Raw genomic sequence first — 144,179 nt, 5'->3', positions numbered from 1 at the left:
AAAAAACAAAAGAGCCGGGGGTTTAAATCTTTAACCATAATAGTCAGGGATACAATGTGACACTGTATGCTTTTTACATTTTTTTAAGACAGTTTGTTTAGCTGTTGTTAACCAAAAACATTTGAATCAATGGAAATGAACAAGGTAGATTCACTCAAATACATTGAATCTGAAATGTGTGTTGGTCCTTTACAACATTTATCTAAAAACTATAGCAACTGGTTAACATAAAAAGTTTTTACTGTAACAAATTTAACAAATAATTGTGTATAGGTTGTTAAAAGTTGCTCTGCATTAAAGTACTGCTTACTCATTAATGGGTTAATCATTTACAGTAACACTTTGAAAGGTCTCATTTGGCATAATTATTATTCTTAGCCTCAACACTGCAATTATATTTTAGTGCTGATGATTTATCTACCTTAAATGTAAAGATTATTTAAACGACATTCAGAGCATTATTACAGCAGTAAACTATGTAACAATATTGAGGAAAAAAATGTCCACCTGAGCAGATTATCTCCCTCTATGTGTGTTGTAATCCAATCTTTTCTGTGCTTTGTTGACATAGCTGGACCAGCCTTCCGCGCCTTTTAGTGCGAGCGATCGTGCCGCACTGGTCAGCTAACACGGCTGTTACAATGTCGTCGTTGAAGCGTCATAGAGAAAGCGTTGCGACCACCTACCGATCCCCCCTCAGATAAACAACAGATCTAACTGACTCTTCCATCTCTAAGCGTTTGTCCAGTTGGTCTATTTTCATATTGACATTGGTGAAAAAAAACATCAGAATCCAGAAATGTAAACCTGTGTTTAATCTGTCAAATAATTTCCATTTTGGATAATAGATGGAACCCTGTTTGGTTCATGTGTTCTTCAGCACATAATGCTTGACAGAGAGCTTCTTGCAGATGACCTCCCAACACTTTCTCCAGGTTAATGCTTTCAGCAGGGCTACTACTGGAACTCTGCCGTAATCTCTCCCTGCCGTCCTCACAGCCGATGATACTGGGCCAAAAACGAGATGCTGGAACAGCAGCATGTTTCTAAAAGCTCCCTGGAGGACTCTGAGTGTGTGCTCTATTGCTTTAAAAACATTTCATTGTTTCATCCTTCCCCTGCCTTACTTGGCTGTGATTTGTGGAAAGTAACATCTCCACGGGCAATAAGCTCTAGTATGTACAGTTGAATGTTTAAAGAACGACTTCCAAAAAAGAGAGCTGACAGTATATGGGACTATGGGCATGTTGATCTCCCAGTGTCAGTAGATGATGGAGGCTTCACACCCATTTCTGAGATTCTGAATCCGTCATCCCAGTTGGTTTATCTTTTTAAATCAAAGGGTGAACACTCCCTTGCATTGTTTTGGTGCTTTAGATCCCATTTACTTTTGGGGAAGTCCATCCTCAGAGACAGATCTGAGAGCATAGCAGTAAAGAGAGATTCATGGTTTTCTCAGTTCAAAACAGAACTGAAAAGCCTTTGTGTATGCTTGGCTTTGAAATCAATGGTTTACTGTATAGCATTGTTTATGAGCAGGTTAAGGGTCAGGGTACTGCCTTTAGCTCATCACTATTTGTATTTTTGTCTGTTCAGAGAAAGAAAAAAAACGTTATTCATATTCTATGTATAAAACTGGAGGTGTTTTCCTGTTTTGTTGTACAATGTTGTTACACTTGTGTTGTTGGAATTGTTGACATATTTTTTTCAGACCCAAGTCCCCCCTTACCGACAGTGAGCTAAATATCTGCAAAACAATTTTAGTTAGCAGTAAAGCATTGGATAGAATTGTTTATTTGTTCTTTCTGCCCTCCAGTGGCCACAAATCAATTAATGCATCTTTAAAAAAAAAAAACAGAGAAAAAATATAAAGAGCTTCTGTTTCAGTGAAGAATTTTTAGTCCTGACAAAATGCAGAGTCATGAATACAATTGCAGAAACACTGGATCAAAGTGGAAAAAGTTTATGGAAAAAAAGATTTAAATATAGCTTTTAAAATTGACTTGATTTATACAATCGGCATGGCCATCCAAAAGCCTGCATCAGCCATCTTGGCAGTTGAACTAATGCTTAAGTAATGTTGCCTCAGAAAGAAGCAATGCAGAAGCCGTTGAATAAAAGCCCCAGAGACCAGGCTTGGAGGTCTCAAACGTGACAACATTATGACTGGTGAAAGGGTCTCAACATGACTCCTGAACTCAGATGAGGGTAGGCCATTTGCTTCTTTACGTCTAATCCCAGAGGACTTGTCATGTGTCTGGCTAAAGCTCCCGGCCTTGCCTGCGGAGACAGTCCATACCTCGCACACAAACAGATAATCCTCGGGTGATTGAGGTAATTGCTTGCAGTTGTGGAATGGTGTTGGAGAGGGCCCTGAAAGGTGAGGTAAGTGCAGCTCCTGTTCAGTATTGATTTCATGCTGCACTTCACAGTGTACGGCTTCTATGAGCTGGAGAAGGGAAAAATAATAGGATTTCAAAACCCGATTTTTCACACTTCTAAATATCTACATGGCAATTTAGGTTAGTGGCAAAGCATTGGGGAGAATTGCCCCCTTCAAATGCTGAAACACTGACAAATAGAGCCCAACCCCTTAAGTGCACTGGCACACTGTCTCCATTCAGAGCGCCAGATCTTAATTGTAGGTTCCTCTCCGATATACCATTTGTCTTACAAGCTGACAGTGGGGGGATTCTTGAGCTATGACTTTGTACCCACATTACTGGAAGAGGCAATCCTTGTTATGAGACGTTTCATGTTTATGGTGAAGTTTATAATGACTTCCAAACCCCTGTAACTTCTTAATTTACCCTCAAATCTGGGAATGTTTCATTCCAATATGATGGACAGGAATGCTGCCTTTTTAAAAAATGTTTTTGTTGCATTGTCTTGTTAGTCTGCCTGAAGAAAATCACTGTATGTGTGTTATGTTTTAAAACCTACTGACTTGCTTTTACTTTGAAACAATATAATGCCAGCAGGAAGCCTAAGTGTCATTTTGATGCTTTTATAGTTTAAGACAGAGGGAAAGCCATAACTTGTGATGTTTTCAACCATGGAGAATCACTTACTTTCACATACTGAAAGCAGTTACTCATTTCAAGAACCCTGCCCTGTGATATTTACATCCCAAGTGCTATGTGGACATTTCAGGCACCAGCAGTAGCAAAAGGCTTCATTTCCTGACTTGAAAGTGAAAGGGGGTCAGCAGTCTACTCAGTAGAAGCGCTGAAGGAGGGGAAAAAATACCCAATGAGCTTTTAAGCATCCTTAATGAAAGCAAGTCTTGATTATTTTTATGTTTCTGAAGGCTTGGTTATCTAAAGTCGTGTAAGCACAAACACTGGCTTGATTTGTGTGAACTGTGGTCGCTCTGTGTTTAAAAAAAAAAAAGAGGGCTGTCATGCAAACCAAGAGGAAGTGTCTGTTTGAGCCAAAGATGTATATTTAACAGTTTGGAAAGATTTCCAGATGGACAGCTACTCACAGGTTCGATATCAGATCTGGACGTGTGATATGGATTTATCTCCATGATGAGTTTCACAGGCTCTTCACGGTCTCACATGGGGAGTTTGACGGTTTGTTTGCTCATGATACTGTATGTGTGGTACTTGTGGAAAGATGCATAGTTCAGCTATTTCTGAAAGCTAAAGTGATTATTTCTACTCCCTAAACTCTTCATTCAGCCCTCCCTGAAAGCCTCACCTCTTGGCTCCTTCAGTATGTTATCACATCAACGTGTAGTATTGCGATGTTCCTACATGTTTAAAGGCCCAACTTTAAAGCAGAAATACACATCTTTACAGCCTGGTACAAATAACAGTTTTGGTCTCTATAGATAATTTTCCTTTTCATGACAACTTTATGGGGATTTTAATTTTTATATAACTCCCCATTTCAATTTTATATAGGTCTAAATTTAGTGTGCCCGCTTTGAGTTACAGGTGGGTGCCCTACCAGGTAGCTAGTTTTGAGCTTCACAACGGCTCTTCAGAAACCTATGGGTGATCTTACGGAGGCTACGTCCATGTATTTCTATGGTTAAAATATAACCAATTTCATACAAACACCGCATTTTCCATATTTTCTACATAAAATTGTGCCACCAAACAAAAATATTTTTTTGTTGTATTTTATTCATGTAGCACTTTAAACCTAAATTATTGATTTTAGCCTCTTGGTGGTAACAGAACAAGCTGTGAACACAACATTTAAAATATAATCGTTTTCCAACTTGATATGACAGAAAAACGCTAGCAAACAGTTGCTTATTTCCACATCCAGCAGTTCCAGAGAAACATTAGTGTTCATTTGGAATCAAATGTATGTCCACGAGAAGAATTTAAGCACAACTTCCCTCTCCTTTTAGCTCTGTTATGGTCTCCACCTTCCTTTGAGGGACATATTGGACTCTTTAGCTGCTAATTGCTCCACTATATTCACCAGTTAATCGCTTATTTTGTCTGCCATTGAATAAAGTAGGTTTTGAAAGGTTTTCTGTTGAGAACACAGGCTGTCTGCAGCTGACAATGAGGCTAACGGGGGAGGTGTAAGTTAATATCATTAAAGTTGTGTGCTAGGAAAAGAACGCAATGCTATAGACAATATGACCAATAGAAGTAATAAACGCACTATTCTTGTAGTATTCATATTAATACAATACAAGCACAATGATTTCATGAGTTAAATTAGTATAACGATTAATTGCTTTGTACAATTCAAACATTTTGTGCATGGCTGTATAGGTGGTATATTATGCAGGTGTTAATGTATTTCTTTAAAACAAAGTCTTAGTCATTGCCAATGAAAAAGTAATTTTCCTAACCAAATTGAAAGTGAGGCCAGGGTAAGTAGTGAATTGGAGATCTACCAGATGACCACAAATTGATTTCAGGGGAGCTAATGTACACAAACTATGTCTTTTTACATAAGTGGGGTCATTATACATTTTGTACTTAGGACTGGATGGTTCAGCTGCAAGCGTATGAGGTAACATACAAACCCCACAATGTGTTCCACTGTTGGTACACTGGTTAGTTTGTGGTCGTTCCATGATGATCGCATGTCTGCTGCATAGCTGGAGTCTGACAGTTTTTTTTGCCCATTGTTTAAATTAATTTTCTATGAAGAGAATCACTGCTGTCTTCCAAGCTGTAAAAATAAAAAAATATCAGAAGATTTGTATAAGATTTATTCCCCATGTACAACATGTGTTTTAAGAATATGTGAGTGTAAAAACTGGTACTTCTCATTCATTTTTAACACCCAAACAGCTGGAACACCATTCCTTCAACATAACTGTCATCATAAGTATCCAGTAGAGCTAGATGTTTTACTAAAGTTAAAGTAGAAATAGCATGGTTTTATCATATATTCCTGAATTCAAATTGCGACATAAGTAAAAGAACAGAAGGAGCAAAATGTACTTAAGTGTTAAAAGTGCTTATCATGCTAAATGGTTATATTATTATATTTATTATAGAATAACATATAATTCTGTTTTTATCATTAATGAATATATATGTAAGAGCATTTTAGTTGTGTATTTTTTCAATGAAGAGCTAATTTTAGATACTCTGTGTACTGGGTAGATTAATAATATGGCCCCATTTCATATAGCAGCATTATATATGTTCTTTAATGTAAAAGGTAACTACATCTAAGTATCAGATCAATCTTGTGGAGTATATTTCCCTTTGAAATGTAGTGGAGTTGAAGTAGAAAGTACAATGAAATGGATATACTCAAGTGAAGTACAAGTAGGTTTAAATTGTAGCACATTACTTGAATACGTGTATGTAGTTATACTCCACAACATAAGATTCCACCACAAAAAAACCTTTGGCTAAAATGAGCCATTTGAGAGTATTGACCCAGTCAAACTGAGTTGAATGAGTGTGTGAGAGACTCGGTACTCATGCCTGCAGTGTCACAGTGGACCTCCTTCTTCTTCTTCTTCTCCTTCTACAGTCCCCTCCTACTTCCCCCAGATATAGGCAGCGCTTTAACTTGACTCAGAGTCAATCACAGTGGGATCTTTAACTGTGCCCGCCACAGGGTCTCTTTGCCTCGGCCCACCACATACACACTCACAGCAATCATCACTCACACACACACACACACACATACACACACACACACAAACACTCATGCACACATGCACTCTTGCACCGGCAAACATATGGAGTACTACTGCTTCCTCCTGCTCTGGATCTGCAGCCAGAATATAGGTGAGTGAAGTCTGTTTATGTCTGCTTATGTGTGTGTGTGTGTGTGTGTGTGTGTGTGTGTGTGTGTGTGTGTGTGTGTGTGTGTGTGTGTGTGTGTGTGTGTGTGTGTGTGTGTGTGTGTGCACTGAATGCATCCCTACATGCTTGTGTTGTGCTGGTGTTTGAATCAGACCTTCTGTCTCTCTACATGCAGCTTTGCAGTATAATAATGGCACTCTAATTGTTAGTTATACTTTGATCCGTTCCAACAGCAACTGGAAACTTTGAGCATGAAGGTTTTTTTATGTGCACATATATTCTGCACTTGAAGTGTCCAATAATATCAGAATATCTTCAGTGAATGAATGGCTGCCTGTGGGAGTGACATCATAACCTGACATCTTGACCCAGTGTCATGTTAAGAGACAGGAAGGGCAGAGCTCAGTGGCTTTACTGAGTTGATGCTATCTTTTCACAGTCAAGTTTCCAGCAGCTGAAGAGTTGTTGGTGCTCAGCCAGAACTTTGGTCAATCACCAGTGAAATCACTATACCAGTTAAATGACATCATCCTGTCGATTCGTCAAGAACAGAAAACACTCGTCGCTGTGGAAGTCAGTTACAAACAAGTTATTTTGTCATATCATTTTACAAGAATTGTTGTACTTTAAAATTAAATTAGTTTAATTGCAAAATAATACCTTACATTTTAACATAAGTGTTGCTTTATGTTAGCCCTAGCAACTGTATAAGGTTATTATGTAAGGTCTGTGTGTAGTTCTGGAGTTCATCTGATCTCTAGTGTCCAAAAACTGTAAATGCAGCTTTAACTTCCATTAAATCAAGTAATATTAAGGTAAGTAAAACCTAGTTGACACTAAGGCAGATTCATGCTATGGTATCAGTTAACTCAGTGGTGGAACAGAGTTAAGCACGCTTATACAGCCTCCTAAACTTTATTTGGGACGTGACCATTGTATAATTGCTACCATGTAATTTGATGTTTACCTGTGAAGAAAATAACTGGTTCTTCAGTAATAGCAAATTTGTTATGATTATTCCAGTAACTGATTAGCATCGTAATGTTAAGTGCACTCTTCACCTTCTACATCAATATGGAACTCTTCACGCCAGCTTGATGATCCCTGATGGAGTGGCCACAGTGGACGTCCATTAAATCGAGGAAATTCTAAGTTTACATAAGAAATAAACTTGAGTTGACATATCCTGCGGGAATAGTGCTTGAGAGGAGATGTTTCCCCAAAACTCTGGTGAATGTATGCAAGAAAGACAATGTCCAATTTAAGTCAAATAGTTGTTTCCTGAGGCAAATGCCACCCAATGTTTAGATGTGTCGTCGATATGAGATGGCCCTACTCAAAGTTATCTGGATGGGATTGATGCAAAAGTCCCAGGATTCTACAAACAGCAGACAAAAATGCAGCCTCCGTCTTATGTGTCTGCCAAAACATCTCCCACCACAGCCAGCATCAAGTATTTCTCCACAGACTCCAGCTACATGGTCAGTTGTCTCTGAGGCACTGAGGCATCAGTCCAGAACTTGTTTCCAGCGAATTCCAAAATCAAACCAAATATTTACAAAAGACATATCCTCTCCTCCACTTCTTAGTTGTTTGTTATTTTCCAAATGTCTTTATAGAAGATTAATTCATATTTTTCTTCTCAAATAAATTCCTGTCTTGTAGACCTCAGCATTAACCCCAGGATGATGCAGCCTAACAGACAAGGAGTGAATAATGCTGCATTGTTGTGAAAGCTGTACAGCCACTGTGACAACATGCACAGCACTCGATAGAAACTTTGGCCAACACACAGTGTGTTTAAACGATGTGGTTGCAGTCCACAGTATGTCGAGCTCAAAACTTAACCATATGGAGTTCTCTCCTGTAGCGCCGCATCAGATGCTTATGGTTTTACTGTGCATTAATGGGTGCAGTCGGTTTGATTAGCTTTAGAAAATACTTTTGGTGCCTTTTATTCGCTCTCTGTCTTTCTCCTACTTTCCTCCTGTCTAGATGTGTTTCTGTCCTTTCCAAGACTGTTACAAATCACCATTGGAAAATAACATTAGTTTTAAGTTGTTGCAATGTTACGGTGAAGGATTGGTTTGGATTAGCAATATAAACAACTCGGTTAGGGTTAAGGAAAGATCACGATTTGGGTTCAAATAAGTGCTTGATTAAGGTTCCGTGAAACCAAAGTTGACTGTCATTAGGATACAGGAAGTGAACAGCGATCTCTAGTGTTAGTGTCCAAAGTTTTGTTGACACCTCCAACCACCTTGACCTCTTCCTTATGCACCTTTGTGGCTTAATAATAATGTCAACCACCCTTCTCCTTTGCTATTCACTGACATGACTAATAATTTCTGCTGTCTCTAAAGAAAACTGTTTTCCTGCTGCTAAAAATGTGGTTCATGGCATGGTTCATGGTGGGACTGAACAACATTGTAAATTTGCATAAAACAAAACCGCTGGTTTAAACACCTCATAAGTTATTGGAGTTTGATCAATTTTGATTGGTTTCTTTGACGGCCTTCACATTACAAATTGATTTATATAAAAGAAAATCTTGATTAGGGTGTTAAACCCTTGACTCAAGCTTTGTGTTAAATGTCCCGCATGATTTTAATAGACACATTTAGTTTAAAACGTCCACATTCCATTGCCTTTTTATAAAACCAATTAAATGTTATTAACTTATTTACAAGAACTTGTTTTTATTGAAAAACCCTCCTGGGACATCCAGCAATCGCAGGTATTTACTGTTCCTCTGCCAACATATTTGGCAGGAGGTTGTGTTTCACACATCTCTGTTGTTTTCTTTGTAAGATATGTTGATTGATTACAACTGGTCCAAGTTTATATATATAGTTTGGTCAGGGATTCCTTCATGCTTTCATGCTGTGTCGATATGCCTTTTGGATCTTTCATCGTCAAGATCCTATTTTCAGAAGTTAGCCCCGTCTGTTGGCATCTCCTGAAAATACATATGTCAGTAGCATATATGGCCCTTGGATATTCAGATATCAAGGGATCAGTTCGTATTAAAATGTCTCATCAAAATGAAAAACAAAAATGGTTGAATTACTGTCATATGTGCTCATTAATCAGTAGTAGTAGTAGTTTTACATCATTTAAAGGCTGATGAAGTGTTAGTGTTGCAGTTAGTTAATGTTACACTTGCCAAAAGCAATTACTGCACTACTTCTGAGTAATTCCTCATCATGTCATTTCTGTAACAACAAACTTACCGCTTACTAATTCACGTGTCTTGACAGTGTCATGTTGTTGTGTGTGGCAGCTGATGGTGCACGTCTTATTTTGCGCTGCAATAGAGACTTGGTTTGAATTCCCAAAGGGCTTGTTGTTGGCTAAGCGGGTCAACAGCTTCTTAATCAAGTGCCGAGTTGGCTGCTGTGTACTGGGAACATCTGGTTTTATACCCCGTGCCTCCAAGGGTATTTACGTTGGCGTTGGGTGAATGTGATATGAGATGCCAAAATCTTTGAAAGTGTGTTGTCAAGTGTGAAGTATCTTTCCAGAGAAAACCATTGTAATGGAAACCCAGCATGGATCAATGGAAAAAAAACAGTACACTGTTTCTTTTGAGTTGGATTTTATGTTGAGTTCTCATATTTGTGGAAAGTCAAATGCAGTCGTAATGCAGTTATTATACACATCTACAGGATGTTTATTTATAAATCCTAAACCATATTACACTGTGTAAATTCATAAAAGAACTGCATCATGCGTGTCTGATATGAGGATGCTTCCAAGCCAACCGGCCCGGCTGCTGTATGTCAGTTGGTCTGTGGTGGAGCTCCTGCAGCTTGGTGTTGGGCCAAAAGCAGCAGCGGACTATTGTGGGTCGCACAGGCAGCTTGAGGTTTGTTTATCTGGGCCTGTAGACACGAAACCCAGCAAGACCCTGACCCTGTGTTAGAAGCTGCTGATATAACTGGGAATATTAAATTGCTCCACCACATTAGTAGCTTGAGATGGAAAGCGGATCACCTCCGTTCTCATGCTTTCACCCGACACTTTCCGATAGCGTTCACTCATTTCTTGGTCAGACTTCAGTCTTTCTGGGATTTAATCTCGTGACATTTATTTAAAAGGCTTAGTATTCATCCGAGCATTAAATCTGCTACCAGAACTGTTAACGTTCATGTCCTCCAGTTGAACAACGATGGAGAGACTTAAAAATGGTGCAGCCCACTTCCTGTCATCTGTAAAATGTATTTTTTCTGCACCACAAGAGTAACCTACTGATTTTCATTTATTTTCATGCACCTGTCTGTTCCAAACAATCTAATTCCAGTCACCCCTTTTATGTTTCAAGATAAACAGAAACTTCAGGAGGATGTTTGGGGGTGGGATCAAACACCAGCTGAACATGTGAGCCATTCATACAACAGGAAATGAGCGATGTGGAGAATGTGTCAATATTTACATGAGCAGTCTGCATGGCAGCGATGGCCATTTATTTCAATGGAGGTTTTCATGAAACAGAACAAATGGTCTATGGTTGTGCCAATCAAGGTGTGATAAACTCCTGGTCCCTTGAGAAATGAATGACTCATTCACTGGTTTTGACACAGATACTTACTGAAGAACTGTGGGAGTAGATATTTGGTTTGATATTTATTAAGACAACCTAAATATGCTCCAAAATATTCAGTATCTCAGGAATGCAGACAACTTCACATTTCTGTTGGAGGAATACAGCTGCTCAATAGGTAACCTCTCCTTTGCTTTTCAAAGTGCAAACAATGCTCACCCAAACAAATATATGCTGTGTAACAAACAAAACGTTGTAGCTGAACCGATTTTCTGCAATAATGTATTTTAGAACTTAGACACTTTTAATCCCAATTAAAAGTAGTGTCATGTTTGTAACATAGATATTTTGATTGGAGCTATTTTGATTCCATTTGACCTACTGATGAAAGAAACTTTAAAGATTTAACCCCTATTCTAATGTCATAATTCAATTCCCCAGTGCTTACCAAATATATTGAAGAGTCCTTTCGCCCTGGATAGTGTCAAATTGGATTTCTTATTTGGTAACAACTGTCTTTTAGCTGGGGGTGGAGCATCAGAGGCTTGATTCTTAAGTGTAGGTGAGGCTCACCTTAATTTCATGATGCTATTATAGTGAAAATGATTCCACAGTTCATTCAGAAAATCTGTTAGATAACAACCAAAACCATTGGTAGTTACCAGCCACGACGCTGGTATTGTTTGAGACTGTATGTGAGTCTTCATGCCAACATGTCATCCTGGAGACCCTCAACTGTAGATGGAACTACCACTGAGGCGGTTTTGAGTACTTTGCAAGGTGTTCATTTTTCTGTCGACAGATGTTGCCACCATGATAGCGACACAACCTTCCAAGATGCAGTCATAAACCTTAACGGGTGTTTGGTTGAGACCAAAATGAAGGCAGAGATTGAAGACTGGTGTGGTCCGAGAAAGTACGTCCGTAAATAGGCGGATAGGAGGTGTGGAAGGGGCCAATTGTCTTCTATTATCAATTCTAAATATGTATTAAGACAGAACATAAAGTGACATTTAGAGGTGGCACAATTTCTTATTACTTTAATGTAAAAGATGTGATCAGACGCAAATTCACCTTGGCATCTGACACTGATGAAGTATACTGGCAGCTTAAGGGACCCCTAAAGCCCCTAAAGCTAAATCTTACTTGGTGTTGTACGTTGCCAAACCACAAATGGCTACATGACAAGCTCTTGTATTTGACACGGTTCCAAACCAACACATTGAGACTGAGTTGACAATCAACTAATAAAAAACACACAAATTCATCTATCAACTTGTTGGTCTATTGGTAAGGTTTGTCTCCATCCAGCTAACAGTTCAAACTCTGATAGTTATTGTTTTTCATGGATAGCCAAGAAAAGCAAAAAGCTGTAGTTTTCCTAATGGCAGACTGGTACACATTGTCACGTCTGGGGAGTTTTTGGGACACACAGTCCTTGACACCGACTACTGGGTAACATGGGTTTCTCAATTTATCTTGGCAATGAAGATGAGTATCACTGGGATACAAGTGAAAACAGATGGTCGTCTCACAATTAATGGGCTATTGGATAACATGGCAACAATCTTTAAAAGTAAACAAATTAAGAGACTCAAACAGTTTTCTCTGCATAGCAGTGAGTAATGGCATGATTATTTTATTCATATATATTTTATGTAATATTCTATCTTGCACGATCACATACTTGTGGCTCATTAGGTGTGTAGAGTCAGCTTACAAACTCATAAAATAATCATAAAGTTTTTCACTTTTAACTGACATCATTACAAGAGAACCCAGGTACAACTGTCTTGAATTTGACCTCAGCTGTCCTCTGTTGAGGGTTAATTTGAAGTTTACATGCTTTCCAACTTTGTTGAGCATTCCTTCACCTCGTTGTTTACACTTTACAGTTTCCTCATGCAGGGGGAAGAAAAGGGCTCACTTAACTTGACGTGACCCCAGAGCCTCCCAGATGGGGAGTGAACTGAGAGTGGGGATGTTTAGCGTGAGGGCGAGGGATTGAATGAAGCCTCCTCTTGTGTGGACAAGAGCCACAGAGATGTAAGAAGTGGGGGAGTTTGTGGTGGTTTAGAGAAGAAGCTTTTGTGCTTTTCAGCTCAGCTGTTTTACTTAAACTTTATTTTTAAGCAATCATCTTCAACTCCTACAAAACAAACCTGTGTCTCATTAAGAATCAAGTCTGCTTAACTTTCCATCCTACTTTCCTGCTTTGGCTCTGAAATGTAATAGTTCTTAATCTAACTTGATATATTTTGGGATTCGGAGTATCACTAATATCTAGTGTAAAGGTTAAATGATCCTTGGCCACACAGTAGCTGAAACATCAATGGAGCATCACTGATCAACACACACACTCCCGAGGAGTCTGGCAACTGGTGAGACAGAGATCAACAGGAGATTAAGTAGAAGACAGATGAACGGAGAGAGATGGATTGAGAGGAAGTCAGAGTGGTAGACGATTACGTTTTTTCCCCTTCTCCTCCGCCAAAAGGAAAATCTCATCACCTCCAAGTCCTCACACGGACTCCTCCGCTTTTGATGGAAATTTAAAAAGCCAAATAATGCCATCAGAATTAATGGGCCATAACGGGTAACTTTGTGACATGCAAAATCTGGAAAAAGAAATACCTTCTGCGATTTAAGTGAAAGCAGACTGTTCACTGCTCTTTTCTACCACCTAGTAAGCTGTCAAAAGATGTGACAGAAACTTAAGTACTCAATTGTGAAAACGGATTCGCTTTGATGAGGTCCAGCAGCAGCTTTAACTTTAACTTTTTACCCTCTTAGTACATGTCAGGTTACACTTCTATTAACTGCTTGCTGAGCTTCCTTACCAATCTTATTATTTCCCCTGTTGTTACAGTGAATAAAGACCTATCAAGCTTAACAGGAACAGTGTTGTTCCTTAATTTCATTGTCTCTCTCTCAATTTTCTAGTGATGTGGTGGTTCATTTTTATACTGTGATCCGTAGACTTAAGCTTTTATCTTTATCTTTTTAATCTGTTTTTGCTTCTGAAGCAGTTTGACATCCTGATATATCCTTCAAACACATATTCTAGACCTATACCTTTTGTCAGATTCCTTTCTGAAATCACCTTTTCGTTTTTCCCAAAAATGTGATAATATTTATTCAGTGAGTGCAGTTAGTGACAGTGTGATGGTGTAGAAGTGGTGGGCGGGGCTTAGCAAAGGGTCCATTGCAATTTCAAGATATTAGGTACTGATATGGTGCAGGTTTTGTTGTAATTTCTTTAAAGGCCTTGTCAGCTCCCTCACCTCTGAAATGTAAATCACAGATTTAACATCTGTCTTGCAACAACTGGCCTACGTTATATGTCAGAGTGGAGCCTGTCAAAAAGTTATTTTGGCAGGAGAACCTTGGTCATGTAGCTGGTCACTATGATACTACACTACTTAACCAAAAGCCCTCTGAGTCTCCAGATGTCTGACGGAAGAATGTCAAATGTGACAGACAGCTCAGCTGCTCTGCAACACGTATTAGATAAATATTTGTTTTATTTATAAAGGAAGTCTGTGTTTAGACTGGGACAGGGGGACAAACAGACACGAGGTAGAGTAGGTATTCATTTAATGATGAGTTAGGAAGAACTTGCAGCTGTTTGTTTCCAGATGTTGAGGTCTAATCAGTGTTAATGTAAATATTTATTTCAGTACAAACATCCATGAAGCTGTTGAGATACTACCACGAGGCACTGAAAACTAGATGTTCTGTATAGATTATACCAATGCTATAGAAATAGGTAATGTCCCGTCATTAATGCCATCTCCTCATGAAAATTGTCTTTTTCTTTTTCAAGGCCTCCATGACTGCTTCAATATCGACACAAAGAACCCGAGGATCATCAAAGGCCCTAAACAAGCCCAGTTTGGATACACTGTTCAGCAACACGTGGCTGCAGGAGGAGAAAAATGGTAAGAGGCCGATATGATTCATACACTTCTGCAATGCAAACTATTAAACCTGGTTAATGTTTTTGAAGCTGTAAAGAATGGGCAATTTGACAAAAGTTGTGTTCTTTAAATCAAATAATGTCAGCAAATGGACAGTTTCTGTATTGACATTATTATGTATTCTGACACCAAAGTGATCACTTAAATTACAGTTTCAAACTGTCAATCATCTTTTATTACATACATTTTTATTATTATAATGCATATTATTAGCTTCTATAAAACAGCCAGAATGTATTTGTTTGTGATATATGGCTATGATTAAGAGATCAAGTACATTATGATTGTAAAACACAAAAGACAAGCCGTTAGTGCTAACAGACTGTCTGACTTGGCAGTGACACATTTTTCCCCAGAAAGATAGTGATCTACTGTTCCCCTACTGTGGTGTGTGCAAAGTTTCCTCCCATTAATTTGTACTTGCAAAACAAACTGTAGTTCTGAGCTGGATACCTCTCATTCATCATGTTACCTCATAGCCAAAACCGACTCCTGATGCACACTATTATTAGGCCAACTGGCTCCGTGTGGTGGCCAAAATTAGTCCCTGGCTTTCCCATAATCTCTAGTAGCAAAGTGCTAGTAACATGCCAAATTCCAGCTGTGCTTCTGTGTTAGTGTGTATAAATCATTAGTTTTGTTTGTATATACATTTGTATATGTCTGTTTTTTTCTATCTGACTTTATTAGCTTCCAGACTGCCTTTCCCAGAAAAATTATAGTGTTGGTTGTTTGTTTAAATGGTTAAAACAACCTTTTGTTTACAACTTCCGGACAAGTAAATAATGAGTCATTCCTAAGTAGTTTCATTAGTTAGGGTGGATGCTTAGGTGTACAAGGCATGTGATAACGACGATGGTTTGCATCTTGTCTTCTTCCAACAATCAACCTTGTTTTAACCATGAAAGTAAAATTAAAAATAACCAGAAGTTTCCCTAACCCCCTAGCACAGTCTCAGTTACAACAGTATCAGCTAGAAAAAGCACTACATGACTGCATAAAGTGAACTAGGTAGTAGTTCATTCATTCACTTGAATAGGAACGACGTGGGAGAGATGGCTCTAGAGCAAATAAACACAGGGCTGTTTGGCAAAAAAGTCAAACATTGCTCAACTTTCGCAGCAATGCCATGTAGATTTATTTGAAAAAAAAGACTTGCAATGGCCAATTAAAGACACACAAACTAACTTGCTGGTACATTGTAAAGTGAATGTGTTATAATTATTTACGGACCGTATGAAACATAAAATGATTGCTGCCATGCTAACTTTCCAGAGCACTAAAATCCTTTGTCAGGAAACTGAAGTGCATTGTTTTGGCATCAGAATCATAGTCACAATTATGGATCTGGACTCAAACTGGACTTTTTGGATCATATTTACATTGTCTTACAACTACCTTTTTTAATATTTACCTTCAAACGAACATCAACTTGATGCAAACTCTACTGAGTAAACTGTGTGTCCAGCTAGTGGTTATCAACGATCTAATGGGAAACTGTGAACCTTAACCATAAGGGTGAGAGAAAACACGTTGTAAAAGCGTTGTAATCTAGTTATTGTTACAACAACATTGTGGTAGAACTTTGGCTACAGTTTATCTGTCATGGTTTATCTCAAAGAACAGCTCAATGTTATAATTCTAATCTGTACACTAACAACTGCTCTACTAACACAATGGGACCAGTGTACAGCATACACAGTAAACACCATACTGGGTTTACTGTCCCGTGCTGATCGCTTTAGATGGCGTTTTATCCATCACCCTTGTGTGTGTGTGTGTGTGTGTGTGTGTGTGTGTGTGTGTGTGTGTGTGTGTGTGTGTGTGTGTGTGTGTGTGTGTGTGTGTGTGTGTGTGTGTGTGTGTGTAAGAAAGAAAGAGAGTATTGTATTCATATAAAGAAGCCCCAAATTATTGCACTTGGCAATGAAATCACTATATTCTACTGCTTTATCTAATGTCTGTTAATAACATCCAAGTAAAAAATAGTTAAAGCTGATTGAGAGCAATCCAATTTTTAGTAAGTTGGGCCATTTAAGACAGTTAAGGGGTTAAGATTTAATTGCAGGTGTGTTTTTACATCTCACTTCCCAGAGCTTGTGGTTTTTCCGAAAATCCAGTTTGTAATAATGCAAATGAAATGGCTGATTCAGCTTTTTACCTCAATGAGTGATAGATAGTCACTTAGTAGACAACTATTTAAATGAAAAAAACTTTAAGATTATTACTCGTATCGCATTCATACTTCATGGCAAGTATGTCTGGTGTCTTTTTAAGTGTCAACAAATCTTGTGAAAAGACCAAAAAAAACAATGAATTGATCCTACTACGGATGTCCTTTTAGACATCCTGATGTGGCTTATTATTTTGTATTGAGCCAAAAGACTCCATGAAATATCCAATAAACAATAAAAAATTCATCATTCCGTCTCACTGTTTCACTGGGTGACATGTCCCTTCATTGTAATGAACATGGGCACTGAGTTGATCCAAGAAACACCGTCCTGCTTCTATAAATACTAACTAACACACCAAATATTTTTATATATATTAACCTACAGCTAAAATAGTCCCTAACAAATGCATAATTTACTCGTGATTGAGTAATTTCTCACAAACTACAGAGCCTTTAAAAAAGCGTATAATCATATCCTGTTTTAAAAAATGTTCATCTTCAGTAGGAACCACACACATAGTTGGTTCTGGTCTTTTCATTCTATGTGCAATGATATAAATGCTGAATAGCACTAGCCTTATTCTTTTAGGTCCAGGTGAGTGTCTCCAAACCTTTCCGTTCTCAGTGTTCAGGCAAAGACAGTCACAAACTTGGAGAGTGAAGTGACAAACTATCAGGAGCTGCCAGCTCACAGATGTCAAAGTCTTCCTTTGCACATGTCAATGACCGAGTGGATTACACCGTTAAATCTGAGTTCTTTACCATTCGGAGCAACCGTGAGAGCCAACCATGACTACCAGAACTAAGAAAGGTCTGATGAGGCTGATGTGTGTGGAATAAAGGTCACCAGGGACACTGCTTGAACTGAGGTAAATGTCTGAGAACGAGCAGAGAACACTTGCAGTGGAAGAATAGTGCAGACCAGACTGTGAAAACAGTGTCTAGCCAAAAGGAGCTACAGGGATTGGGGGTTTTGGCTTCTTTATGAAATGCTCATACATCTGGTATGAAAGTATCTTTATTCATGAGCAATAATGTGGTGGAAAGTCTTCTAATTAATGCAAGAAAAGAAAACATTTTGGTAAATGTCTCTTATTTTTATATAAAAATGTTTTAAAGAGTTGTCATGGCTATTTATTATACCGGCAATTGAACCTACTGTGACCCAACTTTTAAATTACTTTCCTTTCTCTCCGTCATACAACGTGCTCATCCAGCAGAGTTTAGTTTCAAAAATATTGTTTAGTCGGTGCAGCAGTGTGCGTAGGTGTGTGTATATGTGAACACACAGCTGCATGCACAAACTCAAGCTGTCAGGGTATTTGTGTTTGTGTCTGTGGGAGTGAGTGTGCGATGCATAGTCTGACAGTGCTCAGCTGGACTCAGGAATGTTGCAGGATCTGACAGAGATGTGAAAACACTGTGCTATTGAGTGTTAAAAGGATCATTAAAAGGATTAAGAAATAGTGTTGTCTTAATTTGTTTCATCGACATCCACACATCTAAACCAAAGATGCTGCTGAAGATAGTTTTATATACTGTATCACTAGTGGGAAGTTGCCCAAATGATGATAGCATCCACTCTTTATCAGACAGTTGTAGATGAAGTATTCAGATGAACATAAAAATGCTCTATCACATTGAAGTACTGCTTTCAAAGGGTACATAAGTACATGTACATCAGCAATAGTATAGTATAGTATTCGTTTTGCAGAATGCCTTTGTTACGGTGAGTGTTATAAATTATATATTTGTACATTCGGATCTTACTTTTCATTGCTTTATATACTGTTTGTTAGATTTAATTATACTGCATGTTTATACTTAATTCATATATTTGTAAATCATATTTTCAATTCACTCTAAAATGAATTAGAAGTATAAAAGGATTATACAATGGCAATACTCAGACTTTTGCTTGAATACAGTACTTTTATTCAGTTGTTCTCCATCACTGGTTCCAGATCAGCGTCATGCCGCTGCTGTGATGACTTTGGCTCCACATGTCACCCATTTTCATGTGTGTCAACTAAGAGGTTCGAGAGGGATTTGTGTTTGTTTTCCCCAAGATGAATGTGTGGATGAGTCAATGATCTACGCTGATTATGACACAATCTTCTGTTTTTGATTTCAAGCAATAAAAATAGTTATTTGAAGTGCCAGACAGCAGCTCTTTGGTGGAACATGTGCTTAACAAGTGTCAGAACTTCAGGGGGTTTTCCTGCTCATTGTCTGGTTTTGTGTGTCCTGATCTTTGTAGTCACTGTATTTACGACTTCACACTTAGATAAGTCAATTCGGAAAATGTTTTTGAGTGATACACTTATAAGGAATTGGAATGGACAGTCTACACTATCCATGGACATTCATTACTTTCCCCTCAAGTAGTTTCACCTCAGCTGAGCTTTCGAGAGAATTTAAATTGTTGCAATCACGGATGTTGCCTGTGAGCATCTGTGCTAGACTGCAGCGCTGTCAACTTTTCCAGTCTGATTTCTGAAAACCCTCAGTTCTGTGTTTGGATAGGGACAGGATCACAGCTGGAGGGTGACTGTTAAAAAAAAAAGCTTTTTTAAGATCCAAACCTGAAGTAAGAGAGGAATCCAGATAATTTAAAAGGCTTTATCTGAGGACCTAATTAATGAAGTACTGTTTGTTAATTCCAGTGTTCTTTGAATCATTATTTAAAAGAGATTCTGTGTTTCAGAGATACAAAATAACTATGTGTAGAAGAAAACAATTTTTCCACTTATCCAAGCATGTGGTGTTTAAGTGAGCAGGGAAAAAATGACTATTTTCACAATATTTGTCTTCAGATACATCGAGACTTTGCGACATCTTTGTCAGGTCTGTTGACAGTTTCTGTCCATGAGTGCTCATAGAGCTACCAAGTTGATCAAAGGTCAAAATGTCAAGAATGTGTCTTTTCCTCATGTGTCTACTGAGCATTATGGGTCTCTAAACACTCTGCCAGAGCGGACACTCCTTTGGGGAGCTGAGAAGAGGCCACTTCACCTCCAATTGGCGAAAAGCTTGGGTGTTTAAACCTGATGGGGCACACAAACCTGCATTCTTTCTTCATACACCACAGAAGCCTCCCCCTTTCTATTCCCCACTGTTTATTTTTCTACAGTTGTAGCAGGTCTCATCATTGGAGACCTGACCTTTACTCTTTAGCTCAGTTACCAGTCGCACACCACAAAGAACAACAGGGAGTCTGTGAAATCTTTCAGCTCTGGCCTTAAATAGTGTTCCTTTTATTTAGCTTGTTTGTAAAGCTGCAAAGAAAAGTGTCTTTACACCTCCTGAGCTCGGTAGGAAAATAGAATTCAATCTATTGATTTTAAGTTTAGACAAAAAACTCATCATCGTCATGTCATTGTAAAGCCCACGTTGGACGATAGATACCTATCACATTGAATATAGTGAAAATAGGACTCTACTCTTTGAGGTTGAATCAGGCACAACAATTATTTGAGCTAAATGATCAAAATGACAAAGACTTTAAGCAGATAATGTTTACCACATTCACTGTCTTAGCTAAGCGTGTTAGCATGCAAACATTGGCTAATTAGCATTAAACACAGGTTATATATGAGCTTAATGGGAATGTCATTAGTTTTGCAGGTATTTAGTCAATAACTAAAGTATTGGACAAATATAAATTGTTGCGTCAATTAAAGTTAAGCAATCATCAAGGTTTTAACAGTTCATCCTGAGGGGAAACATGATTGTCAAAAAGTGTGGCAATCCATGTAGATGTTGAGATATATGTTTTTGAGCATTTATAGCCTTTATTATGGGCAGAAGAGATAATCTTCTCTGAATCTCTAAGATGCATGGGCATCCTGGAGATGTTGAGTTTACTGGATAAGATTTTGAGATATTTAATTCTTGAAGAAAGTGATGGACTGACTGACCAACATTAGCTGGTAGCGTGGCTTAAAATACATCTCACAATGAGACATAGATTACTCATTGTTTGAGCTGAGAAACACCAACATGCTTTGTGGGACTAAAGCAACAAGCATGTGCGTCCTCATGAGTCACCCTGTCACTGTCTGGTCAATGCCCTCGCTGAAGTAGAAATGCTTAATGCATGTCTTTGGAAAATGATAACTGTTCATCAGAATTATGAGGCAGCATTAACAAAAGAACCAATATTCTATTAATGCAGACAAAGGGAATGTGATGAGCAAGCTCAAGTCGTGACATTGGAGTAGCATGCTCATGTTTGGGTCAGGGATGTGGTTTCACAGCGTATACATCTCTTCCCCTTCAAATATAAAAAACATTACAACATTAATGACAGCCTGTGCTTGGGGATTGGCGCTTTCTCAAAACCACCAAAATCCTGTATCCCCCGGTAACCATGGTAGAAAACGTCCACGCATTCGTTTTGGGTCAAGTTATTTCTCTCAGTGTCATTACCATTCCAGCAGCGATGATGCACCGTGGCTAGCATTCGACCCTAATGAGCTCTGGAACATGATTGTTTGAACAGCTTCTGGTGAAACTCAGGAGGTCCCGAGGCGGGCGTCCAAGTCAAAGCCAACAATGGTCCCTTTTCATCAAGGTAGCTGTATCCTGACCTGAACTCGTGCTGCAGCGTCTCCTCTTGCCAATGGACGGCCATAACTGAAGTCATAATCATGATATTAATAGCTATGAAAATATGAGCACTGTTGGAGCCACTGTGGTGAAAATGACTTCCAGAGTCTGTGAGACTTTAAAAAGTTGGCTTCAGGTGCAATAACACTGAAGCTTACTTCCACACGAGTCGCTCTTTGATGTGAGCTGTTGGATTGTTTGAACATTTCCTCTTGTCCTCATTGCTGTTTAAAATGTCAAATCAATTCTGTATATATTCCCTTGATATACCACACATCACTTGTACAGCTGCCCTAAAAGAAAATAAACAAATAAAGATAGCATGCCAAATTACATAAAAAAATAAATTCAAGACTGAAATTTGGTTCTTGACCCTGAAAACAGTAGTTTATCAAACAATCACACCACAAGGTGTGACTTCTGCTCTTATCTGTTGTTGTTCTGACCTTATCAGGTGAATGGTGGTTGCAATGATGAACCCAATCCTTTGAATCTTAAGGAATGTGTGCTGCAACAAATTCATGAATAATACCAAAAGGAAATGTTACAGGATCATCAACAAAGTGTATAATTATTACATTACAATCCCTAGGGCACCTTCCTCTGAAATCATGAACGTCATGTTTTGTCCTACCAACCTAATGCGATTATATAAGGAGAGTTTCTGAATACACAGATTTTTGTTACCAATTTGTTTTCTTTGGAATTTAGCGTGAGCTTGGGGATCATAAACCTGACCGAGAAATCCTTAAATTCAATATCTGTCATTCTTAAATTGTTAGACTTTGACCTAGAAATCAATGCAGGAGGTTGTCCACGGTCTGCTTTTTCTATAAAGTGGTGTCGAGTGTCTTTCCTTTGGAGCACCACTGAACTGGGAATCGCTCCTTTGTCCCTTTGCCCCCTGCTTTCCCTGGGATTTTCACTTGGACTGCACAGTTGTTTGAATTCCTAGTTGACCAATTATATTTATTGAAGCTTTTCCCGGAATGTGATTAGTATACAACTTGCCATGGAATGCTTGAATCAGTCAAGTTTAGGAAATAAAAAAAGGGAAGTAGCTGCATAAATTCTTATGTCCAACATACAGCTGGAGGTAATCTACTGTGTTATTGCTGTTCTCCGTATTACTGTAAATGCTGCCATTGTTGCAACGTGTTTAATATTGTCTGTGGTTTGTGATGTATGTATTCCCCATGGAGAGATAGAGCTTCGGGCTGACTTGCGGTGTCATGTTACTCTATGTGTTAAAATACGTTAAAACCTGAGGCATTGAAACATCGAGCCTTGTGATAGTGTTGAAATGTAAAACTAGAGAAGCATTTAACCTAAAGGTATCGCATGATAAACAGACACATAACATGGCATAGTGGGAAACCCTGCGGGACTTATATGGAGATCATCAATATTAAATAAAACGTTTCTGTGAACACTGTGAGTTCTTATCTCTGACATACATGTGATTTATGGCTCCCTTCAAGGCTTTTATGCACTCCATCAGTCCTGAACTAAACATTCCAGATGACCCTATGTTCTTCATCACATAAAGTCATCTAAACCCTTTTAGTGACATTTATAAGACCACACTGACCCCACACAGGAAACCCACTGGGAAGTCAAGTGCTGGACAGACTCCTCACTAACACTACGTCATGTGGAAAAAAATGTCCAGCAATCCCACCTCACTGCTTTCTGAGGAAATCTTAATCCTATGATGGTCTATGACGACTGATTTAACTTTAAGCTCTCATGAAATTGAATAGTGCTTTCCTGACAGTCCTCAATGAAAGCATCATTGAATGGAATGATGAAAAATAAATAATTGCAAAACTACTGTAAAGGGATACTTGATCAAAGCCCTAAAGGTAGCACCTACAAATAATCTTCATATAGAACTATCACCTTACTTTTCCTGGACCATGACATTTACATTTTTGTTCTTTAGTTAGAATCAACTCAACTGAAATTTCTAAATAGAATGAACATCAGGGAAACAACTAATAAAACAAAAGGATTAATACTTAAAAACTAAGGTTTTAACATAACTTTTAGTTAAACGTTTAGTTATTGCTGATTTTAGTGCTAAACATCAGCATTTTAGCCCTGTAATTGTGAGCTTGGTAGCATTGAGCTAACAACGCTAGGTGCTAGGTTCAGCCATTGACACACTGGCAGTAAAAATGGTGTAGATATGTTCTATTCAATATACGTGACAAGATATGCGTGCTTCCTTATATTTGGCTAATACAAAATCCTTTTCATGCGGTAGTTCAAAGGAGATATGGTCTAACCTTGAGGATCTGACTGGCAGCAGATGATTGGTTTTACTGGGTGAGACCGTGTGGAACTGTTTAGGACATGATTAAACATGCTTAGTTAACCTCCTGGGATAAATTAACATTTAAAATCTTCTAGGTCAGCACATGTGTTTTGTGTGACATATTCTCTCAGAGGATTAGATTCTAGACAAAGACTTACTCTTGGACAGAACGAAAGCACACTTTAATATAAATATATATATTCAGTGACCCTAACTGTGGGATTTTGTTTCTTTGCAGGTTATTAGTGGGTGCTCCGTATGAAATGAACGGCCCTTACCAGACAGGGGATATTTATAAATGTTCACTGGGCCGACGAACCAATGGCAACAGTTGTTCCAAGCTCAACTTAGGTATAGTATCACAAAACCGCACTCAATTTTTCACCAGAGAATCACAAGATACTTTACACGCAGCAAAAGTCATGACTGCAAATCATCTGGATAAATGTGTATGCATGTATATGTGGTTATATGTCTGCACGCTTTTCTGCATGTTTCTCAGTACACATCATGGTGGCATGTGTGAGACAGCAGTGTGGGTACCATACCAATCATTCCACATTTTACAATGTTTTTTAATTGTTTATGGACATTTCCACATGTGTGTTATACCACTCCTCTCACCGCACACTTCTTCATACCAGTTGCACATGTGTTGTGCTGGTTAGGAAGGCACAAGTAAACGTTTAGGTCTGAGGATGTAGACGATGCTTTGGCTGCCCAGACAGCAATAACAAACCCCCAAAGTCCCAGATGGCGGAACTTCTGTTTGGTCTCTGAAGGATAGTGCATGTATTTATGTATATATATATATATATATGTATATGATCTGTGCATCCAAGATCCTCTCAGTGAGATTTATTTTCCCTCAAGGAAGGATATCTCTGACCAACGTATCCGAGCGAAAGGACAAGATGAGGCTGGGAATGACGCTCACAACGAACCCTAAAGACAACAGCTTTGTGGTTAGTTTGAAACTGATTGGATTTATCTTTTATAACATAAAGTGATGGTCTGTTGCTGCAGAACCTTTTGAGTAAGTAAGTAAGCACACATTTAATAAAATAGCAATCGTCAAAATGGAAAAAAGAATCCCACAAGATTGTCTTTTGATTACACGGTTGCATACTGCAGCTCTCCCTACGGAAGGTCTCTGAGAGCATGACTTCTGACTCATGACACGTTCTGTAATATGCTGAGGTCGATAATGTTGCTTGTATGAATGCTTTCTTTTATTTTTCAGGCCTGTGGGCCGCTATGGTCCTATGAGTGCGGCAGCTCTTACTACAGCACTGGCATATGCTCCAGAGTCAACGCAAGCTTCAAGTTCTCCAGGACGATTGCGCCTGCCTTTCAGAGTAAGCCGAAAAGTATTTTTTACTGTTTGACAAACAGACACAGACAGTTATTAGTCACAGAAGGGGTTTTTTTCCCCTTATTTATGTGTTCTCCATGTGTGCTCTCATGATTGAGTCTCATCCTTAAATGCGTTTCAGGATGTGAGACCTATATGGACATAGTGATCGTTCTGGATGGCTCAAACTCCATCTACCCCTGGTATGAAGTGCAGGCTTTTCTCATCCACATACTTCAGAAGTTCTATATTGGACCAGGTCAAATACAGGTGTGTAAGAGAAGAAGGAATACTAAAAGAAGATAAGATATATATTGGTAATGTTCATGTTGGATAAATTCAAATAGAGGACTTCATTTATACAAAAGTATTTTTCTTTATCTTTGCTAATTCTCTCTCAGGTTTATTGGGCCTATGATACGTTCATTAAAGTTTATTTTTTGTATGCTACTATAACAGAAGAAAATTAAATTAAATCGCTTTGATAACTGCAAGAATAGAGAGCACTTATTAATTATGATAGATTTTCATTGTGTCTCTTTGGACAGGTTGGAGTTGTTCAGTATGGTGAGAAAGTGGTCCATGAATTCAAACTCAGCGACTACAAATCTGTTGAGGAAGTGGTTAAAAGAGCGCGCAGCATCGACCAACGAGGTGGAGAGGAGACCAACACGGCTCTGGGCATCAACGTAGCACGGTACCATATCTACCTTTTTGTGCAACTGAACAACAATACTTCACTTCATTCTGTGATTCGTTTTACTGAACATATCAAACATGTTCTCACAGCTCACAAGCTTTCAAACAAGGAGGTCGACGCGGTGCCAAAAAGGTGATGATTGTGATAACTGACGGAGAGTCGCATGACAGTCCTGATCTCCAGCAAGCCATCGAGGACAGTGAGAAGGATGGCATCACCCGTTATGCCATCGCTGTGAGTCTGTTAGACCTATTATTAACCTGCATTAGATGGCTTACACTTTATGAGTTTTAACTTTGTTTCTGAAGGCTAATACATTTTCAGTGCTGCATTAAAACACTATAAACATTAATGAGCTCATTGAGTTCAGTGAATAATGAAAGCCAGAAACACTTGAGCACCTTCAAATACTGTATAACCGCAGTGGAAGTGCAATTAAAGCTGTAAATGAACTCTTCCAAACTACATGCTTCTTTGGTTTGAGCTGTTGCTGGTGCAGCCAATTGCACACTTGATTCCATCCACTGAAGTAATTTTGTTTAAAACCAACTGTCTTTGGTGACAGCAATAGCAGCAGTATAGAAAACCTAAATCCTCTGAAGCCTTCCGAGGAGCAGTATTGTTAACCTGTTATAGGGCTATTAAAATGTGACAGATTAATTCAGCTGGATGACATTCAAGTTATCCATACATGTACTAAAAGAAAGTTCTTATCTTCACAGGTCCTTGGCTACTACAACCGTCGTGGAATCAACCCTGAGGCCTTCCTCAATGAGATCAAGTACATCGCCAGCGACCCAGATGACAAACACTTCTTCAACGTGACAGATGAGTCGGCGCTGAAGGACATTGTGGACGCACTGGGAGAACGCATCTTCAGTTTGGAAGGTTTTGCCAAAAATTTATTAAAGCTACATTACATTCACTTGAGAGACATTTTTGTCCAAAGCTTATCATAATAAGCGCATTCCTCCTATAAAACTAAAAGTGTGTTCCGGGCTACAGTGCAACTTCTTAGGACTATGCAAAATACAAAACACAAAGACTCAATGTTTAGTGATTTTAGTATTTTATCTTTAACCAAAGGACGCATTGTTCCTCTGTGGAACAATATAAATTAACATAAAGTATCTTAAATAATCCTTAGATAAAGTTAGAGACTGATGATGGTCAAGCAAGCAATTTGAAGATAAATTCACCTCCATCTTCAACCTTGGGCTGTTGGAAATTGAGATTATGATTTTTAAAAAGGAAAACATTTTCTGTTATTTAATAAACAATTAATGAGAGGATTGGGGATTAAGAGATTATTCAGGCATGAACATTATCATTTATTGCATTGGTAATGCTCAAAGAAAAGCCTTTTAAAATTAGTAAATGAAAGATCTCTTCTATTTGTAATGTCCATATTGAAACTCCAAAGCCTTAGCTCTTCTAAGGTTCTGATTGTGGTTTGCAGCTTAAATTTCTTCAGAACTGTAAAAGACTGACTTGTTTACACAGGAACCAGTAAGAATGGGACAGCGTTTGGCCTCCAGATGTCTCAGGCTGGATTTTCCGCTCACAACGTCGAGGTGAGTCTGACTTCTGCTACCACGTCACCTCATATCATCTGTCAACTTGTAGAACGGCACACATTGTCTCAATTTCTGGCGCTTCATAACTCCTCCCCACAACCTGCCATTTATCACTTTCCAGTCCCCCCCTGAGGGGCCTGTTGTGTGGCCCCAGAGGTTTAGTTCATGCTGATTTAGGAGCCCCAGACAGAAAAGACAGGCCTTTTTCCACTTCAACCGTGCAGTGATGGGTAATAAGACACCACTTGTTCCCAAGGGAAACATACTGGTGAGAAGCTGAGGCAAAGATTGAGACAGTTCTGCTGCGGAATGGGTTGTTTTTCCACTGAGGTTTTTAATTGTATCTGAAAGCAGATAGTCGCAGGTGTGCTGGCTTTGAGGGTGACGCAGCTGGAGGAGGACGGAGATAAGACACAACTCCTCTCCTGTACCAGCTGTTCAAACCAAACCATTGATTTCCATTCCTCTCTTTCTGGCTTCGTCCAGACATTTGCTGATGCAACCACTTTGATTTTCCAGTTTCCCATCACAGTGGGATTAGTCAAGGGACAAATAAATATATCCCATTTAGGATACAAAAATAAATATAGAGCAGAATTTGCAGCTGGGTGGCAGGAATTGCTGGAAATTCAGTCCACAAGGCCGGATTCCAGAGATGCTCGACAGCACCAACCTGAGTGTTGAGAGTAAGATAACTTATTGGAAAGAATGTCGGGGCTGTAAAGTAGAAAACCAGTCCTAAAAAGCCCAGATGGTTTTGCTGAATGTGACTTTTGCCAACTCTGAAGGCTGCTTACGTCACATTCTATCCATATAGACTTCTCATGCATCAGCATACATTGCAGTTTCTCTGTCTGCTGTTTGTTTCGTTAACTGTCACAAAACAAAATAATCTCAAGGCTCCGTGATTATTTGGTAAACAGGTTCTGTATCTCACACAATACAGAATATACTGTACATCACATGTTTGATGAGCTGGTATATTGTGTATATATCCTCTATACACTTCTGTGTGTTTATGTACAACCACAAATCTGGCCACCTTACGATGCAACCAAGACTTGACATCTGAACCACAGCGAGCTCATGGCTTTACATCCAGATGAGGCTGAAATAGGTCACTGGTTTATTGGGTTGAACTGTTTTGGGGTTTCATTCATTTGCCATGGAGACCATTTTGACCAAAACAGACAACCACATTGGCGTAAAGCTGCTGTCAGAGAGTGACGTAGTGCGAGCGTTTCCATCTAGCAGGAAGGAATCGCAAACCTTCCAGCGAACGCTCAAATCCTGGAAAATGTGTTGTCGGCATATTGTGTACGGTAAAAAAAAAAACTGAGCTCATTAAGCAGAGCAACCCTATAATTACAGTGTCAGTGATACAATGTAGGGTGAACCATGGAAGATAGAAAATCCCTCCTCGCATCTGCAGTTAATAACACATAGATCAAGATTTAGACGTGATTTGATAATGGACTTTAAAGCCGACTTACTTTCTTTGCACACTGTGGTTTGTGATGGTGTGAAAATGTTCCATTGTAGCTTTTGCTACTGGTGATGAAGTAGCTGAAATGAATTCACTTCCAGCAGAAGTTTTTTAACATCCTGGAGAGAAGAAGTCTTAAATACAGATATGAATGAGAAGAAGTTTTCATTCACTTATTGCTATGTGGCAAAACATTTTACAGCTATGTTCCAATTTTAGCAATAAGAGGAGATACGGGGTTTGATCCTCGGAAAATTCCGTTTTAAGTTTTACTTAATGTTAATTGAATATATTTGGGTTTGGGACTGAAAAAAATAAGACATCACCTTGGATTTTAAGAAACTGGGATGGAAATTTTTCAATATTATTTTTCTGACATTTTGTAGACCAAAGGATTAATAGATAAATCTAGAAACTAATCTTCTGATTAATCGATAATGAAAATAATCGTTTGTTGCAGCCCTACAACTAGAAATTGTAAAAGTTTGGGGTGATATGTCTGTGTTATTGTGTTATCTTTCATCACCAACCATGCACAAGACATTTACCCGGTTACATTTGAGTATGGTTGTGATTGCGATTGACGATGATAGACAAACCCAAATAATATAACGTGTTTTAGTTGGGAGAGATTGATATTGTATCTCAAATTGGAAAATAGGATTCACAATGTTAAATACGACTCGGCAAAAAAGCAAAAAAGCAAAGCTGTACACTTATTGCGAAACTAAATATGATTTTGTTTTATGTTCTTCATAATCCTAAGTAAAGAAAGTTTGGTAAACTGCTCTTCATATTAAAATGGGCCAGTACACTGCTATAGAAGAAGAGAGTCTCATTTTTAGTTCATTCTTTCACTTTGAGACAATTGGTTTCTTTACAGCTCAAAATGTTGTAGCAATATCTGCATCTGAAAGCGATCGGATGCACTGCAGTAAAAAGAAAGGGCGATACATTCAATTAAGTTCATTCTCTTAAAGTGTCCACATGTGCAGTAAGAACCTCCCTAGTGTTTATCATTGTAACCAAGATTACGTCTCACCACACGGTCATTAATCTGACTGAAACTAAGGTGAGCCAAACACACAAGGTTTGCTCAAAACTGTGGTCACGCTTTGTTAAGTACCATGAGTGGATCATCAACATATACAGTAATTACCATATTGCGTGCATCTGCAGCACAGGCAGTACAACCACATCATCCTCTGGTACTCTGCTGTTTGTAGTATATAAATTAACTTTACCGCACCTCCCATACAGGACGGGATTCTGGTCGGTGCAGTCGGCGCTTACGATTGGAACGGAGCGGTGCTGAAGGAAACACGACAGGGGAAAGTGGTCCCTCCAAAGTCCTCCTACACTGAGGAGTTCCCTGAAGAGCTCAAAAACCACGGTGCCTACTTGGGTGAGTATCCCCCTAGAAATGATTTTAATGGAGCAGAAAAATCCTGACTGGATTGTGATTGATGTGACTATAATGTGAAAAGAAATGCAGAGAAAGTAGAATGTTGTAATTGTAATAATGAAGGGTACGCTTGAACACTGTTTATAACACCAGCCTCGTATTTCTACTGACATCTTCCTGTCCTGGTAGAAGACCTGTGGTTTAACATTAACGATATTAAGTGCAACCCATCTCTATTAAGTTTGCCCATTGCCCCAGTACTTCACATTAAATCCAACCCCATCTCACTCCACCACCACAGACCTCTGCTTTTAACATCAGCGGTTTGTCTCTGAGCTTATCCACCAGGCTGCCAATGGACCCATTCTAGACTCAATAGTAATATGAGGTGGAAGCATAATTTTGGACAGGCAGGGAGAAAGTTAGAGCTGGGAAAAAATGGGGCTAAGAAAATGTGAGATGAAGGTGGAAAAGTATACGGTGAGTAAGTGGAATTTTCAATGGGAAAAAGACGAAATAGAAGAAGAAATCTGAGAAACCTGAGAAACCAGAACATCCAGTTCTGCGTAACTGAATGCAGTTTACTGAGCTTCAGCTCCTCAAATTGCTAAGTTTTACTATTTTTCCTTGAGTCATGTGGATAACTGCTATGAAATTAAAGCTGAAGGTCAGGCCCAATCACTCTTGTTACAGTCAAACAGTGGAACAAAACATAGCTGGTAGGGTCTTTATTACAATTTGACCATGAAGCAATCATCTTACCTAATTTACAGATCCAGAGTCAATAAAATAAAAATGTAGTTTCTAACAGCACAAGTAATATATTATTCTTTGAACAGAGGCAGATTTAATATGTGTTTGTTTTACACAATCAGGTTATACGGTGACGTCCGTGGTGTCGGCCAGAAACGGTCGTCTCCTCGTAGCGGGAGCTCCACGATTTAACCACACCGGCAAAGTCATCATCTTCACTCTGAAGAACTCGGGCAACCTCACCATACTGCACGCCCTCAAAGGCCAGCAGGTACTGTAGCAACCAGCACCTCACCTACTTGATGTTAAAGTTTAGGACTACAGGACTCATGTCTGCTTTGAGAGAATGCCACAGTGCAACTAAGAATGTCATAAAACATTGTTATAAAACTTTGTTTGTACAACCATTAATAAAGAGCAGATCAGTTATTTATCTTTCTTCTTTATGAGTCTTTAAAACTCCTTTGTGGGTTTATGTATAATACATCAACCGGTTACAACTTATTCTTATGTCATATCATTTTTATAGGAAAATTAGTCATTGCTGTTTTAGTCTCTGTGTGCTCTCAGCCCATCAGCCCAAAGCATCTGCAGCAGAATCTATTCATTCAATTGGAATCGCTGCAATCAGTGTATTTGCTTGCGGGGTGAAGAAAATGTGTTTATTATTTTTTGTTTTGCATCAAGCTCAACTTCGGTGAACTTTTCTGAAATAAATAGCAAGCTGCCTTGTCAGTTCAGAGATCTGGAGAACCTTAAATAGAGGACGCTTTTGTTGCCTTTTAGCTGTGCTGCACCATACACTTTTATTTAACATAAAATCCAGAACCACAACTGGCAGTGCAGGACACTACTTCAGCCAGATTTGGAGGATAGATCTTCTCTTTCGTTCTGTTTTTGTCATTTTAGTACCCAGTATATTCTGTATATTGAAACTCTGAAACCTTTAGAATAATTCCAATTCATGAACATATAAAATAAGACAAAATGGATGGAAAAATGATCATGACATGCAGTATTTTTTGGAGGAAAAGGCCAACATATAATCAGATTTCATTCTAAATTTAACCTCAATAAAATGACTGTGCTCAACTACTACAGTCCAAATGACATAAACATGACATGGTGCATGTTGGCAAGATTACTATTATTTGATGTGGTCCTATAAATTATTATTGATGATGTTTCGTTTAAGCATCTGTTGGGATTTAATCCCACTATCCGAGTCAAATTCCGTTTAAAAATAACCATTGGTTCAAAGGGATGTGGCTCTGTGTGTTAATGACCGCTACACTCATAACTGGCAACCCTTTAAACGCTGCAGGCCTGAAGAAGTGATCCTACAGCAGTTTACATTGTACCCTGTCAGCAACAGCTCATCCAGAACAGCAGATGTTTTTTTTGCTGAAAACTTTCTTGATCACACAACTCTTGAAGGAAAGAGCTTTTTAATAGGCAGATGTTTCTAATCTGAAAACCAATAGATGGTGTTCCATCCACTCCAGTCACTGAGCCATTCTCCCTCCGGATATCCCTCACAGTCTGAGCATCTACAAAATCATTACGACTCCAACCATTTGCTTTGACACAACAAAGACCTCCATTTGCTTTCAATATTCAAGTTCATAAGCAGCTCCAGATCATCAGTAAATCAAAAAACAACATGTGGATCAACAAACAGTAGAGAATAATCCAATAATTTCAGAGAATACAATCACCTGTTGAATGAATGTTTTTAAGGGATTCAAACTGATGAACAATACATTACATTACATTACATTACATTACAGCCATTTAGCAGACGCTTTTATCCTAAGCGCAAGGAGGGCTGTCTCTGTCGAGTGACCCACCTTGAACCCGGACTGATGGGGGTCCAAAAGGTTGTTCTGGTGGAGGTAGGAAGACAGTTGTTTAAAGATCAAAGAATGACATACCATATACGTCTCTTTCAGATTGGCTCCTACTACGGCAGTGAGATTGCACCTCTGGACATCGATGGAGACGGCGTAACTGACAACCTTTTGGTGGCAGCACCTATGTTCTTCAGTGGAGGCTTGGAGAAGGGGAAGGTCTATATCTACAGAGTGACAGAGCTGGTGGGTATAAACACTGAAAAACTTGAACAAATGCAGAGACACATGCAGGGATTAATCAATTCCTGACACAAACAAAGAATTGGGTCAACACCTGCTCAAACTTCAGACTTTCCCAGTAATTTCTGCCTCACCAGAGGTGTCCGGTAACACTCGCCAAACCAGACTCTGCTACATACCAGCTCCACAGTTAACACACTGACATTCTGCAGGCAGACATTTGACACATGACCTTGTCCAGATCAAATGTGCAGATCAAATGCTGCCATGCTAGTGTGCAGACTTTAATAGATGTGCAAAATGAACTCAACAGGAAAGTATTCTGCCTCCTAAAGCCATTTCCAGCAAACCGTTTTGAAGGCGAGAACTTTCTTTAATAGAAGGAAATTTCCTGGTGCTCCAGGTCTGCCCTGCTCATTGGAATAATAAATGTCTTCAGCTGTTTTTGAATCCATTGCACAGGCATGGAAGAGGCATTTAAATATCTGGTATGGCCCAAACCACATCACAGGTGGCAGGCCAAGCTCCACAGTCAGAAACAAAACACAAACAGAGAGAACTCATTCTTTTAAAACATCTGTCAACATCAGGACAGGAATAATGATCATGATGGGGTTGATCCAGGTGGGTGCTGTAGATGCTGCGTGGTGATATTCGCCTGGAAAACTATTTAAGGGTTGGACACTCTGGTTCAAAAATGTGTCTGTGTGGTTACAGTGAATATTACACATCCAGAATGGGATTCTCCAGACTTGACTTCAAAAAATGCATTTTCATTGGCACTGAGCATATTTACCACTAATGGTTTTTTGCCATGCTAGAAGCGTGGCTTTATATGGCTATACTGGTCCAGACTGAAATATCTCAGAAAAGAAAAGATGCGTTTTTCATGTCTGCCTGCAGGAGAAGCACCTCAGTAGAATATGTGTGCATTACTGTAAAAATCTCTGCAATCATTTGATGGATTGCGATGAAATGTAGCGGCTATTATCAATATTTTACATCAACAATGGATCATCTTCTGAACCTGAAGCCTCACAGAGCAGCAAACGTGGCTTTAGACCCTTGCCTTGTTTAATCCAATTGTTTCTTCTCCATTTAAACATTTTTATGAGTAGGATGTTTTGACTTATCAGAAGGGTATGTGTGGTCCACAATAGCAGAATTATACTGAGCTGCCTTTCCACCGAACGATTTAGGATAATAATACCAAAGCTAAATTAAGTCACCTAAACTCTGACAGCTGTTCAAAAATAAAATTCCATTCCAATGTTAAACGTACTCCTGAGCCACTGCACACCGGTTGTGACCCTTCATGGCCTCCTCACAAACCATATGTTTCAAATTTGCTCAATATATTTTTCCCCATCCCTCCATCAACCTCCCTCTTTGTCACGCATGCACACATCAGGTAGCCGAGAAGTAGAAGCTACCTTCCTAAATCACCTCCCTTTCCATTTATTAAACAGAAATAACAAGTGATCTCATGTTTCGTCTGCGGCCCCTAATTCATATTATGAGCTGAGATGCCAAGTGGAGCAATGATATGCATGGCCACTGATGGAATGAAGTATTTGGCTCCAATTTTTGTCTTTAATAAGAAATATCCAGCTGGGCAGTTGTTTTCAAAGACCTGGATATTTTCCATCTGACTTTACACTCACTAAGAATAGAACTTCAAATAAATACACTTAAACTATATCCCCTGTTTTTTTAGGACGTGGAGGTGGAATTCCTCACTTTGTAGTTGCCAGATGTTTTAGATATTTGAGTTCAAAAAGGCAGAATTAAGTGATAATGTGGAAAACAAAGAATAGATATGAACTTTATCTTTCATTTGACAAGATGAAAGATTAGAAATATAATCTTATTTGTTACTTTTTTCTTGTATAAATTCCAACCTGATTAGTCGACTAAAGATGGTTTTGAGATAATTGAAACAACAAACCCAGCTGGATTGAGGACAGAAAGGACAACAATCTGTTCTTTAGTCTTGTTATGAGACATCTGAGAAATCATTTGAAAAACAGATCAACCCTTTGACTTTCACTCTGCCAGAAGGCATGGATCAGCCCACCAGAAGAGACAAACAGTAGGACTCTCTTTACCGTATACAATATTTAAAAGAAATTCCTTTTGGCATATTCTTCTGTTTCCAATAAAGCTTTTGTCCCCTACAGCTTGTATCTGTATATAATCCATACTATAGAAACAACATGTGTACTGTAAAGGCTTTCTGTGCGTTGTTTATGCATGTGTGTCATGTTTTGTTTGATGCATCAGAATGCTCATAATGTTTGCATACTGACTGTGATTGTCTAAGCTTTCTAGTTGCCTATAACATTAACCCATTACAGTAGATTTTACACACAGTATTTACAGTATAGAGACATCTTTACAGGTATATACTGCATATAATCATCCATTCAGTGTTTATTTCTTTGTACTATTTATTTTGTTTACAACTTACAGAACACCTGACTTGTTTACAGACGGTATAGAATATTCTTTACTTTTTTCTGACCGGCTTTGTTGTCCTTTTTCCTAGCTGTTATTTCTTTTTCTGTGTAAGTTCATTGAGGGAAGTGCAAAAGACAAATGCCTTGTAATAGCACGCATACATGGCCAAATAAAGCTGATTCTGATAGTTCAGCATTTTGGACATAAGATGCAGTGAGTTTCATACTGGCAGTAATATTGATTTATTCGCAGGCAGTGAGGTAAATGTAGCCTGTGGAACATGGGGGATCTTAACAGAAACCGATAGCTACAACAGCAAAAGTGGGTTTTTCGGTTTTTGCTAGAATTTCCGGGCTGGGTTGAGAAATAAACACACTCCCTATGTGGGAGGCCTAAACAAAAAGGAACTATGTGGGTTATTACCAAACTCATCAGTCCACGATGCACACTGCTGTTGTCTTTACAGTGGATTTTGGGAAGTGACCTGACAGGAGCCAGTGATAACCTGAACAAAATTAGATTTTGTGTAGTTCAAACAACACACAGGGTGGTTTTTTTATGTTGAAGAACAGCTTACAAGGTCACATTTCTTTTTGTTATAGTTTATATTTCTTGTGGTTTCTTGTTGAGTAATCATGTGAACTCAATGCCACCGTTCTGGTATATTAGCCAAAACAAGAGGCTCTTAAATATGTCTCATGATGCTGCATTGTACTTCTTAACATGGACACAGTGTGTGGGAGGAGAATCACGCTCTGGAAATACTTGAAAGGTTGTTTTTTTTATCTTGTGTTGTGGTTTCAATATGATTTGACCTTGTTTGTTGCAGTAGATTTTTCTGGGAAGTGCAGACAGATGCCACTGTGGGACTCCCCCATAAAGCTAATCCTTGAGATATTTATGATGTGGGAATCAAAGGGGAAAAAAAATCACTCTGATCACAGCAAAACTAGCATGATTTGTGTAACATAAAAAGCTTGTATCAAATGTATGATTATGCATTATTATGTATTATCAGAATCGTTTCATCCTTGAGGGGGCATTGGAAATACACAATGGTGGCCAGAACGCTCGCTTTGGTTCATCGCTGGCTCCTGTGCCCGATCTGAACGGTGATGGGTTCAATGACTTGGTGGTGGGAGCCCCACTGGAAGACGACCACAAAGGAGCCATTTATGTTTTCTTCAGCCAGCACAACAGGATACTGCGCAAATACAAACAGGTAGGAGGTTTACAAAGAGGACAGTTAAACGACAATGTCAATGTGTTTTCGCCTACTGACTTTAATGTACATATTAGTGTTAATCATATAGAATACTATAGGTTTTCCATTTGCTTTACCACCTTCCTGGTAGCCACTGATTAAGGTTCATTGAAAAAGACTTGAAACTTGCTTTAAGTAAGTGTCCTTCTATACTTGTAGCAGTTCTGTACCAGATGTGTGAGGCATTGGCTTGGTCTAAAAGGACCAAGGTCAGTAAGAGGCAATCTGTCAGTGAGGGCAAATTTCTAACTGCATAGTTTAATTGCACACATGACCGGTTCAATAATAGCTTCAAACTCAACATAGTAAACTCTGTTTTTTTGTTGTTATGATCCTTGTTTGCTCAGATATTTTCTTCTGTCTGTTCCTCAGAGGATAGCAGCAGCAGATTTGGCTCCAGGCCTGCTGTACTTTGGCCGCAGTATTCACGGCACAATGGACATGAACGATGATGGTTTAGTGGACCTGGCAGTAGGTTCCCTTGGTGCTGCTGTTCTCCTTTGGTTAGTATTTCACCAAGTAAATAATACTCTTATTGCAGTTATTTCTGCAAAAGTACGAGGCAGGCTTCAAATATATTTCATCAGTTACTTAAAAGACATCCATCTTATTCCCGTTTGTGATTTTGCTCACTGTCACTTCTACTGTTAAAAACCTCTAATGGAGAGTTTATGTACGTTTCAGAAAGAATCATACTTTCCGACGTATTTAAACACCTTTATGCCCTCACAGGTCACAGAGCGTTGTCCGGATATATACCACTGTCAGGTTTGAGCCCAGTAAGATCAACATCTTTGTGAAGGACTGTCAGAGAGGTGGCAAAGACGTGACCTGTATGTCAGCCATTGTATGTTTCAACATCACTGCCAGGACCGCCATTTCTCCCACACAGGAAATTGGTAAGCCAGCAAAAATAATCCACTGCTGTGGAAGCATCTCAGTAAATCTTCCCCCCCGTTCCTCCTCTCGTCTTTGCCTGATGTTTGTCATCTTCCAGATGTTCATAAGACCCTTTATAATCTATTAGTAAAGCAGACTCTTTTACACTTTGCACAACATGTCAAATCTGTAGATAAGAAAAATATATATATTTCCTGAGACAGAAAGATGCTGCCAGCTATACTGTCGAACCTCTGGATATTGTCAAACCTTTAACAGATCATTTTTACCGTTACGCTTGAGCAGAGAAATTTGCAATATAGTCCAACTGTTTGTTGGATTGTGATACATGATGACAGGCTGTAACGTTGCTGGCTATAAGTGAGAAAAGGCCCAATGTATATTCTTCATGTCCTCCTGGCTCGTTCCTAATTGGCTTCTGTTGGTGGTGAAAACTCAGTCGTGCAGACGGGTGTCATAAATAGTAGCCCACCTGCATGTAACCGCAGGGTGTCTCTACAATTTGTTTTAAGAGATATGATGGCCAGGTCCAGTTTCTCTGTGTATCCGCTGGAGGAAGCAGAGGTGCAGGGGGAGCGTGTTCTGAGTTAACCTCTCGACCCTGAGACATCTTTATCAAATCTAAGAGACGTGCCAAAACAGAGTACGGAGGAAGAAGAGATAGACTTATCTTGTTTTTGCTGGTTGCATACAGTGGAACACGTTTATTTAATTTTCCCTTCTTTGTCGTGTCTGGCTGGTAATGCACGCCAGATGTGTGGGTGTTTGTTAGTTCGCTGTGGTCTATTGCATAAAATGGAACTCTTTTCAAGTTAATCCTATTTATGTAAATATCTTTTTCCAGTATTTTCAGAGAAAAGACTCAGGCATCTAATTTTAGGATGTCCTTTGTTTGAATTTGAAGTAATGTACTGATGACAAAAGTTGCTGTGTGCCAGATCAAAACTTTATTCATTTGTATATTAGAGTCACCCTCTCCAAAAAAGGAAAAACAATATTTAATAGTTGATACTGATCATTTTTTGATATCGTGTGATAAGTGTTGAAAAGCTTCCAATTCAATTACCATTTTGACCATTATGTGTACAGGAAAGATTTTCCCCTCTCTCTAATTCTCTAGTTAACCCCAAATGCATGCCTTTTCCTCATGCCATGAAAACACGAGGCAATAAATGGAAAGCCTTTTAAACAATGTGGCTTGGAAAGGACTCGGTATGAAGCCAAAGGGTTTGGATTCGTGTATATGTTGGTCACACATTCATCAGATGTTCAGACTCAGTGATGTCATTTACCAAAGCCTGATGCTGCCATTTGTGAATTAGTCTTCATCTAACCAAAGTACAAAAAGAATCCAATCTATCTTTGAAACACAAATAGAGTTAAAAATGTCATTTTTTAACTCTTCCTATGACCCACCAGGGATCAAATATAATGTCTCCATTGCGGAGAGACGTTTCAATCCTCGGGCCATACTGGACAACCCGAACAAGCTGCAGCCTCAGAACCTGACCGTCTTTCCTGGAGAAGAAACCTGCGAACACATCTACTTCCACGTTATGGTGAGGCCCATGATGACGTTGGAAAAAGTCACCTTAGAGAGCAAATGAGCAAATGAGAGGATTGGCTTTGAAATGGATTTGTTTGTTTGTAAATGTTGTAAATTTATAATTCATGGAATGACTACTATATCAAGTGGGATTATGTGGAAAGTTTAGGTCACATGTTAAAGCTATACTGTACGATTTGAGAGAAATTAGCTTCTCAGTTTAACTCCTCCCCCACCCTTCCAGGACTCCCTTGAAATTAGCTTCTGCGCAAGTTTTCATTGAATAGGTGAGATGGCTGGAAGATTTATATAACAAGTGGGATTATGTGGAAAGTTTAGGTCACATGTTAAGGTTAAAATGCTGCTTGACAAGAATTGAATTATTGATATTTGTCTCACATTGGTCAAAACCAACACACACTGCACATTAAAATGAGATTATAATCTTATTTTTTGAGTATTTCTGCATCTTGTACATTTGTGTAAAATTTGTGTTTGAAAGCAACATATATAGAGAGTGCCATAGATAAAGTGCTTTGATAAATGAGTAAATCCACAGGCTAATCTTTGACCTTAATGTTTTACATTAGGAGACCACAGACTACGCACGGCCAATAGTGTTTTCTGCACAAGTGGGACTACAAGATCCAGCCAACGGACCGGTTCTAGATGACAACTGGCCTACCGTTGTGAGGACTGAGGTGAGAGACAATCTGACAGATTATCCTGTATTTGATTTCAAGTTATTAGAAATACTCTCCCAGGAATTTTTCATCTGATTCTATCAAATACGGAAATGAAAAGGATTATTTTGTTTCTTTGACTTGACTTAAAACTCGTCTCTTTGTCCAGCTGCCCTTCTGGAACGGCTGTGACGAGGATGACCGCTGCATCCCTGACCTGGCTCTGCAGAGCATGACTGACCTGATGACTCGAAAGTAGGTGCACACATGAGAATACGCAGACACACATGTAAAACGTACCAAAAAACGATCCTCAGCTGCTCCGTTACTTATGATTTCCCTTTCCCTTCCCTCCCTGCCTCCCAGTCAGTTCTGTGCTCAGCCTGTACAGTCTCGTGGTGCTTTCTGCCGCCATCTGGGTGAAGGAGAGAGCGAGGATCTCTGCGGGTTCTGGAGGGAAACAGGAGGAGGATGGTGGTGGACGTCCGGTTGGAGAACAAAGGAGAGAATGCCTACAATGCTCGGCTAAACATCTCCTACACGCCCAATCTACGCTTCTCTAGCCTCATAGTCAAGGTACTATCTGACAAACTCATTTGGTTTATGGCGAGAACATATTTTATAAAATTGTGTGATATTGTCAAAATATTTTGAAGTGTCCCCGATTAAGCCAGCAGATAATATGAGATAAATGCTGCATTGAATCTACAAGTACTTTATTTATTAAACAAAAAACTGGATAAAACTTTCAATGAAGGCCATGTCTTAAATGCATTATAAACATACTTAATAATGCACTGAATAATTATATTTCTAAGCACTCATTAATACTTGGTTAAAGTAGTGTGCCAAAAGTTGCCTACACCTGCTTTATAACAATGATCATACCACATTATAAAGCATTTAATAACTACTTATAAGGTCAAGTATCATAATACTTCATCATTGCTGGTCACTCAATGACCACTTATAGTGACTTAAAACCAACTTGTAACGCATTATATCTGCATTTACCTCAGGAACTTCATCACTTCAACACTCTCACGTTACTGTTAATCACATTATTATGCATTAGAACAGTGATTATATTAAATTATAAAAAGAGTATAATGTATTACAAATATGAAAATAATAATACAGTATGATCCTTGCAAAAAATGAAATGGACGTCGTTGAAAATGTTATCAACATTTTATATTATTTTTGATACAGGACAACTCTGACATCAAAATAGAGTGTTTAATTGAGGACAAACTGAGGAACGAGAAGATCTACAACGTCAGTGCTCCGTTCATGAGGGCCAAAACTCAGGTGAGACATCACACTCTAAATCAATGAAATTACTTATTATTTAACAATCTTCTTACATTTTACAGTCTTTCATTTTGGAGTTGTGACTTTGTTTATAATTTGCTGTTAGTCTTCAACAAGGATTGGTAGTATTGCAGGTTTTGCACTTATTCTCTATAGTATATCTGACATTTTGTTCCTGGGTGTTTTCAGTCCAAGAAAGTCCTAAGTTTCAGGAGAGAATCCTCATTTCTGGATTTATCTGACTGAATGGAAAGCAGATGCATAAGTTGATATTTCCAATCATGATAAAAAAACATTTTCATGCTGATTCCCACATATGATGAAAATCACTTTGGTTGGTGGCACTGAGATAAAAATCTGGAACCATGTCTGCATCCCCGTCAGAGCAACCTCACATCCCGCACATAATGTGATGATAAGCTTCTAACGGGGCCACATTAGATCTCAGGGCCCTAAACACACGCTGCAGGCTTTAGATGACCGTGACAAACCACACTGGTAAATATAAAAACCCACAAACCAACCAGAAGAGCCCAGTTTAGTTCTGGTTTGTAAAGTAAACATTCTAAATTCTGACATAAATGTCTATAGTGTCCACACTAAAACATGCCCTTCTCTATTTATACTAAATGTGAAATAGTAAGCAATTGTAATATAGATTTCTTAAACATTTCCTTATTATTACATTAGTTTCCGTGGCTTGTCAACACAAAACAACACAATAGAGGTTAAGATCAACATCCTTTTCTTAATTTATAAGATAAGATAAGATAAGATAATCCTTTATTAGTCCCGCAGCGGGGAAATTTGCAGGCTTACAGCAGCATAGAGTAAAGATTATATCAGGCTTACAGCAGCATAGAGTAAAGATTATATCCTTTGACTTAACATTATTTATAGTTCTATGCATAAAGGATGGTCCCAACAAAGCACATAAGGATGTTTAAACTTATTCATCCAAAAATAAGTCCTTTTGAGGGGAAATCTATGAGAAAACATTCAAACAGTTTATGGTCTCAATCGCCAGTAGTGAAATTGCGATGCAGCTTTTTCTTTCTCATACTAATTCAGAACCGAACTTGCACATCAACTATTAGCAAGTACAGATCCGATACCAGTCCATTTAAAGCAAATGGAAATGTCCATGTTTACCTCTAAGAGCTTTTGAAAACTTGAGGCTTCAAAACTGCAATGACTATGTCCACTACTTATATACAGTCTTTGGTATCGTTCCATGACTCAACTTTGGTCATGTGATATTTGACCATAAACCCTTAATGATAACTTGTTAAAATGTCTCCAGAGTTATTTAGGTCACATGATGAGTCATCTGAGTTCATATTTAATATGTTCTCAAGGTCGAGCATGAACGTCTTCGTTGTTCACATGTTTAATATTCAGAAATGAAGAGGACACACTGTCACTGACTCTGTGTATTTTGAAGAACTACATTGTGGAGTTTGGGGGTTTTCTTGGACAAAAGCTAAAACATGTGAGCCCAGTCATGCACAGAGATGACTAAAAGTGACTTTTCATGTTATGACAGCATTTTTTAAAGGTTAAAGTAACTGTCTCTTATTTTGAAGCAAAAATAAGTCAAGCAATACTGTCTTCCTCTAAACACCATAAAAAGTTTTAATTAGCATCCCATTTGGTTGATACTCCAGTATAGCAAATTCATCTTAGCAACACAGTAAATAGAACAAAAACACTTTCTTCCTCAGCCATTAAGATCATTTTCTCTCCACTTTAGCCCGGTGCACCAGGTGAGACTGAGTGAAAGACACTGAGAGGTTTTGTCTTCATCTGTTACTGATTCTCACGTTCAATTCTGCTGTTTCAAGCCTTTTCCACAGGCTTGTAATGTCAACGATATTTATGAGCCTCCAGTGTGTTTTACAGCAAGGCATCGAGTTTTATTTTTAAGAGGGTGATGTTTGAATTAACTTCGATAGGGATGACACTGACGGTACATCGAGCCGTGCAATTAAAAGCTTTTAAACAGTGAGCAGATTATATGTCAGCCACTTTTTCCATTGATGTCTGATCAAGAGACAAATACTGTAGCTATGAAGTAATGAAGGTGATTTAAAGAGTTCATGAAATGTCCTCACCACTACGTCATTATCGCAAGCAATAGTCGTCTCCTAGGGCAACGACAAATATCACGCCATTTCTCGGCAACAACATAACCAAGAGGACTCTGGTCACCCTTTTAAAGCTCACTGAGTGATTCATACCCACTCATTCAGCCTGAACAGCATCCAGAGCCACAAGGCTGATGGGCTCTGGTCGGGAGCATTTTTAAAAATGTGGCACAGAGTTAAACACGGCTGATTGTACACCGCTGCTGCTGCCAAGCCTGCCCAAACCACTGTTCAGCTGAAGGAAAGTAGGAACCTCAGGGCAAGCTTTTAAAAAACAGTCAGTTGTCACTCTTGTCCTGACTTTTCCGGTTGGTTTTGACCTGTGTAAAACTAGCATGTACTGTAAACTTTACTACTGCAGCAGCAGACTGAGGTCTACTGATTGTACTCTGGTGGGGAGAACTACGTTTTTGTTTCTCGCGGTCGTACGCAGAGACAAAGAACTCTATTACTGCAAATGAATTGTTTGACGATTGACAGTGAATGTGGCTCAGGGGTGCGTGTGGAGTACATCAACCCAGAAGAGGAAGGGGAGCTTCATGCTCCGTCTGAATTTCCATGTTCAACTATGTTTGGGCACGAACATCGTCTAGCCACGGCCAATCATGTCTTCCAAACCCATACCGCTAGCATGCATGTTTGTGTTTTTGTGCACTTTTATGTGTGTGTGTGTGTGTGTGTGTGTGTGTGTGTGTGTGTGTGTGTGTGTGTGTGTGTGTGTGTGTGTGTGTGTGTGTGTGTGTGTGTGTGTGTGTGTTTTGTGTTATCATCTAACTTTCTTCTTAACGACCGTCAACATAGATTAATTTAACTACTTCGAAAATGGAAAAAAGGATGAAGGTTTCTTTTCCAGGTCATTCATAACAAAGACAAAAACAGGAGATCATTTTCCACTAATAGGATACAATTATATGAAAATAGGCCATGGTGAAAGAAGTATTTTGATCCTATACTTCAGTAAAAGCATCAATACAGTATTATCAGCAAATTGTAAATTGACATTTCAAAAGTAAAGTACCTCTTCTTTGTTACCTCTCTGAGCCTCCAACAATTGGTCACAAACTGAAAGGTTGTGAACCATCAAAAGGTTTTAATGTAAAGTATTTAATTGAAAATGCTACTAGGAACATTAGCTGTCAAATAAATGCAGTGGAATAAAAAAAGTACAAAATTTCCCTTTGAAAATTTGTAGGAATAAAAAGTATTAAGTACTCAATAAAAAGTACTCAAAGTACCTCAAAACCATACGTATGCAAATGTACTTTCCACCACTGAAAATAGGTCATCACTTTTGTACTGTATGTATGTGAAGTACATACATACAAAAGTGATGACCTATTTTCTGTGGTCTGTCGAGGATGAGTCAGACTATATGGAGGAGGGAAGCTTCAGTGAACCTTATGCATTCCTCTTTGGTCAGACGGAGTCCGTCAGGATTTCATTACGACATGAGGGGCTGTAAACAACGCTCAGCTCCGTTTGCTCTTTGCTACCAATCAATCCTCCTCTCCTCTCCTCTATTTTCCTCTCCTCTATTTTCCTCTCCTCTCCTCTCCTCTCTTTTCCTATCCTCTCTTCTCCTCTCCTCTCTTTTCCTCCAATCTCCTCTCTGGACTTGAGTTATCCTTCTGTTTCTGTTTGGACTCCCTCCAATGATTTCCATTTTCTTACACACTGGTCGTCTCCTCTCTTCTCTTTTCTGCCTCTGGGCTTCTATTTCGCCCTGAATCTGACTGATTTGTATTTACTTTATTGTCCTCAACTAAGGGGAAATTCCGTGGCTCCTCGTGCAGCCGGCTGCCTGGGGTCAAAGCCTGGTACTTACAGCAGGTTATTGCGGGCTTTACTCCTTCCTCCATAATGCAGGGCCTTTGTCGTTGGCGAGGATGTAAACGGTAGCATATGGAGTCAAAAGAAGCCTCTGACTTGTGCTTTTGGTGTTTTTGTTATAAAAATGTATGATGATAAACTGATAAAACTGATTTATTCTTCTTAACTTTATGTTCTCCTCTGTGCAGGTATCATTTCGTCTGGAGTTTGAGTTCAGTCGTACTGTCTTCCTGGAGCACGTCAGGGTTCTCCTGGAGGCCAGAAGGTGTGAACATTTAATCATACTTCCTGTTTGCATGGAGAGAAGTCTGTTTGTCATAACGAAGACAACCAAGCATTACTTCCACTGTACATGCAGTATCATGTTTTCAAACTTAAGATAAGATCACAAAAGCTGAAACTGCCATTGAGCCACAAGGATACATATTTAAACTTGTGTGTCCGGCTGTAACATCATCGCTCACATTCTTTGAATATTTTTATCCCGTTTCTCTCGACAGCGATGGCGAGGAGATGAGCACAGCTGATAATTTCAATGATATCTATTACTCACTGAAATACGAGGGAGACCTTCTCTTCACTAGGTTTGTCAATTTTTTGATTGTCTTACCAAACAATGCATGCTGCTGAAATTATTGGCATGATTGTGGAAGCAATGAACTTGGAAGTGCAAGTAACTGGAGCAAAGTGTCATAATATTATTACAGATGCCATTGAATCAGTGTGCGAGTTGCAGATACTCTAGCAGGAATGGGGACTTTGCCGTCATGTATTCTGCTTGACCACATTACGCTTTAAAAGCCCAGATAAATGTAAGATTCTCACATGATTATTATGTACTTCAAAAGGGATTCAAATCCGACTCGATATGATATCAAATCGGAGCTGTCACTGGAGGAGCCTGGAGTTATTGGTCCTCCTTTCAACTTCACTTTCCAGGTGAGAGCCGAGACCATCGTCATCACCATTTCTAATGTACTGTACAGGAATTCACTGCTTTAAAAATAATCTTCATTGTTTCACATTGTTTTTTTGTTCTCTCAGATCCAGAACCTTGGCTACTTTCCAGTTAAGGACCTGCAGCTGAACATTGAGATCCCTGAAATGACAAAAAATGGGAACCAACTCCTCCAGATATCTGACTTCTATATTGACCAGGTGAGTAAGGAGCATCAAAGTTAGCTACTCTCAGTCAGTGTGGGAAATACTTGATGGCAATCCAGTGTTATGCGGAAGTCTTACACAGACTCAATGCACACTATAGAAGATTTCATAAATGTAAGCCAAGAGAATCAACGAGGCGATAGGCTACACGCTTTGCACGCTCATCACAGAGGCTCATATTGTTAACAAAAAGGCCACAACAACAACGCAACAACTATGACCTGCAGCAGAATCCACACAGAACACTCGCCTCTCTCTCTCTTTAACCCGACACACATGCACACACTCAAACCCAACACACAGACCGTGGCTTGGTTTTTTCTTCGTTGCCATCCCAGTATCATTGAAGAGGTGAGACGGTGTCCTGCTTTAATCCGGGTTCTCAAGAAAGGCCTGGATTTAATCTGGATTTTAATCTGTCCAAAGGGGGTCCGTTTAGGTCCACAAACAGAAGTGAAGGGGGGCTCTGTTCCTGAACCTGTTGTGGCTCTGGTTGGCTGTGACATTTACAGCAGAAAATTGTTTGTGAAAAATGTTTTCAGTTTGAATAATGACTACTGCTCGACATAATAGCCTAAGCTTTTAAAAGAAATGGCCAATTGCAAGTGACAGATTTGTGACAAAAGATTATTAATCATAATTCATAAATCATAATTTGGAGACCCTGACCCCAATTTATATATGTATGCACGTATGTATTAATGCATGCATGTATGCTTGTATGCATGCCGGCCTTCTTACATGTAGACTAAAATATATAAATTCAAGTCAACTTCCCTTTTTAGGGAAAGCAGGGATGTTTTATTTTGTTGTGTATCATCTTTAAAGTGTTTAAATTTGCTTTATATGTAATACATTTTTGTTGTTGTATTGTTTGTGTATGTATGTATGTATGTATGTATGTATGTATGTATGTATGTATGTATGTATGTATGTATGTATGTATGTATGTATGTATGTATGTGTTGGATGTTTGTATGTCTGTATTCTACTATGAATTATTGGCTGTAATTTAATGACCTCAACTTATCACAATATTATTCACGTGTTCTCTACAGACATAAGGTTGAAACATCCTAACAGGTGACTTTACTCTCATGTCTCCTCAGAGAGACGGTACTCGCTGTTTACCACCTCAGCATGTGGCTCAGAGCAGGGCGTCACCTGAGGACCTGTCACGCTTCTCACGCCTGGTAAAGTACAAACCAACCAAAACCATGACCTCATAAGATTTATTTTTTTCATCAACTAAAGACTGATGTCTGGTTTCTTCACACAGAACCAGTCCAATACTCTAACTCTGCCGATCCAATGCACCGTCAATGTGGCCTCCTACAGAGAGACTGTAGTTAGAATCACAGGAGCGCTACGGATAGACACCTTACACGCAGTGAGTATAAACCCCAAAACATGCATGCATAAAGCTGGAAATCATAATAATAACACACATGCACCCAAGTGCTCTGTTTATCTCACTGTTATTCTGCTTTGACTCTGTGTTTGTAAAAACTGGCAGCATGTTTCGATTTCCTTTCCAGCTGAAGTTTAAAATCCTTGAACTGGGAACCAGTGCATCAGTGGAGCTTCCCTCCTCCAGTCCCATGTTTCTACATGAGGAAAGGCCTGTCAGACATGTGAGTCAACACCCACTAATGCTGTAAACTGTCTCTGTCCCAGGTTTGACCTGACTTAAACCTGAGCTCATAATAGCATCATCATTTGAGCAGACTTAGCCTCTCTGACATTTACCTTATCCATGTGTGACTACAGGGTTTTGTGCCTCAGGAGATCATGAACTAAAACTATTAAAATAATATATTTAACACTAAACGAGAACATATTTTGTGGCAGTGACTACTCAATAGAATATATCAGTGGTCTCAGCTGCAGTTGAGCTTGGCTCTGCATAACTGGAGCAGTAAAGAATCAGACAGTAAAGGTTGGTGTTGGAGAGCACACGTTCTGTGTGGTGCTAAGGGACCGAAAGGACCCGCGGCACAACGTGTAACAGTCTGGACTCATACACTAAGCTTTGCTGCCACCTATTGGCCAGTACAAACATTCATGCAGTGTCTCTCTATTATGCTTGTATAAGCATAATAAACCAATTTATTTTAGCTGAAGTAAGCTCTAAATGTATTATTGATGTAAAAAGGGGGGTGGATCTGACATTTAATTTGTTAATAAAGAGTTTTCAGTCCTGTTTCAATCCCTTTTCTGAAATATTGTCATTGTTTCATGTTAAATAAATATCCCACGTTCGGCCTGTGAGTGTCCATGTGCAGAATAAAACTGCAGTAACAAAGATCTGGATTTATAATTCAGAATAATCATCATCATCATCTCTGGATAGAGTGCATTATTACTGCCTGTGAATGTCACAGCGGTTTCATCTTCAGTGTCTGTTATCATTGCAGATTATCATACATTTACACTAGAGTACTCATACCTACTGTATGTGCCATGTATTTTGTACAAATAAATAATTGTAATGATTAAAATACTGTCCCATCCACAGATAATATTGGAGATCAGGAAGGAGGGCGATTACAGAGTCCCTAACTGGATTATCATTGGTAGCACGCTGGGAGGACTCTTATTGTTAGCCCTGCTCAGTCTCGCTCTATGGAAGGTAAGTTGTCATATAACGCACAGTTATTAGAGAGTAATTACATTCAGACCTGCAGTATATTAGTTGAGATTGCCAACGAACAGAATGGAATAACATATTGTTCTATTATCAAACTAACTTTGCTCTCCTGAAGTTATCTGAAGTCTTCATATAAGAAGACTCTCTGTTAAAACCTCAACCATAGTCACAGTTTAGGGTTATCCTGCCCCCCTCTGGTAGAGAATGAAATAACGGCTGAATTGAAATATAGAAAGGTCAAATGTGATGGTGATATAATAAAGAAACTATCACAAAATGTCAGTTTTAAACAGTGTTTCTATAGCCTCGTGTCTTGAAAAAGAAGGTTTTGCTGCAGCACAATGTCTAGAGTAAAAAAAAACTATTATGAATTGAACAGTTTAACTATGTGAGTTCTTTACATGTGCATGTTTTTCTACTTGGAGAAAAACAATCAAACAATCAACAAAGACAGCCTCACATTCTTGGTCAACAGAGGAGCCATTGACTGAAACACACAATGAATCTCTGGATGACCAAAGATCACAGGCCTAAACATCATGCTTCACAAGACGCTATGGGCCTCCTTACACGTGGAAATCGCGTATATAAATACAAAAATCAAGTCATCTTTACTTTTAAGGCAAAGCAAGGAGTTTTTTTTTTATTGTGTATCATCTTTCAAGTGTTTCAATGTGATTTATATGTTAGAAATGTGTTGTTGTTGTTGTTGTTGTTGTTGTTGTTGTTGTTGTTGTTTAATACATAAAAGTGCTTCACATAATGCAAAAAAATGCATTTACAACATTGAACAAACTGAAAGGCCCTGAACACTGATGGTAAAGCCCCACAGTAAACCCTTTACAGCTCATCACATGGAAGTGGCGTATGTCATCTCATGAACTAAGTGTGAAACACTGGTCAGGTAATAATAGTACCTAAACCAGTTCAATTCACTGAACGAAGATTGAAAGAAAAGATCAGGAAAAAAAAGCTGCCAAACAGAGCTGAAATGTAGATTATGTTTTCATGCATACTGATACGATGCTCTAGAATAAACCTGTTGGTACCTCTTGTCTAACTTCTCGATAGATCGGCTTCTTCCGGAGGCAGAAGCGGAAAGAAGAGGACGAGCAGGAGGCGAACGGGAAAGTGGCCGATGAGCGGTAACGCAGGCTGAGGGCCCCCAGCAGACGCCTCTCCACAGGGGACCCGACACTCAGGGACCGACCCACCTCCCACCCCCGCTCCACAACGCCACAGTGGCACCGCATAGACAGCTCCGCATGGCCGCTGAAGCAAGGCTTATTCAGTGCACTGGACCTGTCCAACGCCACGACCCCCTGACCCCCCCAGAGTCAGCACTGTCACACTCACTTAGCGATCCTGCACTGTTGCGACGTTAGGGCCTTCTTCGTCTGTGTATTCACCGTGTCGTTCCTCCACAGATCTTTGAGCTCTCGTTTTCTTGGCTTCAGGCTGGAGCTCTGGTGCTTTTTTTTTTACGGTCGTTTGGAAAGAAGAATAGGGAGAGCTTTTGATTGATCTGTCCCAAGAATTTCAAGCAAAAATTTGCCCTTTGAGGCAAGTGTTAGCCAATCACTCTATTGTCTCTTCCTGATGTGTATTTATTTAACTCTAATGGTCATGAAAAACCTCAAGGGTGTTTTGCCACCCAAAACGCTACCACAAATGTAAAGTTACTATACTGTATATTGAATTCGATGTTTAAAAGATTTTATCTGCAACATGTTCAGCTCACTTGCATAATAATTTATAAGAAAGCAAAACTGAACTAAAGTCGCCAGAGTACAAAGAAGATTCTTAACGTCTCTGTAACTTAAATAAACTTTTCTTGATCTTTTTTTTTTTACAGCAAAGAATCTTCTAAACCTGCATCCTCTCTAAAGAGTTCACTTTTTTTTCTTTTAATATTTTCATCCTGGAAAACATTAAACATTTGATGCACTTTTGTACAAAATTAACTTGAATTTTGTAAATAGTCATGTACCTTTTTTATACCCTTTCCAATATGATAATGGTTTTCAGTATTTTCCACATGGTTTATGGCATTACTCTATAAGTTAAGCAGCAAGGCTTTGTGTCACTGACCCAGTTACGAGACGTTGCATGCCCTTTAACAAGCACTGCATCAGAGCTAAAGGATGTGCAGAAAACACTGCAGGCAACATGGATATCAACAAAGCAATTATCATGAGGAACTGGAACGAAATCACAATCAAATACCATAAAGATGACTCCAGTAAACGCACATTGCTCACAGTATGTCAGCACCCTCCTGGTGTTACCAACCAATGTCAGTTTGTCATGTTTGATGAGGTGTGAAGAGCTGTAATATGCCTACAAATAAAACAGAGTATATGTCTGCGAATATCTTTTTAATGAACACTTGTGGAGTTTCAACCGCACAAACTAAGCCTATCGAACCACGAGTGCTGTTTATTAAATTCCTGTCAATCAAATACAGAGGGAGGGGGATGACCAGGGTTTTGATGAGGAGTATTGTTAGAATTTCTCTGAAACTAGCAAAAGAAAACAGATAGTTGTTCAAGTAGGGCTCAATCTGCAGCCCTACAGTTTGATTAGACCTTATCCACTGTGATTAATTATCAAATAATCAAAGTTGATCATCATTATATGTGTTGTAATACATATATGATAATAAATATCTCTAATGTGGGTATATTTGAAAATACTATAATACAAATACAGATAACCAAAACTTTATTTTTTGAAAAGGTTTTTGCTGATTGACTCCTCCTGAATTTAAAATGTCAACACTATCAACAGAAGATTTGCATGCCAAATTTCAGAGCTTGGGTGTACGATATGTGGCTTAGTAGAGAATTAAACTGACAGGTTTGCCTCTCGGGTCCTCTCCTAATTCAACTCTTAAAGCATTTTCCTCGTAGCAAAACAAGAAACAATTTGCCTTCAACACAACAGTAAGTCTGCAGCTGCCTGCTGATCAAAGCGCAGTCTAACCTACAACGTAATGAATGAACAGATGGAGCTACCGTGTGGTGATGTTGAGCGAATCTGTCATTTGTGTTCAGGGATGCAGGGTTGATTCAGTCAGTCGACACATGGTAACCATCGGCTTCCGACAGTGCTACGGTGAAAACATATTGATCCCTGAGGGGAGGAAATAGATTGCTGTAGCGGCAAATGTAATAAGATTCAGCGGGGGGAAAAAAACGAATGCAGCCACACAAACAGAATTAAAGGTGTGCAATACATCCAAGTAAACAAAACACAGTCAAGTAATATTCAAAAAAATGAAATGAGGTTATATAAACATGCTGCAGAAGATGTTGCAGTCGATAGACTAAGAATGAGACACACTACGATTACAAAGTCAACTATTAAATTGATATTTTTCTTCTTCCCTACAATAATTGTTATTCTAACAGGGAAGAAAGATGTATAATTCAGACACCAAATTAATTATTTAAGTTTGAAACATCAATTTTAGCCCCAAATGAACACAATTTTAAATTATTAATACTTAGGTTTAGTCGATACTTTTTCAACCATTTCCCACCCAAAAACTCATTTTTCATTTATTTTCCAGTCCAGAAAAGCGTAAGTAGATCATAATTTAATTAAAACGGTGCATTTGGGCTCTAAATATTTTGGGTAGCCGAGTTTTTTTTTTACCATCGTACTAAGTGATTAGATTGAATAAGCTTTAACTGTGATTTGTCAGTACATATGTTCATAGCTTTGCTTAAGCAACACACCTCTTAACATTCCAGGTTGTTATAAGCTGTATTATTGTGCACTTGACATACAAACAGGAACTTTGTTTGCTTATCTCTTCACATTTTAATTGCTAAGCTTGAGATTCTGTTGATAACTTTAATTCTTATTCAACTGGTGCTCAAAGGAATCTTTGTCCTTCTCTGACCTCTCGACAGTCAGTCTGGTTGAACAATTGTGTGGCATTTTGTTCTCCATACACAAAACATTGCAAACCCTTAATACAAAATAACATTTACTGTAAATAGTTATTTCTACAACCTTAAAGCATGAAAGATATTTAAAAAATCATCTGACTGTAACAAATCAAGACTTTTTGACTGGCGACCAAAAACTTTTGAACCGTAGTGTATATTAAAGAGTATTGATTCATTTCTGTGCTCTGTTAACTCATAAATGTTACTTATGACACCTACATGATTACTAGCTACAGTACATGTGGAGGAGTAGAAAGGAAGTATGTGCTGAATGTCAATAAAATCACACTCAAAAACAGAGAGTGGATATGAATCATTGGGGAAATAAAGCAAAGAAACAAATCAGGATACAAAACCTGCTGTGAACTGAACGATGGGGATTGTGAGAATGATTACTCGCTCATTAGCTTGAACAATTTGCTGAAGTATAATCAAAAAAGTACAGTTAACTTTCCTTTTGTGGAAGGTTAACAATGTGTGTGTGTGTGTGTGTGTGTGTGTGTGTGTGTGTGTGTGTGTGTGTGTGTGTGTGTGTGTGTGTGTGTGTGTGTGTGTGTGTGTGTGTGTGTGTGTGTGTGTGTGTGTGCCCTCTTTAACCATGAAGACACCAGAGGTCTACTTGTGTTACATCTCATAAGCACATTGCTCCAAAATAACATTCTGTTTCTGTTTTAATGAGTGCTTTTTAGATAATTATTTTAACTACCAGTGTATTGGGATCCTAGGGGACCCCTGTCTGAAGCACCCAATTAGAGCAGATGCAGCTTTAATAGATAAAACATGTTTGCAATGGGTCTAATTTAAAGTATTACACACACAGAGAGAGCATCCTGTCAGTCATTCCGCAGTGATCCCACATTCCAAAGGTGCGCAATTTAAGTTAATTGACACTCTAAATTGCCCGTTGGTGTGAATGTTTGTCTGTCTCCATGTGTGAGCTCTGCGATAGTCTGGCAAACAGGATAAGTGGTTAAAGATAATGGATGCAGATTAACTGTAACATTCCTGATATAATAATGTTTTTTTTTCCTCAGATGACATAAATAACAAAACCTACAATGTTTGAAAAAGTAAGTTAGCATTTAGCTATGATGGTTGTTTCTTACAGTAGTTTATTCTTGTTGGTAGTCCTTGTATGTGAAATATGTTGGTATGATGAGGGTAAAACTATTCAAATGTTGAAATGAGCGTACCAGTAAAAATGTGATTGGACCTTTGAACCATCAGAAGAATTCATTATAAATATTTGGGATTGGCTTTAAATCCACACGACCCCTTGTACAACTTCTCTCAGGTAAATTGCTGCACTATGTAGATAACATATTGAATTTTTTTCTGCTTAAAGTCTATTATAAAAGTGCTCCTGATATTTAGCCAAAAAGCATCAAGAAATCAGTATTCAGTACTTTCCTCCTCTTTTCCTGAGATTTCTTTCTTTTTGATCATCGTTAATGGCCTTTTGGGGGATTTTTTTCCTTTGATTGAAGCTCATTAATGCATCTTGATTTTAGGTTATATAAATAAAATTGCCCGAGGAGATCAGATAGACCAACACTATGTGACTGATACTTATATATTCCTAATACTTGGTGCTTTAGGGAAAAGTCTGTGTTGTGGACACTATGTGATCATCACTGTACACACCGTTCCTGCAGCATCATGGACAGGACAAACAAAACAACGAGGCCTTGGGGCACAAAGAGGAGAAAAGAATGACGGGGACAGACACTCATTAGAACACAAACCTGTCAGCAGACGCAGCAACCAGGAGACTCCCTCAGCTCCAGGATCTCCTGCGTCGAGTTTTCTCAATCACCTGAAGAGGACCTGCACTGCTGCTGAATGCCAAGTGACAGCTGACCTCTCTGCAGCCACCATCAGCCTCTCCCCTTGGCTCACCTGACACAGCCTCTGTCTCGGACCAGAGCTGGTGCTGAAAGTGAATTCAGCATTAATAGTACAGGCTGCACACAAGGAAAAGGTGTTTGGAGCTGCAGTATGTAATTGTCTAATCAGAGTTTACACAAGTTAAATGTCAAACTCAACAAAGCATGCATGACGCTTCTTTTTTATGGTTGAAAGCCAAAGGAAAGACCTTTAGAAATGCAACTGTACATGTGTGGCTGGTATTGGTTTTTTGTGAGTGTGTGTGTGTGTGTGTGTGTGTGTGTGTGTGTGTGTGTGTGTGTGTGTGTGTGTGTGTGTGTGTGTGTGTGTGTGTGTATGTGTGTAACCAGGTGTTTATATGTCTGTCTGTGGAAAGATTTTGTGTCTGTGACAGCGTCTCAAGATGCAGGTGTTTAGTTGAGGTCAAAATGAAGGCGAATATGGGTGTGGTTCAAGCAAAGGCACACACACACACACACACACACACACACACACACACACACACACACACACACACGTTTTATGCCGATGGCTTTCTCAGAAACTTCTCATCCAAAGCACTCAACACTGTGCTTCCTTATATTTTCAGCAACACATCCCGCTAATTACACACACACACACACACACACACACACACACACACACAGACAGAGCCTCCTTCCATTTTAGTTGGATCTACAACATTGCCTACTGTTGGCTTTATACTCTTACAGTAGTGGTTGAACACAGCTTGGATGTTTGAGGACATTTTCATCTACATAATTAAGAATATAGGCTGCATGCCAATCTTCTTGGACAATGCCTCAGAATTAAAGATGTATGTGAAATCCATAACCAATTGAAATGAACCACTTGGAAAAGTCAATTTATTTACAGACAGAATTTACACAAGTAGGTACATTGCACATTTGTGATTATATCTAATCTCCAAATCCATGTTTAGGTCCTTCAAAATATAATTCCATGTTTTGCCGGGTATCTCGTGTCCAAGAGTCCACAATGTCTCCAGTTCATTCCTGAGACGGTTGTCCCCTGTGTCCCCGTCTCTCTGTTGCCATGTTTCGTGTCGCTCTTCTTTGCCCAGTGGAGGCAAACATTTCATAAATGTAATCTTACAAAGGACAGAAAGACAGTGCAGCATCACCTTATCGGAGGGAAAGGGGAGAGGAATTGAATCTAATCATCACTCATCAAGAGGTTTTGTGACAGTTAGGTAGGAATTCAATAAATGCCACATTACAGGTGTCATACATAGGTCATGTCATGATGACAACCACGTCATAAAGTGCAGGTTTGCTGTGTGTAATGAAACATCTTCAATTTTGCAATACTAAAGCATTACGCACAAGTCACGACGGTTACAGGTGGACAACCAGAGAGAAAGAAAGAAAACACACACACAGCTGCATGGGGCCTCTTGTCCACCAGGCTGAAGCTACCGGGTGTACTGGATCATGCTGGAGCTCGGTAAGCCTTTACGGTCTATGATGGACAACGAGGACTCTCCATTGTCCAAACCCGGGATTGGCACGACTCCCCCGGTGTCTCCATGCGTAAAGTAGCGCGACGCACTGCTCTTCTTGGATGAGGAGGGAGTGGAGACTCTCCAAAACACACCGCTGAGCATCTTCCTGATCTCTGGCCTGATCAGGCAGTAAAGCACCGGGTTTAAGCAGCTGTTTGCGTGCGCCAAGCACACCGTGACCGGGAACACATAGGTGTGCACCAGGTAATACGACTTATCCCAATCCACCGCGTTGAATTTCACCAAGACACCCCAGAATGTGATGGCGTGGTTTGGCATCCAGCAGAAGAAGAAGGACAAAACCACGATGGCGACAGATTTGGTGACCTTGGATCTGCGTTTGGGGTTGCTGCTGCTCATGCTGCGGAGTCTCACGAAGCGCAGCAGCATCAGGTAGTTGACGCAGACTATGAGCATGGGGATGATGAAGGCTATCAAGATCTTCTGGATGTGGTAGAGAGCCAGCCAGTCGTGCCCATCGGGGAACTTGAGGAGGCAGAGTTTTTCTCCAGCCACCAAAGTCACAGTGGAGAAGATCGTCGTGGGAGCAGTGGCCATGGTCGCCAACACCCACAGCACCGCGCACACCCACTTTACGCACCGTGACCTCCTGTGAGCCTTCTTCTTCAGGGCCGAGGCCACCGACCAGTAGCGGGTCACACTCATGGCCGTGAGGAAGAACACGCTGGCGTACATGTTCATCACGGTGACCGAGAGGATGATCTTGCACATGGCGTCTCCAAAGGGCCAGCTGAAGTCCAGCGCGGTGTCCACGGCCCAGAAGGGCAGAGTGAGGACGAACTGGAAGTCCGTCACCGCCAGGTTGATGATGAAGAAGTTGATGGTGGACTTCTTGCGACCTTGTCTTAACCTCATGAGGAAAAACACCAGCAGATTCCCCACCAAGCCCACGGCGCACACCACAGAGTAGACCACGGAGATGAGGATCCTGAGGATGGGGGTGCCGTCTGCGCTCACGTCGATGTCTTGGAAACTGAATTTCTCATCACCAGGTGAGCTCCAGTTAAGTGCTCCACTGTGGTTGAATAGATCATCCATGTTTAAAGTTCAGAGACTCACACCAGACTTTCTGCTGCAACACAGACTGCATCCATGCACCACAGTCTGAGCTCTTTATCCCCATGCAATGACTCTGAGTCTGCTTTTATACAGGTGTTCTCCCTGCTGCTGAGTCGTGATTGGTCGTACGAGACGTGACAGATCAGACAGCCACAGTCACAGAATGAGCATAAAAACATCCAGAAAAACAGCAGCACCTGATTGGTCTCTATCAATCTATGAATAAATCTATTTATGTATATATATATATATTCACAGCATGTCTGCTCATTAGTCCTGTGACGGTATGCTGGATAAGATAAGATAAGATAAGATAAGATAAGATAAGATAAGAATTAAATTTGCAGGCTTACAACAGCATAGAGTAAAGTGCACACAAGAGATATAGTAGAAGAAGACAAGCTAAAAAAATAAAAAATAAAATAAAACAAGTATTATAAATAAGCAATAAAAAAAAAACAGTAGAAAAACAACAATAACTGAAATATTATATTTACAGACAGAAAAAAACAACTATTTTAACTATTTTTAACTTTTTTAACTATTATTGCACAGTGTAATGTGTAATGTATTGCACAGGTTTTTATTGTCATGTTATTATTGTCATGTGTCATGTGGTCTGCTGGGAGCAGAGTTGGTTGTGCAGCCTGACAGCAGCAGGAAGGAAGGACCTGCGGTACCTCTCCTTCACATGACAACTTTTAATCAAAAAGGTTAATTACATGAATTATGACCTGAAGAATACAGTTAAAACCTCCTCTATCTTTGTTAGCATCATCCCCCCAAAATCAGTGTGCGTTTAAGCTTTTCAATAACATGCTTTATTGTTATCGGAAGTGATGGACAGCTTCTAAAACACATGTGCACAAGTATGGCCCCTGCATCGGGGGGCCACAGTGCCTCCATTCTACCGCTAGAGGGAGCACCAGCCCAAACTTATGAAGACTGACAATAAAGTAAAACAATGTAGAATATGTGATTTTTTTTCAAAGCAGACTTTATTCCACTTAAGTTTAAAAAGAATAATAAACACATGCCACAAAGGTTTCTCAGATCAGAAGCCTCTCTGAAGTGCTTTCAACACAACATTGGGAGTTTTATAACAACCCTCAGACTGAAGCCCCTGATCTGTCATCATTTCTCTGACTCCAAGTGAACGCAACAATATCGGAACTGGTCCTCATTTGACCCATTGAAGACCTCAGGTTGTGGTGGAAACTGCCAATTGGATTGGAGCACTGTATCTGATTTCTTGGAGTAGCATTCCCCTTTAAGCCTGCAGACCCGCTGGAAGATGGCCCATTGTCTTAAGTCCACCCATCTGTGGGGGTGGCTCTGCGAAAGTTTTGCAGGGGAAAAGATTTTTGAAGCTGTCACTTGGCTGTTGGCAGGATTGATGGAGGACCGAGAGATGGGGGGGGACAGCTAGTCGCAAGCAAACAGTAACACCAGCGTACAAAACAAGTGTGGAAAAAGACCGAGGATGCAACACAGACAGCCGGCGGAGGCAGACGATGTGCGGGCCTAGGTTGGAGAAGTTTGTTGGGACTGTCACAGTTTGAGCGCATGTTCGCAACAAAGGCGAGAAAAAACGCGCACCCAGCCCAGATGGACGGGATCTGAAGTGACCATCGACTCGCTGTGAGAGAAGATATTCAATGTTCCCAAAACATAGTCTCCCGTCTTGACAAGATGTCCCGTTTGGACTGCGGGGTTCACGCCTTTGGACTGGGACTGTCTCCCATTCACATCTTCATCGCACTTCTGACGGTCCTGGAAAACTGCAAAACATTAGGATTATCACATGAACCAGGTCAGTAAACCTGACATTTATCATGTCAAAGTTCGGATTCAGGATATGGCCACGTCCTCTGGTGCTTTGGCTGCTTCTTTGTCGTGCACATTGGTTTCAGAGCGCATCTAATTGAGCCCAGAACCAGGCCAGCAGTGCTCAGCGTGTGGAGGGGAGGCCAGCTGTGACTTGTGTTTACACAGTTTGGTTCCGACCATAGCAATTAAACCAAAGGTTTTGCTGCTTAGTCTGGGAGCTGGAGGTACCTTTTTTCCATTGAATCATCAGAGGTTTAATCTCCATGTAGGGAAGCATCTGCCCTGCCCTTGAGCCATTGCAGCTGACTCCCAGTGCAGCTGACTCTGACCTCTGACCTCACCGGTGAAGGTCAGGAAACAGAATTTGCCTTCGGGCATCTACAGGATGCATCATCACTCTCATTATGGAGCTAGTTTCCATTCTTCTTTGCACAGTGTATCACTTTTATCCGGCCCAGCGGTCATCACCACATCAGAGAGTTGATCCTCTATTGTCTATAAGGAAGTGCTCCCTCACCTGCACTCCAAACACACTCTTCCTCCCAGTCTTCCCTTTAGTTTAGTCAGTCACAGTTCTCCTGAGGTACGAGATTACAAATAGAACAGAGTCTGGATACAGTCAGTAAGTACTGTAAGGTGTTTAGTTATAGACCTGGATGTGTCACAGAGGGGATTCACCTGTCAAACAGTAATGATTTCAGGTGATTAATGTTGGCACAGGGAGCTTAAAGTTCATCTCCATACTGCTAATCACCCAGAATAAAGAAGCAGTGGGTCACAGGCTTCCTCTTATTTTGAGGTAGTTCTTTATTCTTTCTTGCTACAGAAATATATGATTGTATTCATTATAGTAAAACACGTAAAAGTAGGGAGAGGAATCAGCCGTCCACATACCAATCATCACTTCTAGCCCTCTTTAAGCACTACTTCTCCTCCTCTAAGACCTAGCTGCTTATGCATTTATTGGCGTTTTCTTCACAGTGTCTTATATTTAAAAGTCTGATGTATTCTCCAAATTGAATTTCACATCCCTCTCCCTTCCTCGTGGCAAATTATTACTTGTCGACATGCACAGCCGCTTAATTCAAAGCTTCAAAGTCTTTTGAATTCAGAATTAACGCCGTGTGTGTATTTTGTTAATTAAGATGTCTCCTGAAATGCCCATGGAACTCGATGACATACCTCCACTGAGGCCACATTTGTGTTGAGTAAATACAATGGCAACCAAACTCCTTCTGGATCCAGATCTTCATAAAAAATACACATAATTAAAGACAGCAATGCCGACTGACAGACACAGGCAGCTATGCTTTTTGCAATAAATCAAATTGATTCCAGGAATATTATGCACATTGAATTTTGCACATTTTTAAAGTGGGAACAGGCAACTTCTGGACTATTGTGGGTCCCGCTGTTACAAAGATCACCTTTTAAAAGCAGATTGAAGTGAAGTGGCCTTACAGGAGCTAAAGACTCTCAAACACGCAAGTTTCCTCTTTATCTCTATTCAATGAAACATTCCAAGCAGCTGGTTGTTGAACACATTTACCTCATGTCTCTCTGCACTGATGTATTCATGAAAATATTTGTGCAGATAATCCAACGCAAAGTGGTGAGACATTTCTTTTCACCTCATCACGAAGCTGTGTATGAAATCTCTGTTTGCCTTCGGCTCATTTCCTTTGAATGACATTAAGCTAATGATGGCATGATGAAGGATCAGTGAGGTCCTTGTACGTTGACGGATTATCTTAGTCCAAGCAAAGGCAGTGTGCCTGGAAATGATGATGCAATGACAACCCCCTCATAAAAAGAAAATTTGAAAGAACATATTTAAATTGAGCCGTAAAATATCATTTTAATGCAATATGTATCTTCATGTTGACTCTTTATGTTACATGAATGGCATTGCTCATGTATCCAGTAAACAAACCTTGTGTCAACAGAAGTGCTGCAGCTGCAGGATTCTCCTCCTTTGGTTTCCCCTGTTTGAAAAAACATCTGGTCTGAATATTTTAATCTAAGATGCTTTAAATTCCAGTTTCATAAGTCAATTCTTTGCCACTTAATTTTCCTGCCACGCCTCACTTTATTAGAATTTGACTTTGCCATACACATTGTTTAATGAAAAGATATGCAATGTTAAATACACTTAATCAAAAAAACATTTGAATGCATTTCATGGGACAAACGTGCACTACAGTCATCAGCAACCACGATGTGTAGAACTGAGAATAGCAGACTGCTCACATTTTCTTTCCCCACACATGACTTTCATGCTGCTAACAGTACAGGAAATTAAGGAGAGTTATATTAAGGAGAGTTATTTTTATCGGGTAATGAATTCCCCCAACTTTATCAAACCGGCTGCACATGGGAGTAGAAATTCGGCGGAAAGTAGACAAGGATCCAGCGTTTCTCTAACTGGCTCTGTTTACACTGCAGCTGTATTCAAACATTAAAAAATGACAGATGAGACACCCACATGGGTTTGTTTAGAGCTTCTCCACTTTTGTTTACGACTTTAGAGCCGCTGTAATTATTGAATTACCCTCCTGGTTCCCATGATTTACTCACCCATCTTCTCTCACATCTTCTCCTCCCACATGGCTTTGACAGAGAGCTTTCTGCAGGATCTGCCCCAGTATGAAGTGGTTTATCCCACTAGAGTGGATGCCAGAGGTCACTTCCTGTCCAACTTCCTGTCTCACCATGCTCGCCGTGTACAGCGGCGGGAAGCCTCAGAGGGACCAGCGGACGTGGATCGAGTCTTCTACCAGCTGTGGCACGCGGGCCACAGTTTGCACTTTAACCTCACCCTCAACCCACACCTGCTGGCTCCGGGGTTCCTGACGGAGAGGAGGTATGGCGGCCTGGACGGGGCCCGGATCCGTCCTGCTGGATCCTCCCAGTGCCATTTCTTCGGCGAGGTGTGGGATGAGGCCGTCGGTAAAGGAAGCGCAGCCATAAGTACCTGTGATGGACTGGTGAGTAACTTTTTAAAAGCTTGAAGTCCATTTGAAGGTTGTATCTAAATGCATTTCAGGTTCAACACGGAGGTGTCGGCTGCAGCAGAGAGCTGTATTCAGAGCGGAGTTAATGTGTGTTATGAGGAATTCATATCAAAACCGCAGACAGAAGTTCAGACCTGAAAACTTGAGGGTCTTTTAAGAAAGCCACACAACCTTGATGTTTTTTCCATGAAACAAAGATGTCTGAAGTTATCTCTCCTCTGTGTTTACAGATGTGTGCTCATAAAGGAGCAGTTGTACATCGAAAAAAGACATTTTTTTTTCATATTTTTGTCTTATCCGCAATAAACTGCTCTATATTAGGCTGGTCCATGACTATCAAACATATCTCCATGTAACACGCACAATCACAGAATGGCATTCACCACGTCTTCGTCTGTGTTTCCCCACTGTTTGTTAATGGCCGCTCCGCTGCGCTGCGCTAATTACATTACATTACATTACAGTCATTTAGCAGACGCTTTTATCCAAAGCGACTTACAATCAGTAGTATATTACATATCATTCACCCATTCACACACTGGTGACAGGCTACCATGCAAGGTGCCACCATCAGACTCTAACTAACATTCATGCAACATCCAGCTAATACTGAATACTGCTAATGCTAAAGCCCCACGGCGTTGTCACGTTAGCATAGCCCCTTACTTCACACTTTGGTGACCTCATACAACCCTACTTCAAAAAATCCAAACTAGCCCTTGAAGTTTCCACTCTGAACATGTCGCACTGATTATCAAGATTTATCACAATAGTCAAATATTTTGCTTCAAGTGCATCGAACTCCCACTGAGACAACCCTTTTGTAGTTCTCTGTTCAGACTCGGTACGCTTGACTTTATTCAGCTGTAAAGCTGTAAAAACACTGGTGGGAATTTTCTCGAATGGCAGCCTCGCGCACGCCACTTAAAGTAAACAAACATATCCTTCGGTGTGTGATAAAAAGGGTCATTTTAGTCCGTTATAAATCCTTGAGGGTGAATATTGTTTTGCCACTCATCAACAGATTTCTCAACAACAGTAAACAGGATTCTGAGTAACTCACAGGCTGCTTTATGGTGCACCTGAGGAAGTTGTCTTTGTGGAATTGAATTGTCATGTAAATACATTCTGAATTGCTTGGTGTAAACATTACTTTGAGATTCTGGTCCGTGCTGTCTCGATAGCGTCATCGACTTCCTGCTGATTTTTAGTCGTAAATCCATCCTGCAAATTCTCCTGCGTCTGAGCGAAGCCTTGGGTTGAGATCTAAAGAACGTAGAGTTTCTTTCATGTTAGAGTCACTGGTCATTTTTCATTGACTTGCTGGTAAGAATCAAAATCGGAACAGCAACAGGAATGCAATTATTGAGCAGCAACCACACGCATGCATTCATGTTGTTTATAGACTACACTCGCTCCATGTCATGAGAGCTTTATCTGCCCTCGACAGAGCCAATTGTTTTCTCACCTTTTTAATTTTATTTTTTTTTTTCTCCCACTGTGCTGTTCAGAACTAGATGTCCAAGGCCTCCTGCTGCTATGTCCTTCTGCTCTCAGGTTATATGTGTACAGAGATTTTTCTAGAGCTCACCGCTGTTGAAACATGTGTCTTAACTTTGGTTTGTGAACTCCTCAGACACCATTTCCACCAACAAAGGTATCAATGGCCACATGTTTTTGTTCACTGCACCCTTCTGTTACTACCTAGAAATGCTTTCACACACAAAAATCTCAAAACAAAAGCTGCTTCTGAGAAGTTTCAATCACCCCATCTTAAATTAGTTCACACCCAGTTTATATGCAATCAGAGTTCTGTAGATCACACGTATTTCCAACTCTAATGCTTGGCTGAATAATAACCGAACATCTTGACCTTCTCTGCATGCTGTCTGCATATATAAATATATATAAAGCTACAGCTGCATGACTCACTGGAGTAGCTGGCTGTTGTAGTGAGCAGGTAAAGGTGGAGGTTTCCTGTAAACTAACAAATGTTACCTTTTTAGATTCCGTATTTCTCAACTAAACTCATTATATGTATCCTTTGGGTCGAACAAACATGTTGAATATCTTTCCTTCCTCTCACAACATATGTTGTGAATTTCATTGTACATTCATTTCACCTGTGGATCAGAGGAATAGTGGGAAACCATTGGCAGGACTGTGTACTTGGACACGTGTGCATGTGCCAAAGAAAATGGGGACCAGCTCAAGAGAAAATCGCCCACGGCTCTACTAGAGATCTAAACCTCCACAGAGTCCCTTAAATGTAGTGGACCCCTACCGAACACACTTTAAAATATCAGCACTAATCACACTAATTAGCATGTTTTTAGATCAGGAAAAAAAAGTACTTTGACACACAAAAACAAACTTCAAAGGCATTTCGTTCGATAATTAATTGTTAATCCTTTGCAGACATTCACTCTCTGAAGTGAACAGCCCATAAACATCAGCAGACACATGGTTTCCACATCGGTGGGGCTCTGCCAGCTCTGTGCAGCAGCCAGCTCGCCTCCTCGCTCGTTTTTAGGGCTTTTGGCCTTCTGTCTGGTGATGATCAGCTAGATTGAAGTCAGGTGACTGCTGTGGACGGTTATGACCATTCTCCTGTTTGGTCTTAAAAAGACTCCTTTATTTCTTGCCTTTACATTTGGGTTGATTGTTGTGCTGAAGATTATCCAAAGCCTTTGGCGAACCTGAGACCAGCGTTAATGCTTGTCTGTGTTTAATCAAATGTGTGTCTTTGTGGTGGAGGAGTAATGAATCCTGGTGACAGATGAGAAGACAGAGCCCTGCAGATTCTTTTTATATTGTTTGTTTTTGTCTTGAGTCGTCCGTCCATCCATGCGTTGACGTACGTACTTCTGTCCGGTTCATTCTCGTGAATAGAATAACTAAAGAACGCCTGCAAAGAACTTCGTATTGGTTGGTTGGAGAAGCTGGCTGTTGTACAAGCAGGTGTACGTCATAAAATATCTAGAGTGTGTGTCTGTGTAAATATTCAAGATAATGAGTACTGGTCTCCATCTGCTTTATCCTTGAAGTCATAATGCGTTTATAAAAAAAATCTTTTTCCAAAAAGGAATCAGTAAGTGGGTTCTTTTTATTGTATCAGGACAAAAGGCACTTAAAGTACGAGTGTATGAGTGCTTTTAGACCTGCAAGTATGACGTATAAGAATTATTATTATTCAAAAATGTATACAACAAACACGTTTATTATTGTTCCTATAGTTACACTGTGGCAGGAGCATGAGTCATCGCACCAATCCAAGAATTTCTTTAGCAGTTAATGGTCTAAAGAAATACTTATTTTCTTAAATGACTAATGATTCCTGACACATATGTGTACAGCTAAAGCATTGTAAGTGATAATACACACCCCTGTGGATATTGAGAGTATTTGGCATGCACTCAGTGGAGCAGCACCTCCCATCCCAACCCTCCGTAACTGATTACTGAGGAGGTTAGGAATCCATAGATATGAACTGTTGAGAAAAATCAGCCAGAAGCCCTTTTGCCAGAATATGTGGCTGCACAGTAAAACATGCTAATCCGCTTTATTAATGTTCATATGAAATACTTGCATCATTGTTCTCTCTTGCAATTCGTATACAGTCATAAAAAAGCCAAATTGCTTGATTTTCAGTTGCACAAATTGCAGCGTATTCAACGTTAAAGAAAAGCATTATGTTAATCGACGGTCATTTATCAGAGAGCTTATACCTGACATACTGTTAGGACTCTCAACGGCTTTTTTTGGTCTAAACATGCACATATGTATGTATGCATGTATGTATGTGATGGCGTGCAAAGTTCAGTTGTCACCTTATTCTTTTTAGTATCAAAGCAAATATCACCGTGTCTACCACAGCCTGTGCAATTTGTTCCTCCAAAACACATGGATAGTAAGAACCGTGTTACAAAAGTGACACAATAGAGCTGAACTATAAATGTCAAATTGATATCTTCTCTTTCTTCCTAAAATGCTTTTAGCTTACATACATACATACAGTACATACATCCTAATAAGATAGAGGTGAATGAAGAGGAATCTTTATTTGTTTCCTGGAGAAGTTTTATGGAAATTTGAGGAGTGCTTCTGGTGTGCATGTTCCACATTTTATTCTAAGTTTCAGTTTAATTTAATGAAGCTTGACAAGGAACAGCAGGTTATTAAACATTGAATCCTTAAATGCGTCATACATATACTGTAAAACACAAACAATTAGATAAAATTAAGCCTATTTAAAAAAAAAAAATCTAATGGAATTAAGGAAAAATTAAGACAAGAACATGATGGATTAAAGTTGCAAAATAAGTAATTTATAAAACAAATTTAAGAGAACGAGGTATGTGGACGAGGAATGTGTCATAAAGTGGTTCTCAGCCTGCCCTGGTCTTGGTCTTGACTTTATCCCAACCCCTCAAAGTCTTGGTCTTGTCTCGATCTTGACTCACTGGTCTTGGTCATGACTTGGTCTCGGGCCTGGGTGGTCTTGTCTACAACACTGGGTGTTACATTCCTGAAAGAAAGAAAAAGAAACTCAATAGAACTTCTTGATTGAAGCTGTTGCTTTATTTATTCCTGCCTACAAATATGTGTATGGGTCAGAATGCAAACACAATAACGTAACACCTCAATGAGTCACTGGTGGAAGAAATGTTGCAGAGGTTTTGTTGTTGACCGTCGGGCAGAGACTACTTGATAATTACAGAGTATCACGGCACACACAAACAAACAGAGTGCAAGGATGACAATTATTTACAGAGGAGAGGGGCACATAATGGAAAGCAGTCTCAACATATTGAATAGGCCATACATCACAGCAATGTATGGTGCAGTGTGATTAAAACAATAGGGAATGTCTTGTTTTCATTTATCCTGTTTACTTAAGCTAATGCATTAATTTTCTGGAGTAAATATACAAACAAAGCTGTAATGCTGCTTTGCAGATATTGTGTTCATGCAAAAATTTAAAATACCACATGGGTACAAATGAATGTAATAGAAAAACTACTGGTTACTATTGTTTTCACATGCACAACAATTACAATGAAGCAGTCGTTGAGGATAATCTTGAATCTAAGACTCCCTTCAAAAATTATTATTAAATATTTAAGGCCTATCTATAAAAAAAGGAGGAAAAAAAAGTAAGTAAAATGAGAATCTAAGACATAAAATGGTGCTAGTTCAAATACTGTCTGCCACAAATACAGTAATGTTTATTTGTGGTAGACAGTTTTTCAAATGGATAAACTGAATGTGTAGTAAAATATTTAAGACTTTTCAACTCTTTAAATCATCACTATGACCCTTAATAACACATACACACACTGTCACAGTTTTTAAACCGTGTGTGTGCGTGTGCGTGCCAAAGACAAATTAAATGCCATAGCATCTGACCAACATTTTTTTAACCTACTTAATAATTCTAAAGTTTGAACTCGGAATGTAAACTAGTTCATTTGAATCTGTGTGAACTGAACTTTGAGCTAGTTCTTGTGAAGTGTGTAGTGTGAACTTGCTCAACTACTGCAATGCATTTTGCCATACTTATGCACTCAAAATAGCAAGTGTAAGTACAGCAGAGCACGCATTGAGACACAGCAGTTTGGCTCTATTCGACCCTCCCAATGTTACTGTACATGTGTTCTAGCAGCAGCCTTGCTGTCTGTCAGAGTCACAGACACTGTAGCTGAAGTAAATATAGGGGAACGATGGTCAACAGAAAAAGGAGTAGGGCTACTGGAATTTGGTTTTGGCACCGTGCCGACGTGCTCTAGGGTGCAGTAATTTATCTGACATTTGATCTTTCTCCTGTGGCAGTAGCGCCCTGGATGTCTAGAGAAAATTTAAGACATCGGGCTGTTTCTACTGTTTCACTGGAAGCTTCCAAGTTTGATTTTTGTGTGCTGGAGACGAATCAGTGTTGTGGGCTTTATGAGCCATGCTATTACTTAAGCTTTTAAAGATAAAATATTATACATATATTGTTTAAAAGAAGGGAAAGATGGAAAGATTACCCAGTTTTGTATAATGTTCAGTATTGAAAACACTCAACACTACCTGCAACCACTTCATGGATAAAGAGCAGTTCCAGTTGAAGCCTTCCCTCGAAAGCTTAAACTGTGAAGTATCTGCAGGATGTGATGAGTTTGCATAACAGCATGGAAACTCAATATGAAAATAGTACGCAAAAAAAAGAGATGCATTTTGACAGTGCACCCATTTTTAAATCTAATAATACTGCAGTGGTTTTATTTACATAGATTTATATTGAGATAGTGATGCATGACTGTCATTAATTTTCATTATCTATATAAACTGACGATTATTTTCTTGTTTAAATGATTAATCACAGCAGAAGGTGATGAAAATGTTTGTCTGAAAAACAGTCCAAACCCCCAAAATAATACATCTGCTGCAATGTAAGCAGCAATAGTTCACAATCACAATAGTTTAGCAGTTAGATTTCTTTGGGTCAACTATTGATTATTCATTTCAGCTCTACAGCAAGGTGCTGTGTTACCTTAGGCCCACTAGTTACATATCTATTGTGGCAGAAGATCAAATAAAATACACAAAGTACAATGTTCGATTATTTTATTTTTTTTGTAAATAGATCCGTATAAAGAGATGAGAACTGACCTACAGCCCTGCTTTTTCTTCAGACAGGACTGTTCAAGTTGTCCGATCAAGAGTTTTTCATTCAGCCTCTGGAGAAGTCGAGTGATGACACCTCGGCGCCGCAGTCCCACGCCATCTACAAACGCCAAGCGTCCCCTCCGTCCAGGAGTCCAGTCGTACAGCCCGTCTCAGGGAAACCACCTCTCAACGGTACCTGTGGAATCTCAAGTCAGTCACTTTTTTTTCTTCACCACACACACACATGCAGGAACATGTTTGCACCATTATGTTAAGTGACAATATTAGAAAGCTTTATAAAAATGTGTTATTTGTTCCTTGAAATTGAACGATGGCACAAGTGAGAATCAATCAGAGCACTGACTGATAAGAATGAAGCTGATGAGTGAAAAAACATTTTGTTGTTGCACTTTCTTGAGTCTTTCTCTGGTTAATAATCAACAGAAAAAACATTTAAGGTGACTAGCTCACAATTCATCCGCTTCAAATTGTGACACTGAAAGAGGATTGAGCAACCTGGAGAGAAAATGTGCTTTGAGTTTGTGTATAATTAGGAATTTGCACAGCGTTTGCCACATAATGACATGAATGCAGCAGTGTGTGTGTGATACTAAGTGGCAATTTTAACACTTTGTAAAGAACCAATCAGCCTCAGGTATCAGATTTATTCATTTTTTCTTTTCAGGGACCTGCTGATGTAAATGACACTGCTCACAGAAAGAAATAAAAGTACAAAATAATATCTGCATTATTATCAACGTAGATAATACATAGCTGGACAGATTGATGGATAGATGATGACAATTCCATTGTGGATCAAAAGAAGTGCAAAGATTTCTGCTGACACGTGTAATTATGCAAGATAAGCCTCAAGTATATGATATTCAACAAAAGGTTCTGGAAAACGACTTTACATCAAGCAAGTATTCAATCTTCAGTAAGAACGCAGTATTCCAGTGTAATGAAAAATACAGGCTATTGGTTGACCGACAGCTTCGATACAGAAGAGGAGCACCCATCTCAGGTAAACACTGTTCGCTGTGTCAGCACTTTGGAAGTAGTTTGCACTGCTAGAACTTTTAGCACTGTTAGCTATGATCTGCTTGCTCGCTGTCGACTTTTTGAGAGTCGTTGAGATGCAATCAAAATGCTCCCAATATCGGATCTTGCAACTTTAACCTTTATTTTAAAAGTTGGGTTAGCTGAGCATTGGACTGGGGGATATAGATAGAAATCCGCTATTATGGATGTCATTTTATATCACAATATCAATTCATATTGACCTTAGTAATGAAAAGCTTGGATCTCAGTCTCCCTTTATCAATGCTCATTAAATATGTATCAAAGAAAAGCAATCAAGTAATAATAAAATGAGAACCAAAGACATGCTGTAGTATATTTTCTGACAAACCCGAATTTTAATGTATAAAATGACGAGTTCAAAATGTCTTCTTGTCTAATCCAATTTATAAAAAATATAATACAAATAAAGAAATATCAAACTTAAATTCAGTATTTCCCACAATGGTCTGATAAAGTTTTCTGGGTCCACACCTAGCTGAATACTCATGCTCTTTTACAGCAATGTACTGTAACAATAAAATCAAATCATTATATATACATTATATACACAAAGAATAACAGACAATTAACAAGGTACAGCATAAACTAAAGCAAAGACAGGTAGAGGACAATTGATAAGAAACATCTGAAGGCTACAGACAGTTAATGTTCAGATTAACGAGAAATATCTTAAAGCTACAGACAGTTATTACTGTTGAGTTTATTGAGAAATGCCCTTAAAATACAGACAGTTATTAATTTGTAGATTTTTAGGTGGTTTTAGGCAGATTATTCCATAATTTATTCTCTGAGAGTTATGTTGGCTAAAATGTTTCTGCTTGTGTTCTTCCTTCAAACACAAGGAAAAACACAATTTTAAGATAAATGAATATCAAATTCTCACACCTACTGTATTAAATTAACATTTTAATAAGGAGAGGAAGAATAATGCTAAAGGCAGAGAGGGTTTGAGCAGATAGTTTTTTCTTTATACTCGTTAAAAGTCACAGTTGGTGTGCTATGTTGCCTCAGTAAGAAAGTTTCAAATGTCCAATTCTGTCTCCTATATTCAGACTCCCATCAAAGTTTTGAGGACATTGAGAGGCAGCGTGAGCAGTGGGAACACCGGCAGCAGAGAAGAAGGAGGAGAATTCGTCAACGCTCCGTCAGCAAAGAGAAGTGGGTGGAAACGCTGGTGGTGGCCGACCCTAAGATGGTGGAGCATCATGGGAGCAAAGCCGTGGAAAGTTACGTCCTGGCTGTTATGAACATTGTAAGTATGTGACAAAAACAACAACATTTACGTTTCCATGCATCAAAATCCACGTTGTTTGAATTATAGTTTAATTTAAAATTCCAACCAATAGTAAGGTGAAGGTGTAGACAACATTTCAGTTTTGTAGCAGGATTAAATATCTCAATTTACAGGAATATGGTTACCTGGAATAATCTGTTAAATCTCATTAAGGTTATATTTTTGTAATTTTGATATTATCATGAGTAGCTGAATTTCACTGTTAACATTACAGAAATAAATCCTGCCAGATATTTTGAATGCAGCGTAACAGGATGTTTGAACATCTTCCAGATGTTTTTGATGATACGGCAGTTTGGGACCAGATGTTGTTTCAGTTTTTCCATCCACCATGGATTAAACTTTTCACATTTAGCCATTATCAATCAATACTGATTGGCTAATTATAACTGCCACGTAGTTGGGGGTTAAGCAAACTGACTTGTCTGTTATTGATGAGCACATAAGAGGGGTTTTCCAAAATAAAGTCATGTTGTTTTCCACCGCAGCTACTGAAAGTAGCAGATTATCAGCAAAGGGAATTCACTGACAGCGGGATTACCAGATTTAACAGACAATAATACACAGAGGAAACGGCCGTTATTCTTCACATCCTCTCTGTTTGTTTTCTGGGTCCTCTAGACTCCAGCTTTGAACTTGAAAATCCCCAAAAGATTCAGTTTTGTGAAAACAATCATGCACTGGATTAAGGGAAACAACCTCTTACCCAAACAATAACTAATTGCATCACCTTCCTCAGCCACCAATCGCTCCATTGTCTCGTCACTGGCGCTGTCTTGAAGTTGTCAACTTCACAAGAGGTTCATATATTTATGTTCTGCTGTACTGTGTGCTCCCAGCAGTATGATCTACACACATGTAACAGCCAGGATATCAATCTCAGCAGACAAATAAAAAAAGCCCTTTCACAAAAATAGCTCCCAACTTCCTTTCGCATGGTTATTAATTGTATTTTCTTTGGGATATTTATTACAGCTATATGTAACCAACAAACATCACATGGACATAAAGAAAGAAGCAGTGAATATCCCCAAAAAGCAACATTTACTCTATAAATCTGGGTGTCAATGTGCAGCATGTGGCTCGAGAGGAAACGTGTCAAATCAACAGCACATTGTTGCTTTAAATAGCTGAAGCTCTATTTTTATTCTTGAGATAAAGAATAAAGAAACATGGATGAAGACAGACTGAAAGCAAATTTAATGTTGCTGTTAAAAGATATGTGCACAACAAGTATCTGTGACTGAGCGCTACTATGAGAGACAAAACATGTTGCTGAATTAAGTCCTTTATGTGTGTCAAAGCTGTTCTGTCTGAAGTGCCTCGAATACACAACTTGTACCCAAGACATTTTACACGACAGCAAGAACAACGGTCATCAGTGTTAAACAGTTATTTACAAATGCATTTTCTTTAAATTTCAGAATAAGATGCTCTCTCCTTCTCCTTGGCATCAATCTGTTGCAGTGTCTGAATTGTATATTTGAGTTTGTCAAACTTTAGAATCAAGTAAGATTCAGCTCAAAAGTGAAATCTCTTCTTTCTTTTTTTTTACATTGAACAAGGCATTGGTTGTGTTGAAATCTAGTTGGAAGGCTGGAGCCGTATGCATTATGAATCCTGCTTTATGAATGAATGACTGTGAAAATGAAAGCCTATGCATGAATTATAATAATAAATGGGGTTTTTAATAAGGAATCTAGCATTGTTTAGGACAAGCGTGCCTCTATTTGAGTGTGGATAAAAGATGACAGTAAGTGAAGGGAGGGAGAGAAGTGATGATTTGCTACAGAGGTTAATAAGGTGATGTGAGTATAGTATTTGTACAGTGTCCCTTAACTATTACCCAGAATGATCCATATACCAGGATGCACCTTTTTAAATTATTCTAAAGTATTCTTTTAACAAGCAATTTTGCAATAAAGCATTTCCTAGGCAGCACAATTTAGATGTGATATTGTGGGTCATTTATTTGTTGTTATTGTGATGAATGCAGATGAGATTCTATTGTAAATAATAGTATTTCTGTAGCATGGATCAAGGTATGCTTTATAAGAAATAGCATGTGCAAAGAATTGTAAATGTGTGTACGGGTTTAACTTAAACTTAAAAACATATCATTAAAAAGTTGGACTTTCCGATGCTTTCTAACAATTTGATAAGCATTTAGTTTGAATCATGATGCCTTTAGACTCAGCCTTTTTCTAGCATCTTTACATTTTCATTTGCATATCTGTGTAGTTTTCTGGGACTTGACTATGTGAAAATCGTTCAGAGGCTCATTACTGTCGGTCTTAATACAACAATGTGTGAACAAATGGGGTTAAAGTTGAATAACTTCATCTGTGATCTGGAATCCAAAGCAAAACCGTGCTGTTATCTGCAACAGCAAGTGTGACTCAGGCTACCAATCTCACAAAGCATCTCCTGCAGAATATAATGAGACCTTTAAGGTTTGGTGTTAATGATGCTCACAGTCTTGAATCTCATCAGTTTGAGTTTCTATCGCCTTAGACCTTTGTTACACGCTTCTCACTTCTTATATCTCCAAACCTTGACCTTGATCATGTTCTCCAGAAAGATTCTACTTTTTCAAGTTTGATGAACACGTACTGCAGTGACTCAAAGTCAACTGACTGAAAGGTTATTTGTGTAACATATGTTGAAGTTTGTGTAGTGTACTTCTAAAGAAAAGTACATGTTTAAACTGGTTAAAGAAAAGCTATTGTAAAAAGGCCAAAAATGTTAGCCTTTTAACTGGTCTAGGCATTTAGACTCTCAATTCTTAGTGGAACAAGTGGAATAAATACAGTGAAACCCTAAAAGCTTTTCCTCTGAATGACTCAGGTCAACTTGTAAATTGATGCTTAAAAGGAATCAACAAATGAAATTAAGCAAAATATGCCAACACAAGACAAGATGTTCCTGAAAAGGAAAACGTTTAATTTATTGTTTTTTTTTAAACATTTATAAATGTTGGATTTAGGTGTATACATTGGGCTTCACAACAACAGTCATGTTACTCGATATAAAAGCTCTGACATGCTCTATAATACAACATTCTTTCTTTTCAAGATATAAAAACATAATTTCAAGATCAGATTGTTGGGCGTTTTAAAAGGAATGTCTTTTTTCATTTGATTAATGTAAGTTTTTTGTAGACTTATATTCCAGAGTTTCTACCACATGACTTACTAGCTAATTAAAGGCTAATTGTATGGAGCTAATTATCCTACAATAAAAATAATAGTACAGTATATAATAATTATAAATCAACAGCCTAATGACTGCATATTTAGTAAGTGTCTCATTAGGATTATTTTTATATACCCAATGCCATGGTAGTTAGGTTATGTGAGGCCTAGATGTTTAATGTAGTTTTTGTCTTGTTCTAGGTGGCGGGTTTGTTCCGAGATGCCAGTATTGGAAACGCAATAAACATTGTGGTTGTTCGACTCATTCTTCTGGAGCAGGAAGAGGTAAAAACCTGTTTGTTTATGATAATGAAATGCGGTTCATTTTAATGGAAAAAACAAACAACAGGGAATATGTTTTATACCTCAAAGGCATACTGAGCAGAATGCGTCTATGTAAACCAATAACGTGACCCCATGCATAGCAGGGCTGTCACCTAAGTCACAATTCAATTGAAAATTTCCCACAATACCAGCAGGTATTTTATGAATGTAACCTGTATACACAGAGCGTTCGGTTTGCAAAATCACATTCATATTAAAGTATACTAAAGTTATTCTAGTTCAAAATAATATCCGCTTTTACATTGTTGGCAGCAGTCAACACCACAGTAGGTTTCCTCTACTGTCCTTCACAGCAGAAGACAATAAGTTACAGATGTGAATGGAGCAGATAAACTGTTAGATACTGTTGGATATGACTGTATCAAATGATAAAATTGATAATACTTTGAAGCATCAGGCTAAAAATAAGATGTGTTTATAAGCATCTTTAGTTATCCTGATAATCACGTGTACAAATTGAAAACACAAACAACAAGTAGACATGCTGTACTGCTTTGTAAATTTCCCGCTGCGGGACTAATAAAGGATTATCTTCCTGACATTTGTATGAATGACTTATTAGGGCCCTTTTAAAAGGCTGCATTGAATGCAGAAAGCGGAGATGGTGCAATAAAGCTGCTCCTAAACTAATTATTTAGTATCATTTTTCCTTGAAATACAGCCTGTCATTTTTTTCTTTGCTGTTGTAACGCGATAACAATCATAACAGCTGTGCGCCGCAAACATCCCATTATGTAAAAATGTATTGTGCACTAGCTGCCTATTTGATCTGTTTGTATTATTCCCTCCTCCCGTTGTCTTATTGCAACATGTGGACAACAGGAAGACTTAAAGATTACACACCATGCCGACAACAGCCTGAGCAGCTTCTGTAAGTGGCAGAAGAAACTCAACATGAAAGGAGAGGAACACCCGCTGCACCACGACGTAGCAGTCCTGCTCACCAGGTAAATAAAAACTCAGTTCACCAACTTTTCTTTCTCAACCAAACATAATCATGTCAACCCAGGGAGTCAATTGGTAATGGAGCAGTTATTAATTTCCTGATTGAAGTGGTTTCAGAGAGAAGTATCCAAGCTGCATGCAATCGTATAACACACACTCGTATGTTTGTGCTTTCATTTGATATCTCACAGCTGTCGCTTCACCAGCTGTAATTCACACTGCAGTTACCAGAATAATAATCAAATCTCAAATGCCTCAATAAATGAACAGCAGGTATAGTAAAAAGAAAAGAAAAAATAAATCGATCAAAGGCAAGTGGAATCATCCACCCCTGACTGATTCAGTTTCCTGAATTCTCGTGCTTTCACTAAATAAGCTGCCAGTTTGACAGTTTCTTCTCCGAACAACCATTTCAGATGATATTAGTCATTCGCACAGTTTACAACAACACACTTATATCCTTCAATCCATTTTAAAAAACATCACACAATTCCAAGGACAGAATTGCACTCCGCTTTATTTCTCTCTCATTTTTCTTTTTCCAAAGCAGTGTACCGTTGTGTTTCAGTATGAAAGAGCTGCTCTTCTATGGGCACAAATAGACCTTTTGTTCTTTGATAGATTATAATGAACACACCTGTCAGAAAAAAGATCATCCATAATTTAGACTTTTTTTCCTCTTGAATCTCTTTTTCCCTTTTAAAGATACAATATTATTCTTTTAGCCATAAAATAATATCTACAAAGCCACATTTGCATCACTTGTATCAGACGAGTTCCTTAACCAGGGCCCGTTTTGTTGTTTATTCCATTTAAACATTATTTTAGCTTGTAAATGATGCCCTTATTGATTAACTAATTCCAGTGCGACACTGCTTACACCGACCATTTTCTAATTAACAATGAAAATGGATATTTTCATGAATATTTAATGTGAATAAAGTGCCAGAGTACATACATCAAACATCAAAAATAAACTAATAAAGCTTTTTTGTAAAAAAAAAAATAAAAAAAAAAGTGTGAGGGGCAGATCCACCAGTCAGTTAAAAAAAAAAAAAAAAAATTTTTTTATCTGATAAACATAATTAATTGCTCATTAACTGGCCCTTGGCCTACTGTCATTTTTCAAAACTGTTTTTCAACTTTTATCTGATCTTTTTCACCTTATTATTCGGATCTTTAATGTGTTGTCCGTCATGTTGCCCTGGGAATCAGCCGACATCTGACGTTCACTCCACACTTTTTCCCTTTTCACAAAGGAAGGACATCTGTGCAGCCAGCAACAAGCCGTGTGAGACGCTGGGTCTGTCCCATGTGGCGGGGATCTGTCAGTCACATCGCAGTTGCAGCATTAGTGAGGACACTGGGCTCCCGTTGGCCTTCACTGTGGCTCACGAGCTGGGACACAAGTAAGATTTCACTGTACACACACGCACACACACACACACACACACACACACACACACACACACACACACACACACACACACACACACACACACACACAGACACGCACATTGCATGGGTTAAGCACAGAGTCTTGACTTGCTTTTGTAAGTCTCTTTGGATAAAAGCGTCTGCTAAATGACTGTAATGTAATGAGTGCAGTGAGCTAAGCTTCCAGTTACTCTACATTAAATGTAGCTTCACTACAATTAAGCTACCCAGTGGAATGTAGCAAGCTAAGTTACAGCAACATGGCAAAAGTAGTTAAACAACAAGTTATTTTAAATTTTCATTTTTTTAAATTGAGCTAATTTAATTTCACTCAGTAAATTTTAATATAATATACATGTATATGCCTGATTTCATGGGTTTTCACATTTTCAGCCTTCCTTTATACAACTATTTATGATGGTCTGTGTGGGGAACTTTGATAAAATAGACTGTCAGTGCTTGTTTGACTGTCAAAAGGAGTAAAAGACTCAGCAATTGTCAATCTAATCTGACAGTGGGATTATGAGGGTTGGTACGTACAGTAATGACTGTGTCACATTAAATGATTAATTGTAATACAATTGAGGAAAATTTTCGCCCACATCTTGGACTATGGAAAAGCTTGTAGATTGTACATCAAATAGATAGATTTATAAACCACCTGGATTATGAAAGTTAGATTTACAACAGATTCAAATTCTGCACCAAGACTAAACTACATTTTAATTATGCTTTCTCTATTTTGATTTTGTCGCATGTAACCCCATTGTTCATTCATAAGCACAATCATAGCCTGAAACTGTTCCTATTATAAAGATGTATTACAAATGTTTTTATAGTTTTGTTTCTTTCTCATAATTAGAACCAATTTGCGATGTAAAATACACAATCCAGTAGCATGTAGGCTAGCTAACTAGCTGCTTAGAGCTTCAGAGAACACATTTGTTTGTTTTTTAGTCAAGGTTAACAGCAGAAAGTGAAGAAAAAGTGTTATTTCTCTCTAGGTTTTCATTCCATAATGTTGTCACATATTTATAAAAACAATCAGAGCCTGTCAGCGGTAAAATAAGGCACTTTTAGTGGACCTACAGTACCAGTCAAAAGTTTGGACACACCTTCTCATTCAATGGTTTTTCTTTATTTTTTTTAATTTATTTTTCTACATTGTAGGTTAATATTGAAGACATCCAAACTATGAAGGAACACATATGGAATTATGTGGTAAACAAACAAATGCTCAACAAACCAGAATATGTTTTATATTTAGTTACCCCTAACGATTATACTACACTGCAGCGTGTTTGCTGCCTGCTGTCTGCAGCGTACTCCATTATTACTGGACCAAAAAAAAAATGAACAATTCTAACAGTCGAGGTTGAAAAAACCCAAATACCCTTCAAAAGCGCATCAACTGTTTGTTCCCATTTGTTTTCTTTTATCACTGCTGTGCACAGCCTATTATTGTGGCTCACTACTGTTCTGCCCCCACAGTAAAATATATAAACGTTAATTATAGTGATATAAGCATGTACAATAATTGCAGTCCATGGACAGATGCATGTATTGGCTTGTCGTAACTTTACCTTGAAGTACGTGTGTTTCATGTTGTACCCACTCACTTTAATTGCCCTCTCTGTGGGATGTGCTTTTTATGTCGCAGCTTTGGGATTCAGCATGATGGCAACGGTAATGACTGTGAACCAATTGGGAAACGACCTTTCGTCATGTCTCCACAGCTCCTGTACGGCACCTCCCTGCCCAGGTGGTCACGCTGCAGTCGCCAGTATATCACCCGCTTCCTAGAGTGAGTGCCACGCACCCTATATAACTGCAATGCTGACTATAGATATATATATGTATGACTGAGGTTGTGTGTTTAAGGCCTTCAAGGTTTCCTGTGCCCACTACTTTATAGATTTAAAAAAATGTCATGTGATGTAAAGCTGTCGAGGACCCTCCGTTACATATATACACTATATGTAAGCAAGAAAAAATAGTTCATATCAGTATGTGGTGTACATACAGTCATAAACTCTAGATGATAATTAATCTCCCACGCTAACTCATTTACAGTTCTTTGTTTTTATTGATCAATGAGATTTGTCCGAGTCATATAAAATAAAAAAAAATAAAAAATGTTTATGTAGGTAACATAAAGATTTAACTTTACATTTTTTATTAACTACAAGTAGTGATGTTTATACAGCAACCGTTCTTTTAATGGGAGTGTTTTTCCTAGTTAAATTTGATTGTGGTAGACATTTTATCAGGCTGCATTGTTAAAATTCATCAACCTCAGTTAAATAGTTTCCATATCCTGACCTGAGGGCAGACACACCACCGTGTTCAGCTTGTTTAATAAATATACAGTAACACACATACAGTAGTTCCAGCTGCTGGATTACTGATGATGTGTACGCATACAGACCTCTAAACAACGCTGAGCTGCTGTAATCAACGGTGTTTACACCCACCGCGGCTCAATTCTATGTCTCTAGAGCTCTTCATTGACAACTTCAGCTGGAATAATGAGCTATACTGTACTATAAGGATATTGTGAATATTGTAGCTTTTTTTAAATCTTTTTTTCTTCACAAATCAAAATGGCCTGCTAAATTATATAAAACATAGTTGCTTACAGTTTATTGTTAAACATTGGCCAAGGGGATAAGGAGATACATATACTAAAAGTATTAGAAGCCGCATTGTAACAAAGAGCTAATAATGAAGGAAATGTCAGCTGCTACTGTCTGACTTGCACTGTGATTCTTCAGCAGGATATGTGTTGACCGTCTGAGATATTTCACCGTAGTTGCCCCAGTTACTCAGCTCCAAGCATCTGGAATTCATTTAGTGGGTGTTCTGCTACTTGACAGTATTGTGGCTTCTTGACTCCACTGTGGAGGAAAAAAAGGGCCGGTGGGCGATATTTAGTCTTGTGGGAGGTTGATTCACAAAGGCCACTGGTTTGTGTGTTTGTGTATCTGAGCGACGGTAATTAAAAAGGAGACTAGAGCGTTGTGTCAGCACTTAAAAGCACCATCTCCCGCACAGTCTTTTGATAAAACTTCCTAGCGGTGCATTTGTAAAGTGTGTATTATTAATCCTATGTGCTTGATTTCCTTGACTTGTCCTCTAGCCCTTATGAAGGTTCACATTTGTGCCTTTTAGTAAAATATTGTCGACTATTGGATGGATTGCCATTAAATGGTGCAGTAATTATTGTTTCCCCACACGTGATCCCTTGACTTTTCATTTAGTGCCATCATCATTTCAAAACGTTTTTTTTCCCAAATGACTTTGGTTTATGACCAAATATTAATTTGTAGGAGACAAGGTTGTTCTGTGAGGCGACCGTGCTACCAATAAGTACAGCTATGGGTAATTTGTACGTGATCCATTATAACTTGTGTTAGATTAAAGTCAAAAGCATTAACTATGGTCTAAATGCTAAAAGATCAAGACTAGCCCATTAACTGTGACTTAGAAATAAGGCCATCTTCCCGCCGTCCCCCCTTCCAGCTGGCTTGTCCCTGTCTTTTGACCTCCACGTCAGCTAGCCACTCCAAAACCACTAAATCTGCATTGATCATTCCACTGATATTTCTCTTTCCCTCTCATTGCCCTAAATGCCAGCGTCCGTCCCCCCAACCCCCCCCTTTTCCTCTGTTTTTATCTCTTCCACTGACTGCAGGACAAGGCTCCTATTGTGTACGGCTTCAGTTGTCCTGCAGGCCTCCACTGCTCTGTGCTGCTTCAGAGGTTTGGTCCGTAGGTGTTATTTTATGTGGAATGTGGAGGGTCACACTGAGCTGAGTGGTTTAGATATTATCAAATAGATTGGCTACTCATAAACAGAGACACCCCTTAAATGTCTAGAGGAGAATTACTGAAAGGCCATAGAGGCCAAGTTGCAAAAAAACCAAAACTAATTTCAAGTTTATTTAATTGCTGTATAGAGGAACCACGGAAGCAAAGCGCCTGCAGATATCTCACACATAACATAGCATATTTCGTATATTGTAATTTATTTTTGAGGTGAACGGATTCAGGAAACAGTTGATTAATGGACACGAACATTCCAGGAAAGCCGAGTTCGACAAAGGTCGTAGTAGAACCTAATTTGCCCTCTGAGCTGCGTTTCAGTCCGGAGGCACTGATGGAGAACATTTTAATTGCTGCTGTTCAACAGTTGGTGTGAGGTCATCTCAGACATGTTGTTAAGTGGCAAACAATCAGCCTCGGTTTCTTTAAATTGGATTTATCAATTTTTTTCAATTATTAACTCATGAGAGAAAAACCTTTTTTATAGGCATGTGACAGAAATTATAAAAATGTTTAGTGTATGATTTAAGAAATGGGAAAATGTAATGACATTTATATTCTCTAATGGCCTGGACTACATTTTAGAAAATGTTTTAGTTGGCAAGACTTTGTTCAACATTTTAGAACATGTGTGATTAAAACAGCACTTGCTCTTTAAAGCTGCTGTAATCATATGTTGATAATAACTTTGGATGTCCGTATCCGATCTCAAAGATTGGTATTGGGACTGATCAAAGTATTTTTTTATCTGATTGTTATCGGGTATATTGGGATATCGAGCCCACGCCAACCCTTCGTGTAACGTCAGGTGTCAAGCAGGTGTTTTACTTGCAAAGCTTTCATGCACATCAACAAGTGCAGCTGCCTTCAACTCTCCAGATCTTCTCCGTCAGTCTCACCTCCACTCCTCTGAGCTCCAGGTGTGAGAGCCGAGGCCAAACACTACACACTATAAGCGACAGTGAGGATTTATATTTCTATTATTTACATAGTTAATGTGCACTCGTTTAATTTCAGCTCAGTGTGAGAGGACCGCTCACCACGCCACTGCAACGAAATCACCACGGGCAAAAAGCCAAAAACAGTAATTTATTCATGCAATTCATGCCAAAGATGTACAGACAACGATGAATAAATGAACGGAATACAGTTCATTCAAGTAACTCGGGCAACAGGAGGACACATTTAAAGGAAGAGAGAAATTCCCTTTAAACGGTGGGTTTGTTATTTTATACTTTTTTATTTTGTAAATAAATAAATGTATGAAAAAAACATTAAGGAACAGCTTGTATGCAAGCATTGTTTTCTTAATTCAATGCAGAGCTATTCAGTTGTCATATACATTGGATTGATTTTAATAATTTTAATGCACTTTAGGTGTGCACTGCGCAGCCGTATTATCGAGGAAAATGGAGGTATTTGATTGGGACTCTGTATCGGATTTTATTATACGACTCGGATCCGGATTGGAGGCAAAAACTTTATCACAACATTCCCCGTTAATCACCAAAACAGGTCTTTAAGAGCAGTGAATATTGGACTTACGTTGTCTCCAGAAACAATGTTCACAGGCCATATTAATGTGCTAAGATTATATGTAAAGTCTACAGCTTGTTGCGCTGCCTCCAAATGGCAAAAAAAGCAATAACTGCAGGTTTGACTAGTTTTTGAATGTTTTTATTTCTTACAGTTGGCCCGGTTGAAAAGCACAGAATCACAGCAATCACAATATGGTTTTTTGTGTTACATATGAATACATTTCTTTCCACTTTAATGGATCAAGGATAAATATGAGAAAGCACAGTTTGCTACTATCCAGTATACAATGATTTATCGGCACTGTATGCACATCATGAGGGAAAAACATCGCTGTGAGCTATTGCAGGTTGTTGATCATCACAGTGGAGAGTAAAATAGCGGGGATTGTTCCAGAGCAACACCATCACCTTAGAATTATTGGATAGACCGTTTCAACGAAATTGCATTGCTAGGCAACAGCTCGGGTCCATGATTACTTCCCTCTCATTTACATACACCACAACAGGAAATAAATTAGGAGACCTATGGATTATTTATGTGAACAATAGAGAAGTGATCTCTAGGTGCTCACCATTGTTCATTTTCAACAAAGGACTAAAAACATCTACACACTGAAGTTTGATTCACTTTGCTTCACTTGGGCTTATTCTTCATAATATTTCATATGAATCTATGAATATATATTCTTTATATCAGCTTTGCCATATAAGGTCATGAATGTAATTGAAATTCATGTCACAAAGCTCACATTTATGTAATTGGCACAGAATCATTACAGTCCCATGAGAGCTGTCATTATGGATATTTGGGTGCCGGCTAATTTAATACCTAAATCATAAAATCTAATGATTAATCCGTACATCAAAGAACTTTGTCCTTTGTTTTAATATGACAGTAAAATTATTTCACATTGTTAGGCTTTTGATAGCAGTGAATAATTTGTGCTTGAGAGTGTTATTTTGTATTAATTGGATATTTATGTTGTTATGCTGTTCATTTTGGTCATTCCCAGATAAGAAGATTGTAAATATGTATGTTTGGGGTTTGTATGTTGTAAAGACCTGATTATCTGCCCTCTTTTCTTCTTTACCTTGGGACACTTGGGAGGAAATTATTAGATAACTATTTTTTGTTATTTCTAATCAGATTTTGTAAAACATGCACTCTGCAAGTTATAGATAATGGACATTTAATTGAGGACTTGAGTAAATACAGTATTGTGTTTTGTTCAAGATAACTATTTTTTATCCTTGGATTTCTAATTGGATGGCATTTGTAAAAGCATGCACTCTGTGTGATGTTAAAGCTAGGGTTGGTAACATTGGAGCAAGAAGTTAAAACATTTTTTTAATTATCTGATCCAAACAACCTCCCCAATGTTTCCCATTCTTTTCCAATGAAACTATCAAGCTCCAAAGTCACAAAATTTTGTGTTTTGTTCGGCAACATTAGGCCTTTTGTTCCCCAGCAATTACCATAATGAATGTTAATTCACAGCTTTTTCTGTCCTGGCCCCTCAGTGGTGGAATGAACATTAAATGTAGGACCATTCAGCTGCCCAAGGCGCAGGCTGAAAACTCATCTTCAAGAAGTACTACCCTGAGTCTTTGGTAACATTGGAGCAAGAAGTTAAAACAGTTCGCTGCACTTATTGAATTTTATTTGTTTACTGCACTTATCCTATCCCCAATAGTTTTAGCACTTACTATTTCGGATTAGTCTGTTGCAAACTATCAAGCCTCTCCAATACTTTTGCTCTGGTTTATGCTTTAAGATGCTTGTTTAAGAAAGGAGATGCACTTATGACTTCTGGTGACTAGTAGTTCTCTTGAATACCTATGTTGAATACACTTCCTGTAAGTCGCTTTGGATAAAAGCGTCTGCTAAATGACTGTAATGTAATGTAATGTAATGTAATAATGGTCATGGCTATTCATAGTACTTGTAGCTGTCAATCTAGCAGCTTGAGGAAGACTTCGGTGACATGCAATGACTGCAGGGCAGAACGCATGCAGGTAGACAGGCAGTTTATTACAGTCCTGTTACAGCCACTGATGTCAAATTTTACCCTGATTAAATTTTGCATTTAACTTATTTATTTCTGTTGTGCTATAAAGAGAATTTCAACAGCAATAACAAAAATGTTTAATACAAAAGGTTACCAACCATAGCTTTAATTTAAATAACATTTTTGAACACAATACTAATTATTATGACTGACATTGTAATTGGCTATAGTAATGGGAAACTATAATGATACATCTAACCAAGGATAAAGCAGTGCCCTTTGCTGTACTCGGTCCTCTGGAAGTAATTTAAAAATGGTAATGATGCTTCTTTTTTCTCCCAAAGCTAATGTCATAACCAGTTGAAGTCTTTGTTATTCAAATTATCCGTGTTGTCACTGTCTCTATCTCAAACTGTTTCAGCTCAGCTGTGCTGCAGCACTATAGAGACCAAGACATAAATAGCAAAATCACAATATGTACAATATATAAAACAACAACAGTGTTCCTGGAGAAGCAAATTCGGAAGCAGGTGCAGTGATCAGAGACAGTTGTTTGTAACGAGTTAATTAAAGGAGGGTAATGGATACATTTCAATTAAAGAGCATTCACAAGTCACAGAAGAAGAATACATCTGTACTTAAAGGTCATTATTAGGCGATCCGTTTCAGTATCCTGTCCACTAGAACAAGAGGTCCTTCAAAAACTGACCCCACAATTCTTGCTAATATTCAAAATGTATTTCTTCAGAACGAGTTACCAATCAAAATATTGGGTCATTGAGGTTCTTTTTAAAACAATTTTCATGTAATAAACTACATCAACAGTTTTAATTAGTTTTTAATCTGCAAGCTTTAATTAGACAGATAATTTTTGATTGAACTTGATTGGATCTGTTGAAGTCAACAAACACCATTTATGTCCTGTTATCATGTCCTCTCATATGCAATGAGGAGAGAGGCAAACATTGCAAACACTCATAAACACAAACTGCCTGTTGATAAATACTGTACGTGTGTTTAGAGCAGATTGTGCCACAAGCCTCAGACAATGTGGTCTTATCGACTCTGAAGGAATATCCAACGCCTTATCCTGCATTTTATATAGTATGCTTATAATAATAATTGACCCCTTTAGACATTTACAGGAAAATCTATTCAAGAGAGTAAGATGGAGCTTGTGATTTCAGCACAGGTACATACAGAATCTGTCTATATTTAATATGGTGTAATGAGAACAATTATATTCCATTCAGGTTGCTCTGCCTGATTGGAAGAGTTTATTTATGCCAGCGCACTGTGCCAGAAATACTGTTAACATTCAGTGTATCTGTAAGATCTACCTGTTGAATGAATTTCCTTTCTCATAAAATATTTCAAATATTAGTTTTTGAAAACTTTGAAACCTCCATTGGTTGCACATGGCGGTTTTTCATGGTGCATTACTGCCACCTGTAGATAAGTGCAATAGTTAGAAACCATTGGCATGGATATCGTGCATGTGCATAACTGTATGTGCACAGCACTGCTAGTGGTCAAAAAAGGCATCGGGTACCTTCAAGCTCATCAACTTTTCTTTATTTTTATGCCTCCAAACTTTTGACAGCCACGGCCCGAGGCATTGTGTTTTCTGGGTTTTCAGTCTGTCCGGTCCATTTTTATTAAAGTATTATCTCAGGAAATTTGGCAATAACGTCCACCTGCCTCAAGGATGAACTGTTTCAATTTTGAACTTCAAAAGGTCAATGTGACCTCACAAAACACGCTTATGTGAGGACTCAAGAACTCAAGAAGTCAAGAATTGATATGCTAACTATGACAATATCACAAAAATATCTATAAGGCTCAAGTCATTTTAGATGGACATAAATGTAAACTGCTACGTCAGTTGTTGGCGGAGGCAAACAATTGTGTGGCGGTAATTCTAGTTGTCTTACGATAAGATCTTGGTTGATTTTTTTTACTTTGTGAATATACAGTACAGATATTAAGTACAAGGATTACTGCACTAATTTGGTGTTAAAGCGGTAGTTTATAGGTCATTGCTGAAGTGTTGGTCCACTGCAGTTTCCGTATATGATTTTGTAGTCAAACACACACGAGCGTTTCTCGGCTTGTCGATGTAAGATTCTTTGTGTAGGCTTTTTATTCGAAGCAAACCTCTGAGGGAAACTCGAGAGTCCATTACTTGGAGGATACAGGATATTTCCTGGTGAGGACCTGCCCATCTCTAGGTGTTCAGAATAACTTATGCAGTCTTTGTAAATGCTTTCATGGCTGGAAGTCAACTGCAGAAAGACAATTAATTTTAAAATAATGTTCAAGAATGATGAATATAATAACGTGTGTGTGTGAGAGAGAGTGTGTGTGTGTGAGAGAGAGTGAGAGTGAGAGAGTGAGACAAAGAGACCTTTCTATACTGTGCTTACCAGACTCTGTTTTTCTTATTTTAATCCTCCACCCCCCTCCTGCCGTCCCTCACAGTCGCGGTTGGGGCTGGTGCCTTGATGATGCCCCGGTGAAGGATCAGCTGTCTCTGAACTCGGTGCTCCCTGGGGTTCTGTACAGCTCTGCCCATCAGTGCCGGCTGCAGTATGGATCAGGTTCTCTGCTCTGCGATGACATGGACGTAAGGCTCAAATGCATCACAATAAATCAATACAAAGCCATGTGCAGCTCTATGGAAAGAATAATGGTCTCCTGTATTGTCATTCTTTCCTTTCTCTACTTTTCTCTTTTGTACATTTGTTGACCTCCTTTGCTTTTTCTATTTGGCCATTCTTGTATTGTTGCCATGTCTGAACCACATATCCCTTCAACAACGTCTGCTTGATTCTGATTTGACCTTCCCTTCTACTTTTAAAGCCCTCATAGAAATATGTGTCTCTTTATGCTCTCTGCCTACTCCATTCTTCCCTGATCCTATTCTGGGTTCAGCACAGTGTGTCAAGTGTTTCTACTTGAACTTTTTTTCCTTTCTGATTGATGGAATATTGTATTTGAATCATTACTACAAAGAGCTAAGAGTTTGTGCTTTACATTACTTTACATAAGTCATTTGGCAGACGCTTTTATCCAAAGCGACTTACAATAAGTGTATTCAACATAGGTATTCAAGAGAACTACTAGTCACCAGAAGTCATAAGTGCATCTCCTTTCTTAAATAGCATCTAAAAGCATAAATCAGAGCAAAAGTATAGTGCAGAAGCAAATTACTACGAAAACAATAAGTGCAACAAACTAGTACGAATACAATAAGTGCTAAGAGGAAGGCTCAGGGTAGTACTTCTTTACCGTTTTTAACTGATGTTAAATTCAAACATCTTTTTAGGAGACATAACTGGAGACGAAATATAACCTTAAAAAGAAAATCAACACTGGCATTGACAGTGTAACACTGTGTCTCAGGCTGCATTCAGACTTAAAGAACATTGGATTGTAAGACTGCAAAGGGAAGCTGTATATGCATTTCTACAAGTACTAGTCAAAAATAGAAGTAATATCATTCAAAAAGTCCAGCTTGAGTAGAACATCAATGGGTTTAAGGCTTAAGTTTCAAACTCAGGTATTTTAAAGTGAGTAAATCTGGCTTGAGACGAGACATGGTGGTCAAAAGTCACAACTATAGGGTATTTGTAAATGCTAAAATGTAGGGTCTTTTTGTCCTTGCTTGACAAATCAAAATAACAAGTCAGATTTATAACATATTGTGTACAGCAGCATAGAGGGATACCACAGTTGATAGCAAGCATCATCTTTGCTTTGCTTTATACTGTCGCTCAGCCAAAAGCAGATTTAAATGCGTTTGCCATCTTTTCAACTTGATTATAAATAGCACTTTTTGACAATTAAGATTCAATAACATTACTGTCTGAAAATTACAGATTACATTACTTTAAAAAGGGCCATTGATTGTTTTTTGCAATACAATTGTTATGGACAAAAAACTCTATATAAAATAAGTAGTTTGTATGACATGTTGATCAACCTCGTTGGAAGGCCAAAGTGTTTATAGTTGTTCTAGACTTCCAAAGCAAGTGAAGCCGTCAAAGAGAGAAGGGAGACGGGGTATCGTTTGAATATGGAGATAGCTGGGCACCTTTTCAGAAGGTCACTGGGAGACATTCATAGTGTTGCACTCTGTTGATCAGATGAAAAGTGACAGAAATTGTCAAGCAAGAAGAGAAAGAGACCTTAATGAAGAAGTGGTTGTATATTATGGTTAGACATGTACACCCTTTTAATCCTACACGAGGAAAGCTGTTAAGGGTGGAGGTTTCTGAAGCTATTAAACCGTCTGATGGAGCACCCTGGAGCCTGAAGGGCCCCGCGTGGTTTTCTGACAACCCACTGGTTTCATTTAATGTTCTGTATCTATAAGCAGCTCAACACGGACGTACACAACTGCCATCCCCTTTTCTTAGCACACGAAGGTCTCCTCTCTGCATTCATGAATCCTAGATTTATGACGTGAGCTGGATTTAAACTAACTGCACAAGCAAACCGCTCATCTTACCGTGTAGCTGGTCGTAGTAACACTGGACACATGTGGCGTGAGGAAATTAGAGCGACAAGTTGAGATATTTTCGGAAGATTAACAAGCCGCAAATTAAGGAGGCATGAATTAGCCTCATTATTCACACTCACTGCTGAAGAATCTAATAGACTTGGCGTGATTGAAGTATATTCACAATGCACACACATTTTTTGACACGGGATTTGCCTAGAATGGCTGATTAAGGGTCTTTCCTGCGTTATGTGTGTGTTTTGAGTAGATGTATAGCAGCTTTTATAGAATTCCTGTCGACCATTAAAGCTGTCTGTCTTAAAGGTTTGTAAGACTCCTGTGTATTGTGGCTGGAAGCAGATCTGAATGAGTTATACGCAGCTCATCAGAGCAGCAGGAATGGCTAAAGATTGGACAGATTGGACAGATTTTTCCAACAATCCCTCCAAGAAACAACATGGTGTCTCTATATATATAATTTGTTTCAACATGTGCAGTTTTCACAAGCACCTCCCAGGATAGAACAACAACTGTGGGTTGCTTACAGATTTACAACACCATTCAAGCAAAAACCAATCAAGTAACAAATTCCCAGTCCTATTCTTGAGTTTAAATTTGAGTGAGGCCTGTTTCTTTTTAAAGCATGCGTACCAGCCTTGAATTTTAAAGGAACCCTGTGGAGTTTTCTCGTATACAAACATACTGGTGTTAACATTCAGTGTGTTTGTCCCAAAATGAATGATGTGTATCCTTACGCTTGAAGGTGCTATATGGGAGATTAGGAGCATCCACATTAGCTAGCCGTGTTCTTCCTTCATGAAACATGAGGACATAATAAAGTAATTTAATTGACACCCACCTCTTCTTTTACCTTCATGTTTCATGCAGCTGGTGGGAATTGCCAGTAGTGAAAAAAATCTCCATAAACACTACACACAGCAAAATCATTAAGATAATTTATATAGAATTATAGAAAATCATGTTGACAAATATAGAAACTTGGACAATATGTAGACATCACAATTTATAATAGATTGTTTAAGTTAAAGAGATTAAATAAACAAATGTATTTTAACCTGTTTGAATCACATCCCCAGTCATTATGTCTACCTATTTAACAATGTATACAAAAACAATAACATAATATCAATTTCTTCTGGATTTATTATTAAAATCCAATAAAAAAAAATGTGTATCCTTACGTAAACTAGTACCAACCAATAATATAATGACTTCCATCCATCAATCAATCTGCAACAAGGGAGGTTTGCCACAGTCCTCTGTTGCTCCTAATCGTGCAGCACTCAAACCCGCCCACTTTAAAGCGGTTCAATAAAATGTGAACAATTTGATTTAAATCCCTCTTGTAAGTGTTCATCGCTCAAATATTCCGTTTCTGTTTGTATACGTCACAGTACTGAAGCTCAAAACTCTCTAACATCTGTTTCACTTGGATTTAAATGCAAAACAAAGCAAAAAGCATTTGTTATCGAATGAACAGCAAAATGTTTAAGAGGGATTCCCATTGAAAGATCTTTTATTGGTAACAAATGTCATTAAATACAATCCCTGACCAGAATGCAGAGTTCTGTGTCTCTCACTTTATTCGGAAGTCATCCATTCATTCTACACATTAATCATCTTCAAGGGAATATCAGTCTTGCCTGATAACATACTTTACTTTAGCATCGATCACCATTATCACACAAAGCACAAACCAGAGTTCAGGAAGTGATCATGCTCACTTAAATAATGATTATGTCCATATAAAAAGCTTATTGCTCACTCACACAGTGCCGCCCTTCAGCCTTTGCTGCCCGACCTCCGCCGTCTCTGCTGCAGCTTAATGAGATGGATGTGACGGGTTAGATTGTGTCTCATCATAAAAGTGCGCAGGAAACTCAAAAGACCCGAAATGCTTTATCGACTAGAATGCAATAAAATCACCATTGTGTTTAAAAGCATATTTGTGCGTCATGTGAACGAATGAAAATGTTTCATTGCATTGAACTGCATTGAATTGTATCCATTTATCCCTTTGTTGCAAACACATGCCTCATCTTTTTTATTGAGAGTTTGTCATTTCTTATATGGAAAACTTCCTTGGTATCTTTTTGAAATTGTAGTGCCACTATAGAAATAACGCATTCGCTTTGTGTGGATGCTGAACACAAACGATACAGAACAACGTGTCGGTCTGTCCTTGCAGCACACACTTGTGTACTGTCCTATTTCATAGACTGTAGTTGTAAATTCTGGCCTTCAATACTGTGCCGATATTGTGCCATGTTTTCCTTTTAACCTAAGGTTACATTGACAATAGCTCTACAGTACATTTACAGGATGTGTTGTACGAGCAAGTGTGTCTTGATTGTTTTGTGTCCTCGGTTTTCATCTTCAACAATCTTAAAGGGATTGTTGAAGATACTCTGTTTGCGGATTTGGAAGAGTTTCTCTACTGCGTTGTTTGTTTTTGCGTGAGATACAGCAAGAGGAGAAAGAGAGAATCTGATCCAGATTACGAGCTTTAAGAGTTTAAATATTCCTATGGATTGAGATGATCAGTCACCATCACCTGTCCTTTTCTTTTGGATGGGAAATCTTTACATTGAGAATCAACATTGTCTTTTTCATCCTTTATGTTTGTGTAATCAGTCAGAAGATAGTTGGAGATTATCAATTGGAAATAAGATAAATATTTCTCACAGATCATTGTAAATTATTGCATTCTGAAGGTTCAAGTCTCAAAAAACATCCTAATCTGCAGTGTGAAGATTTTGGCCAAATGCAAACAGATTCAGCACAAATGTCAAGCAACAGGAACTAGAATGGGCTCAGACAATTGGAGCAATCAGCCAAGGAAGTTCTTTACAAACAGTACATTTGACCTTTTGGTGTTATCAGTCTTCACACGCAAATTTTACCACTGTGGGAAATTCTTCTTATTGGTCTTTTGATTCCTTATTGTTGCGAATACAAGACACACTATTGTCGTAAAAGTCCTTTTTTATACTCTCAATGAGCTAATGTTGCTTTTAACATTGACACTGAGAGCTCGACACACTGAAGCTCAAGAAAATAAATGCAAATAGACAAAAAGAAAATCAAAGACACATCAACACACACATGTGAGGTCTGACAACCAAATTATAATCAGTTCAACTTTGAATCCAAGTGGATGTTCGTGCCAAAATTGAAGAAAATTCCCACAGTGCATATCTGAGATATTGTGTTTTCAATAAAGATACAGACGTACGTCAACATAAAAAACAGCAATAACGGCTGTCACGGCATGAAAACAAACACATCTTGGACCACATACAGAAAACATCCAGCCCTTATTGAGAATAAATTCCCAGGAACTAAAGGACTACTTAAAAATCTTCAACACATGTGAGGCTTAACAAAAAACAATGTAAATCCAGATTGATTGTTTTCTTACAAAATCTGCAGTTTAAACATTATTTTGTTTACTATTCATTAATCGTAAGTACAAAAGAAAACATGCTGTGGTAGTAAGACACAAATCCCTCTCTGCTTTCCTAGAATGTATGCAGCACTCTGTGGTGCACTGTGGGAGCAACCTGCCACTCAAAGCTGGACGGGGCCGTGGATGGGACCAGTTGTGGAGTAGACAAGGTGAGTCTTTCATTTAATGATCATTTAAAGGGAATGAGACATGCAGTTGTTTTTTTGTTGCCGACAACCATCAGTGTTCAGTCGCTAAAGGGAACGGGCTTTATCATGGGAGTCTTTCTTATTTGCAGTATTTATTTTTAAACTGAGAATTCTAAGAATTCCGTTCCCATCAATGCTTCACTGTTGTTGTTGTTGTTGTTGTTGTTGTTGTTGTTGTTGTTGTTGTTGTGCATATGACAGCGAAGAACTTGAACTTGAACCAGATGCCTCAAGGCAGCAGGTTGGAGGAATGAAATTAGTGACTAATGTAGCAACACAAACTACCGTTACACGCAAGTGATAAAACGTAAACAATATCTTCTCAGCTCTCATAAAAAGTGCATAGAAAAAATATACAGTACATGTAGTGATATTGAGAGATACATAATGTATCAGAATAGAGTACAAACTGTTCTGTCTGTGTTTCAGACAACATGGTAAATGCAAACCTTAAAATAACTCACAGTTTGTTTAAATGTATTTAATAATTCAAGCTTTGCTGTATTTTACTAGTGGTGTTTTAGTGGAGAGTGTGTGGTGGTTGGACATGAGCCAGAGAGTGTAAACGGCGGCTGGGCATCGTGGAGCGAGTGGTCGGCCTGTTCGAGGACGTGTGGGGTCGGAGTCAAGGGCGCACAAAGAGACTGTGATAACCCAGTGTAAGTTTTAGTCTTCAGCCAAAAACACTGCAGAAAGTTTTTCTTGTTTTTAACTATTGTTTTGCAAATTAATTAGTATCGTTATCCTTTATATGCAAATTATTAGACTTAAATACATGTTTAACGCAGAGCCATTGGTAAAAGGCTGTTTAACTGTACTAAGACGTTACATTTTCAGGCTTTAATGTTTTATGTAGTCTCTTTGTGAGAACATCCAGAGATGAAGCCTTTTTGGGCAATACATGGACAGATAATGATTGACATTTAGATAATGGAAGGAGCATGGGGCAATAACTTATTTCACACATTTCATCTATCTTTAGATTGCCAGTGAGAGACAGTAGAAGGTGTTGTGTAATCTATAAACAATAAGGTTGATGTAATAAGCAAAAAAATCACATAGATATCAAATAATCATGTGTTTGTTGAATGATTTAATGCACAAAATTAATTAATTACAATGAATTGATTAATCTAAAACGTCTCCTCTTCACTCATTTCCCATCATATAACAAATGTTTTGAAGGTAAGAGTCAATGAGCAGAACTGAAATACTGTCTTTGATGAACCAACAGACCTAAGTACAGAGGGAGGTATTGTTTGGGAGAGAGACGGAGGTACAAGATCTGCAACACCACCCCGTGTCCTCATGACCTGCCCACCTTCAGAGACGTCCAGTGTGGTCACTTCAACACCGTGCCATACAAGGGCCGGTTCTACAAGTGGGAAGCGGTCATCAACAGAGGTGAGCAGAATAAACTTTTTGGGGCTGTGATATTACTTAGGTAAAGTTAAAAAAAGCACCTTTGGTTTTCGTTCAGTATTCATCACAACTTTGTGTCTCAACTCTTTTCAGTCAGCCCTTGTGAGCTGCACTGCCGTCCTCTGGATGAACATTTTTCTGATAAAATGCGAGACGCCGTTGCTGATGGGACGCCGTGCTACCAAGGCAACAAAAGCAGAGACGTGTGCGTGAATGGCATCTGTAAGGTATCAACACTGCACCTACTATTGCAGATATTTCTTTGTTGTCTCCTCTTCAGCATTTGACGACATTCACTTGATCATTCCATCCTTGTGTTTCTCAGTCATTTGCATGTTTCGGCTTCGTTAGTCATGCAGTATATTAACTTGACCATCACTTGGTTTTCTCTGCAAGCGAGTGTTGAACATTTGACATTCTGCATGAAAATGAGCTTGTTGATAGAAAAACATCGTGGCTGTTATCTCTCTGCTCTTGCGTATCACCTGGGGCCAAAAATGCCAGTCATTGATACAGACGTTGTTTGGATACTGAGTAGACAGCAATCACAGACTTTGTGGCTCTGATTTCATGACATTTTGTGACATTTATGTCAGGAAGCCACATGTGCTCCACCTTTTTACCTGGAAACCCATTTTGGGTTTTGAAGGGGTGTCTTTACCATTGAAGATCAAAGCTCTATTTTTCAAAATGATCATCCTTAGAGGTGCTAAATTCGAAATTGAGAGAATAAATATATTAGAAAACAGCTACTTGCCACAATATGTAAATATAGAGTGGGTTTATGTCTACCTGAGCAGAGAATGAAGTCACATCCTTTCCTCGTTCTTGACAACTGTACATTTTTTTTATTTTTTTTATATAACTTTTTTTTTTATATATAACTCACCCGTTTAAATTATACTAAGGCTTAAAGTCAGGCATAATTAAAGAGCGTTGCCACTTAATTATGCACACACAGGACACCAGCTGAAATCTATCAGTAATTAGAAAGCAATCCTGCCCCTTGTCAGTGCAAATTAATATCAGCTGGTTCAGTCCCAACTGATGGCCTATAAAAAGGTGTCTCATTACCAAGGTGTCACACAAGAAACATCTCATGATGGGTAAAAGCAAAGAGCTCTCTCAAGACCTTCACAACCTTATTGTTGCAAAACATCCTGATGCAACCTTATTGTTGCAAAACATCCTGATGGCATTGGTTACAGAAGGATTTCTAAACTTCTGAATGTTCCAGTGAGCACTGTTGGGGCCATAATCCGGAAGTGGAAAGAACATCATTTCACCATAAACCGGCCACGACCAGGTGCTCCTCGCAAGATTTCTGACAGAGGAGTGAAAAGAATTATCAGAAGAGTTGTCCAAGAGCCAAGGACCACTTGTGGAGAGCTTCAGAAAGACCTGGAATTAGCAGGTACAATTGTTTCAAAGAAAACAATAAGTAATGCACTCAACCGCCGTGGCCTGTATGCACGCTCACCACACAAGACAAATGATGTTGAAGCTCATTTAAAGTTTGCTGCAGAACATTTAGACAAGCCTGTGAAATACTGGGAGAATATAGTCTGGTCAGATGAGACCAAAATTGAACTCTTTGGATGCCATAATACACACCATGTTTGGAGGTCAAATGGCACTGCACATCACCCCAAAAACACCATACCAACAGTGAAGTTTGGAGGTGGGAACATTATGGTGTGGGGCATTTTTTTTTTGCATACGGCACTGGCAAACTTCATGTAATTGAAGGAAGGATAAAAATCTGCTGCCATCTACCAGGATGATGAAGATGAAACGAGGGTGGACATTTCAGCAAGACAATGATCCCAAACACACAGCCAAGGAAACTCTCAATTGGTTTCAGAGAAAGAAAATAAAGCTGCTAGAATGGCCCAGCCAATCACCTGACTTGAATCTAATAGAAAATCTATGGAAAGAACTAAAGATCAGAGTTCATAGAAGAGGCCCACGGAACCTTCAAGATTTGAAGACTGTTTGTGTGGAAGAATGGGCCAAAATCACACCTGAGCAATGCATGCGACTAAAAAAAAAAACTTTAAGATGGCGCCAGAGGTCGGCAGCCTGTCGCAGCAGCTCTCTACCAGCTTTGCTACTTTTGTATTTTTTCTACTATTTTTATTCGTTGTTGTATCTTTATTTTGTTGTATAGTATGTGTATTTATTGTCTGTGTCTGTGTAGTTGAGCTGCTGCAACACTCGAATTTCCCCCATGGGGATCAATAAAGGAATATAATAATAGTTTCCCCATACAGGAGGCGTCTTGAAGCTGTCAACAAAGGCTTTTGTATGAAGTATTAAATAAATTTCAGTAAGCGTGTTCAATACTTTTTCCCTGTCGCATTCCATTTTATTACACATAACCTAATTTCTGAACTTATTTGTTTTGTTTTCTTTGTATGTATGGATTACTTGGGTTGTTACCGACATCTGGTGAAAATTTCATGTCCATAGCACCTTTAGAAATATATTTACAGAGAAAAATGGTGACGTGTTCAATACTTATTTTACCCGCTGTATATATATTGTTCTCATCCTATATTTTGAATTATGATCTCGTAGGACTAACCTTTTCTTCATTTCGATCACATACTGTACCTTTAATAATATAAAGGATTACTTGGATTTTCACTTACATCTCCAGTCTTATCTGAACAAGTCAGGGGCAGATGAGATGAGGTAAGGTGAGGCAGGGCTATGTTCTGTGTTGAAGGGATTATTAAGTCTTTATGATGGAAAATTTGGCTTTGATATTCCGTAATCGCAGCATTAGCATGTTATCTTATTTTGACTTTGTTGTGTTATCACTTTAAAGTTTGTTCTAGATAATGCATCGTGGAGTTTATTTTGATGCATGTTGGTCTGTTGCAGAATTTAGGCTGTGACTATGTGATCGACTCCAGCGCTGTCGAGGATCGCTGTGGGGTTTGTCACGGTAACGGCTCCACCTGTACAACTGTGAGGAGGACATTTGAGGAGACTGAAGGACTTGGTATGTTTCTTAATAACTGTGTTTTAGCAATCGACCACTTCATGGAAGATATGTTGACATGGATGACACTTTAAAACAAATCTCCCATTTGTAAAAGTCTCAAACTCTCCAAGGTGGCATTTTCCTCCTCCGTCTTCTCCACTATTTCTAAACTATGTATCAGGTAACCTTCTCCTTCAGTTTCACTAACTGAAAATGTGATGTCCTTTAGGCTATGTAGACATTGGACTGATCCCAGAGGGAGCCTGGGACATCCGCATTGAGGAAGTGGCTGAAGCTGAGAATTTCTTGGCGCTACGAAGTGACAACCCCAACAAGTATTTTCTGAATGGTGGCTGGACGATTCAGTGGAATGGAGAGTACAAGGCAGCCGGGACGGTATTCACCTACAAGAGGACAGGACACCTGGAGAACCTGACGTCTCCTGGGCCCACCATGGAGCCACTGTGGATTCAGGTCGGATTAACAACTTAATTAAATGCTCTGAGTTTACAATACTTCGAACAAAAAGCCAAACCAAGTACGCCAGATGTGGTGGAAACACAAACGCCAGAGTGCTGCATACATTCTAGGAAAGCAGAGAGGGATTTGTGTCTTACTACCACAGCATGTTTTCTTTTGTACTTACGATTAATGAATAGTAAACAAAATAATGTTTAAACTGCAGATTTTGTAAGAAAACAATCAATCTGGATTTACATTGTCTTTTGTTAAGCCTCACATGTGTTGAAGATTTTTAAGTAGTCCTTTAGTTCCTGGGAATTTATTCTCAATAAGGGCTGGATGTTTTCTGTATGTGGTCCAAGATGCGTTTGTTTTCATGCCGTGACAGCCGTTATTGCTGTTTTTTATGTTGACGTACGTCTGTATCTTTCTTGAAAACACAATATCTCAGATATGCACTGTGGGAATTTTCTTCAATTTTGGCACGAACATCCACTTGGATTCAAAGTTGAACTGATTATAATTTGGTTGTCAGAGGTCACCCTGACCTCACAAACCAGTTCTTGGTTTGTGATTACTCAAGAATTCATATGCTAAATGTGACAATTTCATCCGAATGATTAATAGGATCAAATTATGAAGTGATGACAATTTAGACACTATGTTTAAGGTCATTCTAGGTGGTATTGTATCTATTTCATACTGTCTTGTGTGTTACAGCTTCTCTTTCAGGAGAGCAATCCAGGAGTCCGGTACGAGTACACAATCAGTCAAAATGTCTCAGAGGACAATGACATCGCTGCGTCCGTTTTCTTCTGGAAATATGGTTTATGGACTGAATGCAGTGTGACCTGTGGAGCAGGTAAGAGAACCAACTTGAGGTTTTGCCATTGATGGGTTTGTAGATGGACTGAGGCAGAGAGAGCGAGAGAGAGGATGGTCACTTGAGAGGAGAGGTTCAACAGAAAAGAAGTTTCACCAAAATGAGATTCACAATATGAGTAGGACTGGCCACTGCTATTATTGTGTGTGTGTGTGTGTGTGTGTGTGTGTGTGTGTGTGTGTGTGTGTGTGTGTGTGTGTGTGTGTGTGTGTGTGTGTGTGTGTGTGTGTGTGTGTGTGTGTGTGTGTGTGTGTGTGTGTGTGTGTGTGTGTGTGTGTGGTCTACATGTAAATCTGTTTGCGTGCTCGTTTGCCTTGAATTGCCCATCAAGGAATGAATTTTGAATTTAACTTGAATGTCAGGAAGCCAAGCTGAAATGTGTGATGGAAATTCACAGCATTGTATAACAATGCTTAATAACGCTATGATTTTGGGGAACTCCGACAAATTGGAGCTCTACTTCTTTGGGGCTGCATGTTCTCATGGCGTTTATGTTCACCAGTAAAAATCACACCAGAAAGAATCCCTGCTTGACTGCTGCTACTCATTTCTCTATTCAGCTTTACACCTCAAACCCGCTTCCATCCTGTTTGTGAGGGTTCACCACATCAAAAACGTAAAGCCATTTTATGTTCTCTAATTAGACAGGTCAAAACCCTTTATCTTTTAATTGTATACTCGTTCTATAAAGCTTGACAGACAGCTATTCACATAGTATTTGTCTTTTTCCTTTACATTTCTATAGAAGCCACATGTTATATTGAAGAGTTTGCAGAGAAAAGAAAACAGCTGACCGTGAACAAACGTTGGTCACATTCTGATTTCTCTTTCTGTGAACAGCTTCATATGCAATTCCAGTGTTGCTCAAACATTTGCATTTCATTCATGTGCAAGTTAAGATTTGATAATTGGATTAAGGAACTGTACAAAATCTACTGAGCAGAAAAGGACGTGTCAGTTGTAAAGATTGAAGAAGTTTTTACAAGTCAACACTAGACATATTTAATTTGCATGTTCTACAAATCTGTTTCAAGCTGTTTATCAATGTGGTTATGATTTATTTTCACGGATGTATCAGAGGAGCTGCTGGTTTTGACCTGCATGATTGGACTTGAAGATTGATTAGGGGCTTCACAGTGTGTATGTGACGAATATCGGATTTGAAAGCTTGTCCCATGTGGCTGAACAGTAAACCTATTGAAATGAGCGTTGCATAAAAAATAATTAAAGGCATTTTCAAATATGATATCCATGCGTGACAGTTGAAACAAATGCTGAATTTGATAATGTTAAGGCTTGAAAAAGAATCAAACTGCACACACATTGAACCGGACTCTGATGTTCTCTTTTCTGCAGAGAAACACATGCATACATCTCTTTTAATACAACCAGCTTAAAAAATGTCTTGACTGATATGCTTTATTACTCCAAAAATACATAGTAATACATACTGTGTACTGTATATATGTACTGTGACGTCTCTCTTGTTGGTTGAGTATTGTTATGGAGTTTTATACAGACATGTGGTCACAGTGTGTGGATGAGGAGACACAACCTCCAGTTCACTGCTGAATAGGAGAATTGGCACTCCTTAAAATAATTGTAATTAAGAGTGATTATTTAATTAGCATCATACTACTTTGCATCGGTCCAAACTGGTTTTCTGATACAGTCACTGTATGATCATCAGGATTATCTTAAACATGTTTACTTTGAACAGCTAGAATCAGGACAGCTTTCATTACGGACAGCAAACAATTTCATAAATCATTTTTATCCAGTTCATCTGGTTTCAGAGAGGGAGTTTATCTGCAGTTCATCTCCAGCTCCTTGTTGCACTCGTCTCTCTAACCATATAATGTAACTAATGTTCTTTTTTCCTCCATTTATTTACCTCTCTGTCCATAATGGAGCATATTTTTGCAAGTCTTTGATGTTTTCTCCTTTTGTATTTACTCAGTTGTTCAATGTGTGCTTTTTTCTGACCGTCAAGGCTAAAGGCCTTTGTGGATTGTTCGTAATTTTAAGAGTGCGCGGACTAGTCTTTGAAGGTTTAAAACATTTCTTAAGAGTTTCAGAGCTTTGGAGCCCAGAGAGCTGTACACGGGTCTGTTTTCACAGCAGTGTTCCAGAGTTTTTTGTAAAAAGGGAGCAGTACAGCATTAGCATTGGTGGTTAGAAGTACCTGTTATGATAGACGTTACTGAATGCAGTGACTACTGTGTATTCTATAAATAAGTTTTGATGCAAACAACTAATTTTAACCTCATCTTTGTCTACACTGGCTTTAGCACTTAATTGCTACAGTACAGGGGATAGGTGCCCCCTTTTTTTTCTTTACATGACATCAGATTCCTGTTTCCCTGTAAGTAAACAGGTCCACTTTCTGACATAATTACATCAGCACACATCAAGCGAGAATACTTGTCCTGTTTCTGTTTTCCAGGAAAAGTGTTTTACCCACATTTAAAATGCATTAGACCAATATATCTACCACAGTGTGTAATCACAGAACAATATAAATTCAAGTGGATGTTGAATGTAGAAAACAAAGGCCATGTCATCAACATGGCTTCCAGTTTTTTCCTGCATGTTTCCTTTTGTTATCAGTTCTATAGCCGCTGAAACCAAGTTGTTTCGTGTGCTCCTAAATTCTTAGGATTGGTTAAATGCAGTGGATAAATGTTATGTATTTGATGATTAAAATTAAGTTTTTATGTTAATTTTAAAAAGGCGCATAACTTCAAAACGTTGTCACGTACCATGAACATTTTGTCGTAGACTTTGCACTGTGTGTGATGCATGCAGATGTGGACACATGTACCTATTTGCAGCTACTGTGAATCCGCGCTTTTTTCTTTCTGTCTCCATCCGGGCTTCAATCTGACATAGCTGTCTTGTCCTTCAAGAGGTGTCTCTGGAGATGTAAATTGACTCAGGCAGAGGCATCACAGAGGTAAAAGGTGTCACCTGCTCTGAAGGGGTGGAAATAGTATTGATGGAAAAAGGTATTAAGGGAGGAGATTTAACAGACAAGTCCTTTCATGCACTGCTTTGTGCAACGCTGTCTGGAGAGGAGATTTATTTTTGTGTATATATATATCCTACCAGGTGCCTTCCAGGTACAAGGCTATTATTATTATTATGACTAAGATGAATTTGAAGAGCCAAAAATGTGTTTCTGCGTGTGTGCCTAGTAACAAAAGTTTATCTCCCCTCTCACTGGTATTCCAGGTGTTCAGAGGCAGATTGTTCACTGTGTGGAAAAGACAACTGGGATAGTGGAGCAGCACTTCTGTGACCCTTTAACCCGGCCCGACCATAACCAAACCAGCTGCAACAAGGATCCATGTCCAGCCATGTGAGTTTACCCTCCGGACATTATATAGAAAATGACACCAGCAGTATTTACTGACACACACACACACACACACGCACACACACACACACACACACACACACACTCAGAGATAAGAAACGTGTTGTTCAACCTTTGCAGGAGCTTTGTGGTGTGTATGGGAGAAAAACAATCTAAGCTTACAAACCACAAGTTACTGTAACGGAATAATGTGAAAGAAACGGTATTGCCAATAATCGTGTCCATGTGATAGCTGTTTTGATAACAAGGATTACATACGGTGTTGTTTCTTTCAACTTGGGCTTCAGACCTGTCTGCTTCACTTTGATTGCTCCAAATGTCAGATACATGGAAGGCCATGTGCCATTGTGCTACTTTAATCATATCTTAACGCAGCCTAGAACTGTCAAAATGTCAAAGTTCAATCTTCAAAAGGCAGTGGAAATAGTGAGTAAAATGCAAATGTGTGCAGATATCTGATAGATATCAAATTTGATATAAATATATATATTCTCTGAGCGATGTGCACTTTGAAAGGCTGAAGGATTGAAGGGTGAAGGGAATCAACATTAATCAGTGACAGATAAACTGTTGTAAGAATAATCGATCTCCATGTCCACAGCTTGAAGATGAAGTATAAATATCTATTTTTTAGCAATAGGCATCCAATATATTGATTGGTTTGTGCCCGTTGTAAGAGAACAGCAGCAGTATTGATGTGTTTTCATTGGAAGATCAGATACATTCCTGCTGTTAGAAATTGGTAATTGTATTTGTAATTATTTGTGTGTAATTGTTTTATAGTGTGTTATTGTGTTTGCACTTTAGTGGCTAATTAAAAGCCTCAGATTACTTTGCATTAAACCAAGAACTATGCGTCTAACAGGCATTAGCTCAGCACTTTAACTACACCGTTAAACCAGACAGAAGTGTTTTTCCTTTAAAAATGTTACACTCAATCTTTTCCACCATGTGTCTCTATTAACGTCTTACAGAGTTAGAAATGTGATAATTTTCACTTTTTGGCCTTTTGCTTGTAACAGTGTAGTTGAAGTAGCTAAACTTGTGAGACATTTTGACTGGCAGAAATCTTAATATTAACAATAATATTAACCAAATGTGAGACATAATCTGCTCCTGATGTTCTTCAACAAAAAACACCACAGCTTCCCAAGGAAATACAGGGAGATTGGATTCCCCGTTTTATTTGGACTTCAGTATTGTTTTTGGTGCGTGAAGACACAATATGGAAGTTGTGTGCTTCAGGGCGATAAAATTGAACTCGCTGAACTGGCAATATAGCTGTAAAATATTGTCATTTTCCTTCACAAGTGTGCCATTAAATTGTAAATATATTTGCACCTTTTCTTTGTAGCTGGTGGGTTGGGGAGTGGCAGAAATGCTCGGCGACCTGTGGGAGCTCGGGCCTGACTAACAGGACAGTGCTCTGCATCCAGGCAGTGAGTGCTGAGGAGCAGGCAGCCCTGCAGCCCAGTAAATGTGAACACATACCCAAACCTGAGTCCTTATCCTCCTGCAACACACACATCCCCTGCCCAGCAGACTGGACCACGAGCAGCTGGTCAAAGGTGAGTCTGAAATGGTGTATGGGTTTTTTTGGTGTCTGCAACTGTGCTGCTTGAAAATGTTTTTTGTTCTCCATGAATTCTTACAGAAACTTTCATATTTTTCTGAAAAAGGTCTTTCTGTGAAAGTTGGAGTTAGATTATTTAGTGATAATGGAGGCAGTCGTTCATGCTGTGATTGTCTAGTTCTTCAGTTCTGGGCTATTATTCATTCTGGCAGCGTGGGCCACAAGACATTTTTCCATCTCAAGCTTTTTTAAAATATAAAATTGAAAGATTAGACTGACATACACAGACAAACCCACATTGTTAGAGCCAGCATAATATATTGTTTAAGATCGTGACCGGAGTAACTAGACAGAGGTCATGTCCTTTGAATTATTTTTTTTGTTGAAGCCAATTTAATTTTTTAAGAAACTTTTCAGAAATGTTTTGGAAAAAGATTTATGAACTTTATAGATGTGTCCTCAAACTGAAGCGTGTGTATTGACAGCTTTTTGTGTTTGGTGCTAATTAGCAGTGAGAACATGCTAATATGTTTGTTTCAGTCCTGGTTCCGTCTCAGCTGTTAGGATGTATGGCCAAGGAGCTACAAGAATCCGATTTAGCTATTTTTGTATTGTACTTTATATTATATTGTACTTTATATTATATTGTACTTTATATTATATTGTAGTTATACCCTCAATTTTAAAGAACATTTTAAAAGCTTTATTTTTTTAAGCTTGGCCTAATCATGATCTGATGTTGTTTATTTTCTCCTTCACAGTGTTCGCTGACTTGTGGAAGCGGCGTACGTCGCCGTAATATCACCTGCTCTAGAAACACCGGTGTTGACTGTGACCCTCAGAAGAAGCCTCTTGCTTTTACTACCTGCAACGTCCAGGACTGTCCACTAGTGGTGGATAATTTTGGAGGCGTCGACTGGTCTGGAAGTGGCTGGTCGAGCAAAGAAGTGCTGAATGAAATCAACTCCATACCTCAAGTCAAACCCCCTCCCAAACACAGCACCACCAGAGCCCAGCCAAGAAATAGTAATAATCACCTCGACATCGTTGTCGAGGGAGATTTTCACTATCACAATAACCTTGAAAATATCGATCACTCTCCGGAAAACAGTGTTCAAGTTGATGATTTTTACTACGACTACAATTTTATCAACTTCCATGAAGACTTGTCGGATGACTTTGACAGCGAGGGGAAGGATTCGGGGGACAGTCACGGATCCAAGCCGACCCGCAGAGTGGAAGAAAGTGAAACCACAAGAGCTCCTTCAGACATTTTTACATCTCCAAACGCCACCGCCTACACTTTGAAAACTGACGAGGTACAGAACACAAATCTGGGTAATACAAAGGATAATGGAGATGCAGCAACAAAGGAGTCAATGCAAACGAATTTTGAAAATTTGAATGACCTTCTGTCTGAGGATTATCTTCTTCCTGTGTCCACCACTCGCTCACCGCTGTTGTCTACATCTCCTTCACAAACACTTGAAGAGACACGTGAGGAGGATGTGTCCTGGCCTGAAAACATTAGCACAACACATAGTCTGGTTTCCACAACGGAAGAGCCTACACATGATGTGAAATGGGAGCAATATGGACAGGAGGCTGAAAATAACTATGACATTTTCTCTGAGGATGTCACTGTGACTCCGAAACATGCTGCTTCCTCCCCCGCACACATAACCAATATCAACGCCACATCCGTGAGTGATCAGGAGACAGAGGAACATGATGATTACAGCTACGGTGAGAACTTTACACTAGGTCCGGATATCCCTGCAGACCAGGTAGATGTAGAGAGTCCAGAACCTGATGGCTCTCCCACGCCAACAACTATAATTCAGGTTCAAACTGAAGTCCAGCTGGACCAAAGTGCTTCAGAAATACCTCAAACAACCAGTCAATCAACAACCACGTTCACATTGGAGGATCTGTACTTGGATCAGACTCATTTTGATAGAGTTTATGCCACTAGCGATGTTAATTCATGGGATACAGACCTTGACCTCAGTACAACCTCACTTCCTGCCTCGGAGGCCTCCACTCCTCCCCCAGTTCCCGATCTTCCGGTCTCAGGTAACCGAGAGGCCTCTAGTGACTCCACGCAGTCAACTGGAACAGAAACCATATCTCCCACAATCCTTGAGGGATTCACTCAGCCTTCTACAGCTGATTTCCTGCCAGCTACATGGAAACAGATACCGACACAACCCACCTTCACTGAAAGAACTGGAACGTATTCCGCATCTCAAGCGCCATCGTCGGATTCGGCTGATTTTGACTACAACGAAATAGTGGTTCCCCCGATGGTGAGGAACAGCGGCAGCACTGATCAGAGCCCCTCATACCGGCTTCCGACAAATGGGGTGCCCACTCCTCAGCATGTCACTACACCAGTACAACACATGGAAGCACCAACAACTGCTGAGCCCATTATCCCAACCCATCCACCTCTTCTTTGGCCTCCTCCAGTGCCGACATCTGCCCCAACTTCAGCCTCCACACAAGTCGCTACTGCTTCCTACTGGGTCACCGGCAACTGGAGCGCTGTGAGTGTGCATTTTTATCCACACGTACTGGTGTTCCACTTACACCGTGGGATAAAGCACAGCTGTGTCCCATTATTTTTGTCTCCGTCTGCTTTTATTATGCAGACACAGCGTCTAGTTTTGGTCCCTGCGCACATTTTTATTCTTTGGAGAGTCCGTTTGACCTGAAGCTTATGTCAATTTATGTAATGAATTTTTATGGCACATTTGAAAAAAAGGTTGCTTCTGTACACCCCTGTGATGCTGTACATACAATTTAGAGACTTTGCATTTATTTGATTGTAAGGGAAAATAAGGAGAGTGCTTAAAGCCAAAAACATCTCTGAATTTCACATGACTAGCATTGTTATCTGTGAGGTCTCTTGTGCATGCTGGAGCTGTTTGTGCATCCAACCCTGTAGTGTCCTCATTTGTTACTACATTTTTTTTGTAGTGCTCCACCAGCTGTGGTCTGGGTGCCATCTGGAGGACTTTGGCTTGCAGTACTGGCTCTGACTCTGACTGCGATCCTGCCAAGAGGCCTGCGCCAGCCCAGAGATGTTACCTTCGGCCCTGCTCCACATGGAAAGTAGAGGACTGGAGTAAGGTGAGACCACACTTATAAATGTATGAACTTTTTTTTCTTCTTTATTCTCTTTAAACAACGTGGTTATAATACAAGACATACTTTACGCTATCTACTAATTACTAACTACTAACAGTAGCAAAGACAAGACAAAAAACTAATAAATAAATACAAATACAAATTTAAGCAGGAACAATGTTATAATAATTATGTAATAACTTTGATGATCCTTTTGCTTTTCCTCTAGCGCCATCATCAGATAAATATTTCACGCTGTCAAAAACTTGGGTTTCGTGCTAGTGAGCAAATTTTAGCATGCAAGCTAAACTAAGATTGTGAAGGTTGTAAATTATCATTGATGTAAACTTAACTCAAAGTAATACTTTGCAGTATGTGCTGCCTCACAGAGGTACTTGCATGGCTGTGGACTCAAATAATACTGATCATTTTGAGAATAATGGGCCCAAAACAGTACCTGATGTTTGGTCTTGAAGGCATCCATCCATCACTTCAGCTGAGTTCAGATTGGTGAAGCTTTTTGGATGATTGATGAAACCAATCAAAACCAGTTGCCTCAGACGACCTACTACTACTACTACTACTACTACTACCACTACAACACACTAATAATTACAAGCTCCAGCAGCTCTGAATAACAATCCTGCCATGTCTTCTCCCAGTGCTCCAAGAATTGTGAAGGTGGCATTAAATCACGAGAGGTCCACTGTTTTGACCTGCGGAATCAAAGGCCCCTACGACCTTTCCACTGCCGGGCCATGTCCTCAAGGCCACACACCCAAACGACCTGTAACCTTCAGCCATGTCTCGACTGGTACACCTCCTCCTGGGGACAGGTGAGTAATTTAAAGCGACTAATGTGAGTCATTAAGGAAAAATGCAGTGTTGTATTCTTTGGTTTTCTGCTAGAAAGGCATAATTCCACTCAGAGAATGCCTTGGGATTTTTCTAATTAAATTGTGACAAGAGTATTAAATAAAAGTCAGAACATTTCAACACTGTATCAAAAGCACCAATGACATAACATGCTCTTAAAGGATTTAACCACAGTTCATTTTCTTTATAGTACTACACTCATCTTTCAAAGCATACCTTACTGTAGAAGGTGTTTTGTTAGATCTTTGAATGCATTTCTTCCTATCTTTCTGGAAGCTATTTCCATTCATTTCAGAGTGGACTTTCAACCACGCAATAATTATGGAACAAAAAATACTTTTAAATTGATGGATTATGTATTTCAAACAAGCGCCAAGTCTCTGCATCTTGATTTTAATGTTGTGGAAGTTCAGAAAATCCATTCTAAACTGTCATTGGCAGTGATGTAAAGTATACACAATTTTCAGTGCAATGGTAAGATAAATATGATGATCCTATGATCCTTTAATAACACCCTCAGAAACATCTTTATGCATACTGATTCCTCCATGCTCAGCAATCAACTCAGTCAAGGCTGTAGGCTACCAAATGCAAAGATTGAATAATGTCTTTCATTGTGTGTGTGTGTGTGTGTGTGTGTGTGTGTGTGTGTGTGTGTGTGTGTGTGTGTGTGTGTGTGTGTGTGTGTGTGTGTGTGTGTGTGTGTGTGTGTGTGTGTGTGTGTGTGTGTGTGTGTTGTTCAGTGCTCTGAGGTGTGTGGGGGAGGAGAGCAGCAGTGTATGGTCACTTGTCCAGAGGAAGATCGATGCGACGAGGACCTCCAGCCCAGCAACATCCAATCATGTAATAGCCATCCGTGTGCTCAGTGGCTAACAGGATCATGGGGACAGGTACACACACACACAAACACACACACACACACACACACACACACACACACACACAAACACACACACACATTTGGTATTAAAAATCCTACTTATCTTTTAGTATTCTTACCATGTGTCACAAAAATGATAATATATTACTTAACTGTGAGTTGTAATTATTTCTTCCAAAATCCACATTATCACTCCTGATCCATGCGGTTTATGCCCAGTCAAACAGCTGCATGCAGATGTTTCATGCGTGAAACATGATGGGAATTATGACCAGTATCCAAAATTTCCGTTCCTCCCTCTGTCTGTTGGACATGATTTCAGTCAACAAAGACGGGTCTTTTAGTATTTGTAATCCTTAAATTATATCATCAGTGGCAAAACAGCCCCTCTAGAGTCTGAAAGTCATTACTCTGCACACAGGCAATCAACAAACATGCCCACAGCCTCATATTAATGCTATGATTACCATCGATAATCAATGAACACATTCAAACACAAGCACGGCGTGATGCTTACAAAAGCAATTGCTATCAAACTGTCTTGAAATATGTCCAAATATGTCTAAATATTCATTGTTGCTGGATTTGGCTGACACTATGTAGCCTAATAAGTCTCTAACACGGCCAATTTTCAAAAAAGCCTTCAGGCTGATAGCCGATAAGTTTCAAGATTTCAAAAGACATTTTGGCAATCTAAAACGAGGGAAATCCTGACATAAATCAGATTTTTGACATTTTCAACATTTTGCTAAACTTTCTCTGCAGTGTTCGGCTTCCTGCGGTGGCGGAGTTCAGCATCGACTCATCAAATGTGTGAACACAAAGGCTGAGACAGACGAAGAGGTGGATCAAGCTCAATGTGACCATGAGCTCCACCCTGAGAGCACCCAGAAGTGTAACCTGCAGGAGTGCGAGAAGGCCGCCTCTGGTGAGTAAATCAACAGGATGAACACGGTAAAAAGCATACGTGCTTGGGAATCAACTGTCTGTGGGGGTTTTTTACGGGCTGCCCAAAAAACTTATGTGCTTTGAACTTGATAGATTGTATTGAACCCTTATACCTCGTACTGTGAAGATCTTTCATTTACTTCTTTATTATTACTGAACCACATTAAATAGTCTGAGATCATTGTTTGAATTTCCTCTTGTTAGATCCATAGAACCCACTGACATGACTTTGACTGCAATATGGGAAAAGGGAATTTATTGGTGTGCAAAATACTGTGTGCTGAGGAGTTAGAGACCCCTTGATTGACACTTGAAACTCCCTGAAAGCCTCACCATCAACATCTTAAAAAAAAAGCTCTTAAAAATGATGTGTCACTTGCAAAACTCACAAAAAACGTCTTTTAAATCTTACTTTGTCCAGAAGTATTGATAATTCAAATTGCATTTGATGTATTTGCATGTTTGAATTGCAAACATTTATTCACAAATATGAATACAGAAACATTTTGTTGTGGCGTTTCCTTCTATAACACCCGGTTGTTTCTGGAAAGGCCTTCTTCCATGGGTGGCGCTGTTGCAAATGGACCACAATGCAAATGCTCTGTGGTTCAGATAGATTTTTTTTCTGCTTCAACATCATGGTTACACTCCGTTAAAATTAGGACTCTGTGACTGAATTGTGATAGAGCTGCTGTGAATGAGGTCAACAGTTAGATACTGTGTGTGTGTGTGTGTGTGTGTGTGTGTGTGTGTGTGTGTGTGTGTGTGTGTGTGTGTGTGTGTGTGTGTGTGTGTGTGTGTGTGTGTGTGTGTGTGTGTGTGTGTGTGTGTGTGTGTGTGTGTGTGTGTGTGTGTCAGGTTGGAGAGTAAGAGGGGAGTGTGTGGATTCTGTTGCAGCGCATAGTTTTTGCCTGGTTGTGTAGTTGATTGAGTGGCCTTATTGTTAAAGATAATAGCCTTGTTGTTGAGTGTGCAAAGCATTTGGGCACAAAGTCTTGTGAGTTGCTTTGGCTTGCATCCATGAAATCTTGTATATTGCGTATTGAGTCATCAGTATTAAGCCGGAGAACCAGGGAGGGGGGACCACCAGAGTGACAAGCGATTCCTGAAGGATTTTGAGTATCAGGCATCTGAATATGCAATTTACACTGAAGATTAGGTTTGACATTAAAGTAATGAGCTATGGGTAAAATATCTGCTGATTTCTGTTCACTGACTATGTATGCAGTCCATTGAAGATATTGAGTGAAATGTCAAGCTAGAGCAAATACCAAGACCTCCAACATGAATAATGATGGTGATTCTTGAGAAGACAAAATTAACTTAAGAAACACACTGAATGTACAAAATACAGCCAGGCAAATCCACATTACAGCCTCAGCTTCTGACTGATTTTATCATCAAAACGTTCTTGTCACAAAGGGGAAGTAAATGTTCTATGTCTATAAGATATTTATCTCAGTGGTATCCAATATTTAACAGCTGATGGCACCAGCTTTTTTGACGATATGCAGCAGTGTGCTTCTCTGTACATCACCAGCAGCATTGATGTAACTGGGAATCCACCAGCTCTTCCTCTAATGATGCCACATGACAAGACCAGTGGAAAGGCTGACTAGAGCAGCCTCAAAAGTCTTCTTTGTTAACCAGAGAGTGTAAAAAAATAAAATAAGAAGTACCATCTTAGATAAAAGACATTTGTATTCAAAGCAGCTTTTCACAACCAGACAATTATCTGCTGCAAGTCTTCCTTTGCTTGAAACACATCATTCATACCTTCAGTGGACCAGAGTTGTATCTTTGCCTTTTATGTGTCTTTGAAGATGATGACTAGAAAAGACTAACATTTCTGCACAAGAGTTGTATTTTTTTGCTCCAGCCAACTTTACTTGAAGGCGCATGTTGTCTGCAGACAAGAAAGCTGCTTATAGCCTTTTGTTTAGTTTGTAAGCCTACAGTAAATGGTCCTCACGGCTTACTGTTAAACATGTGACTCTTTTTGTAGATTGGGACATGAAGCTTATATAACTTCATCACCCTTGTAAAATAAATACAAAAATATGACAAAATCAAAAAGAATATTGATCACTTTTGCAGCTCCTTCTTAAAATTTTTGCCGTCTGTAATTTAACAAATGTCTTTTACAACTTTTTACTTTCAACCTTCTGATGCAAACCTCAGCAGTTTAATGGTATTTCTATTTCATATCAGATATATGAAAGCCAGTGAGCCTCTGAGGGCAGCTTGATAGAGTCTGAATTTTGAAGGCAAAGAGGAATAAAAGCAAATATTTTAATAGTATGATAATAGCTGGCCATGTAAGCGCTGTGTGTGATCCTCCATCTCGGTTAATAATTTGAGTCTGTGTTTTTCTCCAGTCAGACAGTTGTAAAAAATCTCTTTTCCTCCCTGTTGCCAAGGAAGGCCTGGGTAAATTCATGTTTTCACATGTGAAAAACCAAATCCAATTCGTTAAGAAGACAAATAAAACCGACAGACTGAATCCAAAAGGCTGAATTTGGATAAACAATACCGAGCATCAGAATCATAAAATGAAATCGCCCTTACATCAAAATGAATTTCAGAGAATGTGAGATTGACTAATACCCTCGTCAGGGTTTTCAGTAGTATAAGAACAATGTTGCTCAGTGTTGCTCAGCGTAGGTGGCATTAAAATGTATCACTTCTAACATTAACAAGGGTGACACCTGCTCTAACAGAAGTTTTAAAGGTGCCCTGTAGTTTTATGATTGTGTGACTCTTGAGTTTACTGCAAGGTGACCCACCCTTCCTCAGGTTTCATTACTGCCATAAGTGAAGAATTATACAACATTTCGATCTGACCTTGCATTGTGTTTCTCTTCCAAGAGTACCTGCTCACCTAATGTTATCTTTCTCTCTCTGTCGATCCTTTATTTCTAAAAACAAAAAAAGGAGGTGCCTTTTACCCCGTCAAAGTAGAGCTGCAACGATAAGTCACCTAATCGATAATGAAAAGAATCACCAACTATTTTGTTAATCTATTAATCGTAAAGTAATGTTAATGCTGTTTTCAGACTCTCAAATATGGATATTTTCCTGCTTTCATGTTTTATTTCATATTAAACTGAATATCTTTGGGTTTTGGACTGAAAAAAATAAGACATTTAAAGACATCACCTTGGACTTTAGGAAACTGGGATGGACATTTTATACACCAAACGATTTAGTGGATTCATCAATAATGAAAATAATTCAAAATTGCAGCCCAATCTCCAAGACTTGGCTTGGTTTGAGCCTCATTTCGGTCAAGCCATCTGCCAATTAAATAAATGGCTTTGGCATGCATTCAAATGAGTTTTGAGTCTGGTTTTTTTCTGATAGCATTCCTGGAGAATCTTTTTAAGTATCCCTCCACATCAGGTCTAAATGAATTTATGGCCATACTGATGCTGCATTGAACCAAGAGCGATCACAACTGTAATTGGACGCAGATCAGAAACATCATTAATGAAGGAGAGACATGATGGAAATGTAAAGTGATGCAGCGGAAGGTCATTTCATCCATCACATAAAGTCTATATGTAGGTGTCATCTCAGCTACACTTGTAGTTTTCTTAATTTTTTATCAATAAATGTCATGAATCAAACTGTATATCAGTACCTTTTCATTTAAAAAGGCATTTTAGAGATCACAAGGAAGGCGATCTGACAATTATAAAAGGTGTCGGTATACTGTACCCGCTGTGATATATTGACAAACACAAAATACCAGCTGCATCGATGGCCCAGAATAAAAATCGCCTTTGTCGTTCCTCCATGCTTTTGTCAGAGCCTGTAAGATAATAGCCTCCCTTCAAACATGCACTGAAAGCCGCACACAGAAGCTGTGACGTTCATCAGTTTAGTGTGAAACCAGTGCTTTGACACGAGACGTATGTAAGACCTGGTGTGCAGCTGTGTGAGCCGTGTTTTGTGTGTTCTGGGCTGCAGGTCATTAATATCCCACTAGGAAGCCGAGGTTGGCTTTCTTAGCAATAGGAGGAGAATGAGATGTCGACGTGAGTCCAACCTCCACAGGGACTGTACACGTGCTTCTGGAGCATGAGATATATATTAGGGGAAAAGAAGACATAATGAGCCATTTTCTCCATTGAGATGTGTCAATAATGTTCTCTTCAGTCCTCAACGTCCCATACGTCCCCATTAAACCTCAACTGCCGCGGGGCACTGAACTCCCTGGTGCTGAGCTCTGACCTCTCAAGAGATTTTTTTTGAAAGAACGTTTTATTTTGGCGAGGTCGGACAGTTCGTTTGAGTTAACCACCTGCTCTCTGAAGTAGTCTGAATAAACGAGGAGAGTTTGCTAATCCATATAAGATTCTTTATGAAATACACATCACTGGAGTCATCTCTTTGGTTTTGACACTAGCAAATACATTCGGCCAACTGTGATGTGCTTTTCCCAGGAAACAAACTTTTTAATCCATTCATCATCCTCCTTTTCATTTTACACACAAAATGTCAAAAACTCCTGTTTTATTATTTTATTATGTGCTCTTTGTCTAGACTTGAAAAATATTAAATCATATTTGGTGTTTCTCTTTTGATAGCGTAACCCCTAATTTCAGCTAAATTGAGAGAAAAAGCATCCAATTTTTAGGAGAATAATGAGTTATATTAATAAGCCTTTTTTTTTTTAACAGCGTACTGCTCCCATCATGGCAACAAATAAAAAAAATCTGCTCAGTTTCTCGCTATTAAGAGAACATTTTCCATGTTATTACAAAATACCAAATTATTCAGATTTTACAAGAAACTTTTCTCATCATAACATTTATTTTTTGTTCCATAAAAAAAAAAAAAAAAACTTGGACAGGAAAGGGAAAACCTCCAGAGCCCTTTTAGTTGTAAAGTTTGTTCCACTAGCTGTGGAACAAACTTTACAGCTCTGCCTTCTGCACAACACTGAGGATGTGTTGCATTATTCATACATTTACGATTTTCCTTCTCTTTTAAAAAGAGGCTATTTGTTGTTATGTACTGTATGGCAACATTGTGGGATAAGTGATCTATAATGTATCGCTCCCTCTGAGTATTATCCAACATACAGTTTATGATCTGCGTTCAGTGTAGTGACCTGAGATGCCGGGGGAAAAGCAGAAGGGAGAATGGAAGAAGGTCAAATGGTATACGAGCTGGAGGTCTCTCTGCGAGCTAATGAGCTACATTGTGTGTTTTTGTGTGCAGTTGAAAAAAAATAAAGAGGTGAATCCTCCATCATTGAGGCTCGGTGTCAGAATCCATATAAAAAATCTCTTTAAAAATGTTTAAAAAAAACAGCAAAAAAATACATGTCCATATATGTCCAAAACACTATATTGACTTCTGAGTTACATCTTGTGCAATTTATTTATTCTTTCTCTCCCGGGCTCCAGAGAATATAATGCTAGGGAGGTATTTAATGTTTATTTCGCCTAGAAAAGCAGCATAATTTAAGTATATTTGGTGTATATTAAGCTGCACGGTGGTGTAGTGGTTAGCACTGTCGCCTCACAGCAAGAGGGGCCGGGGTTCAATTCCCGGGCTGGACAACCTTCTGTGTGGAGTTTGCATGTTCTCCCCGTGTCAGCGTGGGTTCTCTCCGGGTTCTCCGGCTTCCTCCCACAGTCCAAAGACATGCAGCTTAGGTGCATTGAAGACTCTAAATTGCCCGTAGGTGTGAATGTGAGTGTGAATGGTTGTCTGTCTCTATATGTCAGCCCTGCGACAGACTGGCGACCTGTCCAGGGTGAACCCTGCCTTCGCCCATTGACAGCTGAGATCGGCTCCAGCACCCCTGCGACCCTTAACTGGATAAGCAGGTTACGGAAAATGGATGGATGGATGGATGGTGTATATTATTGGTATCAAAAACCTAACAATTTGCCAACAATGTTTGTAATAGTGATATAATAATGAAAACGATCAAAAGTAAGGAAAGGGAGTTTAGGTAGGTTCACCATCTTTCCATCTGCAGATAAGCAGCCAACATGCTCCTCTGAAGCATCAGATGTGTTTCTGTAATGGTACACCACTCACCCAGATAGGATTTTTGGAGGTGAGAGCAAAAGGCTAAGCTCTTATCCAGCATCTGTCCAGTGAACTGAACAAAGCATTAGACTTAACAGATGCTGTAGTGATAGAGCAGCAACTTTTCCAATTTATTTCACTGGACATTAGAGACTGAAAGCCTGACTTTAAAGCAGCTATATTTGATTCTGGCCTACGCTCTCTTATAGCATTGTATTTATTGAAAAAGCTCTAAAAACCCACTATGCATCAGAATGATTTGGCCTATAAAGAGACAGATATTTCCCTCAGGAGTTGGTGGAGACCAAAAACGGAGCTAAAAGTAGAATGAATATTGGACTTTCTTTGACCAGGTGGACACAAACATGACTCAAAATGAATGATAATGTTCTTTCATAACTGTTGAATGTGTAAATAAGCAACGTTTTGCTAAGAAATTCAACATATCAACTTCAAATGTGACAATTAGAAAATACTGTGTTCACAATTTGTTTCAGTTTTTGGCTGTTTTAGTAATATAAACACACATATTAATATTTATTAGTAAATTGCAGAATGTTTTTTTTGATTAGGAGTTCAGCATCAATACTGTTGTTGTGCAGTGACCGTTCATGGTAACCTTCTTTGTTCCCTATAATGGAAGGTAACGACATAAAGGTCATGCCTGATTATATACACTGCTCATATGGAGATTATATCTTTTGTACTCATGCAGCGTTTCATTCTGGTCGGATGTGTTATTTCCATTCTACATGTTGGCTACTGTAGGTCATTCAAAAGCCCTTCACTCTCTCCCTTATTCAGCTCATTTGTTCCCTGGATTGTTATTTTATGGTGCTATAATTAACCCTCTATCATCTTTGGACCATAACCTTTTGCTTTATGCTTTTTGGTGAAAACAAATGCAAATCCACAATCACTGACGATGCATAGGATGAGGGGCTGAAGATGATCATGAACAGGTTTATCCCAAACAAACCTTCTGTATTCTGTAATCATGAAAGAAAAGCATAATACTGCGGAAGTCCCATTGCCTCTTCTTGTTACCGCTCTATATGGGGCATGTTGTTGAGTGGGTCAAAGATTGCAAATGGGGGAGTGTGGAAGACAGGAAATGCTGTGTATTGAAGGGCAGCTGTGGCCTTTGTATCCCATTGATGTCATGGAGTCTTTCTGATGTGGACTGCATTGGAAATTCTGCAAGAATTGCTTCAATACAGCAGTGGGTTCAGCAGCTCCATGTGTAGATTCAGGAGTATACCATGCTGCGTTTGTATTTGTCTCTGATTTGGGTTTCCAAACTGAGCATTGCAGTTTGTTTGAAGATGTTGGTTTGTGTGTCTTATATAACCCTGGAATGGAACACTGGTACATTTTACTTTATAAGACCATTTTTTATTCAAACTGCTTCCTTATTTAAAGTTCTCTACTGACTCCCATAAGCTGCATATATGCTATGCACCCTCCTTGTGGTGTGAGCTACAGAGACATTTTAAACTAGATTGTTTTATATATAATTATTTATGAAAACAGGACTATTTGAACACTGAATGTTTTGAATGTTACTGAACAACACTGCTAATTAATTAGTTGCTGTTTGTTTTAAGTCTGTTTCTTTGCATTTTGTATGTGAAATTTCTAATGTTACTTGTTTTAAATCTATTATTTTTTAATTCGTAAAAGAGATTTTCACACTTAATGGGATTATCCTGCTAAAATAAAATGTCGAAGGATGGCGTACTGATGGGTGCAAGCTTGTTGCTGGACATGGCAATTCAGGGGCTTCACAGAAGTCGAACCTTTTTAAGGTTTAACTCAGTCCCTCAGTACAACTCTTTGGTCAAAAATGAAATATTATTGGATTTAAATGATTGGATGCATTATCATTAAATGTGGTATGGACGTTTATTATCCCACTAATATGATTTCTAATTGTTTTGTGGATACCCTGACTTTGCTCTTAGTGCGACCATGACACTACACGTTTACATTTGCCCAACACATTGATATTTGAAAAGATAGTGTGGTTTGATTTTTATCATTATTGTGTAAAAAACCATGATGATTGATGCATGATGATTTTGATGACCCTCTGACCCACAGGTCACATTGTCAATTTGTACAAAATGATATTGGACAAATGATTGTGATTCATGTGCTCGTCACATACATATTTTGTGATATTTACCAAGACATCTGTGAAATGTTATTAAATCGATTGAGCACTTTATTGCCACTGCATACGAACCTTCTGTGCTGGTTCAGGTGCTCAACTGCGGCTCTCTGTAATTGCATCATTGCAGCTTGAAACATGGCTGTTAAAATGACTGCATGTGGCTTTTTGTTGGTAATTGTCGTGTGAAAAGAACTGTTGAATGCGATTTTCAAAGGAACTATAACAAGACTGTTGTGTTGAAGATTTTCTAGACACGGAAAAATCCTCAGGTCACTCATACTGTCAGTCTTGTTTTATCAGTACTTTTGATGTTTTAAAGGAAATAATAATTGTAAAAGTGAGAAAGTGTTGAGGTGCAACAGATGTATAGGATCTAATCCCAGTTTGCACACCACCTTCACCTCCACTTTCACTCACTCCTATATTCAGACACACAACCCAACAAGCACATCTTCATCTCTTCCCTCATCCAAGAATATTTTAACTGTTTTCCACTGCAACTTTATCCATAAGTTTGCATTAGGGACTTTATGAGAGTTTTTCTCAAATCCTCTTTATTCATTTTCCTCCCTTTCTTTGTTTGATATGGATGTTTTCTTGTTTCATACTAGATAATGCTCTACATAGAATGGATATTGGTCTCCAAGGACGAGGTTACATTTGTTACTTTTGTGATCGGATGCACCAAATGGGAACTCCGCTTTGTCCGCATACATTATCTGTGTCCACTCTTGCAACCTGCAAACGGTTGATAAACACATTTCTTTTCCTGTTAATTACAATAAACGTTTTTGCTGCTTGATGTTCCTCCCTGCAATGTAAGAAGACTTGCTTTATTGAAGAATAGCCGCTAACAAAGCTCTCACAATAAAGGCCCCTGTTATTTTGTTGTTTAAAAGCTTTTTTCTTGAAGCAATAAAAAAACAGGAATTGTTGGGTTTTCATATTCAGTAATTTGTCTCATCGGTAATGCGACTCAGACAGCGGGTCTCAGCGGTAATCCAGCCCTTTGCTTTCCTCGGAACAGGAACTCCCGTGTGGGGGGGAGATGATAGGATTCCTACATTTGATGAATTGTCCGGATCGTGCCCACATGCTGTCCACCCCTCACTGAGCTCCAAACTCAAAGCGAGCCAAGACACCTCAGCATGTCATCCGGCTGATCGGATCCCAATGCGAGCAAGATCCCATCTTGCAGTGCACATACTTGACAGATGTGTCCTGGCACGATCAGATTACAAAAGTCGCCTTGAAAAGACGGGTTTCTTTTTTTGCTTGCCGTCTTGAAATCTTCCTCCGTTTGTCTTTTGTTCCCGTTTACATAACTCCTCCACCATCTGCTGCCTGCAGTCACCCACAGCTTTGGGACTCCTGATTTACATACAAAAGCATTTAAATGATCTAATCTGATAATCATAATGTCACCCTTCACATGCAGACTGTGAATAATGCGATTAGCAAAGATTGAATTTGATTTGAAGGACTTTTAGCTGAGGGTTTTCAGGTCTCAGACAACTTTGCAAGAGGAAATGTTTCGCTCATAAAATGTTTAACTGTCATTGGCGTTGAGGCGTTGAAAGGAGCATAGCATTGCAATTTGCAGGAGGTTTAAAGCTGACCTATAATAGGCCTACTTAAGTTGTCTGTTAAGGCCATCAGCCGAGATTCCAGCAGGAACATGTGGGTTGTTGGTTTCTTTTTGCTTTTTTTTTTTTTTTGCTTTGGGAGTTACTCCAGAGAAATGTTTGTTGGATCTTGAAGGACAGGTGGTAAAGCTTACTTAATCCCTGAAGGACTTCTTAGCTGCTCCTAAATGAGAAAAAAAGGAGCTAAATACAAAAACAACGTCAGGCCCTTAAACGGTGAGCGTGATGATATAGCGTGGCGGTTCAATAACAGCCCACGCTCAAATCTTTGTCTGGACTACATGCTTCTGCTGCAAAAGCTGCAATTTAAAAGACCAGAGAGAAGATAGTCAGAATGTGTGCTCTGGTTGACGGATACAAACCTGGGAACACAAATGTACAAATCCTCTTTTTTTGTATTCATAATTGGTTGCCCTCCAATTGAACGTTTTGATGAGTTGTCCTGTTTTATTGTCCATTCGATGTACAATTGTGGGACAAACTGGCAACAACCCTTACAAACTATATTGGATTAGACGCTGCAAGCTCTTTTTTGGTAATTGGTTTCACATGCAAATCGTGTTAACTATTAGTGTGGAATAGAAAAATAGGGAGGTCCACTTCTGCAAGAGAAGAGTGTCTGCTGCCTGTGGGCTTGAAAACTGCAGAACAGAACAGGACAGGAACTTCATAAGTTATGTATGCCGACCATGCTCTGCAAGGACACTCGTACCCAGGGTTAGGATTTTGTGCTAATTGCATTTTAAAAGATTTCACATTTCTCAAGTCTACTGAAAACATCTCTTTCACTTTTGGGTCTATTCTGGATACCGAGACATCCCATCGTAATGCAATTACAATGTAAGCAATGGGGGGACAAACTCCAAATTCCTTGTTATGTGCAAACATTTATTTTGATGTTCATAAGAATAAAGCTAATATGAGTTAGACAAACCAAAAAACGTATCTTCCGGGGAAACAAAAAGAGGGGATTTATTGAGCTGCAGTGGAGGGACAGTTACACAGAATTCTGTGCGGCAAAGTAGGAATGCACCAATTAGACTTTGTCTCTCGTGATGCAATACCTGGACTCAGGGCATCTGCCGATGCTAAGTAACAGTCCGATGGCACCGCTTCTCTTTGCGCCATTAAAACCTGTATACCTCACTGCATAGAATGTATTGGTAACTTTTTTAGGCAAGCGAAATGTTACACAGGGAAGCTGTGATGCTTTAAGTGACTGAACTAATGTAACTGATAGCGGAAACGATCAATAATGACACTGAAAAATAAATTGTATTAAACGTGGGTCAGTCATGTCTGGCCAATAGTCCTCTTAATAGGGTCAGTATTGGAACCGGTACAGCATCCTTACTGAAAAGACAAAAAAAAAAGCTCAAAACTATTGAATACGGTGGCCCTGAGAGCTCAATGCACTGCAAACAAATAACATGCATGCAACACAAGCAGATGAAAAAACATCTTCACCAATTTGACGTCACACGAAAAGCATCAATTTGACGACACATGCAGGCTGGGACTGTGCAACGCTTGTGGCCATTTGTGGATTATGACGTTACTGAAGTAGGCTATCCATCAGTTTAAGTGGAAAGTGACGTAAACTGATTTTAACGTTGTGATTGCATGATTTATATTTAATTGCAGACGTCTGCTGTTGACCTAGCGTTAGCCTTTTGCTTATTATTATAATATGGGAGTCCTACGATCACAATGGCGGATAGCCGACTTCAATAACTTCATAAGCAACAAACAATGGCAACAACAAGCATGAAAAACAGTTTTTCTGTATTGATTCTGAATCATGGTCAAACTACATGGTGCAGCACTAGAGAGGAAATCCAGTCCAATTTTCACTGTGTTGGCTGATTTGTTCTTTTGTTTAGTTTTCCCCTCTATGATCAGTGTGCTGTTTGAAGGTGTCAGGTTGTCTACTCGTTGTGTTGTCAGTCATTTCAAAAGAATGCACAAAACAACAGAATATAAAAAAACAGCGATACTTATTCTTCCAGGCGTGTTTGTTCATTTTTCAGCATCTACAAGGTGATCAGAAAGAAATTCCAAGCAAGCCTGTAAAGATGATCCATGAACCAGAATATGTGGGATCACTCACACCTACTTGATTCCTTGTGTAATGATAACACAGAACCAAGTCTATATGTAACCTCTCTCTCTCTCTCTCTCTCTCTCTCTCTCTCTCTCTCTCTCTCTCTCTCTCTCTCTCTCTCTCTCTCTCTCTCTCTCTCTCTCTCTCTGTGTCACCCACACAGGAGCAGTTTGCCTTCGCGACCGGCTAACCTTTCGTTTCTGTCAGACTCTCCGCTGGCTCGGCCGTTGCCACTTGCCCAACGTGCGAGGACAGTGCTGCAAAACCTGCAGCCAGCGTTTCCGCTCCAGCAGCAGCAGCACGTCTCGCCGCTGAGCTGCAACAAAAGTAACCGCTCATCAACAGGAACACTGGTGACATTTAAAAGCACCATTTCAAGTCAACAATCTGAGCCCTTTAACTGATTTCTTCACCACTACAGACTAATTCTGAATTAGTCCCACTCCAAAGCTCTGCATGTTTGTTCTGGTGGTTTTATTAAACAGCTCTGACATTAATTGGAAAAATAATAAAGCAGTATCCTCTATTTGCAAAATAATGAGAATGTAAATATTTCTTTGCACTTTTTATATGATGCAGTTTGACCAGAATTTCATTTCATTTATCTTTGTAACAGATGTAGCCAGCTTACTAATGCATTATTACACATGTAGATAAGCCTCAGCAGTCACTAGACGAGAAAAGATACACATGTATCATTAACCCTCATGGTTGGTACAATGCTTTCATTTTAATGACAGCAGCACAAACTGAACAGATTAAAGGTAGGCCTATTAATTTTGCAATGTGTTTTTTTCATGTATAATGTGGTACAATTGTTATGAAGCAAAAAATAAGTGGTGCATAAATGCTTCATGTGACATTTATATATAATTGACCGTTTGCTTGTTCTGCAGTGTTGAGTACGGAAACTCTAGAATAATGCGTATGATGAACAAAAAAAAATGTAACAGCTTTCCGTCTGTCTGCCTCTGACAACTTTTTTTCAAAGTTAGGCACAAATGTCTACTTGGTCTCACGGATGAACTGACTAAATATTGGTGGTCAAAGGTCAAGGACAGTACTAAATCAGAAAACACCTTTTAGCCAGACATGCTAAGGTTTGCAGCTTACATTAGAGCAGCTAAATGCACTGTTTAAATTCCTTACACTTTTGTTTTTGGTTTGGAAAAGGATAAAAAGACAAAAACCTAAACAAATTTTTCAGCATATCATTCTGGTTTCCTTGACAAAAGGCCCGGTGATTGTTACATTGGATTATTGAGTTTATGATACTCATATGTTTTGTTCAGCAAGATAATCTTCCCAAATGAACACCACTTTTATGTGTTTTGAAGCATAAATGCAATCACCATGTTAATGTAACGTAAAGAATAAGAAAAGAACCAACCGTCGTATGACTTCACGTCGCCACCTGCTTGTTAACCAACAGCTGCGTCAACCTCTTTAGTCTCATTAAGCCACTTGTCAGCAACATCCTTTATTAAGACGCATAAAAGCCTTAAAAATTCCCAAGCGGGCTATTTACTGATGTATCTTATGTCAAACGAAATGTGAAAACCACAGACCTTATTTGGGCACCGAAGCAATATCCCATTCCGAAAACAAAATCTGAAGTATTTTAGGACTTATTCATTCAGCACTCTATACAGATCACTCCAACATGTGGAGAGATCCAGAGGCTTGACAGGCCTGCTGTGCCTAGTTACGGTTGCTAAGCTATTATTGGACAAATACTTATTCGGCGGAGGGATTTAGGAAACGGTCAGTTGGTATGTTGAATGTCTGCAGAAGGTTATAAAAAATGTATTGTCACACTTTGGCTTCACCACACTATTTTTTTTTTTAAGTCACAAAGTAAAAATGTAAATGTGAAAAGTGGAGCTGCAGGAAATACTTGGTGCTAAAGGGCCACACGGGCTCCAAACACTTCATGTCAGGTATCGGCAGGCCCAGTGCCTTATCTTCTTGAATATTGGATCATTTTACGGTGTTTGTATTTACCACTTGATTGAATTGTGAGTCAAATTCAGCATTTCAGAGTTCATGTTTTTTGAAGTGATTGTGAAATGATTCAAAATTGAGGGACTCACTAGATTTGTGTCATATCACGTTAGGTTTAGTGTGGTGTATTAAGGAATTAGCTTTATATATAATGTTTTTTTACTTTAACTGTGCTTTTTGTGTTTAGCAGCTGAACTCTCCCTGACACTTCACTCTGCCAGCCTTTCCGCTCGTTCCTTCATTCACAGACGGTTGTTAACACTGACACGTACATATGTAGGCTGCAATTCACAGTCTTTTCAGCAGGAATTGAAAAGCAGTCTTATTCAATGCGGTGCAGCTCAGGCAGCTGCTGCCATCATGTCCTCCGGTATTTCTTTCTGCTGTTTATCGTCTAGTGTCAAAAATGAAAAATCTGAAGGAAAGATTTTTCCCACATTGAACAAAAAACAGTTCTTTAGAGGAATACTTCACCCACAAAATTACAATATTTATATAAATGACTGCCCCTTTTTTCCGGCATACAGGAAAAACGTTTGCCTCAAGCATTCAAGGTAACAGGCGACATTGATATACACATGGTCACCTTGTGGGTAAAGTATTACTTGAAGGAGAAAAATGAGTGGGGAAGAAAATAAATGTGCTTTTGTAAAATACTGTAACCTGATATGATGGAGTAAAGTTGTTCAATGAGTGCTGCAGCTTTACACAAACATTTCTTAGCTGGTAGAGTGGAACGTTAACGTGCCTCTTTATGTATAAGGCATTAGTTGAAAACAATCCAAAATCATATGTTGCAAAGTATTAACTAACATACTTGCTTTTCTCAATTTTTTACACACAAGCAACACAGGAAACAAGATGCAGTCGGAGTGTAGTTACATCTCACAAAGTTGGAATAATGCAGATTTAAAATGTATTTTTAATGTGTATTCTAAATATAACACCTGCCTTTTCTATATAATGTATTCATGTAAAGGGCTATTTTTTGTGTTGTAAATGTAAATTTTGTATTTAAAAGTTTACAGGTTGGTGCTGGGAGCATGAAATTTAGGTGTGGTTCATATGCTTCCGATGTCTCAAAATCCCATCCGTTTGATATTCTCAGGATTATTACTCATACAATAGGCCCCTGCCTCCTTGGTTACTGTTGCTATGCCGGTCAAGCTTTTAATTCTACTGTGGCACATATAACTTTAACAGGGTTATGGAAGTAATGATATGATGATATGATTCATTGTGACGTGTTTGTAGATCAGTTTGGAATCAGGGATGGTCTCAAACAGAGGATGTACAAAAGATAAGACAGTATAGTGATTGTGCTTGAGGCAGCTTATCGAGCTTCTTGCTAATGTCATTCATTCAATAGACCCGTTTAGGATTGCTCCTTCAATTAACAAATAGAATAAACCCCATAGGACAAGATGTGCAAAGTGCCTTAAGCCTTCCACTGTTATGCTGCACATAATAACATTACAATTTCCCCCTGTAGGTAACGTTATGTGACTGAATCAATGAGTAATGTTTCGACTGCTGAGGTCACAGATGGAGCTAAGCTACATGATAATGATGATGATGATGACACATGCTAACTCTACACCGAGATCATGCGAGACAGACTGACATTTAAAGGTGCCAGGCAATCACTACTTCAGGCTTCAAGTAATGTGTCTGTGCGTAAGCCTGTGCAGGGATCGATCAGCTACTGACAGCTAAGATATGGGTTAGATGTTTGCAAGACAACACAGAGAGGCAAGGTAGAAAAGGTGTTTTAACTCTTCTCCCGATTGGCTTCAACAAGAGCTTGATTTACAGATGGTTCATGTAGTTTTTTTTAAAAGTGCCAATGACAGTTTCTCAGATGGTTCTGTTTCAAACCATCTGTCAGGTTAGCTCATTTGGCCCTTCTGATCCGGTAGATCCAGGTATTTTTATACTCGGAAGTCAAACTTCTTCGCCTTCATGAGTCACTGATATACTTTCATAGGAAATGAATTTACAAACATATTGCAGGGATTATGCAAGCATTTCATTTTTTCTTCTTCTCAATTTAGTTGGTTGGACTGATTGTTTCTGCTCTTTTTCTGTTTTTAGAGGTTGTACATTTAATGATTGTGCTTCCAAGCACAAAATCAAGACTCTAGCCAAATGGTTATCAAAGCTACTAAACACATTTTTTTCCTATGTAATCAGTTGGCTGACTTCATCACGTAAACTTCATTTAAATGAACTGTTAATAAACTGTACGACTGTTACATATTTTTTAGAAAATGGTATTCGTATATTAATCAGTGATGTGTTACTATTACATAAGGATATTTATATACTGTGATTTATACCACGAAATAAAACATGTATGGGGGAAGAAAATGCTAATTTCAAGTCAAATATGTAAATGCCATGTTCACAAATGTCAAATGTCTGACAGTTATGCATGTGTGACTTAAGATGACAGAAACAGCTGAAACCATCAGAGAGAAAGAAAGAAAGATATGGATGAGGGTTTAAAATAAAGATTCTAACGGCAAAAAAATGATTTAAACACAGCTTTTATCACACAAGTTTGAGAGGATAATGCAGTTTAATACTGATGTGTGGAAAGTTGACATTTGACAGTGAAGAAAATGAAGGGTTTAATATATCGATCATAAGCATGCAGACGTACATACACATAATATCAAACTGGACATTACATTTGATTGGGTGGAGGGTCAGGCTTGACAAAAAGTGTGAAGAGAATTTAATTTGATCCCATCAGAGGATAGCATGCAAAATCATATCATATATCGTTAGTTACAATACAGTATAACAGCATTGGTCGTAGAGGAAACCAATGGTAAGAGGTTTAATGAAATGATCATGGAATAATCATGAGAAAGAAAATCAAAGGGAAGGATGCGTTCAGTGTCAATAGTCTGTCAGTACAGAATTGCCAGTTTCAACATGTTTCTGCAAGCCATCAAGTTAAATGTAAGTAAAGTAAAGAGTCAGTAATCGACCGGTGGCAGCGTCACCATCTGCGTGAAATCTTCATAGTTGATGCTCCCGTTGGACTTGACGTTTGCCTCTTTGAAGAGTTCATCCACTAGAAAGAAGAAGAAAGAGAAAACGGCTTTGTAAGTGAATCGACAAGCGAGAGAGAGAGTGCTGCTTGAAAACCCATTTGTCTGCCACCATTATTCACAACTCTGAAGGGTTGGAGAGTCTCTGCTGGTCTTGACCTGTGGGAGTGGGTGGAGGGGCGGCTGTGGCGTAGTGGAGAGCAAGGTAGTTCTCCAGCTTCGGCAGTCGATGTGTCCTTGGGCAAGACACTTAACCCCAAGTTGCTCCCGAAGGCTTGCCATCGGTGTGGACTGGATGATGAATGTTAGTTAGAGTCTGATGGTGGCACGTTGCATGGTAGCCTGTCATCAGTGTGTGAATGGGTGAATGATATGTAATATACTACTGATTGTAAGTCGCTTTGGATAAAAGTGTCTGCTAAATGACTGTAATATAATGAAGTGTTTGACTGTCTGACAACTCCTTCAAAGTGTGGAGCTGCCAACAGCCATAACCGGTGTGCTGAACCAGACTGAGTGAGTTTGTTGTTCCTGGAGTTATCAGCAGAAAAACTGAAATGTTTCACCTTTTGTTATTGGAGATTTCTACTTAATTTAAAGGCTCACAAATGTTTCTAATGTGGTGAATTTAATAATGTATAAAAGGAGCTGTATAAAACATTATGAACATTAATATAGCAGCAAACTGTTTGCTATGTAAAGATATAGCGCTGTAATGTCTATCCAAGCAGAGAATGAAGTCGAATGTAGTCCCTCAATGTGTTTAATTATCTTGGCTTTTCCTGCAGAATTTATGCACTGTAGTGCACGTCCTCGTGTAAACACTGTTAAACTCTGTCAGCACATTCGCCATAGTTTGCATCGTTAGTGTTATTAGCACTGTTAGCACCATTAGCCAAGAGCCGCGGGCTACCTGTCGACTTCTTGAGAGCCTTTGACAGGCAATGAAAATGCTCCCAATCTCGGATATTGCACCTTTCCAAACACCATCAGTTAACCAAAATGTACTATAATAAACATATTACAAGTAGTATTGGTGTTATGGCATGTTCTGTCTAACAACTACAAGAGTAACTTCCCATATGGAAAAGATCGTACAAAATCGTACAAAAGGCCCCATGTCGTATATATTACTTATAAGTTTCAGATAAAAGATATAAACATTTAGTAAAATGTATGTATATCTTTTCCATATGGGTTAGCATATTTACTTGCCTACTGTATTACAATTTTGAGTTACTTGTACTTTACTGCTTGCGTAGTTATTGCATGTTATGCTACTTCATACTTATTCTCCTCAAATCCTTTTGAGAGCCATAGTTACTTGTTACTTTGAGGGGGCATTTTTTTTAGCTGTAAATGTACTTTTACTTTTATTACCTTAAGTACATTTTGCTGTTTGATCTTCTGTGCTTTTTGTTACTTATGAGTTTAAACCTTGAATACGGGACTTTTACTTATAATGTAGTACTTTTACACTGTTCACATGCTACTCGAGTAAAAGGTATGAATACTTCTTCCCCCACTGGTTGGTTTTATAATTACAAAAAGAATTATACTGAAAGGTAATATGTCATAATACATCCTATGAATGTATTTCATATCTAATTTCAACTTATTTTGATTGAAGTTCATCCCTTCTGTACTAGACCTTTGAAATCTAATTTCTTTTTGACGCCAACAAAATCAAAACATCTCTTGAATACTCAAACTGCTGTATTACAGAAGCAACAGTGATCAAAGTTGCTTACAATCCCAACGGAAGGATCGGAACAGATCAGTGGCATCACTATCTGCTTCAATAGAAAAGAGAATACAGCAACTAGATGGATGTCTCCATCTAGTAAGAATCAGCTGAGATTCATTAGAATATGAATTGCTTTCTGTGCAAAGCACCCACCCAGAAGCGTTACACTGACACATTGGATTAAATCTTTAAGTTGCATGAAGCCAGCTACTGTATGAATAACAAATAGCATCAAAATTGGAAAATCAACTTATGATGCATTGGCTCTACGATAATCACTTTGCATATGAAACAAAACTTCAGTGTTGACATGTCAGATGTACAGAATCCACTGGCTCCTTAAGTTAATATGAAATAAAAAAAACTTTGGAAAAACAGAGTGCACTAAAATGCTTCACAAAGAATCTGCTGTTCTTGAATTATCCAAACAAAAAAAGTGCATGCTTCATCGTAATTTCCAGAATTACATAATAATGATTTTATTTATTTATTTTTTCAAGATATTTAGTTTGACTACAGCTTTACATCACAGCCTGGCAGCATTTTGAGTATTTATTCATTGTTGTGGATTATAGAAGCGGTGTGCAATTTCCCAGGGAGATAATAAGCTAAATCTAAAACTAGACTCATTGTAATCAGAGTTACAGTGGATTGTTGCATTTGTGCCACAGGAATATGGAGTAAATGTGACACATGAGAGGAAAGTCGCTGTAAATATTATAAGTTGAAGAGGGGGAGAGCGGTTGAGGAGGGCCGGGCTAGAAGCCATTATTTTGACTGAAATATGTATTGATTTTTCTCATCTCATGAGTACAAACATCAATAAAAGTTTCCCTCTTATGCAAATTCCAAATCCTCCCGAATCCCAAACCCCTCTTAAGAAATCCCGGTTGAAGTTTGACATTCACTGCAGTCATAAAGTATTAGCGCGGACATATATCATTCATTATTTTGTCCCTCCACTGAATTTTGAATGAAATGATTGACATTCAAGGTGAAGGGTATTCTGAAGTGTTCACAATCTCTTTATTTTTCATTCCTTATGGGAATGAATAAAAAGTTCTACAAATTCAACATGGTTAATTGGTTTTTGGTTATTATACCTTCAGAATTTAACCTCATAATTTGATTTAAAATCCAGTGTGTCATTTCACAGAGCCAAATAGAGGGATGATGTATTTTGTAGGCCAAACCAGAAATTAGCATCACACGAGCTCCCATTTTGGATTATTGCAGAAAATATGACTTCAAATATTACCGAGCTAAAGGCGGACAAGTGTTCAAGCGATGGGGTCTTGTAATCTCAGTTAGACACTTGTTACCAACTGCCTTTTTTAAGACCCATAAAAGCTTTAAAATGCACCAGTTGGGTATCTACTTACGTATTTCATTGCGTAGAACAATGTTAAAACCTTAAAACTTCTAAGAAATCTTATTTAAGGCATTTTACCAAAAAAACTAACTCATTTCTGGGTTTGAGGATTCATTCCTGCAGCAATCTATAAACTGTCCAAAAATGTACAGACTCAGATCCATACATCGACGTGTTTACTGTTTACTGTGATTATTTTTAAAAAGTGCAATAACCTCAAATTGATAAGAAAAAAAAGTTTTTTTACAAGTTTTACTGTAGCTCCCTATCAACACTTAACCAGCTTCCTCCAGTCTTTTCGTCTTGAGGTTGCTCATTTATTAAAATCAGCATTTACTTCACCTTCTTTGTTTGTGAGTTTCTCCCCCAACAAGGTGAGCTTGGCCCGGAGCTCGGACGCCTGGATGTATCCTTTCTTCTGTTTGTCCGTCATCCTAAAGGCGTCCAGGATTTCAGTCTTGGAGTCTTCCTGCTGCATCTGTCTGTGCATCATCGTCAGAAAGGTGGAGAAGTCCAGCTCGCCGTTCTTTTCTAAATGTGAATGTAAAACAAATATTAGGTCTGTGTCAAAAGATAACGGAAGATTGTGCACGAGTTGACAAGTTTTGACAATAATTGTATTATATTTTACCACTTTGTGGATCAAAATATCAGTATTGTCAATTAGAGAAAAAAGTGGTGTTTTTTTTTTACTTGATGCTCTTTCTAAGACTTCTCCCTTTATTTCATTAAGGGTTTCTAGTGGACTTTTTCATATTATTTTCAAGGGTCTAAGAATAGAGTGCTTTTTTCTGTATGTTGTACAGGGTTGGAGCTTTAGAAATGAAAGAGACGATTTGTGTCACTTTTTCAATATATAACTGCCTTGAACTCAACATTTTACAATAACCCAATAATAGTAATAAATATCAAGGATATAAAGCCACACCCAAAGTAAACACGGATCTAAACAAACTCGACCTCACAGTTTTAGTGTAAGACTGTTTTTGACTTCTTAAACCACTGTCGCCATGAACAAGTTTTCACACCCTTCACTGGCCCACAAACAGCAGATTTACTGTATGTTGTACTTTACCTATTTTGTGAACTTGTAGATGTCTGTCAATTTCCCCGAACGTGGGGCTTGTACCCAGACAGCGCATAACCGTGATCAGATCTTTGACAACAATCTTGCCCTTTTGTTTCTTGTCGTACAAGGAGAAGCACTCCTTGAACTCTGAAAGTGAAATGAAAACAAGTATTGGAGTACATCAGCATAGTTTATTTCATTGTAATATTTAGTAAGGATCATTCTCAGCATAGTTTATTCAGCAGGTTAACTTAGAAACACGTTGGAATTATGTCACAGGAACTTTTAAGACTGGACATGGTCGCCCTTTGTTCCTAAAGTGCTTCCTTATTTCTTTTTCAAAATGTACTGGTTATTAAAACATACATGTGCAGTACTTTTGGAAAAGACATATTGTCAAATAAAGCATTTCAAACATTAGTTAATAATCATAAGACAACGGTGCTGTGAAATACTCTTACCGTGTATTTGAACTGGTGTGAAGAATTTAGCCTGCAAGGTGACATTAGAAAAGTGTCACTTGGCAGGTAAGTACACCAAAAAATACTGTTACATGAGAAAATACATGAAAAAAAGGTCTAACGGAAAGAATTTCTTGCTCTTACCATTTTGTTGCAGTTGCTTTGTTTCTTTCCAGGAAGAAGAGTTTCCTGTGGTCTGCGTCACCTGTCCCTGCACCTCTGTTTAAAGTCCACCACCTGAAAGCCTCCACGTAATTTAATATGTGTTGCTGTGGAAACGCAGATACCAGATCCACAGGGCTGCATTGTCCTTTCCCTTTCCCCCCCCACCACTCCAACGAAAGCAATGGACCAATATTTATAAGTCATAATATGATACTACGGTGTCTGATAATGAAATGAAGTAGTTTGTAACCACATAAATAACAAGATTTGAAATAACTTTAAAGGCAGAATGAGTAATATTCTCTTTAAAAAACACGGTATTGTGTTTGGGACGTTTATGGGCGTCAACCTCTATAAAAACATAGATACCAGGTGTGATCACCAGCTGGTGAGCACCGTAACTTTAACCATGGTCAGGGGGCGTGTGCTACCAGTGGTGTTGAATGGTGGAGGAGGGGACAACTTTGAATGCTGTGTTCACAAACTGCAACTCACAATCCTCCGCCTTTAACTTTATGTGAAATAAGTGATGAGCTCTTTGTAAATATAATTGATTTAAAGTACATTTAGGGTCTAATAAGGTATGTTAAGAGAAAAAAGCGAGTAATAACCACCAATTGGACGTCATTTCAACATTTTAATTAAGATAAATGTAAATTTAACCAATGAGGAACCAGTAACTAAACAGTATTTTATCAGCAACAAAGTGATCTTAAGCAAAGGAACAATACTGTACAAAAAAATATTAAGAACAATAACTCAACATGTAAAAAAACTAATCAGTAAAGTAACAGTTTAACAGTTGAATTCAGTTTTCAGAAGAAAAGAAAATATTTGTATCTCAAAAGTGATTGCTCCTTTCCTTGACATTTTGACTAATAAAGGCATCTGTAGAATAGACTTCTTTTCATTGTGAACACTAACAGTGTACATAACTTTCAAACATAGTGTCAAGAATAAGGCCATGAAAGAACAACATGTTGGCAGTAGGGCTGTAATATAATACAGCACTATGACCACATAGGGAAATGTAATAGTTCACAGCTCTCTTGTCTAAATGACTGACAATATAAATTTCACTTAATCAGTAAAAGCGTGAAACTTGAAATACCTGAGACAATTTATTCTTTTTTAAGTTTTAGCTTTAGTTTTCTAGTTAGTATTCGGTTTCTATATCACGTTTTATGTACTTGCCTTTCTGACTCACCAACAGACCCTGTTGTTCACAAACATCAATGCCACAGTCATGTAACTTTTTTAACACATCTTGTTTTTGTTTTGTTTTATCTTTTAGCTTTGTGGTATTATATTTGACGATTCTGTCTTTTCTGTAGAACTTGAATTGGTTGTTTTCTGTTTACTTTGTATCTAAATTGTTTTTTTTTTACCATCTCGCTTGACAAGTGCTGTGTAACTTAAATGTATTATTTTCATTCTTCTTCTTTTCTTTCATGGAAGCCAACATCTGATGAACAACCTTGATGGCACCTTTACAGATTGAGTTAAAGAACAATCTCACAGCATCCATTCATCAACTAATGGAATTATTTGAAGAGATGAAGGTAAAACATTTTTTTTTCATATTTTTCAGTGAATGTGCTGTCGATATATTCACCTTCAGTTTGTTCATCAAAAGGTCAACTGCGCATTCACTTGGCTGGTTAGGAGTCAGTGGGTGTACTGGTTTTTTTTTGTCAAATGTTAAGAACAGTTGGTGCTGGTCTGTGTTTTTACAAAGCTGGATTACCAATAAGAGAGCAAAACTGACCCTGATTCCAAAAACCCTCAGGGGCCTGAAGGCCACATGACTGAGTGGAGATTAGTTTGTGGTCATTTTATGAATTTAAAAAGTTGTTAGTAGTGTGTATGACTATAGCAAAATTTAAACTGACATTTAGAGCCCTAAATTGGCGGCTTGTTCGAGCCCTGTATAAGCATCTGTTGACATTACACTCACATGGTGCATATCCTTTCTTAGTCTCAGACGTCACAAGATCCAAACTGTTTTTACAGATCTGATTGAATGTACAAATTCAGACCGAACATCACACTTTCATCCGTTAAAAGTCTTTGTATCGATATAGTACGAAAGAGAGGAGATCAATCCCCTTTATGGTTGATGCGCGTCGACAACCGTCATCGATGTCTGAGTGCAGCCATTACCTCCATCACAGGAAGCCCGCTGAAGAAAGAAGACGTAAGCATTAGTCATTTCATACAAACGTAAGTGGCCTTCGATTCAGAAATATTTTTTTCCTCGGACACAGAGCTATTCAGACCTGGACTGATGTAACTCAGTGGTTCTGCTTGATGTGTAAGGTATAGTAGGACCAGGGTTCTGGCACATAAATGAGTCCGGGGTACTTGTTGCGTAACACCGGATCGTTCCACAGATAGACCACCCACAGTGACACCAGGAGCACAGTAACACTGAAACTGCAGAACAGGAACAGGCCGTTGCTGTCTGGACTGACGCCTTTTCGATGTTGATGGATCACCATGACAACCATGGCCAAGAAGGTGAGGAGGAAGAGTTCAGTGATTTGTCCTTCAGTGACCAGGTACCTGAAAGAAATCAAGCAAGAGAACTCAGAGAGAAACACTAACTTGTAATAACAACTGTAACTTTCACAATAAGCACACAATGCAGCTTTTTATTGTTTAAGGAAACTTAAGATCAACATCTGTTGCACAATGAAAATGTTCACTTCACTTATAACATTAGCAGTGCAATATCATTATGAAATTACTTTTTGAGGAGAGCAGCTATGATTTGAATTTCAGTAAGTGTGTTCAATACTTTTTCCCTGTGTCATTCCATCTTATTACACATAACTTAATTTCTGAACTTATTTGTTATTTTCTTGTATGTATGGATTACTTGGGTTGTTACCGACATCTGGTGAAATTTTCATGTCAATGGCACCTTTAGAAATATATTTACTGAGAAAAATGGTGACGTGTTCAATACTTATTTTACCCGCTTTACGGACAAGGAAGGCTCTAGTTTGTGGTTTTATTAAAGACCATTATCAGATTTTTCTGTTCCTTTACAATTTCATATCATTCAGACGACTGAAAAGGTAGCCTTTAACAAACCATGTATTCATGGACGAAGGGCACAGAAGATTTTTTCAAAGACGTGAGAAGGCGACTGACCAATAGTAGAGAGCGCTCGGTCCCAGCAACAGACACCCAGACACAGGCAGCCTCTTCTGTTCTTCAACCTTGGTGAAGCAGCCGGTGAAGTAGATGAACAGAATGATGAAGAAAGGAATATACCTAGAATCAAACAAGAGTCAGAAAATTGTATAGTCCATTGCTGCCGTTTAGATTCAAGTATTTCTTTGTAAAGGGATGATGCAAACCCTGCAGGGCTGAGTGAAAGAAAGAACAATTTCATTTCACAACATTATTTGACTTGGTGGCATGAAAAAGTTTTTGTCCGAAAACAAAGGTATCAGTTTCATAAATTGAATATCTGGGAGAATAATGGATAAATATTGTACCATGGCCACAGAAAATTTGTCTGGCAGGTTTCAGTTAAAATCATCATTTCAGGCCTCTGTATTACCAGTCATGTTGTAAAACAGAATAAAACAACAAGAGGTGAAATGATGAGTCAATAATCTGCAACTATTATTATAATCTAACGATTTTTTTATATGGAAAAGTTGTCAAAGATAATTCCGTTAGTAAACCGGTCAACTCGTGCACACAGCTTCTGCCTTTACAACTAGTCTGGTAACTGTGAAATGTTAGTGCATATTTCGTTCGCAATTTATAAAAAAAAAAAGACAAATTCAAAGGGATCCCTGTTCATTTATGTGTTCATGTAAAAAAAAGAAAATAAATAAAAATCAAGGGTGCCCTGGTATTAAAGAGCCAAAGCGATGACCATGAACTGTATCATCCCCAATTTACTATCAGCCATGGACCTTGGTTACAGGTCATTCCTCATCTCTCACTAGGGCTTGGCAATATATTATTTATTATATCCATATTGTGATATTAGACTCTTAGATTTTAGATATCATAATATGTCATATGAGACTGTTCTAGCTGTTCTATTATTTGCCTTGACCCACTTAGTCATTATATCCACATAACTGATTATTATTTATCTCTTATCTTATTTTGTAAAAGCGCCAACAGTCGACCCTACGATATATGAAAATATTGTGATATTGGATTTTCTCCATATTCCCCTGTTTGTCATCGCTCCACTGTCGCTAACCTTTCTTTAGAGTGCAATTCTAAAACACTGCTTTTGTTGAATAGTGGATGGTTGAGACAGACAGGGAAAGAGTGGAGAGGGGGAAATTGCCTGCAACCAAGGTCCCTGCACAGTCACAAACTGGAGACATTGTGGTTTTATGGTATGTGTCTTAAACTCTCCATCCCGATACACTTTTAATTGATTTTATTAGAATTAAATTTGAAGCGGTGTCTGATTGAGTCATAAAACTAAAAGCCAATTCGCCTGGGTCCAGACATTTGAATCCATCTTCTACACCGAGTCAGAGTCGGTCAATCCCGTCTGATATCAGGCAAAAGGCCAACGCCAGTAAAAGTAAATTGAGGGAGAGCTATACCTCCTCTTGCTGCTAATGTAGCCCCATTTCACCACATTTGTTTAATAATGTTTTCAGACCACATTTCTCAGATTCTGCCTCTCTTTTCCTGCATGTTGTTGGACTCATTTTCAGGTCAGCACACTCAACCTCACACAGCTGGTGTAAACAGACCTGCTCAGTGGGCTCATCCAAAACTGGCTGCAGATATTATTGTCCCCGCTGTGTTAACATTCTCCCAATCCATCATTTAATTGGTTTCTTGCATCTAAGTGTTTTCAAAAGACACAACAGAACATACCACATCAGGTGTCCCAGGTGTTCATCATAATAATACAGCAGCTCAAAGGAGTCAATCTGTGAAGGAAGAACAGAAATAAATTAAACATTCTCATTACAACATTAACAGGTGTGTTTTAACGGTACTTTAATATACTTTATGATATTCTGTGTCTCTGTCCTGTGCAACAGTGCCACCTACTGTTTTAGTACCAGTTACACTTTATTATGGCTATTCAGCAGCCATCACATCCACAGACTGGGTGCAAATTAGAGGAAACGCAACAAATGCAGATGCTTCTACACAGAACATGAATGGAACCTGAGTGGTTTAAGCACCAATATGATGTGAATCATATGATATGGTCTTCACAGTCACCAGATCTCAACCCAGTTGAACACTTAGTAGAGCAACTTGCAACAAAAAATAAGGGAATATCTTATGTTAATGTTAGGGCAGTTGAAGTGAGTTTGTTTTGGTTTTTCCTCTTAATTTGTCCCCCATCTACAGTTAAACACCACACCCATTTGACCAATGTAGAATATATTGATCGACTCCTACAATATGTGGATTGTAACCACCTTCTTTTTGCTCTACTTTGACTCTTAAATGACACTCAAGCGCTCGCCAAACCCTCTAGGCTTTGAGCACAATTTCCTGTCCACCATCTTATTTGAAAATGTATTTATTAAAAAAAAGCTGTGTCAAATCTTTCTGCATCTACAGTCTTCTTTTAGTGTGAAAAGCTGTGTGTGTGATAACACAGTATACAATTACACTGCTGGTATTACTTCCTCTTCTGTAAATCCTCATGAAAAGGTGAATGTAATCTATTAATTCCAAACACTTTACTTTTACATGTAGATCAATGCCCCTCAGCAACTCTTCATGCAGTTTAATGATGTGGCGTTAAATCCATTTAATGGCTTCTATCAGCAATTTACTTGACCTACTTGCAATTAACTTAAAAAAAGATGCATTGCAAATATTCATTGCTTTTCCACATGTATCAGTTCTTAAGAAATCTGACAGTATTATAATTGGACACATACTTCTCATAGCTCCACAGCTTCATTAATAAATTGCAATGCTCTTAAAACAGTCAAACTAATTTGAGAGTTAATTTGAATTTGAATTTACACAACTTTAATTAAACAGCATCCGACAGAGGCATCTGCACTTAAAGCACAATGTTATCAAAAGTTTAATTTGATAAGATTTAACTCTCTCACATCGCGGCTTTGGTGTTTGACAGTGAAATATCATTCATGGTGTTTATATAACTTAACTTATAGTTCATTTTGTTCTGATACATTGAATACAGAGAATTTAGATCATATGTGTTTTGTGTTGGTATCACTAAATTGCACACAATACGACATGTATTATACCCACAAAAGTAGCACAATAAGTTGTTTACAATTCCTTGACCTGACAAACTGGAGCTAAAAGACGATAAGAAAGTATTATGCTGAGAAGGCTGAATGCAAGGACACCTAATAGACCCTATACATGGGGCGGCTGTGGCGGAGTAGGTTCGATATCCGTGGTTCGAGACACTTGGGCAAGACACTTAACCCCAAGTTGCTCCTGAAGGCTTGCCATCGGTGTGGACTGGATGTTGCATGAATGTTAGTTAGAGTCTGATGGTGGCACCTTGCATGGTAGCCTGTCATCAGTGTGTGAATGGGTGAATGATATGTAATATACTACTGATTGTAAGTGGCTTTGGATAAAAGCGTCTGCTAAATGACTGTAATGTAATGTAATGTAAATACATGCGTTGTGATGTTGTCAATGGGTTAGCATGCATTTTCATAACGTTATGTGTGCAGTATCCTGACAAAGACTCCGTACAGGGAAAGTGAAAGTGGTGGTATGATTAGATGTATTGTAGCTTTGCATCCTTGTATCAACAAAAAGTAAATAACAAGTCTGAATAATACTGAGCCCAGACTGTAAAAAGTCTAAATAAGTCAATTCAGACACAAGTACACAGTAAAAAACAAAAGAATGTCTCTCAAAATGCTCAGAACAGAACACAGAAAGAAGTCACTTGTCCCTTTAGGTTTTTTATGCAACGTTGTTTTTTAATGGACTTAAAATATACGTCTCGGTCCAAATGTATGGTAGGGAGTAGAGAATCAGATTTATCGACTACATGTAAATGTTTAATAGTAATCAAAGTATTACAGTATATCCAAACGTGTTTTATAATTTCTGGCCTTAACCTGATTTCTCCTATTAACCTCCGTCACTAATGGTCGCCCCACTGGCCAGGAAGCAATAAAGATACACAAGACATCAACTTTTAGAGCCAGCTATAGAATCTAACCAGTGCCAGTCTTAAAGTGAAAAACACAAACATTAGTTAACCTATATACTGTATTAGCCCTGCCTCATATCCTGCCCTAGATATGCTGAACATCATCTTTTTTATATCTTGTTGACAACCACATCATTGTCAACAGTAGGATGCTCGGTGCTTGGTGAGGGAAAAAATAAATAAATAAAGATGTGATAGCAGCGACAGAGCAGAGAGAAAAATAAGATGCACTCCTACACAGCGGGAAAGATTCTGCTCGATCAAACAGGTGTGAAAATACTGACGTTATGTATGGCGTGTCATAGGTGGACAAGAAAAGCTGAATATTCTCTGGAGAGTCATGGCAAGCGACACAAACTTTTTCTGACAAAACAATTTTTCTGTTGTATGACAATATGAATAAATATAATAATAGATTATGTAAATGAGTATAGAGACCAGGAGTTTTATCAACCTCTTACCAAAGATATCTGATATTTTGACAATTATTTCAGTGTATTCCCGTGTTCCATATCTGCATATCATAGAATAAACACAATAGATACTCACCAGTGAGGCAGGTTCGAGGTCTTTGATGATGGGGTTCTCTCTGACTGACAGGTGGAGCTGGTAGCCACTCAGGATGAGCCGATGGTTGATGGAGTCTCCCACCAGGTGGATGCTGGCTCCCATCACAAAAGTGATGATGCAGAGGTAGACTGCTGAGCGAGGAAGAGCCCTGGGACTGCGCTCAATCAGCTGAATGGAGCAAGAACACTTTTCGTTTTATAATGCAATCACAGGCACAACCTCCATCCCTTAAGAAAAGCAGGTAACTTGCTTTATTTCACCCTGTTTTCTGCCTATTTCTCTGCAGAAGTTCAAGAATCAATCCCCAGGTCTTTGTGTTTGTGTGGAAGAAGCTCACCAATGGGCACTGAAAAGCAGGTATGGCTACTTTTTACTTTGTGTCTGATTAGCTTTAGACAAATCTGCAGTAGGAAAACAATGCACACAATCCTTACTGAGGCTATTTTGATTACTAATAATTAAAATGTTGGATCTCATAAAGCTTGTAATCAAACCGGCTAACCCAGGGCTGGCCCACTCAGGTACATTATCATTACAATCACTTGTAAGGGTGAATTACAGGCCAATCATAAGCAACACTGACAGAACAAGAGCCTCAAGTGCATTTCTCTGCAGAATCAAGAAGCAAAAATATCCAATATGGATAGTAGACAAGGATAAAATCCTTAAAGTGTTAGGCTATGTTGGGAAAACAATCACAATCTAATCATAATCGTAGTCAGAATTTACAACACATGAACTGGTCTAGAATGGGACTGAGACGGGAATAAAATACAGAGATTTGTTTATTTTGTGTCTCAAGATGAACAGACTGTTATAAGGAATATAATGAATGGAAAAATAAGCAACACAAACATTAGTACAACTAGATGTAAGTACATGTTTCTGTTGGTAAAGAATTGAGGTCTGTGTGACCAAAGCGTTGCAATGTTTTCATTGTAAAAAAAAAAATAAGAAAAAAAAAATCATACACAAAGGCTCTGGCAGGCTTTATATGAGGTGTATGTGAAATATTTCTTATTCAGTCATGTCATGTTTCCCTGCATTGATGGAATAGGTGAAAAAGTAACCCACAGTGAACACCAATCAATGTCAGGAATGAAAGACTTTCAGCATAATTAGTACGCCACAGTAAATGTCATTCATAATTGGCTCCTAGTGTTAACTAGTTTGCTGCTGAATGTTTGAGCTGTGTCTATAAATGAGTTGTATGAATCATTGAGAACCAAATGGTTTCCTGCTTTGTCACAAGCAGCACTTTTGACCATGTAGGGGTCAATTATACCCGTCCGTCGATGTTGGTTAGTAGGTAGCTGTGTACATGTTTTCTTCTGGTGGTGACCATGATGGGCATGCTTTAAAAAAAGCTATTTCATTAGGAGAGTAAGTTTTACTTTGGGGTTTAATCAGTCTGATATAGAGAAGAAAAAGTAAACTTTTTAAGACACACTGCATATTCTTTGCACTTGTCTCTCTCACAATCACCAAAGCCCTTTGGTGTGTTGACACTTACCTTGAGCATTAGGAATGGTGTTATGACATTGTAGGCCATGTGGAAATAATCTCCAGCACTGGGCTTGTTCAGGGGAAACCACTCCAGAGGAAGGATTATCTAAAACATATGATACCAAGAAACTATTTGGTGTTCAATGCTCCATGAAATGTGGTGTAACCATCCATTTTTTTTATCATATCACGATTTAAAATTGCATGTAAGTGAAACGTGCATTGATCTCCCTTACCATGACGATGGGTCTTCCAAAGTCCAATATCCAGTTTTGCAGAGTCAGACAGAACCACAGGTCAAAGTGGAAATTTGACCTCTTCTGCTGTGGCACGATTTCCTTCGAACCACCAGGAGTGCTGTCAACATACATTTACAAAAAATGTAAGTAGTTGTTATAAAGCAACATTACAAAAGCAAAGGGTAGAAAAGAGGTTGAGCATTTAATAGACATGTAGGGAATACTGTAGAAAAGTGAGGTTTACTATGTAGTATTTACTACTGCAGTAAATTCAGATTAAAACACATGGGGGCCTTTGCTGCTTTTTACTAATAGTAACTACTTAATTACTTGTATGGCCAAGTGATCTTTTATATAAAATGTAACAAATCATTTTGCTTAGCAATAGTCATACCTATACAAGATGCTATGTACATATCCAATGAAAATAAAAGAAAACCTTTCTGGGGCTATTTGCACTTAAGAGTTTAACTTGAATACTCTAGCTACTAGAATCTAGCAGATAATGGTAAATATGTAAAAATAAAAAAAAAAAGGTTGATTGCACAATGTAGTGTATAAATACTATCATAAGCAGTTAATTTACAGTATGTTTGCTTTAAGAACAAACATGTTTTTTATTCCTGCTTGTCAACACCAGCAGCACAGATATGGATTACTAATAGAGCTGTCAACCTCAATCACAGCTGGAAACCCTCCTGTCATTCAAATATCCAATTATGTTGCTAGTAGCAACCGCTACCTGCACCGTTTAACTGACAATTGTTACACCTGCCATTTTTGTCAGATCTGTGTGTTTTAACAAACACCTTTTTTCTCACCCAGAGGTGCCCTTTTGGGGGCATTTTCTGTAGGTATTTTTTTTTTAAACTAGCTGTTTTGTCAAATAACTAATTGGACAGCTAGATGTTATGTTTTTGTGGATGTTGTTTCCTTGTGACTGTAGGCCTACTAACTAACCAATGCATGCACCTTTTTGGTCAAACTCTTGTTTATGGTATGCCATCTTTTTCTGATTTCTAACATACAGTACCAGTCAAAAGTTTGGACACATTACTATTACTATTACCTGTACTATTACGCATATTAGCTTTGCTTCCACCCTGAAGCCCTTTTTGCTTTCTCGCTTTGCAGGTTTCCATGAATCGTTGTGGAACCTGGACCGTAGTCGTGCCTCTTGCTGTGGGCTGACACCCACTGCTACTTCGATTATTATTATTAGTCACATTACTATTACTATTCCCTATTTCATAATTCTACTATAATAATTGCTGCTGTTATTATAAGTAGTCTTAATTTTTTCCTTCGTTACTCTGTTTACTACTCTTATTATATGAATCATTTATGTCATCTACATTGAATGTGTTGTATCTAAGAACTGTTATGCTGTTCATTCTGTACACATGACATCTATTGCATTCTGTCCATCCTGGGAGAAGGATCCCTCCTCTGTCTCTCCCAGAGGTTTCTTCCTTTTTTCTCCCTGTTAAAGAGGGGGTTTTTCTTGAGCTGATGTGAGGGCTCCGGGACAGAGGATTTTTCTAAGGACCCTGTTAAAGGGTTTTTAGGGGAGTTTTTCCTGTGTGAGGGTGTGGACGATGTGAGGTCTAAGGACAGAGGATGTCTCATGTGTACAGATTGTAAAGCCCGCTGAGGCAAATTTGTAATTTGTGATTCTGGGCTATACAAAATAAACTGAATTGCTCAAATGCTCAACAAACCAGAATATGTTTTATATTTTAGATTCTTCAAAGTAGTTGAATGAGAAGGTGTGTCCAAACTTTTGACTGGTACTGTATGTTATTTACTGGTTCTGTCCATAAAAATACTTTAAATGTGAAGCATACAAATGAGAGAAGTGTGCCTTTAACAGCCAGATAACTACTTAAATTAAGGGGATTGGGCAACAAACCTACTGTGTAAAGGGGAAAATATATTAATGTTCTAGGTTAAAATAAGTCATTTATAGCAGAAAGCCATGAATTTGAATTACTCCCATGTTACAAGAAGCATACCATTATACAGTACCAGTCAAAGGTTTGGACACACCTTCTCATTCAATGGTTTTTCTTTATTTTTCTTTTTTATTTTTTCTACATTGTAGATTAATATTGAAGACATCCAAACTATGAAGGAACACATATGGAATTATGTGGTAAACAAACAAATGCTCAACAAACCAGAATATGTTTTATATTTTAGATTCTTCAAAGTAGTTGAATGAGAAGGTGTGTCCAAACTTTTGACTGGTTCTGTACAACCACAAACAGCTACAACACTTGTTGCTAGGTAACAGCAACGTTTGCATAAAGTGTACAAACCTCGGTGGTATAGTCGGGTGTGCATCGTTTCCTCGTCGTTTTCGTACAGACTTCATTTTGTCTCCCGTGTTAGCTACAGTAAACACCTGTCTGTCAAACAGCTCAAATTCACTTCCTGGTTGCCGCCTTGGCCCCGCCCCTTCGCCCCTCGTCGACCAATCAGACTGCAGCAGAGGCGTTCGAATTGGATAAGGGTAGAGTGAACCCTGAGTACTGATTTGTAGGCGAATCAGCAAATTCTACAAGATTATTATTATTATATTCCTTTATTGATCCCCATGGGGGAAATTCAAGTGTTGCAGCAGCTCAACTACACAGACACAGACAATAAATACACATACTATACAACTACACAGACAATAAATACACATACTATACAACTACACAGACAATAAATACACATACTATACAACTACACAGACAATAAATACATACTATACAACACAGACAATAAATACACATACTATACAACTACACAGACACAGACAATAAATACACATACTATACAACTACACAGACACAGACAATAAATACACATACTATACAACTACACAGACACAGACAATAAATACACATACTATACAACTACACTGACACAGACAATAAATACACATACTATACAACAAAATAAAGATAGAACAGGAATAAAAATGTACAGTATATGTACATATCCAATGAAAATAAAATAAACCTTTCTGGGGCTATTTGCACTTAAGAGTTTAACTTGAATATTGTAGCTACTAGAATCTAGCAGATAATGGTAAATATGTAAAAAAAAAAAAAAAAAAAAAAAAAAAAAAGGTTGATTGTGTTGGTAAAACACTTTCTCATTTAATAATGAATGTATTCATATTAGATGTTTAGACTGTGTCTTATAATATATTTGTTTTAATTAAACATTGAATAAGTATTTGTATTCCAGTGGTTTAGAGCTCAATAATAGCCGTGGATGCTTAT

General features: G+C 38.7%; 5 protein-coding genes across 5 annotated transcripts; 2 read left to right on the top strand and 3 right to left on the bottom strand.

Moving 5' to 3' along the window:
- The first annotated feature begins 6,157 nt into the window (after positions 1-6,157).
- LOC129103203 (integrin alpha-11-like) lies at positions 6,158-51,541 on the top strand. The gene is given in 31 exon segments (XM_054613544.1): positions 6,158-6,230; positions 14,618-14,732; positions 24,117-24,229; positions 24,752-24,843; positions 25,122-25,236; positions 25,375-25,502; positions 25,781-25,929; positions 26,022-26,166; positions 26,655-26,820; positions 27,436-27,506; positions 30,256-30,400; positions 31,276-31,424; positions 33,106-33,249; positions 36,725-36,928; positions 37,343-37,473; positions 37,703-37,869; positions 39,290-39,429; positions 40,007-40,117; positions 40,269-40,354; positions 40,466-40,535; positions 40,538-40,675; positions 41,312-41,410; positions 45,579-45,655; positions 45,891-45,974; positions 46,239-46,329; positions 46,435-46,548; positions 47,664-47,747; positions 47,834-47,944; positions 48,093-48,188; positions 49,073-49,186; positions 50,276-51,541. Coding segments are annotated over 31 exon segments (3,600 nt in total). The 3' UTR covers positions 50,354-51,541.
- Positions 51,542-56,485: 4,944 nt separating this feature from the next.
- rxfp3.3a2 (relaxin family peptide receptor 3.3a2) lies at positions 56,486-57,634 on the bottom strand. The gene has a single exon (XM_054619472.1). The coding sequence runs from the start codon at positions 57,632-57,634 to the stop codon at positions 56,486-56,488; it is 1,149 nt and encodes a 382-aa protein (XP_054475447.1).
- A 1,713-nt stretch (positions 57,635-59,347) lies between these two features.
- LOC129102433 (A disintegrin and metalloproteinase with thrombospondin motifs 7) lies at positions 59,348-122,006 on the top strand. The gene is made up of 25 exons (XM_054612582.1): positions 59,348-59,468; positions 62,105-62,472; positions 69,177-69,360; positions 71,286-71,485; positions 74,923-75,006; positions 75,889-76,013; positions 77,271-77,420; positions 79,109-79,252; positions 87,302-87,446; positions 92,871-92,963; positions 93,516-93,661; positions 94,237-94,406; positions 94,518-94,651; positions 97,314-97,434; positions 97,646-97,890; positions 98,599-98,740; positions 101,996-102,122; positions 103,495-103,708; positions 104,475-105,210; positions 105,496-106,262; positions 106,696-106,848; positions 107,508-107,681; positions 108,465-108,611; positions 109,367-109,529; positions 121,690-122,006. Exons 1-25 carry the CDS (start codon positions 59,348-59,350, stop codon positions 121,839-121,841), a joined length of 5,205 nt encoding a protein of 1,734 aa, XP_054468557.1. The 3' UTR covers positions 121,842-122,006.
- Positions 122,007-126,092: 4,086 nt separating this feature from the next.
- Positions 126,093-131,476, bottom strand: LOC129104479 (calmodulin-like protein 4). Its single transcript, XM_054615190.1, has 5 exons — positions 131,386-131,476; positions 131,242-131,272; positions 130,787-130,927; positions 130,054-130,242; positions 126,093-126,615 (listed from the first exon to the last, which is right to left on the bottom strand). Exons 1-5 carry the CDS (start codon positions 131,386-131,388, stop codon positions 126,518-126,520), a joined length of 462 nt encoding a protein of 153 aa, XP_054471165.1. The 5' UTR covers positions 131,389-131,476; the 3' UTR covers positions 126,093-126,517.
- Positions 131,477-132,076: 600 nt separating this feature from the next.
- Positions 132,077-143,309, bottom strand: cln6a (CLN6 transmembrane ER protein a). Its single transcript, XM_054615576.1, has 8 exons — positions 143,223-143,309; positions 140,899-141,019; positions 140,670-140,768; positions 139,136-139,324; positions 136,282-136,337; positions 134,566-134,688; positions 133,686-133,971; positions 132,077-133,588 (listed from the first exon to the last, which is right to left on the bottom strand). Exons 1-7 carry the CDS (start codon positions 143,276-143,278, stop codon positions 133,701-133,703), a joined length of 915 nt encoding a protein of 304 aa, XP_054471551.1. The 5' UTR covers positions 143,279-143,309; the 3' UTR covers positions 132,077-133,588; positions 133,686-133,700.
- Between the last annotated feature and the right edge of the window lie 870 nt (positions 143,310-144,179).

This window comes from Anoplopoma fimbria, chromosome 2 (genome assembly GCF_027596085.1).
Source record: "Anoplopoma fimbria isolate UVic2021 breed Golden Eagle Sablefish chromosome 2, Afim_UVic_2022, whole genome shotgun sequence".
Lineage (NCBI taxonomy): Eukaryota > Metazoa > Chordata > Actinopteri > Perciformes > Anoplopomatidae > Anoplopoma > Anoplopoma fimbria.
The sequence above is the reverse complement of the archived record's forward strand: the minus strand, read 5'-3'. Positions and strand labels throughout refer to the sequence as shown.

What these genes read in the sequence shown, in the direction of transcription:
- rxfp3.3a2 (XM_054619472.1), bottom strand. Translation starts at nt 57,634, where the DNA reads ATGGATGATCTATTCAACCACAGTGGAGCACTTAACTGGAGCTCACCT.
- LOC129102433 (XM_054612582.1), top strand. Translation starts at nt 59,348, where the DNA reads ATGTCCCGTTTGGACTGCGGGGTTCACGCCTTTGGACTGGGACTGTCT. An exon ending in TGCTCTGCGATGACATGGAC is followed by an intron (nt 87,447 to 92,870) that starts GTAAGGCTCAAA and finishes CTGCTTTCCTAG; the next exon opens with AATGTATGCAGCACTCTGTG. An exon ending in ACAAACACTTGAAGAGACAC is followed by an intron (nt 105,211 to 105,495) that starts GTGAGGAGGATG and finishes ATATCCCTGCAG; the next exon opens with ACCAGGTAGATGTAGAGAGT.
- LOC129104479 (XM_054615190.1), bottom strand. An exon ending in CACACCAGTTCAAATACACG is followed by an intron (nt 130,928 to 131,241) that starts GTAAGAGTATTT and finishes TTTCACTTTCAG; the next exon opens with AGTTCAAGGAGTGCTTCTCC. An exon ending in GAAACTCACAAACAAAGAAG is followed by an intron (nt 126,616 to 130,053) that starts GTGAAGTAAATG and finishes TCTTCTTTCTAG; the next exon opens with TGGATGAACTCTTCAAAGAG.
- cln6a (XM_054615576.1), bottom strand. Translation starts at nt 143,278, where the DNA reads ATGAAGTCTGTACGAAAACGACGAGGAAACGATGCACACCCGACTATA. An exon ending in CACCCGACTATACCACCGAG is followed by an intron (nt 141,020 to 143,222) that starts GTTTGTACACTT and finishes GTATGTTGACAG; the next exon opens with CACTCCTGGTGGTTCGAAGG. An exon ending in CCGAGCGCTCTCTACTATTG is followed by an intron (nt 133,972 to 134,565) that starts GTCAGTCGCCTT and finishes GATTTCTTTCAG; the next exon opens with GTACCTGGTCACTGAAGGAC.